The sequence below is a fragment of the Somniosus microcephalus genome, chromosome 5 (genome assembly GCF_052327205.1).
Source record: "Somniosus microcephalus isolate GS21.2 chromosome 5, FLI_Smic_1.0, whole genome shotgun sequence".
NCBI classification, from domain to species: Eukaryota; Metazoa; Chordata; class Chondrichthyes; order Squaliformes; family Somniosidae; genus Somniosus; species Somniosus microcephalus.
The window spans coordinates 119,307,123-119,451,301 of NC_140991.1; the positions used below are offsets into that span (position 1 = coordinate 119,307,123).

Below are 144,179 nucleotides of genomic sequence, written 5' to 3' on the forward strand. Positions count from 1 at the left end.
CTGCGGAAGGTGTACAAAGAGAAGAAGGGCGCGCTGAAGGACCTGCAGCTCGTCCCGAGGCGCGTACGTGAGGTCGCGGATCCAGCTCCTGCGGGACCTGGACCGCGGCTCCCCCTTCTTCTACTCGCTGGAAAAAAGACGAGGGGTCCGTAAGCAGCTCTTGGGGCTGCTGGCCGACGACGGATCTCTGGTCTCGGATCCGGAGGGAATCAGCGCGGAGACCCGCGCCTACTACGGGGCTCTGTTCTCTCCGGATCCGTCCAGCGAGGATGCGCGCAGAGTTTTGTGGGAGGACCTGCCGAAGGTCAGTCCGGAGGGCGCCGAAAAATTGGACGCTCCGCTAAGCCTGGCGGAGCTGACCGGCGCCCTCCGCCAGCTCTCTAGGGGAAAGTCCCCGGGGCTGGACGGGCTGACCGTGGAGTTCCACAGGGCGTTCTGGGACGTCTTGGGGGGCGACTACGCGCGGGTCCTGGAGGAAAGTTTGGCGACCGGGGAGTTGCCCCTCTCTTGGCGCAGGGCGGTCATTGTCCTGCTGCCTAAGAGGGGCGATCTCCGCCTCCTCAAGAACTGGCGCCCGGTCTCCCTCCTTAGCACGGACTATAAAATCTTTGCCAGGGCTATGTCTGCTCGCCTTGGCACCGTGCTGGCCCACATGATCCATCCCGGGCCGGACCATCCATGACAACATCCATCTGGTCCAGGACCTGGTCCACCACTCCCAGAGGGCTGGTCTGTCGGTCGCCTTCCTCTCCCTGGATCAGGAGAAGGCGTTCGACAGGGTGGATCACGAGTATCTTTTCGGGACTCTGCGCGCATTCGGGTTCGGGACGCATTTCGTCGTCCGGATCCGACTTCTGTACGCCGCCGCAGAGTGTCTGATTAAAGTTAACGGGTCCTTGGCGGCGCCCCTTCGCTTCGGGAGGGGGGTGCGTCAGGGATGCCCCATGTCCGGTCAGTTATACGCCATTTGCGTGGAGCCTTTCCTGCGCCTCTTGCGGAAGAGGTTGACGGGACTGGCTCTGCAAGGGCCGGGCGTGGAGGTGGTCCTCTCGGCTTACGCCGATGATGTGCTCCTTACGGTCACGGATCCCGCTGACTTGCGGAGGATGCGGGAATGCCAGCAAATTTACTCGGACGCATCCTCCGCCAAGATCAACTGGGAGAAATGTTCCGGACTCCTGGTGGGTCAGTGGCGGGTGGACTCCCTGCCGGAGGAGTTCAGGCCTTTCGCCTGGAGCACCACGCACCTCCTCTATTTGGAAGTCTACCTTAGCCCTGCCGAGGACGCCTGGCCGGCGAACTGGCAAGAGCTGGAGGCCAAAGTCACCGCTCGCCTAGGACGCTGGACAGGACTGCTCCGAGTGTTGTCCTACAGGGGTCGAGCGCTGGTCATAAACCAGCTGGTGGCTGCCATGTTGTGGTACCGGTTGGTCACTTTGATCCCTCCCCCTGCGTTTGTCGCCAAGATACAGAAGAAGCTCATCGACTTCTTCTGGGACAAAAGGAAGCACTGGGTCTCTGCTGCGGTTCTGTGTCTCCCGCTTAGGGAGGGCGGTCAGGCGCTGGTGTGCCTTCGCACCCAGGCTGCGACTTTCCGTCTTCAGACGCTGCAGAGATACCTGTACGTAGAGAATCCTCCGAGATGGTGTGCGCTGGCGACGTTTTTCTTCCGTCAGCTGCACGGCCTCAATTACGACACGCAGCTCCTGTTTGTGAAAGTGGGCTGCAGGCGTGCCGGCCTGCAGGAGCTGCCTGTCTTCTACCAGGAACTACTATGGGTTTGGAACTATGTCGCTTCCAGGCGGAGCTCTCCCCCGTCAGGAGCGGCGGCTCTCCTTCGGGAGCCGCTGCTCAGGAATCCGCACCTCCGTGAATGTGGGTTCGGGCGGCTGGCGGAGGGTGGGGCTGTGGCTGGCGGTGTGACCAGAGTCGGGGACCTGCTCGATGTCGGAGGAGCGGGCTGGATGGCGCCGGAGGAGCTGGCGTGGCACCTGTCCTGGGCCAACGTCCGGCTCGCGGCCGAAGCCATCGAGTCGGTGAAAGTGGCACTGGGCCCCGATTCCACTAGGTGTATCGAGGCGGCTCAAGCACGTGGGGCGATCCCGTCCGAGCTTACCCCCGTCCGGACGGAATTCCTTATTGGCGCCCGGCCTCGAAACTCCCCTCGGGAGCCGGCGCCTCACAACTTGAGCCGTCTCGAGGAAATACCCTCCGTGCCTTTTCATTCCGCGCGGAGGGGTTTCCTGTACGGGCTGCTCCTGCACACTCTCCACTTTGCCATCTTCGTCTGCCGTCCAGACACGCCTTGGCGTGGCGTCTTGCCGACTGGCGGTGGTCCCCAATGGAGGGCTCTCTACGCAGGAGTCCTCCCTTGTTCCATCGGGGACTTGGCCTGGAGGGTGTTGCACGGAGCGGTCCCGTGCAATAAGGTTTTAAGTAGGTTCACGGACTCCCAGGCCGCCTGTGTTTTTTGCGGCCTGGAGGAGTCCGTTTTCCACGTTTATATGGAGTGTGAGAGGTTGCAGCCCCTCTTTCACTACTTAAAGGGGCTGCTCCTCAATTTTTGGTTGCACTTCCGTCCCACGCTCTTGATCTACGGTCACCCGGTGCGGAGGGGAGCGGATAGGCTGGAGGACCTCCTTGTGGGCCTGCTCCTGGGCCTGGCTAAAAGAGCAATCAATTGGTCCAGGCAGCGGGCGATCGAGGGGGTCATCCAGCCGGATTGCCTGCCTCTCTTCCGCGGCCATGTTCGCGCCCGGGTGGCCCTGGAGATGGAGCACGCGGTGTCCGCTGGTACGCTTGAGTATTTCCGCGACCGTTGGGCGCCGCGGGGGCTGGAGTGCATCGTCAATTTGGAACACCAAATTTTAATTTGATTTATTAAGGTTTAGTTGAACTTTTGTTTATTTACAGTTGATCTGGTTTAAATTTTGGTTCAAATAAAAAGAGGACCTCCAACCAGTAAAGACCTGTTGAACTTTAATCTTGTAGTCTGTGTTAGTAATTACAACTAGAACACACAGACTTAACAGGCAGAACAGTGGCAAATGGAATTCAATCTGGAGAAGTGTGAGGTAATGCATTTGGGGAGGGCTAATAAGGCCAGGGAATACACTATAAATGGTAGTACACTGAGAAGTGCAGAAGATCAGAGGGACCTTGGAGTGCATGTCCACAGATCCCTGAAGGTAGCAGGACACGTAGATAAGGTGGTTAAGAAGGCATATGGGATACTTGCCTTTATTAGCCGAGGCATAGAATATAAGAGCAGGGAGGTTATACTTGAACTGTATAAAATACTAGTTAGGCCACAGCTAGAATATTGCGTGCAGTTCTGGTCACCACATTACAGGAAGGATGTGATTGCACTAGAGAGGGTGCAGAGGAGATTTACGAGGATGTTGCCTGGGCTGGGGAATTTCAGTTATGAGGAAAGATTGGATTGGCTGGGGTTGTTTTCTTTGGAAGAGGAGGCTGAGGGGAGACCTAATTGAGGTGTATAAAATTATGAGGGGCCTAGATAGAGTGGATAGGAAGGGACTATTTCCCTTAGCAGAAGGGTCAATAACTAGTGGGCATTGATTTAAAGTAATTGGTTGGGGGCTTAGAGGGGATTTGATGAGAACTTTTTTCACCCAGAGGGTGGTGGGGGTCTGGAACTCGCTGCCTGAAAGGGTGGCAGAGGCAGAGACCCTCACCACATTTACAAAGTACTTGGATATGCACTTGAAGTGCCATAACCTACAAGGTCAAATGTAAGAAGTCACACAGGTTATAGTCCAACAGCTTTATTTGAAATCACAAGCTTTCGGAGCGCTGCTCCTTCTTCAGGTGAAGTGGAGAAATGCATAAAGACACAGCTTATATCGTCAAAGAATCATGTCAGATGTTTACAGGTAACCTTTCCAACTGCCATTTATCACACCTCGGCAGAGAGATAATCACAGCAGTCAAAGGTGTGAATGGTGTCCAAACAGGTCAGTCAGGGAAACATTACATCAAAGAACAATGAGGTGGGGTCACAAGGGGTCAAATATTGCAGATGCTGGGGTCTGTATGAAAAACAGAAAAACAGCCAAAAAAAATGTTTTTTGTCTGTTTTTTTGTTTTTCATACAGACCCCAGCATCTGCAATATTTGACCCCTTGTGACCCCACCTCATTGTTCTTTGATGTAATGTTTCCCTGACTGACCTGTTTGGACACCATTCACACCTTTGACTGCTGTGATTATCTCTCTGCCGAGGTGTGATAAATGGCAGTTGGAAAGGTTACCTGTAAACATCTGACATGATTCTCTGACTATATAAGCTGTGTCTTTATGCATTTCTCCACTTCACCTGAAGAAGGAGCAGCACTCCAAAAGCTTATGATTTCAAATAAAGCTGTTGGACTATAACCTGGTGTTGTGTGACTTCTTACATTTGTCCACCCCAGTCCAACTCCGGCATCTCCACACCATGGCTACAAGGTCACAGACCAAGTGCTGAAAAGTGGGATTGGGCTGGATAGCTCTTATTCGGCCGGCACGGGTAAGATGGGCCGAATGGCCTCCTTCTGTGCTGAAAATGTCTAAGACTCTATGATTCCCCACCCTGGCCATTCAGTTCTTGAGCTTAGTTTTACTCACTGGTTTGTGCTCGGAGATTGTTCATAACACTGTTGCCTCATTAGTGGATAAACCCTAAATCAGAATGCCAATATCGGTCGGTATCTACAGCTGGAGTCGTATGCAGATTAATGGGAACATTAATTTAAATATTTCATATGCAAAACATCAAAGCAGCCCATTCTCCTGCGCTAGGTCATGACTATCACGCCGCCATTTAACCATCTCCTGCTCACCACCAAGCATTCCACAGCTCATTCTATTTGTTTTCCTCTGCGATTGTTTTATTTTCCTTGTTGTGGTTTCCCTTTAAATGCTGTTATATCTCCTAATCCTGAGGAAGGCTTGAAACGTCGACTGATTCCAATTTTTGCACAGACACTGCCTTCCCGACCTGCCGAGTATCGCAACCTGCAGGGAGAAGCGCTGGAGCCGCCATGTGGCGCTATCTCCAGAGCTAGACGGCGACTCCCATCTTACCTCACTCGGTGATCGTTGGCAAGCGCGCGGGCTTCGAACGACTCACGGCTGCGAATTCGGGTGATTTTGAGCCTGAGCTCGAGAATCGGGAGCCAGTGACCGTGTGTGTGCTGCTTCTCGCGCCGGGCCAGAGGCCAGTGACCGTGTGTGTGCTGCTTCTCGCGCCGGGCCAGAGGCCAGTGACCGTGTGTGTGCTGCTTCTCGCGCCGGGCCAGTGACCGTGTGTGTGCTGCTTCTCGCGCCGGGCCAGGGGTCAGTGACCGTTGGGAGTTGGTTCAGGCGCCAGGTCAGGGCTCAGTGACCGTTGGTTCTCGCGCCGGGGGCAGACCCGCCCGCCGGGGGGCGGTGTACCGGCAAGCGGCCATTTACTTCAGCCCGTTTCGTGGTCTCCGTCTGCAGTTACACCGGCCCTCTGCCGGTCGGTGCGGGCCGATGTAAACGCAGTGATTCGTTGGTAGCACTGCTGTCCCGGCCACCGATTCCGACCCCGGGGCTTAAACCCACAGCCTGTGACTCAAAGGGGGCAGTGCTGCCAACTGAGCCGAGCCAAGCGATCCTTAGAACAAATGTGAAGGATAGGTGCTATTGTTTGCTGCTTTGGACCAAGTCATCCCCGCCCCCGTTGGCGCAGGGTAAATATTTTCAACCGCAGTTAATGGATTTGTTTTAATTCCAGAAATTTTAGTTTAAAAAAATTGCAGTAAAACTAATTAGTGGCAAACTAAAACCATTAAAAAAAAACTCTGCTTTCTTCTGCATAGGTTTGGTAAAATGCAGCCTTTTGATGCACCACACCTCAGTGAATGGCAGAAGCATTATTTCAATATAATCTCCAGTAATTGCACACCTGGACAGAGGGCAGAGGCTTATCGTGGACAGATTCTGCAGTTGCAGTACGCATGGGCAAACTCTGATATCTCTCGGGACTGCACTGCCAGCTCGTTTAGGAGATGCACTGAAAAGTATTCGGCCATTATTGACTCTGACAGTGCAGAGACTGGGTTGAATAATTATGCTGACAGTGTTCTTAGTTTGTCAAGATGTCAACAAAATGAAAGCAATCGGTGGCAGTCGTCGTTGACTGCAGACAGTATTTTCAAATTAAAAAGTGTGCAGGAGATGTTTAAATCTGGCAAAAAAGCTAGGGACTTGCTGGTTTCGGCAGCTGATGTTTTAACAGTAGTCGGGAAAGCCAATCACACGGCAAATTCAGACTATCATAAAATAGAAACTGCACCTACAGGAGGCTCAGTTCCTAAAACTAAAAATTTGATTTTGTCCACTGATATACCTTCAAGAAATATTAGTGAAAACTATTCTTCAGACAAGTCATCCACAGTTACCGCCTTTACATGTATGAAAATGGTGCAAAATCCGTTGGTTGCAAAGCCGGGGACTGATGAGAGGAATGCCTTGTGTTCTTCAGGTAAATTCTCATTGGCACCTTCTAAAAGCATCCATGGTGGCCCTTTGTTTGGATTGAACGAAGTGACAAGTTGTACTGTACCTCAGACAAGTCAAATAGGAGCTGTATCTGGGCAATGTGTGCCTCTTAATAGCAATTTGGCCCTTGAGGCACCTTCCAGCAGCACATCAAAGAGGAAGTCTTCCTATTCATCTGAAGATGGAGGCAGTGATTCATATAATAACATAAGTTATGGTCACTTTCAAAGCCGAAACTGGACTAATTCTAATCAAAAGAGTTTTGATAATGTGACCAGAAATATGAAATGTGATGGTCGTGCTGCTGATGAAAGTTGTGTAACTACTTTTAAAACGGCTAAGGAGCAACTGCATGTTGATCAACAGAAGAAGCTTGGCAATCAGTCTCAACGCCTACCTGCAACAACATCATATTGCTCAAAGAAGTCGTTGGGCACAGTCAGGTCTCGTCGTTTGTTTGGCAAATTTGTTTCTCCGGTATCAAAGCAGGATAATGGTGATGAAAATGGTGGACTGTCTTCGGTGCCTCATGAGAACAGTTCTTCTGAACCCTCTCTACCAGTGGATGAGTGTTTGAAGAACCTTGAGCCAAAGATGATTCAACTCATTATGAGTGAGATCATGGACCATGGTCCCTCAGTGAACTGGGATGATATAGCTGGGCTGGAGTTTGCTAAAGCAACAATTAAGGAGATAGTGGTTTGGCCAATGCTTAGACCAGATATCTTTACTGGACTCCGTGGTCCGCCCAAAGGAATTCTTTTATTTGGCCCTCCTGGAACAGGTAAAACTCTAATTGGTAAGTGCATTGCGTGCCAATCAGGAGCTACATTCTTCAGCATCAGTGCTTCATCACTAACTTCCAAGTGGGTTGGAGAGGGTGAAAAAATGGTACGTGCAATGTTTGCTGTAGCACGCTGTCACCAGCCTGCAGTCATCTTCATTGATGAGATTGACTCTCTCTTGTCTCAACGTGTTGATGGGGAACATGATTCTTCTCGAAGAATAAAAACTGAGTTTTTAGTGCAGTTAGATGGTGCTGCTACTTCAGCAGATGATCGTATTCTTGTGGTGGGAGCCACAAACCGACCCCAAGAAATAGATGAAGCAGCTCGTAGACGTCTGGTCAAAAGACTGTATGTACCTTTACCTGAAGGATCAGCAAGGAGGCATATAGTGGTGAAGTTAATGTCTCGTGAAAACTCTTCCCTGAGTCAAGAGGAATTGGAGCTAATCGTTGAACAATCTGAAGGATTTTCAGGGGCTGATATGACTCAACTTTGTCGTGAGGCAGCCTTGGGGCCAATCCGTAGCATTCAGATAGCGGACATCTCCACTATCACACCTGACCAAGTACGGCCTATTGCATTCATAGACTTTAAAAATGCTTTTGTAAATGTGAGGCCAAGTGTATCTCCGAAAGACCTCGAACTGTATGAGGAATGGAATAAAACATTTGGTTGTGGCCGATGACCATGGCAAAACTGCATAGGAATGTAGGAACATACAAGATTGACATCTTTCAAAATCATTTTATAGAAATACTTTTGAGTTCTTTGCTGTTTGTTCCCTCAAACATATGCACTAAAGTTGACTTTTGCAAAAAGCATGTTATCAGTAAAATAATTATATTCTAATCAGTTTAAATTGCTTTCATCCATAGTGAAAGCACGTTGTGATAATTCAGGCTGAAGAAGCCCTTATTACCCGTCAGTGTCTTGCATAAAAAGCAGCTACCTTTTTATATTTCATTGTTTTTTAAAGTTCAAAGTCACCAATTAGGAAATATGGCCAAAATATTGATGCATTGGTACAGATGTAACTGCCCAACTGCAGTACCAGCTTTCTGCTACCAAATGTTTGGCCTTGTGTTTGACCTAACATTCCACAGAAATTTCATAAATGAACCATATATTTAAATTCAACCTGGTCACCCAAACAAGTTACTGTCAATTTAATGCTAGTTCTGGATTTCAAGAGGGCTGAATTTATAAGAATGGTGGAGGATTTGAGATGAGTTCATTGGGCAGCCCTGCTCAGCAGAGAAATCACTAATACTGATAAACAATGGGAAGCTTTTAAAACCATTCTAAGGCAAAAAGAGGTCATATTTGTCCTTAGGCTCAAAAGGTAAAACAACCTAAAAGGCTAACGTGATGTGCAAGGACTAATCAGATTTAAACCAAAATACTTTTATAAATTAAATGAAAAGAAATCCTAGGAGAACAGTGATAGATACTGGGCTCCATTAAAGCCATCAAAAGCTGCCATTAGAGCAGCTGAAAGATTAGTTGAAAGTAGATTCTGGATAACTGGTAGCAATAGAAGTTTTTTTTATAAGCTATATTGGGTATCAGAAGGCAATAAAAGACTACATAGGGCTATTAAAGGACACTACACAGTAAACTGGTGGACTCCTAAGACATGACCGATTTTAAATAGTTACTTTGCATCAGTCTATATTCCAGTCGATGCTCAATTACCATTAATACAATGTACAGTTAGCGCTAAAGTCAACAATGTCAAAGTGGATGCAGATAAAAACTAGGATAGAATAAGGGGTCTCATCTGATAGGGCCACTGGATCTTTCAGCATTCACCCCAGGGTGCTAACAGAAATTAAAGATGGGTTAAGTGAGATATATATTTAATGTCTCACTAGAGACTGGGATTATTCCCATGAAATGGAGGGAGGTTAATGTACCAATATTTTAAAAAGGTAACAAGTCAGAATTGGGAAATTTTAGGCCCATTCCTTTCAGCTACCTTCAGTTCTTGGAAAGTTGTTGGGGATCATTAGCGATACCTTGTATGACCACCTGGGCAGAGTAGGCATTATTAGAGACTTGCAACATGGCTTCTTGAAAATAAAGTCACATCTTGCCAACCTGGTTGAATTTTTTGAGGAGGTAACTAGATGGATGAAGATCTGTCGACATTGTATTTGGACTTTCAGAAAGCTTTTCACAAGGTGCTGCACGGTAGGTCACTTCATATCCCTGTGGGATAGGAAAGCAGATCCTGGATTGGTTGAGTTCTTGAGAAACCGGGTTGTTAATTTATGTGGTGATCAATTACTAGTGGAATCCTGCAGGGATCCATGTTAGGACTGCTACTTTCCACAATCTATATTAATGATCTAGATGAAGGTGTAGTGGGTATTATTTGCATTGTCTCAAACAGCACAAATGTTAGTGCTAGCATTCAGACGCTTGATGAGGAAAAGACACTACAATCTGATCAAGATGAAGTGGGAATGAGCCTGCATGTGGCAGATGTCATTTATATAATGTCAATAAATGGAGTGGCGTGCACATGGGTATGGATAACGGCAAGCATATATTCACCATGCTTGGTACAGAATTAAAGACGAGCGGGAAAGGGACCTAGGATGTTGGGTATGTATCTTATGGTCACTGTAATCACCTGACCTTGTTTTGATTGCCTTCAGGGTCGAAAGGAATTTCTTAGATTACATGACTGCTGGTGGGAGTCTCTGAAGGTGCACGACCAATGCCAATAGGCTAGTTTGAAGGCAAGTAACAGTACTAGGATGTACAGCAAGGATGAAACTAAAAGAATTATAGTGTCCTTGTACAAGACCCTGGTTAGGCTTTATTTGGAATACTATGTCCCATTTGGTCCCCTGATACGGTTGGTAATATAGAGGCCCTAGAAAAGGTTCAAAAGGGCCACTAGAATGATCACTAGTTTAAAGGTGATTCATAATCACAATAGACATAGACAATTGGGGTTTTTTTAACACCAGAAAAGCCTAGACTTTGAGTTGATTTAATTGAAGTATTTAAAATGGTAAAGGGACTAGACTGTGTGTGGACAAACTATTTCAATTAGATAAGTTAGGGAAAACAATGGGTCATGCACTTAAATAAACACTGAACTAGGTTAGATGTTAGGTTTTTCTTTGCGGAGAGGATTATCAATAGTTGTAATAGGTTACTTGTTTATACGAGTGGATCTGCTGCAACCGTTTAAAAAGGAGCTGAACGAGTACCTTTCTGTGGCAAATCTCACTGCATACAAAATGTAGGTGAAATGTTGGGTATGTATCTTATGGTCACTGTAATCACCTGACCTTGTTTTGATCGCCTTCGGGGTCGAAAGGAATTTCTTGGATTACATGACTGCTGGTGGGAGGGAGTGGGGGTGTCGTGCTTAGTTGTGTCATGACTTTGGGACAGGCTTGAAGGATCAGCCAGTCTTTTCGTATGCAAGTTTTAAATTAGGCTATTTTCAATTTTTTCCTATTACTTTGTACCCCCAAAATAGCAGATTTGCTAATCTACAGTACTTCATTGGCTGTGAAGCACTTTGGGCTGTCCTGAGGTTGTGAAAAGTGCTATAGAAAAGCACATTTATTCATTTACATAACTTCCTGAAACCTTATGATTTTTGCAAATCTCGTAATTTGGTTAGGTGCATCTTCATCTGTACATGGAGATAGCATCTTCTCACAAAGGTAACTACAGATGAAGGATGCCATCCACCCAATGTACCTTATCCTTCCATAGAAACCTGCAGTCTCTGCCCCACCTCCCCCCTTTCCCATCACAGCAGATAACTGGTCTATAGGGCTTTTTATCAATCATTTCTTTAGTAGAAAAAGTCAATCAAAAAACCACTGAGCCAAGGCTGACACCTTTAATAGAAGTTGGCATGCCGCAGGAATCTTTACCTTCCCAAGGGAGTGTGTAGGGCCAGGGAAAATGTGTGCATTTCTCTTGGGAACAATGCATAAGGAGGCTGTCTTTAGAGTTTTGCTACCTCCTGTAACAAGACCTGCAACCAATTGCCACAGCATTGCCTGTTGCAGTCAAGGTCACTGCAGCCCTCAACTTCTTTGCGTCCAGCTCCTTCCAGTCTGTCACAGGATATCAACAACATCTCTCTGTCTGCAGTTCATGCTTGCATTAAGCAGGTGATTGATGCCATGTTTGATAGAAACATAGAAGATAGGAGCAGGAGTAGGCCATTCGGCCCCTTGAGCCTGCTCCGCCATTCAATGAGATCATGGTTGATCATCCAACTTGATGCTAGAGCAAATACTTTTAATGTTCCCCATGGACATCCAGAAGTAGTAGGATAAGGCTCTAGGGTTTGCCCAGATTCCAGGATTCCCTCAAGTGCAGGGCATCTTTGACTTGCAACTGTGTTGTGATGTAAGCTCCTTCAGACAGAGTCCAGTGCCTTCATGAATTACAGGTGCTTCCACTCCAACTGCTTTGTGATGACCACCAGTAGGTCTGTGCCTGCTATTCTGGCAGTTGCCATGACACTCTTGTACCAATCCCCCATCTCTACCCCTCTGCCCTCCCGCCTCACTCTTGGATACTGCACAGCAAGTGAGCAGCTGGCTGTTTGGGGGAAAAGGGCTATCCCCTGCACACTTGGCTCATAACATTTCTCAGCAACTCATGTGTGGCGGCCGGGCTGTGCTTTGCTCAAAGTGTTGGTCAACTAGAGGCCTCATTGAGCAGACTATTGTAGTGCTTTAGCAGTGAATCTGCCTGTACAGATTTGGTGAAATTCTGCAATACTGCAGGAATGTCCATATTCTAGCAGCTTTCTGTGTGCTGCATACCTTTGCTCTGCAATGGGAACAACATAAGAAGCCATCATTGGCTGAAGACCTTTTAGCGTGATGAGGGAGAAGACACTGATGACAGGATGGCGAAGAAGCGAGATGGTTACAACATATGCCTGCAGCCAGAGCTATTCTGCAGCAACTCATTTAAGATCACTTCAGTTTAATGTTTGCATTAATAGTGATGTCTAATATCTCTCCCAGTACTTCCAGACAATTAAACTGCATCTGCCCAATGACCTTGTTATTCATGTCATCTGACATAGCAGGGTCATCAGCTACTGCAGAACACTGCACACAAAGATATCCATAGTAATTTTCAGTAGCTCATAATACTTCCCAATCATTAACATCGTGGAAGCGCTCTAAAAAAACAAAAAAGGGATACAAAGAAAGTAATGAGGTGCAAAAATGGAATATGGAAAAAAAAACTTGCAAGGAATATCAAAGCTAATAGCAAATGTTTTTATAAATATATGAAAAGAAACAAAGAACTTGCATTTAGCGTGTTTCACAACCTCCGGTCGTCCCAAAACGCTTTACAGCCAATGAAGTACTTTTGAAGCGTAGTCACTGTTGTAATGTAGGAAGTGCAGCAGCCAATTTTGCTGACAGCAAGGTCCCACAAATGGCAATGTGATAATGACCAGGTAATCGTTCTTAGTGATGTTGGTTAACGGATAAATATTGGCCATGACACCAGGGAGATCTCCCCTGCTCCTCTTCAAAATAGTGCCATAGATCTTTTACGTCTACCTGAGAGCAGACAGGGCCTCGGTTTAATGTCTTATCTGAAAGATAGTACATCTCCGATCGTGCAGCACTCCCTCAGTATGGTACTGAAATTTCAGCCTAGATATTGTGCTCAAGTTTCTGGGGTGGGACTTGAACCCACAGCCTCCTAGCTCAGAGGTGAGAGTGCTACCAGCAAGCCACAGCTAAGACCACGGTAAACATAGAAACATAGAAGATAGGAGCAGGAGTAGGCCATTCGGCCCCTCGAGCCTGCTCCGCCATTCAATGCGATCATGGCTGATCATCCAAATTCAGTACCCTGTTCCTGCTTTCTCCCCATATCCCTTTAGCCTTAAGAAATATATCCAACTCCTTCTTGAATATATTTAATGAATTGGCCTCAACTGCCTTCTGTGGTAGAGAATTCCACAGGTTCACCACTCTCTGGGTGAAGAAATTCCTCCTCGTTTCTGTCCTAAATGGCTTGCCCCTTATCCTTCGACTGTGACCCCTGGTTCTGGACTCCCGACCATCGGGAACATCCTTCCTGCATCTAGTCTGTCCAGTCCTGTCAGAATTTTATAAGTTTCAATGAGATCCCCTCTCATTCTTCTAAACTCCAGTGAGTATAAGCCAAATCGACCCAATCTCTCCTCATACGTCATTCCTGCCATCCCAGGTATCAGCCTGGTGAATCTTCGCTGAACTCCTTCCATGGCAAGAACATCCTTCCTCAGATAAGGCGACCAAAACTGCACACAATACTCAAAAGATGTGGTCTCACCAAGGCCCTGTACAACTGCAGCAAGACATCCTTGTTCTTGTACTCAAACCCTCTCGCTATGAAGGCCAACATACCATTTGCTTTTGTAACTGCCTGCTGCACCTGCATGCTTACCTTCAGCGACTGGTGCACAAGGACACCCAGGTCTTGTTGCACTTCCCCTTCTCCCAATCTATTGCCATTCAGATAATAATCTGCCTTCCTGTTTTTGACACCAAAGTGGATAACCTTGCATTTATCCATGTTATATTGCATCTGCCATGCTTCGGCCCAATCACCCAACCTGTCCAAATCATCCTGGAGTTTCTCAGCATCCTCCTCACAGCACACACGCCCACCCAGCTTTGTGTCGTCTGCAAACTTGGAGATATTACATCTAGTTCCCTTGTCTAGATCATTAATATATATTGTGAATAGCTGGGGTCCAAGGACCGATCCCTGCGGTACCCCACTAGTTACTGCCTGCCACTCGGAAAAAGACCCGTTTATTCCAACTCTGCTTTCTGTCTGTTGACGAGTTCTCTATCCCAGTCAATACCTTGCCCCCAATCCCGTGTGCCTTAACTTTACACGCTAATCTCTTATGCGGGACCTTATCGAAAGCCTTTTGAAAGTACAAGTACACCACATCCACTGGTTCTCCCTTATCTATTTTACCAGTTACATCCTCAAAAAATTCCAGTAGATTAGTCAAGCACGATTTACCTTTTGTAAATCCATGTTGACTTTGTCCGATCCTGTCACTGTGTTCCAAGTGCTCTGCTATTACATCTTTTATAATGGACTCTAGCATTTTCCCCACTACCGATGTCAGGCTTACCGGTCTGTAATTCCCTGTTTTCTCTCTACCACCTTTTTTGAATAGTGGGGTAACATTAGCTGCCCTCCAATCCATGGGTACTGTTCCAGATTCCATCGAATGTTGGAAGATGATCAGCAATGCATCTACTATTTCTAGGGCCACTTCCTTAAGTACCCTAGGATGTAGATTATCAGGCCCTGGGGATTTATCGGCCTTCAATCCCATCAATTTCCCTAACACCACTTCCCTACAAATACTGATTTCTTTCAGTTCCTCCCTTTCATTAGACCCTATGTTTCCCGACATCTGTGGGAGGTTATTTGTGTCCTCCTTTGTGAAGACAGAATCAAAATATGTATTTAATTGGTCTTCCATTTCTTTGTTCCCCATTATAAATTCCCCTGATTCTGACTGCAAGGGACCTACGCTTGACTTCATGAATCTTTTTCTCTTCACATATCTATAAAAGCTTTTACAGTCAGTTTTTATGTTCCCTGCAAGCTTACTCTCATATTCTATTTTCCCCTTGTTAATTAATCCCTTTGTCCTCCTTGGTTGAATCCTAAACTGCTCCCAATCCTCAGGTTTACTGCTTTTTCTGGCCAATTTATGTGTTCTCTCCTTGGATCTTATGCTATCCCTAATTTCCCTTGTTAGCCACAGTTGAGTCACCTTTTTTGTTTTATTTTTATGCCAAACTGGGATGAACAAATTCTGTAGTTCATCCATGCGGTCTTTGAATGTTTGCCATTGCCTATCTACCGTCAACCCTTTGGGCAATGTAGGCTCATTGAAGACATGCAGGTGAGCCTATAATGGAGAGTAAGGAAATGATGGACTTGTTAAATGAATACTTTGTATCCATGTTCATAATAGTGGAAGAGGACAAAATACCAGTGGTACAAGGGAACTTAAAATTAACTCAAGGGAGGAACTTAGTGGATTTGATACAAGTTTTTTAAAAGTGGTAATGGAGAAAATAATTGCATTTAAGATAGGCAAATCTGCAGGACCTGATGGTTTCCACCCCAGAGTATTAAAAGAAATGGGTGAGGAATTTGCCTTGGTTTGCGACTCTCAATTTCAAATCTAATATCAAATTCAATCATATTGTGGTGTGGTCACTATTTGCAAACTGTTCCTTTAACGTCAGATTATTAAATAACTCTGGTTCATTGCTCATCACTAAATCTAGTATGGCTTGTTCCCTTGCTGGTTCTAAAATGTACTGAGGTCAAAATTAGTCTTTCAACGGAGAAGAAAATCATGCGGGATGTAAATCGGGCTACAGATTTGTTATCGCCCATTTTGCACTCACACTGAAGAACAATTTCACCGTTCTAGAAAACTCCCGAATATATTCTAAAAATTAATTATCTTTACTACTTGAGCTATTCTGCTTCTCCCAGTCTATGTGAAAATTAACATCTCCCATTTATAACCCCATTGTTTCTTTGCTACATGCTTCTCTGATCTCTATATTTATACACTCTTCCCACTACATGAGGAGGTTCCTTAACTGTACCAATAGTGTTTTTACTGCCCGAGCACCCTTACTGAAATCTTTTTTACTGCATATTGTCCATTATCAATATTGCTACTCCTCCTCCTTTCCCAATTTTCCTGACCTTTATGAAGATCCTATAGCCTAGAATATTTAACTCAATCATGCCCGGCTTGTAGCCAGGTTTCTATAATGGTTAGTACATCATGCCCTTTAAGCTGAATTTCCCTTCTAATTTTCTTGTTTCATTATTTTTTATACTACGTGCATTCAGCTGTTGGTTCCTCTGAGGAATGCTCTTGCTGTTCCTCCTGGACAGGGGAGCGGGTCTCTCGGTGGTGCTGTAGGGGAGTAAAGGCATGAGTTAGACAAGTGAAATGTATGTTGCAGACACATCCTATTGTGCAGATGCTTAGCACTCAATCCCTATGAACATCATATCCCATATTAGTCATTCATGAGGGTTGGAAATCAATTCTGTCACCAGCTTGCTCTTCTACGCCCGTCTCTCCGTCCCCCACTTCCAGCTTCTCTGCACCTCCGACGATCTCCAGGGCCGCCGCCTCAGCGCGCGCCAGGGATGGTGGGCCTCCTCCTGTCCTCCCCTCTCCCTTTTATTGTGGGCTCTCTTCTGTAATGAGGGACACAAGTGGAGTTTGAGAGAGATTGATGGAGTGAGTGTAAAGTATGGATGACATAGATGTTTAGAGGGAGACTGAAGGAGTGAGGTGCACAAACCAAGTTCCCCCTCTGTGTGCTGTTAGTTGTTGGCATTGCATAAGAGTGAGTGGTGCATAGTAAGATGGCGACGTGATTCTGTACAGCGAAAGAGAGGGGTGGGTGAGGGTGCAAGGGATGTTAGTGAGTTGGAATGTGAATGGGAAGGTTGCCAATGCAGAGTGATGTGGATGAGAAGAGATGGGCGGCAGATGGAAGGTAAGTGTGATGTTATACTCACTTTTGCTGATCACAACAGATCATTAAACCTCTTGCGACACTGCACCCAGGTGCATATGCAGACCGACATCAAACTGACCTCCTCAGCAATTTGCAGCCAAGCTGCCTTGGTATGCTGAGGAGGCCTCTTCCTTCCATTTCCAGGGAAGAGGACCTCCTTACATCCTCTTACTCCCTCCACAAGAGCATGGAAGGAGTTCTCATCGAAGTGGGGAACAGCCTCAGGTTTTTCCGCTGCCATATCTGCAGCAGACAGCAATTCAGGGAACAAAATGGAAATGAATCTGCAGAGGGGACATGGCCCCTTTAAATAATCAAAGACCAAATGGATGAGCTACAGAATTTGTTCATCCCAGTTTGGCGTAAAAATAAAACAAAGGTGGTGACTCAACCGTGGCTAACAAGGGAAATTAGGGATAGCATAAGATCCAAGGAGAGAACATATAAATTGGCTAGAAAAAGCAATAACCCTGAGGATTGGGAGCAGTTTAGGAGTCAACAAAGGAGGACAAAGGGATTAATTAAGAAAGGGAAAATAGAATATGAGAGTAAGCTAGCAGGGAACATAAAAACTGACTGTAAAAGCTTTTATAAATATGTGAAGAGAAAAAGATTAGTGAAGTCAAGCGTAGGTCCCTTACAGTCAGAATCAGGGGAATTTATAATGGGAAGCAAGGAAATGGCAGACCAACTAAATGCATACTTTGGTTCTGTCTTCACAAAGGAGGACACAAATAACCTCCCAGAGATGCCGGGGAACATAGGGTCGGATGAAAGCGAGGAACTGAAAGAAATCAGTATTTGTAGGAAAATGGTGTTAGGAAAATTGATGGGACTGAAGGCCGATAAATCCCCAGGGCCTGATGGTCTACATCCCAGGGTACTTAAGGAAGTGGCCCTAGAGATAGTAGATGCATTACTGATCATCTTCCAGAACTCGATAGACTCTGGAACGGTACCCATGGATTGGAGGGTAGCTAATGTTACCCCACTATTCAAAAAAGGTGGTAGAGAAAAAGCAGGGAATTATAGACCGGTAAGCCTGACATCGGTAGTGGGGAAAATGCTAGAGTCTATTATAAAAGATGTAATAGCAGAGCACTTGGAAAGCAGTGACAAGATCGGACAAAGTCAACATGGATTTACAAAAGGTAAATCATGCTTGACTAATCTACTGGAATTTTTTGAGGATGTAACTGGTAAAATAGATAAGGGAGAACCAGTGGATGTGGTGTATTTGGACTTTCAGAAGGCTTTCGATAAGGTCCCACACAAGAGATTAGCATGCAAAATTAAGGCACATGGGATTGGGGGCAAGGTATTGACTTGGATAGAGAACTGGTTGGCGGACAGAAAGCAAAGAGTTGGAATAAACGGGTCGTTTTCCGAGTGGCAGGCAGTGACTAGTGGGGTACCGCAAGGATCGGTCCGAGGACCCCAGCTGTTCACAATATATATTAATGATCTGGACGAGGGAATTGGATGTAATATCTCCAAATTTGCAGACGACACAAAGCTGGGCGGGAGGGTAAGCTGCGAGGAGGATGTCGGGAAACTCCAGTACGATTTGGACAGGTTGGGTGATTGGGCAGAAACATGGCAAATGCACTATAATGTGGATAAATGTGAGGTTATCCACTTTGGTGGCAAAAACAGGAAGGCAGATTATTATTTGAATGGCAATAGATTGGGAGAAGGGAAGTGCAAAGAGACCTGGGGGTCCTTGTGCACCAGTCGCTGAAGGTAAGCATGCAGGTGCAGCAGACGGTTAAGAAGGCAAATGGTATGTTGGCCTTCGTAGCAAGAGGGTTCGAGTACAGGAACAAGGATGTCTTGCTACAGTTGTACAGGGCCTTGGTGAGACCGCACCTTGAGTATTGTGTGCAGTTTTGGTCACCTTACCTGAGGAAGAACGTTCTTGCCATGGAGGGAGTGCAGCGAAGATTCACCAGGCTGATACCTGGGATGGCAGGAATGACGTATGAGGAGAGATTGTGTCGATTGGGCTTATACTCACTGGAGTTTAGAAGATTGAGAGGGGATCTCATCGAAACCTATAAAATTCTGTCAGGTCTGGACAGACTAGATGCAGGAAGGATGTTTCTGATGGCCGGGGAGTCCAGAACCAGGGGTCATAGCCTAAGGATAAGGGGTAAGCCATTTAGGACTGAAATGAGGAGGAATTTCTTCACCCAGAGAGTGGTGAACCTGTGGAATTCTCTGCCACAGAGGGTGGTGGAGGCCAGTTCATTAAATATATTCAAGAAAGAGTTGGATATATTTCTTAAGGCTAAAGGGATCAAGGGATATGGGGAAAAGGCAGGGACAGGGTACTGAATTGGATGATCAGCCATGATCACATTGAATGGCGGAGCAGGCTCGAAGGGCCGAATGGCCTACTCCTGCTCCTATCTTCTATGGATCTATGAATCAGTCCAACATCGCTTCATCAGACGCGAGCAGCTGACCCACACCTAGCAATTGCCTTGGAGAGCCCGCACGTCGGCCTTAACGAGGCCCATCAACGCAAAATTTCAACTGCAGGGCGGCGAGAACCAGGAGTGGGTCCGGAACCCGCCGCCATCCCACCTCCAGGCGCAAAATCGCGGCCAATTATGTCCATATGTCCTGCTGGTCTTTCTGTCACATTTTTTGACTTGCTGTGTGGCTTTTCTCCTCCCATCCCTCTAACTAGTTTAAATCTGTCCCCACTGCCCTACTTACCCTTTTCACAAGGACACAGGTACCTCTGGTTTAGGTGAAGAACATCCCGCCTGTACAGCCACCTGAAAGTGGTCCCAGTGTCCCAAGAATGTGAAACCCTCCCCTCTGCACCATCCTTCCAGTCACTTGTTCAAAATTTTAATCTTTCTCTCCCTGACTGGTTCATTGTATGGCACAGGGAATAATCCAGAGATTACCACCTTGGAAGTTCTGCTCCTTAATCTGGAATTTAACTCCTTGAACTCCCTTTGCCGAACCAACTCCTATTTATGCCATTGGTTCCTGTATGAACCAAGACCGCTGGATGCTTGCCCTCCCATTACAAAAACTTTTATATTCGCTTTGTGATGTCCTGGACCCTGGACCTGGGAATCAACATGCCATTTGGGACTCTGGATCATGTCTACAAAGGAAACTATCTACCCACCCGACCTCGCCGCCCCCCCCCCTCCCCAACTAGAATCCTCCACAATCGTCACTCACCTATTTTTATTACCTGTACTGTTTTCTCCCATGGGTAACCACTTTCTCCTCATTGCCTTGTTGTTGCTAATGGTTACCCTTGTCTTTGTCACTCTTTTTGTCCACATCACTGGTACCTAAACAGGTTTACATGTTTGACAAGTCCAGCTCCACAGATGATCCCTTTTCTACTCTCACTTGTTCCTTCCTTTCAGTCCTTACTGATTGATTCCTGGGATGAGAGGGTTGTCCTATGAGGAGAGATTGAGTAGATTGGGCCTATGCTCTCTGGAGTTTAGAAGAATGAGAGGTGATCTCATTGAAACATAAGATTCTGAGAGGGGTTGACAAGGTAGATGTTGAGAGGTTGTTTCCCCTGGCTTGGAGAGTCTAGAACTGGGGTCAGAGTCACAGGATAAGGGTTTGACCATTTAAGACTGAGATGAAAAGGAATTTCTTCACTCAGGGTTTTGAATCTTTGGAATTCTCTACCCCAAAGGGTAGTGGATGCTGAATCATTGAGTATATTCAAGGCTGAGATAGACAGGTTTTTGGACTCTAGGAGAATCAAGGGATATGGAGATTGGGCAGGAAAGTGGAGTTGAGGTCAAACATCAGCCATGATCTTATTGAATGGCGGAGCAGACTTGAGGGGCCATATGGCCTACTCCTGCTCCTGATTCTTATTCTTATGTTTATGCCCTGTCTGCATCATAGTCCTTTCCTCATCTGATATTCACGTGCCCACTTTACAGAAGAGAGCACTAGATAGCGATAACAAACAAAAACCTTTTTCTAATTTCTGATTCCCTTTCCTGCCTCAGGAGTACCTGAAGCTAATTATAGCACCCCTGGTGTTGACTAACTAAGATTGACCACCTCAGTAAGGTACAAGGTTTGAGCTTGGGATCATCCTGGTTTGTATATATAAATACCACATGATGAAATGTATTTACATACCGAGCCATAAGGAGCTGTTGTTAGTCAAGGTGATATTCAAATAAAGTTTGATTAACTATCTAGAAAATATGGAGGGCATGTTTATTTTAAGCATTAATTAATACAAGTGGTAATACAACAACAACAATAACTTGTATTTATATAGCACCTTTTAATGTAGTAAAATGTCCCAAGGTGCTGTACAGGAGTATTTTAAGACAAAAATTGACACCGATAGTATTTGATTCAATACTATCTGATGGAAATAACCACATCTAGCTCAATCCAGACATTTTTTACTTAAATACTATTTCATTACCCATGACATTATTCAGAATAAATTAATTAATAATTTATTAAGTAATTAAAATAAAATTATTAAAAATGTTTTGATAAGTTGCTCCTCAGTTGACAAGGAATGTTTTGCCTGCCCCAGTTATGAATGCAATTAATAGTGTGGGGCAGAGTGGAGAGTCCAACTATAGGAATATAGGAAGTGCTAGATGGAAAAAAGGCCAAAGGCCATCTAGTTCACCACCTACCATCCTGGTAGTCACATGATATGATGATAATGGAGTTGTTGACTAATCATAGCAATCAATCTCTATCAATTAGTCTACAACAGACCCGAACATGGGATGAGGAAAACTCCAGTGATGGAAAGCTTTGAGAACCATAGGTCCAAAGTAATCTGTTCCTCTCAAGCATGCTGCACTTACCGTATGTTAAGTCTCAAATTACTTACACTGTATCCCAAAATATTTTCTGAAATAAATCTTTATAATTTGCATTTGAATGAAACATCAGTATCTGCTTCCACCGTCTCCATAAGGAGCCTGTTCCATAGATTGAACACTTGGTGACTGAAATATTTCTCTAGATTAGTTTTGAATTTACCCCCCCTCCCCATCCCCTTTCAAGCACAGGCCTTGTCTTCTGGTTCTATTGTACTGGACAAGGTGAATTAGCCTATCATGGTCTACATTATCTAGCCCCTTGAGAATCCGAAGAACAGCAATCATATCACTTCTCAAACTTCTCTGTTCCAGTGAGGGCATGCATAATTTACATAATCGCTTGAGAGTCTTGGGCTGAGTTTGCAGGTAGTGGGATAACCTGGGGCTAGAGTCAGGGCTGGGACCAGTACTAGGAGTGCAAAATTGGTCTAGGTCTTAGTCTTGTGGAATAAATAGTGGAAACTCTTCTCCCCTTTGCATCTTGCAAATGTAAGGGTTTAACTTCACTCCCAAATTCCAGGTTGTGAATGATTATCTTCTGGTTGAAATCTACGTAAAGAATTACACCTCTATCCTCTTTCTGGGGTTTGACCTGGAGCCTATAAAGTATAACAGATCTATGTGTTGTGTTTAGTGCTACTATAAACAATGTTTAGGATGCTACCACACATAGCATGCAAAGAAAAGCTTCTTGCAAAAAAGCAGGTAGACACAGATGCAACTATTTTTATTATAGATTGATTCTTGTTCTATCAAGAATTTTTAAAGTTAAGATATAATGTGAATTGTAATTAATGGAAAAATATAAAAGCAGGCCCAACTCATTGGGGATTTATTGGTCAAATTACAGAATGCCATTCATCATCATCATGACTGCTTACTTCCACCCCTGCCTTATGCCCCCTCTCACTGAAATAGTTGTCCCCTCTAGACTTGATTATTCCAATGCTCGCCTTGCTGCCCTCCCATCTTCCACCCTCCATAAACTCCAACTTCTCCAAAATTCAGCTGCCCCACATTCTATCCCATAGTAACTGTCAGCCGTCACCTGTTTTCACTAACCTACTTTGGCTCCCTGTCTCTCAATGTATAGTATATTATTTTTTTTCTTCTCATCTTGAAATCCCTTTATGCCTTATCCTGTCTCTCCAACCTGATCAAGCGTTATATCCCCTCCTGCACCCTTCAGTCTCCAAACACAAGCCTTTTATGCATCCTCTCCTTCCTTTGCTCTGCTATTCATGTCAGTACCTCAGCTGCCTGGGTCCGACTGTCTGGATCTCCTTCCCTAAATCCCTCTTTTTAACCTTCAGTCACCCCTCTTAATCTAGCCCTCCATGACTCAGTGACCGTTTCCCTATCTGTTTCCATAATGAAGCAACTTGGGCTGCTTTGATGTTAAAAGCACGACATAAATGCATGTTGTTGTATACTTCTTCTTACGTTAACAATTAGTGGGTTCACTGCTGGGCAGCGAGCTGGTTGGTGCGCACATTATAGGGTGAGATGGAAGACATGTGGAAATGCTTTTATTTTTTCCAGTGAAGAAAGAACTTGCATTTATATAACGCCTTTAAAGTTATACAAAGAGGGATTAGAAGAGGGGGGGGGCCGGCACCAAATGAATATGAATGATGGGGAGAATTTTCATCGGGAGATAATTATTGTAACGGATGGAGAAAATATAATTAACCAGAGGAGTAAGTTACATTGATGAGGTGCTACTAAAATATATGCTGGCAATTGCTGTCAGGGAGGGAAGTTTAAGATTGCAATAGAGGATACTGTAAAATTCTGTTATCATTGGGTATGTAAATAAGTGCACTACATGATTTTAGAATCAAAGTGTCAAGTTTAGAAATAATGCATTGCAAATAAACCATTGACATTCAATTCAGTTATTTAATAAAAATATAAAATACAAAAGTCTGAAAACCTTACTGAACAAGGGATGACCATGGCTACAACAACAACTTGCATTCATATAGCACCTTTTAAAGTAGTGAAACGTCCCAAGGTGTTAACAAGAGCATCATCAATAAATAATTTTGACACCAAGCCACAGAAGGAGATATCAGGACAGATGACCAAAAGCTTGATCAAAGAGGTAGGCTTTAAGGAGCAGCATAAAGGAGGAAAGCGAGGTGGAGAGGCTTAGAAAAAGACACATTTATATAGCACCTTTCACGACCACCAGATGTCTCAAAGTGCTTTACAGCCAATTAAGTACTTTTTGGAGTGTAGTCACTGTTGTAGGGAGGGCAACGTTACAGCCAATTTTTTTATACAGTTATTCATTAAATATCATTATTTTAGAGTGGGAAGGTTACAAACGTATTGTTTAGGCACATTTAACGTCTTCATACAGGGATTAAAAGCAGGCACGTTTCATGTACGATAAAACTTACTTTGAAGTTTCCTTGGGCAACTTGTGTTGCATTATGTCTATTTACCACAAGGTGGGGCTGTTCGCAACGGAATGAATGCCACTGCTCCCATTAACTCGGATAAATCAAGGGGACTGTTTTAAATAGCCAGGCTTTGAGGCACTTCAGACAGTCATGGCGCAGTAACTGAACACAGCTACCGCCCAGCCGTGAACAACTCTAGTGATAAATTAAGACACCCAAACGGATGTTAGTTAAAGCCATTCAAATTTACTATTGGGATTGAGGTAGTTAAACCTGTGCTAATGAATGTGATGGACATTGGTACCAATAAGACAGAAAATAAATACCAAAATGTCCTTCTGAAGTTGAATTTTTTATTTTTGTCAAAGAAGTTATCAAATATAAAGATGCTTTCCTCAGCATAAAAGCTGCATTATTCATAACATAATTTAAAAAAAACAATGATAATATATAAAGTTGTAAAAATTTCACAAAGTGCACAGGATTACCACAAATGCATCAATTGTCTCCAAAGATTGTCAGAAATGGAAACTAAATATAATGATCAATGGCTAACATTATACCAAACAATCAGAAATCTCCAAATCTGGGGTAGAGAATTCCAAAGATTCACCACTCTGAGTGAAGAAATTTCTCCTCATCTCAGTCCTAAATGGCCGACCCCATATTCTGAGACTGTGACCCCGGTTCTAGACACCCCAGCCAGGGGAGACAACCTCCCTGCATCTACCCTGTCAAGTCCTGTAAGAATTTTGTATGTTTCAATGAGATCATCTCTCATTCTTCTAAACTCTAGAGAATAGAGACCTAGGGGGAAAAATTTGGTTGGTTGTGCCACCCATTAGCGCCTAAAGAGGTCGAGAAGTGGGGCGCTAACCAACTAGCGCCCGGGCGCAGCGAACCCTGCCCCTCTTCCCAAATTGAGCGGACATTTAGCGCTGGCGCTAAGCCGTAGCGTCCGCTCACCGGCGCACGCAGATCATGATGTCATTTCAGTGTGCAACGCCCTTGGGGCGCCCCGGACCGGAAATTCAGTGGCGCCCCTCTCCGTTCCGCCTGTCACTACCAATGACAGGTTACCTTGAACGTTTCCCAGTCGCTGTCGGGCTGGGGGGGCGCTATTTAAAGGGGACTCTTCCTGGATTATTAGTGGTAGCCATTTTTGGACCACACCTTCTGTGAGAGAGAGAGAGTTGCTCAGAGACAAACGGAGAGCCATTTCTGCAGTGAGCCAGTGCTGGCTGAGGAACTTTAGCCTTCTGAACATTACTTTGCAGTTGGTAAGCTTCTCAACCGGCATAACATTCAGTGCGCACTTACTATGGGGGCTGCATTGGATGGGAACGTCGTCCTTCTCAATCATATTGACAGGGCACAGAGATGCAGGGATAGAGTGGCAGGCATGGCCAGACGGAGGAGGGCCAACAGACGTCGGCACACGAGACCTTACGCTGCCAGGGTTTTCCGCCAACAGTTTTCGTATATCAACATGTTGGAGGAGCAGTGTTTCCGAAGGCTGCGCTTCAGTAAGGAGGTGGTCACTGAGCTCTGCCACCTGCTTCAGCCAGATCTGTAGCCTCAACTAAGGTGGCTGTGAAGATCACTGTGGCTCTAAACTTCTATGCCAGCGGCTCCTTTCAGGCCGCTGCTGGGGACATTGCCAACATCTCACAGTTCGCGGTGCATTTCTGCATCCGTCAAGTGACTAATGCCCTCTTTAAAAGGAGATGGCAGTACATCTCCTTCCCAATGATCCCGGACAAGCAGCGAGAGCGCGCAGAGGGCTTCGCAAAGATAGCGGGCTTCCCCATGGTGCAGGGCGCCATTGACTGCATGCATGTGGCTTTGCGGGCGCCTCTAGAGAATGCGGAGGATTTCCGCAACCGAAAGGGGTTCCATTCTTTGAATGTGCAGCTGGCCTGTGACCACCGACAGCTGATACTCGCTGTCAATGCCCACTTTCCAGGCAGCAGCCACGATGCCTTCACCCTGCGCCAGACTTCTGTGGCAGACCTTTTTGAAGCCCCGGCTCACCCAGGAGGCTGGCTTCTCGGGGACAAGGGCTATCCTCTGTGCCCCTGACTGCTGACCCCGCTCCGTTTGCCCAGCACCCCTGCTGAAGAACGATACAATGAGAGCCATCAAGCAACCAGGAACATCATGGAGCACACAATCGGCATGCTGAAGCAACGGTTCCGCTGTCTGTACCATTCCGGAGGAGCCCTTCAGTACTCACCTGAGCGAGTCTCCCACTTTGTGGTTGTGTGTTGCATGCTGCATAACCTGGCAATCCTCAGGACCCAGCCAATGCCACCAGACATTGAAGCACCAGCAGAGGAGGAGGAGGAGGAGCAGCACCAAGACTGGAGGGAGGCACAAACTGCAAGGGTCGTCCGTCAGAGGCTTATAGCAAGTCGCTTCTAGGCCCCTCTGAGGGAATGCTTTCTGCCATTCCAAGAACATGAATGGAACCGTTCTGCTACCCCTAAGCCGGTCAAGGCAACAATTTGTGCAAAGAACAGACATGGACATTGTGAATAAATAAACTTCTTTATTTAACAAACTGTGTATCCTTCCCGCATGACAAAGCAATGGAAACAAACACCAAAACAAACAGACTGCCACATAACTGGCTCTCACACCCTGGAGACAATGTCCAAAACATAACTGGCTCTCAGACCCTGGAGACAATGTCCAAAACATAACTGGCTCTCAGACCCTGGAGACAATGTCCAAAACATAACTGGCTCTCACACCCTGGAGACAATGTCCAAAACATAACCAATATTCAGACCAGCATCCTCGGACTTGAATGAAAGAAATAACATCATTTAGCAACACCTCCTACTTTTTGCCCCTCGATGGTGATCTGCTTCCCTTGTGGAATTGCCCCCTGCCTGCCCTGCAGCTCTTCCATAATGGGACCCCAGTGGCTGCAGCAAGGCTGGGGGAGGCCTGCTGACTGTCCGAAACTGAGACAGCAGATGCCCTTGAGGTACGGCCTGGACCAGCTCTGGGCCTGGAGGGCCCGGCTGCTGATTGCTCTAACTCTGCATGGGTGGCAGCAGTCTGTCCTACAGGTGGTGGCAGCTGCAGTGGAGAGGTGCCAGTGGTGGCATCAGGAATGCTGTCATCCTGAGAGCAGACAGCAGCTCCCTGGTCGGCCGAGACACTGGCACTCTGACAAGGCAGCACCGCAGCATGCACAGCAATCGGCTGGTGCACAGATTGCTGGCCTGCTGTGGCGCGGCGAGGGCCCCGGGGAATCCTGCCCGATCCAGCGATGGTGGCAGCAGTCAGTGCTCACGTGGCCTCAATCTGTGTCTGCATGAGACCAGCCACTGACTGCGTGGCAGCACTCAGCACTTGCGTGGCAGGTGCCAGTGCTTCGCCGAAGTCCTGGACAATCCTTGCCAGTGCTGCGCCGAAGTCCTGCACAGAGTCCTTGCCTGTGCTGCGCCGAAGTCCTGGACACTCCTTGCCAGTGTCTCAATGGAATCGGGCATCCTTGCCACTGCAGCCATGAGCTCGGTGTGCCTCTGCCCAGCCTGGGCGTTCATTTCTGCGAGGGCACGCACCTCTTCTGCGCTCTATGCAGCAGCACTCGCGGCCCGACTCGCCCTCCGGGGAGACGGCCCCCGAGCTTCCCTACCCCCCTCGCGTTGCTGCAGGCCGCTGGGTCCTGGAGCTGCATCCACCTCAGACCATTACCCCCCGCTCCCCTCCAGGGAAGGCGTCTCCCCAGCCTGGACATGGGCTGGCTCGCCTGAGGGTGGCACGGATGGTCCGGCTTCCTCCTCCTCATCGCCTCCAGAGTCACTCGCACTGGCAGCTTGAGGGCCCGCCTCCCGAGCTGGTGATGCAGCATCTGAAAGCAGGGAGGTTCAAGAGTGGCTTTAGCAAAAGGACAGGGTGGCAGCAAGGGATGCATGAGTGCTGCAATGCTCTGAGTTGGCTCAAGAGTGAAAAAGCCTGCTGGTGTGGGGAACAAGTGGAAGGAGAGAGGTCAAAAAGGTGATGACCTTACCATTGCTGTCCACAATGGGGTCGGCATCTCCAGAAGCGATGGGGCCAATCATCCGGATTGCCACAATCCGATGGACTCGTTCCTCCAGGTCTGTGAGGGTCTGCAGGTGAGGCCAGCCTCCTCCGGTCCGATGCTGTTGCCTTCTATTATGGGCCAGCTTGACCTGCAAGAGAAAGGACAGGGTGTGAGGAAACCTGCAGCCCTGATCTGGGATGACATGCCTCCCATGGTCGATTAGCCCTTACATTATGCTGCCCTGATCTGGGATGACATGCCTCTCATGGTCCAGGAGCCCTTACATTATGCACAGAGCTGAATGTGCGTGTGTGTTTCCAGAAAGGGCCATGGGTGCTGGATGACAGCTGGCCATTGGGGCTTTGCACACCCTCTGGCCATAAAGTGAGGTCCAGATGGAGGGATGAAGATGATTCTGAAAAAGGCACTCACCCTGACGACCCGAGTGAGGTCGTTGAACTTCTTCCTGCATTGCACAGGAGTCCTGGGAACCATGCTGCTGGAGGTGATTCTGTTGGAAACCTCCCACCAAGCTCTGCGATACTCGCTGTGTTGAGGCCTCCTGCCATTCTCTGGGTAGAGTACAGATCGCCTGCGCTCCACCGCGCCAACCAGAGCATCCAATGCCCCCTCGCTGAAGCGCTGCGCTCTCTCCCTGGCCCTCTCCATGTTGAGGCAGTTGTCGACGCCACAGGTAGGTTACTGCCGAGTTTGAGGCCTACGATGTGCAGGGTGCGGCTGGAGATGATGATTGATCCACCCCTTTAAGAGCTGTCCGGCGCCAGCGTGTCTGGCTGCACTCGATAATTGACAGCACCTGCGCTGCGCCCGCCCGCGGAGATATTGCGTTGTGCCGCCGGGTTAGCGCCTTAAGACTGTCGTGCAGCGCCTGATTTAGCGCCGCAATCACCTTCAGGGGCGCAGCTACCCAATATCGCTGGAGATGGCGATAATTTGCGCCTGGCGCTAAACTTTGCGCACCGCCAATACTAGCGCCCCAAACGGGGCGATACCGAATTTCTCCCCCTAGTCTACTCAATCTCTCCTCATAGGACAATCCCCCCATCCCAGGAACCAGTCTGGTGAACCTTCATTGCACTCCCTCTATGGCAAGTATATCCTTCCTTAGGTAAGGAGACCAAAACTGTACACAATACTCCAGGTGTGCTCTCACCAGGGCCCTATATAATTGCAGTAAGACGTCTTTACTCTTATACTCAAATCCTCTTGTAAAAAGGCCAACATACTATTTGCTTTTCTAATTGCTTGCTGTACCTGCATGTTAATTTTCAGTGATTCATGTACAAGGACACCCAGGTCCCTCTGAACACCAACATTTCCCAATCTCTCACCATTTAAAAAATACTCTGCTTTTCTATTTTTCCTACCAACGTGGATAACTTCACATTTCTCCATGTTATAATCCATTTGCCATGTTCTTGCCCACTCCCTTAGCCTGTCTATATCCCCTTGAAGCCACCTTGCAGTTCTTTGAATGTTCAGTAACATGTGGTGCTCTTTATCCTGCAGGTCCTGCTATGATTAAGAGGCTTGCTTTATGCCAGTTGCAACAGAGAGCTTATTTCTTCTGTGTAAATATTCCCCTTGCATCCATTTCAATGCATTCATTCAGTATAATGCAATTGTGGCCCAGAAATTCGTGTCTCCATGGGCGAGTACGCACGGGGTACTCACCCGTAGGCCCAATGGAAGTGCCGGTTTCGTGCATGCACTGCGCATGCGCGGGAAACCGGAACTTCCGTTCCCTTAAAGGAAAGGGTTCAGAGGGCGAACGCGTGCACCGGAGAGGCAGCGCATGCGCATGGAACTTACGTTTTTTTTGCACGTTTCTCTGGAAGGGTAAGTCTCCAGCAGTTACACATATAAAAAGCAGGCGCAAGGCCTGCTTTTAACAAGGTAAGTGGTGAATTAATTAAAATTAAAACATTTTTTCCACAGGTTTATATTTTTTAATACTTTAAAGAAAGGTAAGTTTATTTTTAGCCCCATTAGAAAATGTAATTAATTTTTTCAAAAATTTAAATTATTGTTTATAATAGTTATTTTATGTAATTTATAGTTATTTTAAAAATGTGATTTAAAAAAAATTTATTTGAAGTTTTAGTGATGTTTTGGGGCTTATAGTATTTATAGTTTTGACAGCTCTTCCTGTCAATTTTATGAATGGGCATTTCCCTGCTACCATTGGCTCTCCATGGCCCACGTGATCCCAGGGGACGCATCGAACTAACTGCGTCCCTGGGATACGCAAGCACTGTGCGCCGGCAGTTGGAGGAGGCCCAGGATCGGAATCCCACGCGGGCGCACAGCTCAACGGCCGGCACACTAGGTAAGTACAGGTCGGAGGCTTGCACCCGCGGGAAGCCTCCGACCCGAATTTCTGGGCCAATATCTATTGCAAAGAGATTCATTGCAGTTGGTAGGAATAAAGGTCTGAATGTGACTCAAACCGCTGGTGACATTTTGAATTCAAGATATGAAGTGTCACGTAAATTAATTGGATCCACCCCCACCCCCACAACCAGAAGTACCTAATTGATATTTATTTGGTCCACTGCCATGTTAATCTACATTGGAATAATTGAACTGCCGTTAATGCTGCCTTAAGTAGCTTAAACACATCGGCCTAGAAATTCGGTATCACCCGAAAGCGGGCATGGGGATTGTGATGCAACAACAACCCGCGTCTATTCTGAGGACTGTAGGCAGCACGTAAAATTCAAGCTGCCTGCTACTTTACATGATTGTAATATTCAGCCAAGCACCGAATGTGCTGCTGAGTGGCTGAACGCTCAGCAGGGAGCTGAAGTTCACGCGAAGCTAGCTCCACTTAAAGCTAGCCTGCACTAATTAAAGGCAGTCTGCACCTCTTAAAGGGGAGGTGCCTTCTGCCTGCAACAGGTGATGGACCTGCTTGTGGAGGCAAGTGTCATAAACAAGAAACCGAGTAATGGCTCAACAGGCCAGAGAAAGGGCTCCAAGGTTTTCGGATGCAGCACTGGAGGTTTTGGTCCAGGAGGCCAACTCCAGGAGAAAGGTCCTCTTCCCTCTTCCCCCTCCAGGCAACAGACAAGACTGCAGTGGGAGCAGATAGCCAATGTGGTCAATGCCAGCAGTGTAGTCGTGAGGACCTGGACTCAGTGCAGGAAGAAGTTTAATGATCTCACACGAGTAGTCAAGATCAATGAATTCATCTTCAAATGCCATATCCCACCATCTGCACCACTAGCCTCACACACGTCAAGATGCCGGTATCCTCATATGTTATCCTCCTTCTCACATCCCACTTTCCCCTCATTCAACAATCTCTTCTGATTTACAATCTGCACATGGTGTAAGCATGCACCTATTGGTTTCCCCCCGCCCCTCACCACAATGCTGTCTTTCTCATTTCAGACACCCGAGAAATCCAGTCTGCTCAGCCAGTGGTTGAACAAGAAGAGGGAGAGGAGAGTGAAGAAGAAGAAGAAACACCGTCACTCGATTTCACACTCCCAGCCAACAGCTGACACTCATAGGATAGGTTAGACGTAGGATCTGCATGTGGTGAGACACCAGGAACGAGTGGCCTGCAGCCAGGGCAGGGGGAAAGGGTAACTCAGGTGCTGGCTCCTGGGAGGGTGAGGTCACACATGCGTTTTACTTCACAGGACTCAGATGAAGACCTCGATGGGGCAGTTCACAGAAGAATGCTGATGGGTTTGCACAATGAAATGCTTGGTGCATTGGCAGGCCTACCAGAAAGCCTGAATGCACTGTCAAGGAGCATGGAGGAGTCCAGCTCCAGCCTTGTACAGGGTTTTGGGCAGAACTTGGAGCTCATCCTTTCCAGCATGGAAGGGCTGGGCAGATCCATTAATGCACTGGCAGACCCAACCATCATGCCGTGTCTGATGGCCGAAGTCTCAGCTTCCATTGCAGCAAAAGCAGAAGCCACCCAACGTCTGAGTGCTGCAATCACTCGTACCGCAGGCGAATGATTCCATCCCGGATATCCCGGGCAGAAAGGGGCTGTCTGAGTTGCTTCCTTCCTTCCGCTTCTGCCTCCTCCTCTTCCACCTCATAAGATAGTCTCCTTTATTCAAGCTTAGCACGCTTGTTTGAGATCCAACCTTCTCACCCTCTAATTGAATATGGAATTCAACCATGTTATGGTCACTCATTCCAAGGGGATCCTTTACTAGGACATTTTTAATTAATCCCATCTCATTATACAGGACCAGATCTAAGGTTGCTTGCCCCCTGGTCAGTTCAGTTACATACTGCTCAAGAAACCCATCCCTAATACACTCAATGAACTCATCCTCAAGGCAGCCCTGCCCAATTTGATTTGTCCAATTAATATGATAGTTAAAGTCCCCCATAATTATAGATGTTCCCTTATTACAAGCCTCAACTATTTCCTGATTGCTACTCCTTCCAACAGAGTTGCCACTGTTCAGAGGCCTATAGACTATGCCCACTAGTGTTTCTTTCCCCTTATTATTCCTTACCTCCACCCAAACTGTTTCATTATCCTGATCTTTTGACCCAATATCATTTCTCTGTATTACAGTGATTCCTTCCTTTATTAACATAGCCACCCCACCTCCCCTTCCTTCCTGCCTGTCCTTCCTGATCATTAAATAACCTGGTATGTTTAATTCCCAGGCATTGTCACCCTGCAGCCATGTTTCTGTAATGGCCACAAGATCATACCCATATGTAGTTATTTGTGCCATTAACTCGTCTATTTTGTTACGAATGCTATGTGCATTCAGATAGAGAACTTTCAAAGATGTTTTGTGACACTTAGTTCCTGCTTTTGCCCTTTTTATTACTTTACCTTTCACTCCATACCTTCTGCCCCTTCCTGACACGCTCTGGTTTTTAATTTCCCCACTGCTACCTAAGTCTATGACCTTCTCTTTTGTCATTTTTATTATTTGCTCTCTAGGAATCTCCCCCCCACTAGTTAGTTTAAAGCCCTCTCTACAGCCCCAGTTATATGATCCGCCAGGACTCTAGTCCCAGCACTGGCCAAGTGAAGCCCGTCCCAACGGAACAGCTCCCTCCTGCCCCAGTACTGGTGCCAGTGTCCCAGGAAGCAAAACCCATTTCTCCCACACTAGTCTTTGAGCCACGCATTTAACTCTCTAATTTTATTTGTCCTAGCCAAATTCGCTCGTGGCTCAGGTAATAATCCAGAGATTATTACCCTTGTGGTTCTGCTTTTTAATTTGGCCCCTAGCTGCTCAAACTCCCTCAGCAGAACCTCCTTCCTTGTCCTATCTATGTCGTTGGTACCAACATGGACCATGACAACTGGATCCTCCCCCTCCCACTCCAAGTTTCTCTCCAGTCCAGAGGAGATGTCCTTAACCCTGGCACCGGGCAGGCAACACAGCCTTCGGGACTCTCGCTCTTGGCTGCAAAGAACTCTATCTATCCCCCTAACGATACTATCCCCTACCACTACAACATTTCTTTTAACTCCCCCCACTTGAATGGCCCCCTGCTCCATGGTGCTGTGGCCAGGTTGCTCATCCTCCCTGCAGTCCCTGCTCCTGTCCCCACAGGGAGTAAGAGCCTCGAACCTGTTGGACAAGTGCAAGGGCTGCGGCTCCTCCAACACTACCTCCTGGATCCCCGTACCTGCCTCACTTCTAGTCACACCATCCTGACCCTGGCCACGGACTACATCTGAATTAATTAATCTAATTGGTGTGACTACCTCGTGATACACAGAGTCCAGGTAACTCTCCCCCTCCCTGATGTGTCTCAGTGTTTGAAGCTCGGACTCCAGCTCTTCAACACGTAGCCGGAGTTCCTCGAGCAGCCAACACTTACTGCAAATGTGATCACCGTGAGCATCAATGGTGTTCACCAGCTCCCACATATTGCAGCAGCAACACATCGCCTGATCTCCCATTCTATGTAATTAATTAAATTTATTAATATTATTCTTAAATATCCTCTGCCCCGATTCTAGATGGTGAATATCACACCTTAGAAACTATAAACCAAAGAGATTTAAGCTTAAAAAGGGAGAAATACTTACCAACCAATCACTTACCTGCTTTCTGGTGACGTCACACTTGCATTACTTTTTACCTCTCTCCTTCCAGACTGGAGACTGGTACGCCTTACCTGGTCTCTGGGACTTTTATAGCCCCGCTCTGCCGCTCAGGATTCCCGCCGACGCACTGAGGCCTTACCTGGTCTCTGGGACTTTTATAGCCCCGCTCTGCCGCTCAGGATTCCCGCCGACGCACTGAGGCCCTACCTCCTCCTCTACTGCCTCTTCCTTTTCCTCCTCCTCCTCCTGAGACACATCAGGGAGGGGGAGAGTTACCTGGACTCTGTGTATCACGAGGTAGTCACACCAATTAGATTAATTAATTCAGATGTAGTCCGTGGCCAGGGTCAGGATGGTGTGACTAGAAGTGAGGCAGGTACGGGGATCCAGGAGGTAGTGTTGGAGGAGCTGCAGCCCTTGCTTTTGTCCAACAGGTTTGAGGCTCTTACTCCCTGTGAGGATGGGAACAGGGACTGCGGGGAGGATGAGCAACCTGGCCACAGCTCCGTGGAGCGGGGGGCCATTCAAGTGGGGGGAGTTAAAAGAAATGTTGTAGTGGTAGGGGATAGTATCGTTAGGGGGAATAGATAGAGTTCTTTGCAGCCGAGAGCAAGAGTCCCAAAGGCTGTGTTGCCTGCCCGGTGCCAGGGTTAAGGACATCTCCTCTGGGCTGGAGAGAAACTTGGAGTGGGAGGGGGAGGATCCAGTTGTCGTGGTCCATGTTGGTACCAACGACATAGATAGGACAAGGAAGGAGGTTCTGCTGAGGGAGTTTGAGCAGCTAGGGGCCAAATTAAAAAGCAGAACCACAAGGGTAATAATCTCTGGATTACTACCTGAGCCACGTGCAAATTTGGCTAGGGTAAATAAAATTAGAGAGCTAAATGCATGGCTCAAAGACTGGTGTGGGAGAAATGGGTTTTGCTTCCTGGGACACTGGCATCAGTACTGGGACAGGAGAGAGCTGTTCCGTTGGGACGGACTTCACTTGGCCAGTGCTGGGACTAGAATCCTGGTGAATCGAATAACTAGGGCTGTAGAGAGGGCTTTAAACTAATTAGTGGGGGGGAGGTTTTAAGAGCGAAAAATAAAAATGACAGCGGAGAAGGCAATAGAGCAAGGTAGCAGTGGGGGAATTAAAAACCAGAACGTGTCAGGAAGGGACAGAATGTATAATGATAAAGGTAAAGTAGTAAAAGGGGTAAAAGCAGGAATAAATTGTCAGAAAACATATTTGAAAATTCTTTATCTGAATGCACGCAGCATTCGTAACAAAATTGACGAGTTGACGGTGCAAATAACTACACATGGGTATGATCTGGTGGCCATTACGGAAACATGGCTGCAAGATAATCATGACTGGGAACTAAACATACAAGGGTATTTGACAATTAGGAAGGACAGACAGGAAGGAAAGGGAGGTGGGGTTGCTATGTTAATCAAGGATGGAATCACTGCAATAGTCAGAAATGACATTGGGTCAAAGGATCAGGATAGTGAAACAGTTTGGGTGGAGATAAGGAATAATAAGGGGAAAAAGTCATTAGTGCGCGTAGTCTATAGGCCTCCTAACAGTTGCAACTCTGTTGGTCAGAGTATAAATCAGGAAATAGTTGGGGCTTGTAATAAGGGAACAGCTATAATCATGGGGGATTTTAACTTTCATATTGACTGGGCTAATCAAATTGGGCATGGCAGCATTGAGGAAGAGTTCATAGAGTGTATTAGGGACGGGTTCCTTGAGCAGTATGTAACTGAACCAACCAGGGGGCAGGCAATCTTAGATCTGGTCCTGTGTAATGAGACAGGATTAATAAAAAATGTCCTAGTAAAGGATCCCCTTGGAATGAGTGACCATAATATGGTTGAATTCCAAATTCAGTTTGAGGGTGAAAGAGTTGGATCTCAAACCAGCGTACTAAGCTTAAATAAAGGAGACTATGAAGGCATGAGCGTAGAGTTGACTAAAGTGGACTGGGAAAACAGATTAAAGTGTAAGACGGTACAAAAGCAGTGGTCTACATTCAAGGAGATATTTCACATCTTTCAAGATAAATATATTCCACTGAGGAAAAAGGGGAGTAAAAGAAAAGACAGCCATCCGTGGCTTAGTAAAGTAATAAAGGATAGTATTCGACTGAAAACAAGGGCATATAAAGTAGCCAAATCTAGTGGGAGGATAGAAGATTGGGAAGCATTTAAAAGCCAGCAAACAATAACTAAAAGATTAATTAAGAAAGGGAAGGTAGATTATGAAAGTAAACTAGCAAAAAATATAAAAACAGATAGCAAGAGATTCTACAGCTATATAAAAAGAAAAAGGGTGGCTAAAGTGAACGTTGGTCCCTTGGAGGATGGGACCGGGAAACTAGTGGTGGGGAACATGGAGATGGCAAAGACGCTGAACAAATATTTTGTATCAGTCTGTACAGTAGAGGACACTAAAAATACCTAACACTGGACAAACAGGGGGCAATGGGGGGGGGGAGGAGCTAAACACGATTAAAATCACTAAGGAGATGGTACTCAGTAAAATAATGGGACTTAAGGCGGATAAATCCCCCGGACCTGATGGCCTACATCCTAGGGTCTTGAGAGAAGTGGCGGTAGGGATTGTGGATGCATTGATGATCATTTTCCAGAACTCCCTGGACTCAGGAAAGGTCCCGGCAGATTGGAAAACTGCTAATGTAACACCCTTATTTAAGAAGGGAAGTAGACAAAAAGCTGGAAACTATAGACCAGTTAGCCTAACATCTGTGGTTGGCAAAATGTTGGAGTCCATTATTAAGGAAACAGTAACAGAGCATTTGGATAAACAATTTAATAGGACAGAGTCAGCATGGTTTTACGAAGGGGAAGTCATGTTTGACAAATTTGCTCGAATTCTTTGAGGATGTAACATACAGGGTGGATAAAGGGGAACCAGTGGATGTAGTGTATTTGGACTTCCAAAAGGCATTGGACAAGGTTCCACACAAAAGATTACTGATCAAGATAAAAAATCACGGGATTGGGGGTAATATACTGGCATGGGTGGAAGATTGGCTATCTAACAGAAAACAAAGAGTTGGGATAAATGGTTCGTTCTCGGGCTGGCAATCAGTAACTAGTGGTATTCCGCAGGGGTCAGTGCTGGGACCCCAACTCTTTACAATCTATATTAACGATTTGGAGGAAGGGACCGAGTGCAACATATCCAAGTTTGCCGACACTACAAAGATGGGAGGGAAAGCAGTGAGTGAGGAGGACATAAAAAGCCTGCAAAAGGACATAGACAGGTTAAGTGAGTGGGTAGAGATTTGGCAGATGCAATATAATGTTGGAAAGTGTGAGGTTATGCACTTTGGCAGAAAAAATCAAAAAGCAAGTTATTATCTAAATGGAGAGAAACTGCAAAGTGCTGCAGTACAAAGGGATCTGGGGGTCCTGGTGCATGAAACACAAAAAGTTAGTATGCAGGTGCAGCAGGTGATCAGGAAGGCCAATGGAATCTTGGCTTTTATTGCAAGGGGGATGGAGTATAAAAACAGGGAAGTCTTGCTGCAGTTATACAGGGTATTGGTGAGGCCACACCTGGAATACTGCGTGCAGTTTTGGTTTCCATATTTAAGAAAAGATATACTTGCTCTCGAGGCGGTTCAGAGAAGGTTCACTCGGTTGATTCCAGAGATGAGGGGGTTGACATATGAGGAAAGGTTGAGTAGGTTGGGACTCTACTCATTGGAGTTCAGAAGAATGAGAGGCGATCTTATCGAAACATATAGGCCCAGAACTTGGTGTTGGGGGCTTGCCACACGTGCAAGCCCCCGATGCGCACTTACCCGGCGCGCCGACATCTGAAACCTGGCCCGCAGTGGATTTCCTGTCAGTGGCCCGGTTCTGATGTCGGCGCGCTGTGCTAACCTGACCCAGCGGCGTAGTTAGTGCGATGTGCCGGCTGGGATCAGGTGAGCACTGTTCAGCCAATCAGGGGAGGGGAAAATTCATTCATAAGTTTGAGAGTAAGAACTGTCAAACTCATGAAAAGTACTGCACCCCAAAACACTACTTAAACTTTAAATAAAATTTTAAAAACCATCCCAATCATTAAATTAAGTATAAATAAGTTAAAACAAATAATTTAAACAATAATTTTTTTTAGTTGAAAAAAATAAATTTTTAATAAAAAGGGTCTAAAACTAAACTTACCTTATTGTAGATTTTTTAAAATAATAAACCTGTGGAAATTTTTTTTCTAAATTGCACTTAAACACCACTTACCTGTAAAAATAAATACTTACGTGTGCTTTTTACAAGCGTAAAGACCGGAGGCCTTTACACATGCGCAAATCCCCCAAAACAGAGGAAATCCAAGACGCACGTGCTGCCCCCTACAGCGCACGTGCTAGCCTCTTCACCTCTTGGGTTAGAGGAGAGGAAATGCCAGTTTTCAGCGCATGCACTGTGCATGCTGAAAACCGGCATTTCCTCCGGCCAGACGCGTGAGTACCCCTTCCGTACTCACGCGTTTGGGGAGGAATTACTGCCCCATAAGATTGTGAGGGGGCTTGATCGGGTGGATGCGGTGAGGATGTTTCCACTGATGGGTGAGACTAGAACTAGGGGGCATAATCTTAGAATAAGGGGCTGCCCTTTCAAAACTGAGATGAGGAGAAACTTCTTCACTCAGAGGGTAGTAAATCTATGGAATTTGCTACCCCAGAGAGCTGTGGAAGCTGCAACATTAAATAAATTTAAAATGGAGATAGACATTTTCCTAGCAGATAAGGGAATAAGGGGTTACGGGGAGAGGGCAGGGAAGTGGACGTGAGTCTAGATTCAGATCAGCCATGACCCTATTGAATGGCGGAGCAGGCCCGAGGGGCCGTATGGCCTACTCCTGCTCCTATTTCTTATGTTCTTATGTTCTCCTCTTCCTCCTCCTCTTTCTCCTCTGTGGTAAACCACTGTTATCCCTGTACATGTCTGCGTGGTAAACCACTGTTAACTCTGTACAAGTCCAGGCATGTCTCCGCCCCTGGCTCCACCCCTAAGCCCGGGTATAAAGGTGACTCACCACCCTTCCCCCGGGAGCTCTTAGGATGGATCCACTAGCAGAGGCATGCTCCAGTTCTTAGTCAATAAAAGCCTACTTCGCATAAGTTCAACTCGTAGTCTTTGGTGTTGTTGATAGTGCATCAATTTTATTGACTAATTTTCGACATGGAGCAAATCTTGAAGCCGGAACGTTTAGACCTGGATCCTCAAGCAGCAGATGCAGCCAATAACTTTGAACACTGGCTGAGCTGTTTCGAAGCCTTCCTGGAGGCCTCCAGCACTACCGTCACTACAGATGACGCGAAACGGCTTGTCTTGAACTCACGGGTGAGCCACCGAGTCTACTCGATCATCCGAGACGCCACAACTTACGCGGCCGCCATCGCGACGCTAAAGGAACAATACGTGAGGCCTGTTAACGAGGTCTACGCCAGACACCTCCTGGCTACCCGAAAACAGCGCCCCGGGGAATCGGGCGCCGAATATTTACTGGCACTGAGAGTCCTCGGCCGGGACTGTAATTGCAAAGCGGTGACGGCCAAGGAATGCACGGAAGACCTGATCCGAGACGCCTACGTAGCCGGCATCAGGTCCAACTATACTCGGCAGAGGCTGCTGGAACAGAGGGGGCTCGACCTGCAGAAGACGGTGGCCCTCGCTAACTCGTTAGATGTGGCCCTCCAGAACATGGACGCCTACCCCCCTGACCGGATGGCCACGTGGATGTCACGGGAGCAGCCATCTTGGGACCCGGTAAGGCCACAAGCCGCCAGCAGCCCAACTACAGCTGCAATGACCAGAGGCCAGAAATGCTACTTGTGCGGCCAGGCCAAGCACCCCAGACAGCAATGCCCAGCAAAGGACGCGACCTGCTCCAAATGCGGCAAGAAAGGCCACTACGCGAGAGTGTGCAGGGCGAAATCGACCCCCAATTCCAGCAGCGCCGCGTATGAACCGTACAGGCCGCCATTTTGGACTCCACCAACCACGTGTGAGCCGTGCGGGCCGCCATTTTGGGCACCACCAGCCGCGGGGGAGCCGCCATCTTGGACACCATTTCGGGACCAGGCCCCCGGCGCGGGCGAATACTACAGCGACCCACCGACCTCGATGATGGCCTCCATCACCCTGGACCAATCTAGGCCCCATCAACTAGCCAGGTCCATGATGAACGTAAAGGTAAATGGCCATGCCACAAATTGCCTTTTCGACTGCGGAAGCACGGAGAGCTTCATCCACCCCGACACGGTGCGACGCTACTCCCTATCGGTTATGCACACACGCCACCAGGTCTTTATGGCCTCAAAGTCCCATACGGCGGACGTCGGCAGCTACTGTGTAGCAACTCTGACAGTGAACGGCGTGGAGTACAGAGATTTTAAATTCCTCGTCCTGCCACAGCTCTGTGCTCCCGTACTGCTAGGATTAGACTTCCAGTGCCATCTGGAGAGCGTCACGATGGCATATGGCGGGCCCCTGCCCCCACTTACAGTCTGCAGCCGGCAGAATTTAAACACGGCGCCGCGCAAAGTATGCAGCCTGTCCACCCTGAAGGTCAAACCCCCCCCGTTGTTCGCTAACCTCGCCAAAGACTGCAAGCCAATTGCTACTAAAAGCAGACGGTACAGTGCCGGGGATAGGAGCTTTATTAAATCAGAAGTAGAAAGACTCCTGAGGGAAGGGATTATCGAGGGCAGCACCAGCCCATGGCGAGCCCAAGTGGTGGTAGTAAAGACCGGCGAAAAACAGCGCCTGGTTATTGATTACAGCCAGACGATCAATCGATACACACAATTAGACGCATACCCACTTCCCCGCATATCTGACATGGTCAACCAGACAGCACAATACCGGGTATTCTCGACGATTGATCTGAAGTCGGCATACCACCAGCTCCCCATCAGGCCTGAGGACCGCCAGTACACGGCCTTCGAGGCTGACGGTCGCCTCTACCACTTCCTCTGAGTCCCCTTCGGCGTCACCAACGGGGTCTCGGTCTTCCAAAGGGAGATGGACTGGATGGTTGACCAGAACGCGCTGCAGGCCACCTTCCCCTATCTAGACAATGTCACCATCTGCGGCCATGGCCGGCAGGACCACGACGCCAACCTAGAAAAATTCCTCCGTACGGCCCAACGGCTGAATCTGATATACATCAGAGAAAAATGTATGTTCCGCACCGCGCGCCTCGCTATTCTTGGCTGCGTGGTGGAAAACGGAGTCATCGGCCCCGACCCCGACCTAACCCGTCCAAAGATGTGCGGGTTAGGTTGATTGGCTATGATAAATTGACCCTTAGTGTTAGGGGGATTAAATACGTGGGGTTACGGGGATAGGGTGGGATATGTGTTGGTGTAGGGGTTACGGGGATCGGGTGGGATATGTGTCGGTGCAGGCTCGATGGGCCGAAATGGCCTCTATCTGCACTGTGAGGTTTCTGTGATTCTGTGATTCCTGGAACTACCCCTCCCCCACTGCCTAAAAGCCCTGAAGAGATGCCTTGGGTTCTTCTCTTACTACGCCCAGTGGGTGCCCAACTATGTGGACAAAGCCCGGCCCCTCATCAAGTCAACCTCCTTCCCCCTGATGGCAGAGGCCCGTGCGGCCTTCACCCTCATAAAAGAGGACATTGCGAAGGCCACAATGCACGCAGTGGATGAGTCCATCCCTTTCCAAGTGGAGAGCGATGCATCCGACTTCGCCCTAGCCGCAACCCTTAACCAGGCGGGGAGACCCGTGGCCTTCTTTTCACGGACCCTCCAGGGCCCCGAAATTCGACACTCCTCAGTCGAGATGGAGGCCCAGGCGATAGTGGAGGCTGTACGGCACTGGAGGCATTACCTGGCCGGTAAATGTTTCACCCTGCTCACTGACCAACGGTCAGTAGCATTTATGTTTAACAACAGACAAAGGGGGAAAATCAAAAATGATAAGATATTGCGGTGGAGGATCGAGTTATCCACCTACAACTACGGTATCTTATACCGGCCCGGGAAACTTAATGAGCCTCCAGACGCCCTATCCCGTGGGACATGTGCCAACGCACAAGTCGATAGGCTACGGACCCTCCACAATGATCTCTGCCACCCGGGGGTCACCAGGTTCTTCCACTTTATTAAAGCTCGCAACCTGCCTTACTCCATCGAGGAGGTCAGGACCATGACCAGGAACTGCCAGGCCTGCGCCGAATGCAAACCGCATTTTTATAGGCCAGACAGGGCACACCTGATTAAAGCCACCCGCCCCTTCGAACGTCTCAGCGTCGATTTCAAGGGGCCCCTTCCCTCCTCTGACCGCAACACGTACTTCCTCAATATTATTGACGAGTACTCCCGTTTCCCCTTCGCCATCCCCTGCCCGGACATGACCAGCGCCACAGTCATCAGGTGCCTCAACAACCTGTTCGCCATATTTGGCTTCCCCAATTACATCCACAGCGACAGGGGCTCGTCGTTCATGAGCGACGAGCTGCACCAGTACCTGCTTGAGAAGGGCATAGCCACGAGCAGGACTACCAGCTACAACCCCCGGGATAACGGACAGGTAGAGAGGGAGAATGCAACGGTGTGGAAGACCGCCATGCTCGCCCTAAAATCCAAGGGCCTCCCAATCTCCCGCTGGCAAGATGTCCTCCCCGATGCGCTCCACTCCATACGATCACTGCTCTGTACTGCCACAAACGCCACCCCTCACGAGAAGATGTTTGTCTTCCCCAGGAAATCCACCTCGGAGACATCACTACCGCCATGGCTGACGTCTCCGGGAACCGTCCTGCTCAGGAAACACGTGAGGAGCCATAAGACGGACCCCCTGGTCGAAAAGGTTCACCTCCTCCACGCCAACCCACAGTACGCCTACGTGGCGTATCCTGACGGGCGGGAGGACACAGTCTCAATTCGAGACCTCGCACCCTCAGGTACCACCCAAAACACCATCGATCACCATCCACTACCTCCACCCACCACCACTACCCACGACGCACCAGCGGGGTGTCTACCACGAACTGACGACATGCCGGTGCCATCCCTACCCCGAGAGGACGACACGCCAGTGCTCCGTCCCACACGAGAAGCGGCCGCGGGCAAAGAACCGCCGCAACCGGCACCACGAAGATCATTACGGCAGACAAGACCCCCGGAGAGACTTTCGTATACGAACTTTTGAAACACTTCACCCCGCCGGACTCTTTTAAACGAGGGGTGAATGTGGTAAACCACTGTTAACCCTGTATATGTCTGTGTGGTAAACCACTGTTAACTCTGTACAAGTCCAGGCATGTCTCCGCCCCTGGCTCCACCCCTAAGCCCGGGTATAAAGGTGACTCACCACCCTTCCCCCGGGAGCTCTTAGGATGGATCCACTAGCAGAGGCATGCTCCAGTTCTTAGTCAATAAAAGCCTACTTCGTATAAGTTCAACTCGCAGTCTTTGGTGTTGTTGATAGTGCATCATCCTCCTTCTCCTCTTCCACCTCCTCCTCCTCCTGAGGTGGTGGCTGTATCCTTGGTGGCATGGGCTGTGCCCTCATGATAGCCAGGTTGTGGAGGATACAGCAGACCACGACAAGTTGGGACACATGCTCTGTACTGTAGGGCTCCTCCAGAGCAGTCCAAGCAGCAAAAGCATTGTTTAAGGACGTCAATGGTCTGCTCTACGATGTTTCATGTGGCAGTATGGCTCTCGTTGAACGCATGCTGCCCACGTGTGGTTGAGTTGCGGAGCGGAGTCATGAGCCAGGTGATCAATGGATAGCTCTTGCTGCCCAGTAGCCACCCTTTGGTTTGTCTTGGTGGCTCAAAGACTGCGGGAGCAGCGGACTGGTGCAGATTAAAAGCATCATGACTGCTGCCAGGATACCGAGCATTCACCATCATGATATGCTGAACATGGTCACACACCAACTGCACTTTCAGCGAGTGGTAATCTTTGTGGTTGCGGTACATCTCAGTATTTATATATGGTGCCCGCAAAGCCACGTACATGCAGTCGATGGTGCCCTGCACCATGGGGAAATCCACTATCCTGGCAAAGCCACGTGCACGCTCTGCCTGCTTCTCTCTGGTCAGAGCGAAGACAATGAAGTCCCCTCTCCTGGCATAAAGAGCATCTGTCACCTCTCTTATGCAGCAGCGGACGGCAAACTGTGAGATGTTACAGATGTCGCCTGCTCCAGCCTGGAAGGATCCCGATGGAAAGAAATTCAGGGCCACGGTCACCTTCACAGCCACTGGCAGCACTGTCCATGCCCTGAAGAGAAGCTGCAGGTCTGGTTGCAAGAGGTGGCAGAGTTCTGCGAGCATCTCCTTTGTAAAGCGCAGATGCCTCAGATACTGCTCCTGGCTCAGGGTGAGGTAAGAGAATTTCTCTTGGAAGACCCATGGTAGGTAAGGCCTCCTGATGAGAACCCTTCTCCCCCTCCTCCTCCTCCCTCTGCGAGCAGCTTGTCCTCTTCTTTGCTGCCTCTGCTCCATCTACTTGTCATGCTACTGGCCAAGGGGAATGACAACTACAGCACCTATGACTGGGAGAAAGTGGTCTGACCAGAACCCTTGAAGTTCTCAACTTGCAGCACCTGTCACCTCACCAACTTTAAATAACTCGAGAAAGCTCTAAATAGTTCCACAAACTTACACAGAGACAGTAGAAATCAAAAAGAAAGTTACCTGAAAGTTGGTGATGATCCCTTTAAATGGTACTGGTGGGGGGTTCCCTCCTGCTGCTGAATGCATGTTCAGCTGTGCGAGGTTAAGAGAGGGTGTTAGCTCCAGTGATGGCAGCGCAAGCGTCAAATCAGTGTTGCACGCTGGTTGACGTCATGATCTGCCTACTCACCATACTTCTAGCAATTGCTCCTCACGGCTGCTCTACCGTCTTCACCAAGATGGCGTCCAGCGCGGCTCGCACCAGAAGTGTGCGCGTGCTGCTTGGACACCATTTTGGTCCTAATTTGGCACCCGTAGTGCCTGTAACCGAATTTCTAGTCCACAGACTACCATCTACTGCAGAAAGTAGAAATATCACAGTTGACAAATAGCCCCCAATAATCTTGATATCATGAATGTTAATATGTTGGAATATGTTAGAAAACTTTGGATTTCCACATCAGTTATTTTGGATTTTAATGTTGGCCATTGGTTTGTCCTCTTTCATAACATGGAGGTGATCATTTATTAGAAACATTATTACTGTTTCTTTGATAAAGCAATCAGTTCACTTTTTCCTTGTATTTCACTCAGCCCTCCCCTTGTCAGTACTGCTGAAATCAAGTCAGCAAGGACAGGGATGATAGGTGAGTGATATTTGGTATGGGATAGGTTATGGGCAGTAGAGTTGTGGATGACCTGCAGTTTACAGAGTGTGGAGGATGGGAGACTGGCCAGGAGTGCATTAGAATGGTCGAGTTTGAAGGTGACAAAGGCATGGATGATGGTTCAGCAGCAGATAGTCTAAGGCAGGGATGGAGCTGGGCGATGTTACAGAGGTGAAAATGGGCGATCTCTGTGATGGAGAGGATATGAGTTTAGAAGCTAGGCTTAGGGTCGAATACGACACTGAAGTTTCAAACAGTCTGGTTCAACCTCAGACATTGGCTGGGGAGAGGGATAGAATTGGTGGCAAGGGTACAGAGTTTGTAGCGGGGGCTGAATACAATGGCTTCGATCTTCCCACTGTTTAAATGGAGGAAATTATGGCTCATCCAGGACTGGATGTTGGCAACACAGGTAGTGGAGGGGTCAAGAGAGGTGATGGAAAGGTAGAGCAGGGTGTCATCAGCATACATGTGGAAGCTTGACCCCCATGTCTACAAATGATGTCGCCAAGGGGCACCATGTAGATGAGGAACAGGAGGGGGTCAAGGATAGATATTTGGGGGACTCCTGGTGTAACAGTGCAGGTGCATGAAGAGAAGCCATTGGCTGAGATGCTTGGCTATGATTGGATAGGTAAGAATGGAACCAAGCGAGGGCAGTCCCACTGAACTGAGGGTGAACAACAGCCTTTCCTGGACAGGCTTTCTTCTCTTGAAAGTGGAGTAAAATAAGTGAGAAGCTTCAATTGTTAAGATGAGTTGTAGCCATACCCAAGTGTCACATAGTGGGTGTAATGACATCTTCATACAGTACAACATTAAGCTACATTAGATGAGAGGATTCTTTTGGGCTGAATGCATGTAAGGTATGAGTGAAAGAACACTTCCAGGTAAAGATTGGGGGAAGTAAAGGGCACCCATCAGCATCATGGGTATTTGTGGTTTGAAAATACTTTAAGGCAGTGTGAAGGGGAGCTATTTCTAATTGTCGTTCATACTTAGTACTCTTCACTGATGGAAGGTCATTGTGGGTTTTCCTACCTTGGTGACTTGATAAGATCATTGAACTTTTTTTAAATATTGTTTCCAGGTGTGTGGTGTGGTATTCACACTGGTAGTCACCTCATCGCATTCTACCTGGGCTGCTTTTCTTGGTGGCCTATGGTGTCTACTATCGAAGAAGGATCCCTTTCCTCTGCCTCACTTTCTCCAGAGGAATCTCTATAGCTCCATTGGAGAAAAGGGTGCTCTGTCCTATTCGACACCTTCCAGAAATTACTTCTCATAAGCCTTCCCTCTAAGCTGCTGCTGTGCAGCAGGTGATTTCCTGCCTGCCAATACATAAGTTGTCAATCACAGATACTGTGGATTGAGTGACCATAATTTGTGCATCATCCTACTTCCAGTCATGTTGGATCAGAAAATCTATGTTGGCAGGTCGCTACTGAAGTAAGAACATGGTGCTTTTTAAAAGAAGTATCAAGCTATGTTTCATTGTGTATTTCCTGACTAGATCTTCCCCTTTATTTTAAATAGAAAACACATTGATGCGTTTGAAGATTGACAGTTCAGAAAGAATAAAATCCTAAACCTGACACAGGAAATACGTATGTTACAAATATCAGGTTGAATCTGACTGAACCACTGGTGCCTGGCTGGGAGAAGCCAGTCGTGCTGGAAAGTGTTTCCTTCAAACAATACCAATGGCAGCAGCTGTGACTCCTTTAAGGCAACGATTATCACCCAGTGAGCCCAACTCCATTCATACTGTTGGGTGTTGGCACTGTACGTTGTTGGGGCTTTTCCCGTTGCAATTTTCTTTATGGCAAAAGTTTGTGATGAGTGCTGTAATATAGAATGGCAGTAATACAAACTTTAAGGTCCACCATCCTGTAAGATTTTAATGATCTCTCAGAGTTCTTGAACAAAACACAAATAGACAGCAGCCAGTATGTTTGAGCAATAGATCAAGATTTATTAAGCTTACAGCATAATATACTTAACAACAGGCGATAGTTTAACGAGTAGCTCGCAACCCTTGGCCTCTGGAACCTCTTGGACACAGATGACGTCATCTTCAGTCTGTTCCTTTGTTCTCGCAGTAGGTCTGTGTGAAGTTGTTCTTTGAGTATCGATGTTTTAGCCCTTTTCTTATCAAAAGTTCATTTGGCCAGTGATGGTCTTCAACAAAATCACCTTTTTTAATTGGTTCTAATGGTCAAAATACCATTGTCACTCGGACTAAGGTCAGCATCTTGGCCACGCCTGGCTCAGTAATTTTCTGACAACTCTACCATGTTCATGTTTATACATTCATCACCTCATTGGAATTTACCTTATCTCTCTTATTTCTAGTTTCCCTGGTACAAGCAGTACAACACCTGATACCAAGGGGGCCCATGTCAGCGCTGTCTCCCTAGTCTTGAGGTATCCAGACTATCTCACTTCAGTCTACCAGATGGATACCTTAACTCCCATGATCTCTCTCATTTTATGTTCCTTATACTAATTAACTTTTAATTATCTTTGCAATTAGTTTTGTTAAGCAAACTCCAATTCCTACCTAGCATTATAATATGTTATTTAACAATTTAATCTTCACTCGCAGCCTGTGGCTGTTTGTTATCAGAGCTTAGTCAAAATTGCTTCTGACTGTCCTTGCAGCTGCACTTGAACAAGTCTTAATATTTCCATACCCACAGGGAATTATGGATAAGATTAATTGGTCAATGGCTGCACAAATTTATACATATATGATTCTCATCTACTAATGACCTCCTCACCAGCCTCTTCATCCTTGAGGAACTCTGGCCTTTCTTAAACGATCACAAGCCCACCCATATTCATGCATGGCACATCTGTCACATTCTGACAAAACCTTTCAATAATGGCGGGTAAGGCCATAAAAGACTGCACCAAACACGCTGAATCTTGCATCTTTGTTTTGGGAGGCAAGGTGGCTGACAGCATAGCTTGGTTCATGAAACAGCCAGCAAATTACCTATCTCTTTATGGTTGTAGGAAAAGGAAGTCCCCAACTGAAAGCCAAGGTTAGCAATTGGTGGTGTGACACCCAACCTCAAACCCCTAACCTGCTTGGAGGAATTAACTTTGGAAATAATGGGGTGGCATACCATGGAGCCCATTGGTGAAGTTCATGCACTTGGCCCACCTACATCTCCAAACTAGTACCCAGAAGTTGCCGCTTTTTCTTCCTCCAATGAAATTGTCACACACTCAAAGCATTGTGTCAATAGGGACCAGAACTGCCTACCAGCCTTCACCACAACAAATTTAATTTATATAGTGCCTTTAATGTAGTAAAATGTCCCAAGGTGCTTCACAGGAGCGTTATCAAACACCGAGCCACATTAAGAGATATTAGGACAGGTGACCAAAAGCTTGGTCAAAGGGGTAAGTTTTAAGGAGTGTCTTAAAGGAGGAGAGAGAGGCAGAGGCAGAGAGGCGGAAAATCACTTTTTGGATCACCTGGGGTAGCATCACTACCACTTAGTTACTGCTAAGAGTGTTCTGGTGGTTGCTATGCATTTGTTTTACTGCCTTTCCCTTTCTCTCTGCCTCATTTTTATAATCACTTTTTACATTTCTTCCATCTCCCCCACTTCAGTTCCTTAACTCTTCATTTCTTCCTCAGTCTTTCCTTCTTTCTACAATTTTCAAGATTTTAAAGTGCAAGTTTGCCATCACTTGATCACTATTTCCTGATTTACCTCAGCATCTTTTCCGTTCTAGTCCACCTTGATGGTGACCGGCAATGACCCTTCAGCTTGATTTCTCCATTTAGAAAAATAATAGTAAATTAGTAAACATGTTGGGGTAGATTTTCAACTTACCAGGCATAAAACCGGTGTTGAAATCCACTGAAATGAAAATCAGGTGGCTTCTATAACGGGCAACTAATTTGTAACGCCTCTTTTATGGCCGGGCATCTACCCTGTTGCATCAAGTCCATATACAAGTCACCATACATCTGAAAACTGCTTACTTCCACCTCTGTAATGTCGCCTGCTTGCATCCTCACTTCAGCCCTTTCACTGCTGAAACCCTTACACATGCCTTCGTTACCTCCGGAACCGACTATTCTAATGTTTTCCATGCTGAACTCCAGCTGGTCCAAAACCATCTGCTGCAGTATCCTTTCCCACATTAAGTACCACTTCCCCAAAACCTTCATCCCCATCCCTCAGTGTATTAAATTTGAAGTCTTTGTTCTTGTCTATAAATCTCTCCATGGTCTTGTCCCATCCTTACCTTTGCAATCTCCTCCAGTCCTACATCCCTCCTGCACACCCATTCCTCCGATTCTGACTTTCTGTGCATTCTCTCTGGCTTTGCCCCACTATTGGTGACAGTAGCCTGGAATATCCTTGGGATTCTCTGATGGGAGATCAGCGGAACCCCCGGAAAAACAACACAAATGGCTAAAAGTGACTTACATTATTTCTCTAGGGTTTCTGCCAATCTTATGGGCGAACTCATTGAAATTTTCCCCCAGACCCTTCAGCCACCTGGGTCTGGCTCTCTGCAACTCCATCCTTAAACCTCTCTACTTTTAAAATCTTCCTCAAAACCCATCTCCTCGTCCAAGCTTTCAGTCCGAATCTCTCCCTTCCTAGGCATCTGCTTTCCTTATGGCTGTTTGTGAAGCACCTTTGGATGTTTCTTTACGTTAAAGTTGCTATGTAAATGCAGGTTCTTGTCTAATAACAAAACCTCAAACTAACAAAACCTCAAACTAACAAGGGAAAATACTGACCAAAAACTCTGAGGTGGACAGCATACCTGAAGTTACATTCCGAACCTGAGAACCTCTTCAACTTTTCTGCATGTTAGTAATAACGTATATGGGTTGTTTGTGAGCCCCCACGCAATGTGGGTGGTCTCACATGGTTCCAGTGCAAATCGAAAAATCACTTTACTCTCCATTACGGATGGAAAATCATGGGCACACAAGCCTCCTCTTAGTTAACCACTCGAACACCAGCAGCTACCTTTGCACTGTTTCCACATGTAAGCTGCCATACAATTTCTTTGTTTTGTGGTTAGTTTACTCACTTATACCATGCGTACCCCAGAATGTACTTAAGAAAGCAAATAGGTGGATAGAATTTGTCATTAATTGTACTGTTTAGCATTGAAATTTGTGTCATTTTCCAACCAGTTCTTTGGAGTTATTGAAACTTTATTATCCAGTTATATTTTAGGTGCCAGTACTGCATACAATGTGCAGAACAATGATTAGAGATTTTGTGAAATTGAAAATGGAAACAAGTGAGCTGGAATTTAAATTTATTTTACAAAAGTGTAATACTGTAAACACAGAGGAAATTAGGCAAGCATTTTTGGGAACAAAAAGAAGAAGCAAAAGGAAAACATTCTTCTCCTTTCTTCCTTTTTTTCCCCCAGAGAAAAAAAAAGCGATCCAGCAAAAAGACAAGACTAGGGTGTAACATGTCCTTCCCCATTTCTGGAAATTACACCCAGCCTTGTTGGTTCATTATTTCAGTCTTACAGTAGGCCTGCAGTTCAAGCTGCCCGCCTAACATGAGAAAAGGATTCAAACTGAAACCAGCACAAGAAACTGTGAGTGATTGATTAAAATATTGACTCCAGTGGTCAGGTATTCTGCTTCATATGCGCACACACGCATAAAATAAAGTCTAAAAATTGAAGCATGGGCAGAAATGTTTCACAAAACAAGAAGTGAAAGCAGCTAATTTTGTTTAGATCCATGCTGAACATGAAAGGGACAATTTGTGTACTAGATTATCCCCTTATGCAAATGTTCTCACTGACTGGGTTGTTTCCAGTTATGCACTGAGAGAAGCAGCGGTGCAGCTGCTTCCCATTTTCTCAAGTGAAAAGTCTGACCATCTGCTTGGCCTCATCCCGACTGGCCTATTTAGTACAGATCAACTTCCTCACGCTGCCACCTTAGGTTCCACTGCCTGTTGTAACCAATATTTTTCTTAAACTTTTTTTTGCTCACAAACCAGAACCTTCTATTCCGCCCCAAGGGACAGGAAGGTGCTGCTATGTGTGACTTCCAGTTAGTGACAGCAGTACTGTAGAACTGAATCATACTTGTCATGTGTGGTGTTGGGAGATAAAGCTGGGAAATGTTCCATTTTTTCACATTGCCGTAAAATGCACTTTCAAACACTGTACTACTTTTCTGCCTCTGGATTTGTATTATGTAAAGTGCATTAAAAGAACAGTGAAGTTTCTTAGGACTAACCAACACAGGAGCTAATTTTATACCTACTTCTTTCTATGTAGGAGTCAGATGAACTGTTGTACTATATCTGTAAGTCCTTCACACGTGGTTTAGCTGTGAAGTCAGACAAATGCATATTTTGAAAAGCTTGTCCTATACTTTTCATTGAGAGCAGTAATACATATTTTAAACTCTCACTGCACTAGAATTCTAACCTAAGTCATACTTGCTTGGCAAGTGTTGATTCAGAATCTAAAATCTACAACTTTTTCAGTTCAAATGGGCCATTTCAAGTTGTGAAAATTAACTTCTATAGGTCTGAGAAAAACTGTAGTGAGGTTTACCATCCATCTGTTTTTTGGCCAGACAGTCCATTTTTTGACGAAAGGTCATCGACCTGAAACGTTAACTCTGTTTTTCTCTGTCCACAGGTGCTGCCTGACCTGCCGAGTGTTACCAGCATTTTCTGTTTTTAGTCCATTTCATGTAAACTGAGCAGCAGAAGTCCAGCTATTTTGGGGTCTTATCTTGCATTTGTATGTTTTTGCCAGATTTTTCTAGCTGGTATTGCAGAATTTACAAACTGAAATACAGGTTGAGCGTCCAAAATCCGGAGTTCCGGAATCCGTAACATGTTCCAGAATCCGGACACCCTGTCAAACCGTTTCTGCCGCCAGCCGGGCCCAGTGAAAAGTCAAAAAATGAAATCTAACTACTGTACAGTGATAAAAATTGCAAGAATAAAAACGCCAATCCTACCTGAAGTACTGTACATTCCTTTTCAAATTTGAAGATGGTAACAAAAGATACAGGCCAGGCAGCTCACATTAAGTACAGTTACAGAGTACTGCGTTGCAAAAACAAGAGAGGGAGGCTTACCATGTGTTTCGAAAGAAGCGAGGACTACAAGGCCTGCAAGGAGAAGAACTACAAGGTGACATCCAAAAACTGGAAATATCGCAACCTGGGCCCAGGCATTTCCGGACTCGGAACGTGTTTCTGATGTCCGAAGTCCGGAAACGCTCGAGCCCAGGTTGCGATATTTCCGGACTTTGGACATCAGAAATATGTTCCGAAGTCCGGAACAACACGAAAACTGGCTCGACCTCGGTCCTGAGGTTGCTGGATTCAGGACGCTCAACCTGTATCAGAATATCAAAAATCAATAAATTCCAACAAGTTCTTCTAAACCAACGGGGCCTCAAAATGAAGTTCCTTGACATTAGCAAGGAGAGAAGCAGATGGTCCTGGCTGTAAAAATATAAAAATTGCAGAGAGAAAAAGAGTGCACTGTCACTGGTGTTAGGTCTGTGTGTTATAATGAGAATTACTACACAGACCACAAGAGTAAAATTTAACAGGTCTTTACTAGTCGAAGGTCAGGGCGGAACTGCCCAATAAATCATTACACAGCACTTATATACCGGTGTGGTCACCACCGGTATTACAGTATACAGCAGCCAAGATAAAGTAGTGCAACTCTTAAAATAGTTCTCTTAAAGGTGGAACGGTTACATACACCACAATCCTCCCTTTTTAGCTTAACAGTATATATTCCCCATTAACATAACATAATAACATATATACACAACTTCATGTAAAAACAGTTCACAGATTCAGTCTCTCTGGAGGCTTCCTGACTCGGTCCGGATAACGCCTCGGTGGTGTAGTAGTTTTCGGTGGTGTAGTAGGTTCTTTTGGCAAGGTCGATTCGGCTTGAATGCCAGTGTCGGGTTCATCTGATTCCAGTATCACCGGATCAGAGGTAGATCCTATGGGTATCTCTGCTTCATCATTAGGCGTATAGAGTTGTGGAGTAGGTTGTCCCTTTTCAGATGACTCTATGATCTGGTCAACATGGCGCCTTATTATGCTTTCACCAATGTCCACGGTATACATCAGCGGTCCTAGTCGTGTGCAAATAGTTCCAGGCTGCCATTTCTCGGTACGGTAGTCCCGGGCCAAAACTTGTTGACCTATCTGGAAGGTTCTAGTTGGCCTTTCATTCATGCCTTGAAATTGCCGGTTCTCTACGTCCCTTCTGATGTTTGGCTTGATCAAATCCAGCCGGCATCTTAGTCTTCTATTGAAAAACATCATGGCGGGAGTTTGGTTTGTAACCGCATGTGTTGCATTCCTGTACGCCAACAAGAAGTTATCTACCTTATGTTGTAGATTTATGTCTTCCTTACCCATGGCCTTTATGGCCTTCTTGAAGGTCTGGACAAACCTTTCAGCTAATCCATTGGTGGCGGGATGGTATGGGGCGGACGTGTAGTGCTTAACCCCATTGTTTTTTAAGAACTTCCTGAATTCTTCGGACACAAATTGCGGTCCATTATCAGAACAGATCTGTTCCGGCAGCCCATTCCTGGCAAATATGGTCCTTAATACTGTGATGGTTTTTTCCGTGGTGGTGGAGGACATCTTTATTACCTCCGGCCACTTGGAGTGTGCATCCACCGCGATTAAGAACATTGAGTCCATAAATGGACCAGCAAAGTCGATATGTACCCTTTGCCATGGAGATGAGGGCCATTCCCATGGATGTAGAGGAGCTTGTGGTGGGGCGTTTTGGACCTTCTGGCATCCTAGACAGCTCTTGGTCATTTCTTCGATGTCTCCATCGATACCTGGCCACCACACAAACGCTCTGGCTAGGTTCTTCATTTTCACTCCACCCAGATGCCCCTCGTGAAGCTCCTTTAGCACTTTATGCTGGAGTTTGGGTGGAATCACCACTCTGGATCCACACATCAAAGTTCCTCAGCACACTGACAGCTGTTCTCTTCTTTGCGAAAATGCTGGCAACAGTGGTTCGCCATGTGCTGGCCATCCCTTCACCGTTAAATCGTAGACTCGTGAGAGAGTCGGGTCATTTCTTGTTTCCTTTTCGATCGTAGAATTTGTTACTGGTAGACATTCCACTATGGTTGAGTGGAACATCTCCACTGGGTCCACTGTAGGCGCCTCTTCTACCGTTGGCAACGGTAGGCGCGATAAACTGTTAGCATTCCCATGCTGTTTTGATCCTTTGTATTCTATGTCATATTGGTGTGCCCCTAGGAAAAGGGACCACCTCTGTAGCCTTTGCGCTGTCATAATGGAAACGCCCTTTTTAGGGTTGAATATGGATACCAACGGCTGGTGGTCTGTCAGCAGTGTAAACTTCTGGCCCTGCAGGTAATGATTAAACTTCTTTACTCCCCACACCAGGCTGAGAGCCTCCCTATCTATCTGAGCATAGTTGCGCTCAGCGGAGGTCAATGATCTGGATGCAAATGCGACTGGCCTTTCCGAGCCATTTGGCAACTTGTGTGAGAGTACTGCTCCAATACCATAAGGAGAAGCATCACAAGCTAAACGAATAGGTAGCGTTGGGTTGAAGTGAGCCAACACTTCCTCTGAGGTGATCAATGCCTTGCTTTTGCGAAAGGCCTTCTTACAGTCCTCGCTCCACTTCCATGGTACTTCTTTCTGCAAAAGAGCATTCAGCGGGTGCAGCACCGTGGATAGATTTGGCAGAAACTTATGGTAATAGTTAATCAACCCTAGGAACGACCTCAACTGGGATACATTTTCCGGAGCGGGAGCCTTCACAACAGCTTCGCTCTTGTCAGGTGACTTGTGCAGCCCCTCCTGGTCAATGACATGACCACAGTACGAGATCCGTTTCTGAAAGAACTCACATTTCTGGCGATTAACTCGAAGGCCATATTCCTTCAACCTGGTGAGCACCAGTTTCAAATTTGCAAGGTGTTCCTCATCGTCATCTCCTGTAATCAGGATATCGTCCAAGTAACATTGAGTGCTTGGAATTCCCTGTAATACCTGCTCCATGGCCCTCTGCCAAATTGCTGGAGCCGAAGCCACTCCAAAAACCAGTCTATTATATCGATACAAGCCTCTGTGCGTGTTGATTGTGAGATACTGGCGCGACTCTTCCTCAACTTCCATCTGTAAGTACGCTTGCGCCAGGTCTATCTTGGTGAAGCGTTTCCCACCAGACAATGAAGCAAAGATATCCTCAATCCGCGGAAGCGGATATTGCACCGTGTGAAGCATCGGATTAACTGTGATCTTGAAGTCTCCACAGATGCGGACCTTCCCCGGTTCCCCTGGCTTGTTACCCGATGAACGCTTCATGACGGGAACAATGGGCGTGGCCCACTCACTCCAGTCCACCTTAGACAGTACTCCTGAACGTTCTAGCCCTTCCAGCTCAGCTTCCACAGCAGGTCGTATCGCATAAGGTACCGGTCTGGCTTTGAAAAATTTTGGGTTTGCATGTTCTGCAATCTTGATTTTTGCCTTAATTCCTCTCAGTGTTCCCAGTCCCTGTTGGAACACCTCTTTAGCCTCTTCCAATATTCTGGATAATCGTTCAGGTTTGACATCTTTTTTTCCGGAATCTACCGTTATTGCGTTTAGGGAGTGCCAGTCCATATTTATTTTCCTGATCCACTCCCGTCCCAGAAGTGGTGGACCTCCCTCAGGTAGTACATATAAGTCCATTCCTTGGTGTTCTTTGCCCTTGTGTACCACCTTGACTTTTATCTTTCCGATGGGGTATACTCTTTGCCCCGTGTATGTCTGCAATACTATCTCCGTATCCCGTAGGGGAATATGTTTGAATAACTTTTTGTAATCTTGCTTATTCATGACTGTCAACGCCGATCCGGTGTCCAATTCCATCTTCACTTGGACTCCTGCTATCTGCAGTGTGACCCAGATAGTTTGTAGGTCAGCTTCCTTACTCACATTGTGAATTCTCAGACTACCCAGTTCCTTGCTGTTGGAGTCTGAATCCGAATTCTGTTCATCCGAACTCTTCTCAGCCACCCTATGTACCTTTCTGCACTTTTCCTGCGGTGACTTTTTGTTGCTGGTCTTCTTTCCTGACCGGCATACTTTAGCTATGTGACCAAGCTTGCCACATTTTCTACATTCCTGGTTTTTAAACCAGCATTGGTTCTGATCGTGTGTTGTCTTTCCACAACGATAACATTTCGTTGTACCCAAAGCCATTTGATCTACGCTGAGTACCGCTGCCTTCAGCTGCATTTCCGCAGTGCCTCTCGCTGCAGCTTCGTGCGATGCTGCAATAGTGACAGCCTTATCAAATGTAAGATCATTCTCTTCAAGCAGCCGCTTTTGTGTTCCTTCTTTCGACAATCCACACACGAATTTGTCTCTCAGTGCCTCTGTCAGACTTTCCCCAAACTGACAGTATTTCGCTAGCTTACACAGTTCAATTAAATACTCCGCGTTGCTTTCCTCTTTCAGTTGCGTTCTCGCATAAAATTTAAATCGTTCCGCTAACATCAGCGGTGTGGGGTTCAAATGATTTTTCAGGACAGCAACAATTTTAGCGAAAGTCTGATCTGCCGGTTTAGCTGGTGATAGAAGATGCTTCAATAGCCCATATGTCTTCGCACCCATTGAGTTTAGTAAGGTTAGTGCTTTATCTTCATCTGATATTTTATTTGCCTTACAATATATCTCTAAGCGTTCTACATACGTGGCCCAATCTTCAACATCGGGATTGAAATCATTGATGTTACCACGCTTAGGCATCCTCGCAATCTTCTTGAGAAACAAAAAGAAATTTTTCTTTTATTTTTTTTTTCCAAAATGGCGGTTTCCCGCGCTTGTCTTCTTCCCCCGCCTACGAAAATGGCGGCTTCCCGCGTTTGCCTTTCTCCCCCGCTGGCTGTAATGGCGATTGCCGTATTGCTGCGTTCGCCCTCCCCAGCGGTTTTCAAATCGTGCCTCCCAGCCCCTCTTGCAGTCCGGTCCTTTCCCCCCCTGGCTGCGGCTGAGTTCTCCGTGGTTTTTTTAAAATTTTCTCCCGCGCCTTACGCTGACCTGGTCGCTGCGCCTCGCGGCCTCGGTAGCTGCCCGGCCTTTTTCACCAGTCGCGGTCGAGCTCTTTCTCGACGCTGTTGCGTCTCCCAGCCCGCTTGCAGCCCGGTCTTTTACACCAGCTGCGTTTGCATTCACCGCGGCTCCCGTGCCTTACGCTGCCCCAGTCTCAGCGCCTCTGGCCCCGACTTCTGTCCGGCTCTTTTCCCTGGCCGTGGTCGAGTTCTCCGCCCTTATATCCTCCGTTTTTCCCTCCCCTACTTCACGCCAACGTGGCCGACTTGCTGCTCGTCGCTGATCGGCTTACCCACCACCGTGATAGAAGGGATGATCACTGCCTGTTGCTGATGGAAGGCTTCGTGTCAGAATTCTTCCTTTGCTCTGCAGACCCGAGTCTTTTCTCAGCAGAATGATGAGGGCGGATGCCTCCTCTCGACGCCCGTTAAACTGCCTTGGATGTATCACTGCCGCAGGGTAAGATCGTACTCGTCGCCACTGTTAAGTCTGTGTGTTATAATGAGAATTACTACACAGACCACAAGAGTAAAATTTAACAGGTCTTTACTAGTCGAAGGTCAGGGCGGAACTGCCCAATAAATCATTACACAGCACTTATATACCGGTGTGGTCACCACCGGTATTACAGTACACAGCAGCCAAGATAAAGTAGTGCAACTCTTAAAATAGTTCTCTTAAAGGTGGAACGGTTACATACACCACAACTGGGAACCAGGAAATGTCTCCAGATATGCACAGAAAACAATACAAAACTAGGTACAAAAATTAATACAAAAAGTGGGATTAGTTTTGGATTTCATGAGCCAAAGAGCCAGCACAAACATGATGGGATGAATAGCCTCCTTCTATGCTATAAACTTCGATGGTTCTATGTAATACAAATACTAAATACTAAAGCGCTAGAAGGAATCCATTTAAATTTGCATCATCGAAAAAAAGAGCTGGCAAATAGGAAAGAGTCAAGAAATCGTGCAACAACAGAAAGAAAGAGTGAGAGACTTCACTGAAATAGTGGTACTTTCTATAATCAGATGAATGTTGAGGCTTTAATACAATTTTTGAAAAGTTTATTTTTCCTAATCCCTCGCCCATCGTCTGTCTGGTGTTGCGCTTGGCAGCCCTATCCCTAGTCATGATTGAAGATAAAATCAGCCTTGTGCAGTGCCACTAACCCTTTCGGGACGCTTATTGGAAAAAAAACAAAAGCTTTAGGTCTCTGAGCTCTAACTGAACAAAATCGCCACTAGAATGAGTTCCTAGCACAGGCACGATCATGGGCGTAGGCCCACACCACAAAATCAACCACCACTGAACACAAACAGGCAATCTAATTTACAGGGCCTGTAGTGTAAGACTTGCCAATGGATGCTTGTTTAGGGTTAAGGCAAAGGCAAAGGCACATTGTTGGGAGAGAGTACAGATAAGAAAGCTGAACAGTATAGAGTGAGCAGTACTGTGCTCATTCAAGAAAAGCAGTAACTGGATTCAGTTTGGATCATCAATGCAAATGGGGTAATTGCTTTTCCATAATGCTTTAGAACTGATCTAATGAAATGAAATATAAAATTCAGGTAAAATAATTAAAATTCAATCAATAAACTTTGTATTTTTAGAGTTATATTTTTTCCTAATTGTTCAACACTTCACGCCATCCTCCTCCTTCACATGTTACAAGGATCAGCCAAACACTTGGAAAGACACAGAGGCTGAAATTCTGCAGGGTTTCCACTGATCTCCGGAGTTATGGCAAGAGATTGGTGGATCTCCCCGTAGAGCAGGCCCACAGACTCTGCTGGTTATGGGGCTCTACATAAGAACATAAGAAATATGAGCTGGCTACCTTCAGTATGTAAAAAGGAAAGACTTGCATTTCTATTGTACCTTTCATGGCCTTAGGACATCCCAAAGCGCGTTACAGCCAATGAAGTACTTGTTAAAGTGTAGTCACTGCTACAATGTAGGAAATGCGGCAGTCAATTTGCACACAGCAAGATCCCACAAACAGCAATGTGATAATGACCAGATCATCTGTTTTTTAGTGATGTTGGTTGAGGGATAAATATTGGCCAGGACACCGGGGAGAACTCCCCTGCTATTCTTTGAATAGTGCCGTGGGATCTTTTACATCCACCTGAATGGGGCCTCAGTTTAATGTCTCATTCAAAGGACGGCACCTCTGACAGTGCAGCACTTCCTCAGTACTGCACTGGAGAGTCTGACTAGATTTTGTGCTCAAGTCCCTGGAGCAGGATTTAAACCCACAACCTTCTGACTCAAGAGGTGAGTGTGCTACCAACTGAGCCACAGCTGGCACCATTAATAGTGCAATGATGAATGGAAAATGATGAGCACTAGAAGATTCTTGGCTTATCAAGCAATTTCTTAGAAGAGATCAGGAAACCAAATGTCAACTGTCTTAACACTGCAAAACGGCCAGCTTATTTTAACGTCTGACAGTAATCAAAAATATCATTTGCATCTGGCCCCATCATATCCTGAGGGAAGCAAGTAACAGATCCTGTAGATAGGAGAGTTGAGTGAAGTGTCTGTTAGCAGCAATTTCAGTTTTCAATAAAGGACTAAGGTCCTAGAATTCCTGGGGATCTGCTCTGTTAGTGCAAGTGTGGCAGAGCAGAAGATCCATCTGCCCTAGCCTGAAGATGGAGACCCCATCCGACATACTAGGTGTTAGATCCGTGTATCTTAATGTTGTGTCCTTCAATAATCAGACAAAAGACTGCAGGGAACGATCAACAGGTGTTTACTGAATGAGGGTTACTCTAGAACTAACTGTACAGATCACTACTTAGGGTTTATATACAGGTGTGGTCACTGCCGGTACTACAGTATACAGGAGCTGTAAAAAGTAGTTCTCCCCTTAAAGGTACATACATTACAATTCCTCCCCTTTTAGATTAACAGTACCATAACACTCATTTAACAATTAAATATCAAACTAATTACAATTAACACTTTTAACATGTAACATTAGCTGAAAATAGTCTATTTATAAATTCAGTCTTTGGGGAGGCTTCCTGATCCTTTCTGGATAGCGCCTTTCCCGAGTGTCTTGCTCTTGGTGCGGAGGCGATTCTGGCCCCCTGTCGTCGGTTGGTTCATCAGCTTCCGATGCTACTGTTTCTGGGGTAGATGCAACCTGTACGTCGGGTTCCTCACCAGGTACGTATGGCCGAGACATGGGGTTGACTCGTTCCTGTGATTCTAGGATCTGGTCAGCATGGCGTCTCACAATGTTCTCCCCAACATCCACTGTGTACATTAGTGGCCCCTGCCGTGTGCATATCGTTCCTGGTTGCCATTTCTCTGTTCGATAGTCCCGGGCCAAGACTGGTTGCCCTACATTGAAGCTCCATGTCGGCTTCTCATTGATGTGCTGGAATTGCTTACTCTCAACATCTCTTCGTACATTTGGTCTGAGCAAATCCAGACGAGATCTCAACCTTCGGTTAAAGAACATCATGGCCGGGGCTTGGTTGGTGACTGCATGTGTCGCATTTCTGTAGGCTAACAGGAAATTGTCCACCTTATGCTGCAGTGGAATGTCGTCATCGCACATGGCCTTTACTGCTTTTTTAAATGTTTGTACGAACCTCTCAGCCAATCCATTTGTGGCTGGATGATACGGGGCGGATGTGTAATGCCTTACCCCATTCCTTTTCATAAATCTTTGAAACTCTTCGGACACAAACTGTGGTCCGTTATCAGAGCAAATCTGCTCTGGCAAGCCGTTCCTGGCAAAAATGGTCCGTAGGACTGCAATAGTTTTCTCCGTGATGGTGGAGGACATTTTGATCACCTCAGGCCATTTCGAGTGCGCATCCATGGCTATTAAAAACACTGAGTCCATGAATGGACCAGCAAAATCAATATGCACCCGTTGCCATGGAGATGAGGGCCACTCCCATGGGTGTAGAGGGGCATGTGGTGGTGCATTTTGGACCTTCTGGCATCCTGAGCAGCTCTTTGTCAGGTCCTCGATTTGCTGATCGATCCCCGGCCACCACACATAAGCCCTAGCAAGGGTTTTCATTTTCACCCCTCCCAGATGACCTTCGTGAAGCTGATTGAGCACTCTTTCCCTTAACTTGGGTGGAATTACCACTCGGGATCCACACATCAATGTCCCCTGGCATACTGACAGCTGTTCTCTTCTGGATGAGAATGCTGGCAACAGTGAGTTGCCATGTGCTGGCCATCCCTTCACTGTCAAATCATATACCCGAGACAGCGTCGGGTCATTTCGGGTCTCCTTCTCTATACCAGCGTTAGTTACTGGCAAGCATTCAATTAGAGTCGAATGAAATATTTCAGCAGTATCCACTGCTGGTGCTTCCTCCGCAGTAGGCAGTGGCAGGCGTGATAGCCCATCAGCGTTTCCATGCTGTTTCGTGCCCTTATACTCGATTTCATATTGGTGCGCCCCTAGAAAAAGGGACCATCTTTGTAGCCGTTGCGCAGTCATCACCGGAACGCCCTTCTTTGGATTAAAGATGGAGACAAGTGGTTGGTGGTCAGTCAGCAAGGTGAACTTCTGCCCGTGCAGATAGTGATTGAACTTTTTCACTCCCCACACTAGGCTGAGGGCCTCCCTGTCAATCTGGGCATAGTTACGCTCGGCTGAGGTTAGTGACCGAGACGCAAAGGCTACTGGCCTCTCCAACCCGTCTGGGAATTTGTGCGACAGCACCGCTCCAATGCCATAGGGTGATGCATCACACGCCAACCGAATTGGTAGTGCTGGGTTGAAATGAGCCAACACCTCTTTTGATGTGATCAATGCTTTGCTCTTCTGGAAAGCTCATTTACATTCATCACTCCACTTCCATGGTACCCCCGTTTGCAGTAGGGTGCTCAGTGGGTGTAGTACGGTAGACAAATTCGGCAAGAACTTATGGTAGTAGTTCACCAGCCCGAGGAACGACCTCAGTTGTGACACATTTTCCGGTGCTGGAGCCTTGACTACTGCCTCAATCTTTTCAGGGGACTTATATAACCCCTCTTTATCAATAACGTGGCCACAATACGAGATCTGCTTCTGGAAAAACTCGCATTTGTGGCGATTAGCTCGGAGCCCATATTCCTTCAATCTAGTGAGCACCTGCTCCAGGTTGGCGAGGTGATCACTGTCATTTTCGCCCGTGACCAGGATGTCCCTGGAATCCCTTGCAGGACTTGTTCCATTGCCCTTTGCCAAATAGCCGGAACTGATGCTACCCCGAACACCAGCCGGTTGTATTGGTAGAGACCTTTATGAGTGTTGATCGTGAGGTACTGTTTCGAGGCTTCTTCTACCTCCATTTGCAGGTACGCCTGGGCCAGATCAATCTTAGTGAAGCGTTTCCCTCCAGATAGCGAGGCAAAAATATCTTCAATCCGCGGAAGCGGATATTGTACAGTGTGAAGGACTGGGTTCACTGTCACCTTAAAGTCCCCACAGATGCGAACCTTCTTTGGTTCCCCAGGCGTATTACTCAACGACCTCTTCATTACAGGAATGATGGGTGTAGCCCACTCGCTCCAGTCCACTTTGGACAGTACTCCTGAATGTTCCAAACCTTCCAGCTCTGCTTCGACGGCTGGGCAGATCGCATAAGGTACCGGTGTGGCCTTAAAAACTTTGGGCTTGCATTTTCCTCTATTTTGATCATCGCTGTTATGCCTTTTAGTGTTCCGAGTCCCTGCTGGAGCACTTCTTGTGCATCAGTTAGCATTTTTGGCAGTCGTCCAGGTGTGACGTCATCATTCTTTTTGGCATCTACAGTCAGTGCTTGTATGGAATGCCAATCTAGCTGTATCTTCCAGATCCATTCACGTCCTAGTAGTGGTGGTCCTCCATCTGGCAATACATATAGGTCCATTTTTGGTGTTTCCTTGCCGTTATATATAACGTTCACCCTTATTTTTCCTTTGGGGTAGACTTTTTGCCCCGTGTACGTCTTCAAGACAATCTTTGTATCTCCATCTTATGATGGAGCTGTACAAAACGCTGGTGAGGCCACAGCTGGAGTACTGTGTGCAGTTCTGGTCGCCTCACTATAGGAAGGATGTGATTGCTTTGGAGAGGGTGCAGAGAAGATTCACCAGGATGTTACCTGGGATGGAGCGCCTCAGCTATGAAGAGAGGCTGGACAGGCTGGAGTTGTTTTCCTTGGAGCAGAGAAGGCTGAGGGGGGACCTGATTGAGGTGTACAAAATAATGAGGGGCATAGATAGGGTAGATAAAGAGGAACTTTTCCCCTTAGTGGGGGGGTCAATAACAAGGGGGCATAGATTCAGGGTAAGGGGCAGGAGATTTAGAGGGGATTTGAGGAGGAACTTTTTCACCCAGAGGGTGGTTGGAATGTGGAACTCAATGCCTGAAAGGGTGGTGGAGGCAGGAACCCTCACAACATTCAAGAAGCATTTGGATGAGCACTTGAAATGCCATTGCATACAAGGCTATGGACCAAATGCTGGAAAATGGGATTAGACTGGACAGGGATGGATGGGCGGCGCAGACACGATGGGCCGAAGGGCCTCTTTCTGTGCTGTAAAACTCTATGACTCTATGACTCAAGGGTATATGTGAGAATAGCCGCTTGTAGTCCCTTCGGTTTATGACTGTTAGGGCTGATCCTGTGTCCAATTCCATTTTCACTTGGACTCCTGCTATCTTGAGCGTGACCCAGATAGTTTGGTGATCCTCCGTTTTGATCACATTATGTAGTTTCAGACAACCCAGCTCCTTGCTTCCGGAGTCTGTATCACTTTTCTGTTCGTCTGAACTACTCTCCGTCACCTTACGTACCTTCTTGTACTTCTCCTGTGGAGATTTCTTGCTGCTGGTTTTCTTTCCTGACCTGCAGACTCTTGCTATGTGTCCTACTTTTCCACACTGTCTGCACACTTTGTCCTTGAACCAGCAATCATTATGGTCATGTGTTGTTCTGCCGCAGCGATAGCACTTCACTGTTCCGTATGACATTTCATTTGTGCCATATTCTTGCGGTCTCTGTTGTATCTCTGCAGCGCCCCGTGCGGCTGCTTCGTGTGATACTGCAATGCTGAAAGCCTTGTCCAGCGTAAGATCCTTTTCTGATAGAAGCCGTTTCTGGGTTCCTTCACTTTGAAGCCCACACACAAACTTGTCCCTTAAAGTATCTGCTAGTCCCGTTCCAAACTGGCAGTGTTTCGATAGCTTGCGCAGTTCCGCTAAATACTCAGCATTACTTTCATCTTTATGCTGGTTCCTTTTGTGAAACTTAAATCTTTCTGCTATCAGCAGCGGTGTGGGGTTTAAGTGGTCCTGTAGGATTGACACTATGTTTTCAAAATCCTTTTCTACTGGCTTCTCTGGGGTTACTAGGTTTCGTAGTAAGCCATACATTTTTGCACCCATTGAATTCAACAATACCAGCGCTTTCTTGTCATCTGGCACTTCATTCGCCTTGCTGTATACTTCCATGCGTTCGACATATGTCGTCCAATCTTCGACTTCAGTGTCGAGCGCTGTGATACTGCCACTCTTCGGCATTTTTGGGTGTGGTTGGACTGGCTTAAAATGGCGTCTCCCGCGCTTTCCTTTCTTCCCCGCTGCGGCTTAAAATGGTGTCTCTCGCGCTTTCCTTTCTCCGCTGCGGCTTAAAATGGCGTCTCCCGCGCTGCTGCCAACGCCGCTCTCAGCGGTCCTCGTGGCAAATGGCGACACCCTGTGGGTTTCGTGCGCTGCTGCCAATGCCGCTCTCTGCGGTCCTCATGGCAATGGCAGCGCCTTGCGTTTTCCTGCGCGCCTCTCTCCCCCGTTGATGCTGCTCGGCCCTTGAACACCGGCTGCGCTCTGCTCTCTCTCGCCTCTCTCCCCCGTTGATGCTGCTCGGCCCTTGAACACCGGCTGCACTCTGCTCTCTCTCGTCTCTCTCCCCGTTGACGCCTCTTGGTCCTGAACACCGGCTGCGCCCTGTGCACTCTGCCCTCTCTCTCTCCCCCGTCAACGCTGCTCGGCCTTTTTCTGTGCCGCTCGGTCGGGCTCTAGCCACCGCTGTCCAGGAAGGGTCTGCGCAGTACCTGTTGCCAGCCCGTTTCGCTGGACCACCATGACTGGAAAGCCAAGCCTGGCTCTCGACAGCCTCCCCTGCGATGCTCAAATCTCCGCTGGATGACTGGGCAGTTGCCCGTGGTCGACGCCCGTGCTTCTGGACTCGACCTCCTTCCACTGTTCTCCAGGAGCGAATCCCTGGGAGGTGATGCAGAGTTGCAGGTAGGTTCAAATCTGCGTCGTCGCCAATGTTAGATCCGTGTATCTTAATGTTGTGTCCTTCAATAATCAGACAAAAGACTGCAGGGAACGATCAACAGGTGTTTACTGAATGAGGGTTACTCTAGAACTAACTGTACAGATCACTACTCAGGGTTTATATACAGGTGTGGTCACTGCCGGTACTACAGTATACAGGAGCTGTAAAAAGTAGTTCTCCCCTTAAAGGTACATACATTACACTAGGGATAGGGTCATTTCCATTGCTGGAGTGGCTGCATTCTGGCTGCAAGGGCAGCAGTATCCACCCGACATGTTTGACTGAAGGTAGAGCGCTGCACAGCTCTGCCTGAGGTGTCCCCAGACCCTTCTGGGCTGAAAAAGAAAACAAATCAGCAAAAAAGTCTTTGCTGTATTGTGCCTCAATTACTTTATTTGTAGTAAAAGTTTTGGGCCTTCACTAGATCCACAACAGGACATACGGCCTAAGTTCCATTGGGAGAATTTCCTGGGGAAGCCTGGGAAGTTCCCAAATATGCTCCTTTGACACAGGGGCAGAAATCAGGCTTTCTGTCCTTTCCAGTCCTAGGACTTTCTGGACCTTAGAGTTAATTTTCGAACTGAATTGTTGCCACTTTTAAATTACATAGGATTAAGATATGTATGCCTACCAGGACAATAATTCTCTATGAAGGCTACGTATAAAGACTCCCAATAACACCAGAAGTCATCTAACATTTACTTTAGATTAATTCTTGACTAACTCCTTCCAATATTTGCAACAAACTTATGGCATCCCTGAAACTAAATTTGGCAATTCTCACGGTTGAGAGCATTCTTGTTGCAATCTGCCCTTCACGCAAAATACAGTAAGCTATGCTAGTTTATGGAAAAAAAATCAACTTTTGTGGCATATATATGGGTTCCTCCTTTAGCACACTCCAGCTAAGACTGATACTTGCTCACAAACTTTTTTTAAATTCATTCACAGGATGTGGGTGTCGCTGGCAAGGTCAGCATTTATTGCTCAGCCCTAGTTGCCCTTGAGGTGGTGGTGAGCCGCCTTCTTGAACCACTGCAGTCTGTGTGGTGAAGGTACTCCCACAGTGCTGTTAGGGAGTGTATTCCAGGACTTTGACCCAGCGACAATGAAGGAACGGCAATATATTTCCAAGTTAGGATGGTGTGTGACTTGAAGGGGAACCTGCAGGTGATGGTGTTCCCATGTGCCTGCTGCCCTTGGCTTTCTGGGTGGTAAAGGTCACAGGTTTGGGAGGTGCTGTTAAAGAAGCCTTGGCGAGCTGCTGCAGTGCATCTTGTAGATGGTACAAACTGCAACCACAGTGTGCCAGTGGTGGAGGGAGTGAATGTTTAAGGTGGTGGATGTGGTGCCAATCAAGCAGGCTGCTTTGTGCTGCATGGTGTCGAGTTTCTTGAGTGTTGTTGGAGCTGCAGTCATCCAGGCAAGTGGAGAGTATTCCATCATACTCCTGACTTGTGCCTTGTAGACAGCATCGGCGGGAGTCTTGAGTGGCAGAGCGGGGCTATAAAAGGCCCCAGAGACCAGGTAAGGCCTCACAGCGTCGGCGGTAATCTCGAGCGGCAGAGCGGGGCGATAAAAGGCCCCAGAGACCAGGTAAGGCCTCACAGCATTGGCGGGAATCTCGAGCGGCAGAGCGGGGCTATAAAAGGCCCCAGAGACCAGGTAAGGCCTCACAGTGTTGGCGGGAATCTCGAGCGGCAGAGCAGGGCTATAAAAGGCCCCAGAGACCAGGTAAGGCCTCACAGCGTCGGCGGGAATCTCGAGCGGCAGAGCGGGGCTATAAAAGTCCCAGAGACCAGGTAAGGTGTACCAGTCTCTGAACTTGGAACTCGGAGGGAAGGAGAGAGGTAAAAAGTAATCCAAGTGTGACGTCACCAGAAAGCGGGTAAGTGATTGGTTGGTAAGTATTTCTCTCTTTTTTAAGCTTAAACTCTGTGGTTTATAGTTTCTAAGGTGCGATATTCATCATCTAGAATCGGAGCAGAGGGTATTTAAAAATAATATTAATAAATTTAATTAATTACATAGAATGGGAGATCAGGTGATGTGTTGCTGCTGCAATATGTGGGAGCTGGTGAACACCATTGATGCTCACGGTGGTCACATTTGCAGTAAGTGTTGGCTGCTCGAGGAATTCCGGCTCCGTGTTGATGAGCTGGAGTCCGAGCTTCAAACACTGAGGCACATCAGGGAGGGGGAGAGTTACCTGGACTCTGTGTATCAGGAGGTAGTCACACCAATTAGATTAATTAATTCAGATGTAGTCCGTGGCCAGGGTCAGGATGGTGTGACTAGAAGTGAGGCAGGTACGGGGATCCAGGAGGTAGTGTTGGAGGAGCCACAGCCCTTGCTCTTGTCCAACAGGTTTGAGGCTCTTACTCCCTGTGAGGATGGGAACAGGGACTGCGGGGAGGATGAGCAACCTGGCCACAGCACCGTGGAGCGGGGGGCCATTCAAGTGGGAGGAGTTAAAAGAAATGTTGTAGTGGTAGGGGATACTTTCGTTAGGGGGATAGATAGAGCTCTTTGCAGCCGAGAGTGAGAGTCCCAAAGGCTGTGTTGCCTGCCCGGTGCCAGGGTTAAGGACATCTCCTCTGGGCTGGAGAGAAACTTGGAGTGGGAGGGGGAGGATCCAGTTGTCGTGGTCCATGTTGGTACCAACGACATAGATAGGACAAGGAAGGAGGTTCTGCTGAGGGAGTTTGAGCAGCTAGGGGCCAAATTAAAAAGCAGAACCACAAGGGTAATAATCTCTGGATTACTACCTGAGCCACGTGCAAATTTGGCTAGGGTAAATAAAATTAGAGAGTTAAATGCATGGCTCAAAGACTGGTGTGGGAGAAATGGGTTTTGCTTCCTGGGACACTGGCATCAGTACTGGGGCAGGAGAGAGCTGTTCCATTGGGACGGACTTCACTTGGCCAGTGCTGGGACTAGAACCCTGGCGAATCAAATAACTAGGGCTGTAGAGAGGACTTTAAACTAATTAGTGGGGGGGAGGTTTTAAGAGAGTGAAAAATAAAAATGACAGCGGAGAAGACAATAGAGCAAGGTAGCAGTGGGGGAATTAAAAACCAGAGTGTGTCAGGAAGGGACAGAATGTATATAATGATAAAGGTAAAGTAGTAAAAGGGGTAAAAGCAGAAATAAATTGTCAGAAAACATATTTGAAAGTTCTTTATCTGAATGCATGCAGCATTCGTAACAAAATTGACGAGTTGACGGTGCAAATAACTACACATGGGTATGATCTGGTGGCCATTACGGAAACATGGCTGCAAGATAATCATGACTGGGAACTAAACATACAAGGGTATTTGACAATTAGGAAGGACAGACAGGAAGGAAAGGGAGGTGGGGTTGCTATGTTAATCAAGGATGGAATCACTGCAATAGTCAGAAATGATATTGGGTCAAAGGATCAGGATAGTGAAACAGTTTGGGTAGAGATAAGGAATAATAAGAGGAAAAAGTCACTAGTGGGCGTAGTCTATAGGCCTCCTAACAGTTGCAACTCTGTTGGTCGGAGTATAAATAAGGAAATAGTTGGGGCTTGTAATAAGGGAACAGCTATAATCATGGGGGATTTTAACTTTCATATTGACTGGACTAATCAAATTGGGCATGGCAGCATTGAGGAAGAGTTCATAGAGTGTATTAGGGACGGGTTCCTTGAGCAGTATGTAACTGAACCAACCAGGGGGCAGGCAATCTTAGATTAAAGTGGGGAACATGGAGATGGCAAAGATGCTGAACAAATATTTTGTATCAGTCTTTACAGTAGAGGACACTAAAAATATCCCAACACTGGACCAACAGTGGGCAATGTGTGTGGGGGGGGGAGGTGGGAGGAGCTAAACACGATTAAAATCACTAAGGAGATGGTACTCAGTAAAATAATGGGACTTAAGGCAGATAAATTCCCCGGACCTGATGGCCTACATCCTCGGGTCTTGAGAGAAGTGGCGGTAGGGATTGTGGATGCATTGGTGATCATTTTCCAGAACTCCCTGGACTCAGGAAAGGTCCCAGCAGATTGGAAAACTGCTAATGTAACACCCTTATTTAAGAAGGGAAGTAGACAAAAAGCTGGAAACTATAGACCAGTTAGCCTAACATCTGTGGTTGGCAAAATGTTGGAGTCCATTATTAAGGAAACAGTAACAGAGCATTTGGATAAACATAATTTAATAGGACAGAGTCAGCATGGTTTTACGAAGGGGAAATCATGTTTGACAAATTTGCTCGAATTCTTTGAGGATGTAACATACAGGGTGGATAAAGGGGAACCAGTGGATGTAGTGTATTTGGACTTCCAAAAGGCATTTGACAAGGTTCCACACAAAAGATTACTGATCAAGATAAAAAATCACGGGATTAAGGGTAATATACTGGCATGGGTGGAAGATTGGCTATCTAACAGAAAACAAAGAGTTGGGATAAATGGTTCGTTCTCGGGCTGGCAATTAGTAACTAGTGGTGTTCCGCAGGGGTCAGTGCTGGGACCCCAACTCTTTACAATCTATATTAACGATTTGGAGGAAGGGACCGCGTGCAACATATCCAAGTTTGCCGACGATACAAAGATGGGAGGGAAAGCAGTGAGTGAGGAGGACATAAAAAACCTGCAAAAGGACATAGACAGGCTAAGTGAGTGGGCAGAGATTTGGCAGACGCAATATAATGTTGGAAAGTGTGAGGTTATGCACTTTGGCAGAAAAAATCAAAGAGCAAGTTATTATCTAAATGGAGAGAAACGGCAAAGTGCTACAGTACAAAGGGATCTGGGGGACCTGGTGCATGAAACACAAAAAGTTAGTATGCAGGTGCAGCAGGTGATCAGGAAGGCCAATGGAATCTTGGCTTTTATTGCAAGGGGGATGGAGTATAAAAACAGGGAAGTCTTGCTGCAGTTATACAGGGTATTGTTGAGGCCACACCTGGAATACTGCGTGCAGTTTTGGTTTCCATATTTAAGAAAAGATATACTTGCTCTCGAGGCGGTTCAGAGAAGGTTCACTCGGTTGATTCCAGAGATGAGGGGTTGACGTATGAGGAAAGGTTGAGTAGGTTGCGGCTCTATGTGATGAAATATGCCTTCATCAGACCTGCTTGTATTTTACCTGCTTGTATTGTGTGAACCGCACCCTTTTGTTCCTATTGTGTGTATTGGCTACGCCCCTGTCTTTTGCCATATAAAGGTCTCAGGAGCTGTATGAGTCATTTACTAGCAGACGAACCCGATGTGGGAAGACCTGCTATGCTGCTATGTTCTTAGTGATTAAAAGCCTTCAGTTGAATCCTTGTCTTTGAGTCATTGATGGCATATCAATTTTAATCACTAAAACACCAAGATGGATCGACTCCTGAAACCAGAGCGCTTGGACCTGGACCCCCATGCCTCAGACGCAGCCACACAGTTCGGACACTGGTTCCAATGCTTCGAATTTTTCATTGCAAACTCATCCACTGCCATAGCCGCAGCCGAAACCACTACCGGAGACATGAAACTGGGAATCCTGCGAAACTGGGTCAGCCATCGGGTCTCCCCTCTCATCCAAGATGCCACCAGCTACGAGGATGCCTGCACCATCCTGAAGGCCCACTACGCGCGGCCAATAAACGTGGTGTACGCCAGGCATCTTCTGACTACTCGCACGCAGCGGCATGGTGAGTCACTAGAGGACTTTGTACTAAACCTAAAAGTACTGGGCAGAGACTGTAACTGTAAGGCCGTGTCTGCCATCGTGTACACGGAGGAGCTGATTCGAGACTCCCTTATTGTGGGCCTCAGTTCAAACTATATTCGGCAGAAACTGTTTGAAAAGGAGGGACTGGACTTAAAACAGGCTATAGATATAGCGCGATTGCTGGATATGGCCCAGAGGAACTCTGAATCCTGTTCCCCAGGCCACGCGGCCCACTCCGCCTCATGCGTGCCGTGGGGGCCGCCATCTTGGAAGCCATCTTCACCTCCCAGGTCTCAGGCCAGCCCAGCACCATCGGAGCCCCAGGCCCCACCCAGGAGCCCCACTACTGCCGCGATGCATCGGGGCCCGAAATGCTACTTCTGCAGCCAGGACAAACACTCCAGGCATCTGTGCCCAGCGAAGGGCACCACCTATTTTAAATGCGGGAAGAAAGGACATTTCAGCAAAGTCTGCAGAGGGAACCCCGCCTCCAACTCCACCACCACCGCGTGCGCGTCGTGGGAGCGGCCATCTTGGAAGCCATCTTGTCCACCCTCATGGAGTCCACCATCTTGCCCCGACTACACGGACCTCCAGGACCCACTGGTGGCCTCGATCACAGTGGATCAATCCAGGCCACATCCGTTGTCTAAATCAATGATGGACATAGAGGTAAACGGGAACAAGGTTAAATGCTTTATTGACTGCGGGAGCACCGAAAGCTTTATTCATCCTAGCCTGGTAAAACGACTTTCTCTAACGATAGTCCCCACACAGGGCAAAATCGCCATGGCCGATAAGACTCATACCTCAAAAATTACAGGTTTCTGCGCGGTTATGTTGTCGGTAAAAGGCAATGATTACAGAGATTTTAAACTATTGATAATGCCAGATCTCTGTGTGAGCGTGATCTTGGGTCTGGACTTCCAGTGCCACCACCAAAGTATCACGCTTACCTATGGTGGGTCCCAGCCACCCCTCACAGTGTGCGGTCTGGCTACCCCGAAGGTCAAGCCGCCCTCTCTGTTCGCCAACCTCGCACCCAACTGTCGACCCATAGCGACCAAGAGTAGGCGGTACAGCTGGGAGGATAGACGGTTCATTGCGTCGGAAGTAGAAAGACTCAAGCGGGAGGGTATCATCGAATGCAGTACCAGCCCGTGGCGTGCCCAGGTAGTAGTAGTTAAGGGTAGCGAAAAGAAGCGGATGGTGGTAGATTATAGCCAGACGGTTAATCTATACACCCAGCTAGACGCCTACCCTCTGCCCCGCATAGCGGATATGGTTAACCAAATCGTGCAATACCGGGTGTTTTCCACCATCTACCTAAAATCGGCATACCACCAGCTCCCCATTAGGCCGGAGGACCGTCCATACACTGCCTTCGAGGCGAACGGACGTCTCTACCACTTCCTCAGAGTCCCCTTTGGGGTAACGAACTGGGTCTCGGTCTTCCAGCGGGAGATGGACCGCATGGTCGATGAGAACCAGTTAACAGCCACCTACCCATACCTAGACAACGTCACCATCTGCGGCCACGACCAGCAAGACCACGACTCGAACCTCGCGAGATTTCTGAAAACCGCCCTCAGACTCAATCTCACCTACAACGAGGATAAGTGTGTGTTTAGCACCACGCGCCTCTGTATCCTGGGCTGCGTGGTGGAAAACGGGGAAATCGGTCCGGACCCCGACCGATTGCGCCCCCTACGGGAGCTACCCCTACCAAACACTCCCAAGGCCCTGAAAAGGTGCCTGGGGTTCTTCTCTTATTACGCCCAATGGGTCCCCAATTATTCCGACAAGGCCCGTCCCCTCCTGAAATCAACGTCCTTCCCGCTCACAGCCGAGGCCCATGCCGCCTTCAACAGCATTAAACACGACATTGAGAAGGCCGCGCTGCGGGCAGTGGACGAAAACATCCCTTTCCAGGTCGAAAGCGATGCGTCCGACTTCGCTTTAGCAGCCACCCTCAACCAGGATGGGCGGCCTGTAGCCTTTTTCTCAAGAACCCTCCAAGGGCCCGAGATCAGGCACTCCTCGGTAGAGAAGGAGGCCCAGGCCATAGTGGAGGCAGTGCGGCACTGGAGGCACTACCTAGCCGGCAAACGCTTCACCCTGCTTACTGACCAGCGGTCGGTAGCCTTCATGTTTAACAACAAACAGAGGGGGAAGATCAAGAACGACAAAATTCTCAGGTGGCGGATCGAACTCTCCACGTTTGAGTACGACATAATATATAGGCCGGGGGCCCTCAACGAGTCCCCTGACGCCCTATCACGAGGGATGTGTGCCAGCATCCAGGGGGACAGGCTACAGGGCCTCCACAATGGCCTCTGCCACCCAGGGGTCACCCGGCTATTCCACTTTATAAAATCCCGTAACCTGCCCTATTCCATCGAGGAGGTCTGGTCTATGACCAGGGACTGCCGCACCTGTGCGGAATGCAAGCCCCGTTTTTTCAGGCCCGACCGAGCCCACCTGATCAAAGCTACACGGCCATTCGAGCGCCTGAGCTTAGATTTCAAGGGACCACTCCCCTCCACCGACCGCAATGTGTACTTTCTCAACATTGTGGACGAGTACTCCCGCTTCCCATTCGCCTACCCCTGCCCAGATATGACCAGTGCCACGGTCATCAAGTGCCTCGGCAACCTGTTTTGCACGTTCGGCATGCCTAACTACATCCACACTGACAGGGGGGCGTCGTTCATGAGCGATGAACTGCGCCAATACCTGCTGTCGAAGGGGATAGCCACGAGTCGGACCACTAGTTATAACCCCCGGGGTAATGGGCAAGTGGAGAGGGAGAACGCGACAGTGTGGAAGGTGGTCACCTTAGCACTAAGGTCTAAAGGCCTCCCCACCTCCCGCTGGCAGGAGGTCCTCCCAGACGTACTCCACTCGATAAGGTCGCTACTGTGTACTGCTACTAACGCCACTCCTCACGAGAAGATGTTTGTTTTTCCCCGCAAATCAACCTCAGGAGTATCCCTACCCTTGTGGCTCTCCACCCCAGGGACAGTCCTGTTATGGAAGCATGTGAGGGGCCACAAAACAGATCCCCTCGTGGAGGCAGTACACCTACTCCACGCAAACCCACAGTACGCGTACGTCAAGCACGCCGACGGGCGTGAAGACACCGTGTCCATAAAGGACCTCGCCTCGGCAGGAAGCGACGACGACGACCCATCACCACCACCCCCAGAAGAACCTCCACCATCCCCAGAGGTATCCTCACCACCCCCAGAAGTACCTGCAACACCCCCAGCACATGGGTATGCCCAGGAGGGCACCACGGACTCCCGGTCGGAACCCGAGGTACTGTTGCGATGTTCAGGAAGGACTATCACACCCACGGACAGACTAAATCTGTAGAAGGGGTGAATGTGATGAAATATGCCTTCATCAGACCTGCTTGTATTTTACCTGCTTGTATTGTGTGAACCGTACCCTTTTGTTCCTATTGTGTGTACTGGCTACGCCCCTGTCTTTTGCCATATAAAGGTCTCAGGAGCTGTATGAGTCATTCACTACCAGACGAACCCGATGTGGGAAGACCTGCTATGCTGCTATGTTCTTAGTGATTAAAAGCCTTCAGTTGAATCCTTGGCCTAGAAATTCAGTGGGTTGCGCCAGCCGCTAACGCCATAAAAGGGCTATATTTCCGGCGCTAGACACTTAGCGCCTGAACGCAGTCCGACCTGCGCCGACGCCCAAATTCAGTTGACATTTAGCGCCGGCGCAAAGTGTTTGCGCCCGCTCAGGTGCGTGCGCCGCTTATGACGTCATATCGTCGCGCAACGCTGTTTGTGCGCCCCAAACCGGAAATTCAGTGGCGCCCGCCCAATGTGGGCGTGGCGCTGCTAAGAACTGTGAGGTGGAACGCAAAAGAGGCCCTGTGGGCCTCGGGGAGCGCAAATTAAAGGGCACTTACACTGACCTATAAAGCCCAGCCATTTTGCTGCAATGACTTCACTGCTTTGGATTTCTGGACAGAGACCAAGGGACAGAGGTTACTGATTTGGGACAACATAGGAGAGGTATTTTTGGCTTCTGGCCAGTGCTTTGACATTTGATTCATTGTGATTTATCTGTTCTCAACTTTATTATGGGGGCTGTATGGGGGGCCAACCCTCAGTTGCAGCATTATGTGCGAAGGGCTCGCAGATGCTGTGAGAGAGGGCCAGCCAAGCCTAGATGCAGAGGGGCCATCAGGCGTCGGCAACGTAGGCCTTACCCACTCAGGCAATACTGGCAGCAGGTGTCCTATCTCACCATGACTGCGGCGCATTGTGTGAAGAGGCTGCGCTTCAGAAGGGAGGTGGTTGCAGAGATCTGCCAGCTGCTTCACACAGATCTGCGTCCACAGCTGATGTGCAGGACGTCTCTCTTGGTGGAAGTGAAGGTCACGGTGGCTCTGAACTTTTATGCAAGCGGCTCCTTCCAAGCCGCTGCTGCGGACATAGCGAACATCTCCCAGTTCGCCGCGCATCGCTGCATCCGGCAGGTCACCGATGCACTTTACGCGAGGAGACACCAATTCATCTCCTTCCCCATGACCCGACAGAGGCAGGAGCAGCGTGCAGTCGGATTTGGCAGGATCGCGGGCTTCCCCATGGTGCAGGGCGCCATTGACTGCACGCATGTGGCTATGCGGGCACCTATCCACAATGCCGAGGATTACCGCAACCGGAAGGGCTACCATTCCCTAAATGTACAGCTGGTGTGTGACCACAGGCAGCGCATCCTAGCTGTCAATGCCCGCTTCCCAGGAAGCAGCCACGATGCATTTATCCTGCGCCAGACTACTGTGGCTGACATGTTCGAGGCACAGCCTCCACCAAGGGGATGGCTTATCGGGGACAAGGGCTACCCTTTGTGTACATGGCTCATGACCCCGCTCCGCGCGCCCAGGACCCCAGCGGAGGAGGCATACAACGAAAGCCATCAAGCCACAAGGAACATCATCGAGCAAACGATAGGCGTCCTCAAGCAACGGTTCTGCTGCCTGGATCGTTCCGGAGGATCTCTTCAGTATTCGCCGGATAGAGTCTCCCAGTTCGTCGTCGTGTGCTGCATGCTGCACAACCTGGCTATCCGCAGGACTCAGGCACTGCCACCTGGCATTGCACAGGATGAGGAGGAGGAGGATGATGATGATGATGATGATGATGATGATGATGATGATGATGATGATGATGAGGAGGAGGAGGAGGAGTGGGAGGAGGAGTCGTCGTCGTCCGCCGGGGGCTTATTGATCGACACTTCTAGGCCCCCTGTCAGGGAATGGCCTGTGGCAATGAACGCACCTGAGGCAGCCGCTCCGCAAGCCCTCAGCCGGTTAACGCAACAACCACTTCAAACATGACACCTGGACATGCTGAATAAATCAAAAGCTTTATTTCACAAACTCAGGGCCCTTCCCACATGAAACAGAAAAACAGACAAGACCCCCAAAAAACAGTCAAAAACATCTGTCACTCCCAAAACCTGGGGAGGACTAACAAAACTTGCCCATCCAAAAGGCCTTCAACAGCGGCCTTACAAAAATAAGCCCCCCCCCCACAACAGAGACACCCCCATGAAAACAAAAAATGCCTTGATCCTCGGCCTTAACAAAATAATGCCCCCCACAACACAAGCCCCCCAATATAAAAGAAACCGCTCTCACCACACTCTAATGGGTGTGCCGAGAGGGTGAGTCCTTAGACAGGCTTCTCCGGCCCCTGGCCGACCTGCTGCTCCGCCTCAACCTGGGCCCTGGGGTGTGGCGAGGCTGGGGGAAGGCTCATGAGGGCCACAAAGCGTGTCGGCAGATGCCCTTGGGGGTCGGCCTAGACGAGGCCTGGCCCGGGAGGGGCCGCCTGCTGACTGCTGCAGCTGGGCAGCATCAGTCTTAGCAGCAGCTCGTCGCACCTTGGCTGGGGGAGTGGCAGTGTCGGCAGCACCATTGGGGGCAAGCTGGCTGATGGCAGGTGCGCGCTGCTCGCCAGAGACACTGGCACTCGGCCGGGCTGGCAGTGTAGCAAGCGCAGCAATCTGGGGGAGGCCAGACCGCTGTGCTGCAGCAGGGTGGCGGCTGCCATGGCGATGCCTCCGTGCCACAGCGAGTGTGGCAGAAGTGAGTGCCTGAACTGCCCTGGTATGTGCCCGCATCAGCTCTGCCAGTGTCTGGACGGCACCACTCATCTCGCGTCCTGCGCTGCGGCCAGTTGCTGGACACCCGCGTCCTGCGCTGCCGCGAGTTGCTGCACACCCGTCCTGCGCTGCCGCGAGTTGCTGCACACCCCTGTCCTGCGCTGCCGCGAGTTGCTGCACACCCCTGTCGTGCGCTGCGGCCAGTTGCTGGACACCCCTGTCGTGCGCTGCCGTGAGTTGTTCGAACCCCCTGGCCTGTGATTCCCCGAAAGCCACCACACTCTGAGCCAGGGACTCAATGGCGTGAGGCATCTGTTCGACCACCCCCATGAACTCTTGGTGGCGCCGCTCAGACGCCGCCGACATCTCATCGAGGACGCGCACCTCCTGGGCGAGGACCGTGTCCGGACTGGAGGGCGGACTCTCCCTCCGGGGACCCTTCCCACGTGCGTCGACCCCACTTGGGCCAGGTTCTGCCCTCCCCTCCAACACCTCCCCCCTCTGGGCAGAAGGCCGGCGTGCTGCCGGAGCCTTCCCGCGTGCGTCCACCCTACTGGGACCAGCTTCGGCCCTCCCCTCCAACACCTCCCCCTGGCTCTCCTGCAGGCCAGACGTCTCCCCTCCATTGCCATCCCCTGGCGCGGAGGAGGGTTCCCCCGATGTGCCGCCTTCCTCCTGGTCCTCGACGTCCTCCTCCTCCAAGGGCCTGGCTCTCTGCGCTTCAGGGACCACCTCCTCCTCACCAGCTGAAAGCAGGAAGGCACAAGAGTAGCTTTAGAGTGAGGACAGGCCGTCAGCGAGGGAGGCCTGAGTGGTGCATTATGCGCATTTGTCGGTCAGTGGGAAAGGATGTAGATCTGAAGCGCGAGGGCAACGAGAGAGGTGCAACCGGTCATGTCCTTACCAGTGGGTACCAGTACAGGGTCCGCCTCGCCGATCGCGACAGGGCCAGTCACCCGGCCACGCATGAGTCGTGCCATGCTGTCCTCCAGATCAGTGACAGCCTGGCTCCTTACATTGCTCGCCAGCTTGGCCTGCAAGAGAAAGGACGGCCTCTAAGTACAGTGTGGTGCCCTGTCGCTGGGTGCACTGCCTCCCATGGTGGAATAGCTTGGCCAGTGTGGTGCCCTGTTGCTGGGTGCACTGCCTCCCATGGTGGAATAGCTTGGCCAATGTGGTGCCCTGTTGCAGGGTGCACTGCCTCCCATGGTGGAATAGCTTGGCCAGTGTGGTGCCCTGTTGCTGGGTGCACTGCCTCCCATGGTCGAATAGCTTGGCCACTGTGTTAAGTGCAGAAAGTGCTATTGATGAACATGCAAGTGCCATTGCTGCGGGAGGAGGGCTGCCCATTAGGCCTTTGAGGTCCCTTTGCCCATAATGTGAGGTGCACATGCAAGGATGAGGGGGACACTGGAAAGGGTACTCACCTTCACCATCCGAGTGAGGTCGTTGAACTTCTTGCGGCATTGGTCCGCACTCCTGGGGACATCACAGGTGGATGACACCCTGCGGGCGATTTTGCCCCAGGCTCTCCTGTACTGGCTCCTGGGAGCCTTCCTGCCACTGTCCGGGCACAGGATCTCTCTTCTCTTCTCCACACCATGAATGAGCACACTCAGAGCATGCTCTGAGAAGCGCTGCGCTCGCTCACGGGCCCTCTCCATTGCTCCAGGCGCTATTTTGGCACACCAGTAGTGCTGAGGCCTAGCTGCAGGGCTCCAGTATGCAGGGCGTGGCAGCAGTCAAAGTTGACCCTTCCCCCTTTAAGAGCTGGCCAGCGTCAGGGTGTCTGCTGTCAATCAAAACATGACCGCACCTGCGCTGCGCCCGGCTTCGGCGTTATTAGGCCGCATCGCCGGCTTAGCGCCGGAACACAGCATTTCAACGCCAGTTTCAGCGCTCGGCCAAACTTAGGGCCAACTCTACTGAATTTCGGCGATGTGGCCTACACGTTCCGGCGGGCGCTAACTTTAGCGAGCGCCCGACTTTAGCGCCCCAAAAGTGTCCAGACTGAATTTCTAGGCCGCTGTCTTTGAGTCATTGATGGCATATCACTCTACTCATTGGAGTTCAGAAGAATGAGAGGCGATCTTATCGAAACATATAAGATTGTGAGGGGGCTTGATCGTGTGGATGCGGTGAGGATGTTTCCACTGATGGGTGAGACTAGAACTAGGGGGCATACTCTTAGAATAAGGGGCTGCCCTTTCAAAACTGAGATGAGGAGAAACTTCTTCACTCAGAGGGTAGTAAATCTATGGAATTTGCTACCCCAGAGAGCTGTGGAAGCTGCAACATTAAATAAATTTAAAATGGAGATAGACATTTTCCTAGCAGATAAGGGAATTAGGGGTTACGGGGAGAGGGCAGGGAAGTGGACATGAGTCTGGATTCAGATCAGCCATGATCCTATTGAATGGCGGAGCAGGCCCGAGGATCCGTATGGCCTACTCCTGCTCCTATTTCTTATGTTCTTATGAAAGGCTTTGGGGAGTCAGGAGGTGAGACACTTACCACGGAATACCCATCCTCTGACCTGCTCTTGTAGCCACAGTATTTATGTGGCTGGTCCAGTTAAGTTTCTGGTCAATGGTGACCCCCAGGATGTTGATGATGGGGGATTCAGTGATGGTAATGCTGTTGAATGTCAAGGGGCGGTGCTTAGACTCTCGCTTGTTGGAGATGGTCATTGCCTGGCACTTGTTACTTGCGAATGTTACTTGCCACTTATCAGCACAAACTTGAATGTTGTCCAGGTCTTGCTGCATACGGGCATGGACTGCTTCATTATCTGAGGAGTTGCAAATGGAACTGAACACTACACAATTATCAGCGAACATCCCCATTTCTGACCTTATGATGGAGGGAAGGTCATTGATAGCAATGAGCAGCTTGAGTGAATAATATGCATTTCTTAAAACTGTTCAACAACTTAGATCTGAGATGAACTGTGTTGTGTGACTTCATGGTTCTGACCTATGACTAGCCAGAGTCCTTTGATGGTATTTGTCCTTTCCACTCACACTCTCTTCAATTTTTTGCTTGCCTCTTTTGTTTGGAGGCAGCAAATGATGTCCAGGCTATTTATTAGACCATTTGATAGATCTGTATTAGCTAGCTTGTGCTTTGTGCACCTATGAATAACCATTGGTTCTGATTCATCAAACTAGGCTTCAAATGCTAACGTCGGTCTGGTGGACATTATTCATTATTGTGGCCACCTTGGCTACAGTGCAATGACAGCACAGGGAAAAGTGAGTCAAATTAATTAAAAAATAGGAATATCAAATTCTGCTCATGGCATTTCCAGGTATAAATTTAGGAAACGAGAGGACTAGACTGGCCTGTACCCAGTTTAACTCCAATGCCTGTCAATTAGCCAGAGCTTGGAAAATATCATGTGGTGGGTGGGTAGAAGGATAAACCTTTCCAATTGCCTCCCTTGAGATCCTTTCTTGAGCGCCAGTATAGTCATTAGAGAGAGAAAGCCAAGTGAAAACCAAATTTTACGGCAACCAACACAGGTTGGAAATTAATTCACAGCTAGTTGTATCACTGTCCCATTACCTCCAACAGTAAATGTAACCCACTGTTCTGTCAATTACTCTATTTGTCTATCTCCGGTAAAACAGTGCCCATGTACGATGAAGGATAAAAGTTCACGGTTGACTAGGATTTATCTTGCCTTTAACAATCTTTTCATACTTCAGACGAATTCGCAGAATTTTAATGAATATCTATGACAGCAATTTCAAAAAAGGCCAGCCTCTATTTTAAAGATACACCAAGAATAAATCCCAAACTTGTTAAGCATGTTACAAATTTGGGGATTTATTTTATGTAGTCAAACAAAACCAAATATGTTTTTAATAATAAAAGTACATTTTAAAGCACTTTTATAAGCAGTTTTTTAAAATATAGATTTGTAATATTATAATAACAGTGTTTCTGCTTCTTTCAATCTTTTCCCTTTCTGGAAATATAAAATGATATTCTTTTAATAATAATTCCTTTTTCTATAATTAGATCTGTGAACCTAGGCTGCTGTAATTCTCTGTATAAATGGATAGCAGATTCAGCTTTTTAATTAGGAGGAGCACTGGCTACTCATGCAAGGAACTGGAAAAATTAACGGAGTAAGTCCTAGCATGAATAGAACTCTGGTTCTACCCTGGACTTAGGGATATACTTATGGATCCCTCTGTCCTTAAAGAACAGGTTGTATGTAGCTTGTCTATTGCTAAAGATCAGTCATTGATCTAAACAGATGCAGCAGCCACCAGAATGGATGTTTTTGCTAATAAAAAGTACCAAAAATAGAAAAAGGTCACTTTCCATTTCAGGTACACAAGGTTAAGTTCAAAGATAAAATGAGCTTAAAGCTGAATGACAGAGATGGAGAAAATAAGGACAATAAAGGCCGGCCCATCCGAAACTACTGTGAATCCTTTATCTAAAACACATCAGATTTTCTCATGAAAGATGGATAGCTCTCTGCATTGATCCAGATTAAGTGATACTAACCCTATCCCCACACCCCCACCCAGTCCAAGGAATCTATCAACCAAGTAAATAAACAGGTCTAGACTGTGAAGGAAGTGAGTAAATGAGGTTGCATTGAGTGTCAGAATGAAAATGTTTTATTGGAGTAATATTGGCTAGGATATTTGTAGATATCAGTTACATTGGCCTCGATTTTAACCACCCCGACGGGCGGGTTAGGGTCGGGGGGAGCAGGTGGTTAAAATATCGGAATTTGTGTCTTAATGCGAGAAACATTTGTAATAAGGTGGATGAATTAGCTGTGCAAATAGAGGTAAACGAATATGATATGATTGGGATTATGGAAACATGGCTCCAGGGTGGCCAAGGCTGGGAACTCAACATCCAGGGGTATTCAATATTCAGGAAAGATAGGCAAAAAGGAAAAGGAGGTGGGGTAGCATTGCTGGTTAAAGAGGGGATTAACACAATTCAAAGGAAGGATATTAGCTCTGGTGATGTGGAATCTGTATGGGTAGAACTGAGAAATACCAAGGGGCAGAAAATGTTAGTGGGAGTGGTATATAGACCTCCAAACAGTAATGCGGAGGTCGGGGATGGCATTAAATGGGAAATTAGAGAAGCGTGCAATAAGGGCACAGCAGTTATCATGGGTGACTTTAATCTACATATAGATTGGGCTAACCAAATTAGTAACAATACTGTGGAGGAGGAATTCCTGGAGTGTATACGGGATGGTTTCCTGGACCAATATGTCGAGGAACCAACTAGAGATCAGGCCATCTTAGACTGGGTATTATGTAATGAGAAAGAATTAATTAGCCATCTTGTTGTGCGAGGCCGCTTGGGTCAGTGCGATCATAATATGATAGAATTCTTCATTAAGATGGAGAGTGAAATAGTTGACTCAGAGACTAGGGTCCTGAATTTAAATAAAGGAGACTACGATGGTATGAGGTGCGAGTTGGGTGGGATTGATTGGGGAATGTCACTCAAAGGGTTGACGGTGGATGGGCAATGGCAAACATTCAAAGATCGCATGGATGAACTACAGAATTTGTTCTTCCCAGTTTGGCATAAAAATAAAACAAAAAAGGTGACTCAACCGTGGTTAACAAGGGAAATTAGGGATAGCATAAGATCCAAGGAGAGGACATATAAATTGGCCAGAAAAAGCAGTAAACCTGAGGATTGGGAACAGTTTAGGATTCAACAAAGGAGGACAAAGGGATTAATTAAGAGGGGGAAAATAGAGTATGAGAGTAAGCTTTCAGGGAACATAAAAACTGACTAAAAGCTTTTATAGATATGTGAAGAGAAAAAGATTGGTGAAATCAAGCATCGGTCCCTTGCAGTCAGAATCAGGGGAATTTATAATGGGGAACAAAGAAATGGCAGACCAATACATACTTTGGTTCTGTCTTCACAAAGGAGGACACAAATAACCTCCCAAAGATGTCAGGGAACATAGGGTCTAATGAAAGGGAGGAATTGAAAGAAATCAGTATTTGTAGGGAAATGGTGTTAGGGAAATTGATGGGATTGAGGGACGATAAATCCCCAGGGCCTGATAATCTACATCCTAGGGTACTTAAGGAAGTGGCCCTAGAAATAGTAGATGCATTGCTGGTCATCTTCCAAAATTCGATAGATTCAGGAACAGTACCCATGGATTGGAGGGTAGCTAATATTACCCCACTGTTCAAAAAGGGTGGTAGAGAGAAAACGGGGAATTACAGACCGGTAAGCCTGACATCGGTAGTGGGGAAAATGCTAGAGTCCATTATAAAGGATGTAATAGCAGAGCACTTGGAAAAAAGTGACCAGATTGGACAGTCAACATGGATTTACAAAAGGTAAACCGTGCTTGACTAATCTACTGGAATTTTTTGAGGATGCAACTGGTAAAATAGATAAGGGAGAAATAGTGGATGTGGTGTATTTGGATTTTCAAAAGGCTTTCGATAAGGCCCCACATAGGAGATTAGCGCGTAAAGTTAAGGCACATGGGATTGGGGGCAAGGTATTGACTTGGATAGAGAACTGGTTGGCAGACAGTAAGCAAAGAGTAGGAATAAACAGCTCTTTTTCCGAGTGGCATGCAGTGACTAGTGGGGTACCGCAGGGATCGGTCCTTGGACCCCAGCTATTCACAATATATATTAATGATCTGGACGAGGGAACTAGGTGTAATATCTCCAAGTTTGCAGATGACACAAAGCTGGGTGGGCGTGTGTGCTGTGAGGAGGATGCCGAGAAACTCCAGTATGATTTGGACAGGTTGGGTGATTGGGCAGAAGCATGGCAGATGCAATATAATGTGGATAAATGCGAGGTTATCCACTTTGGTGTCAAAAACAGGAAGGCAGATTATTATCTGAATGACAATAGATTGGGAGAAGGGGAAGTGCAACGAGACCTGGGCGTCCTTGTGCACCAGTCGCTGAAATAAGCATGCAGGTGCAGCAGGCGGTTAAGAAGGCAAATGGTATGTTGGCCTTCGTAGTGAAAGGGTTTGAGTACAGGAACAAGGATGTCTTGCTGCAGTTGTACAGGGCCTTGGAGAGACCACATCTTGAGTATTGTGTGCAGTTTTGGTCACCTTATCTGAGGAAGGATGTTCTTGCCATGGAAGGAGTGCAGTGAAGATTCACCAGGCTGATACCTGGGATGGCAGGAATGACGTATGAGGAGAGATTGGGTCGATTGGGCTTGTACTCACTGGAGTTTAGAAGATTCAGAGGGGATCTCATCGAAATTTATAAAATTCTAACAGGACTAGACAGACTAGAGTCTGGAAGGATATTCCCGATGGTCGGGGAGTCCAGAACCAGGGGTCACAGTCTAAGGATAAGGGGTAAGCCATTTAGGACAGCGATGAGGAGGAATTTCTTCACCCAGAGAGTGGTGAACCTGTGGAATTCTCTACCAAAGAAGGCAGTAGAGGCCAATTCATTAAATATATTCAAGAAGGAGTTGGATATATTTCTTAAGGCTAAAGGGATCAAGGGATATGGAGAGAAGGCAGGAACAGGGTACTGAATTTGGATGATCAGCCATGATCTCATTGAATGGCGGAGCAGGCTCGAGGGGCCGAATGGCCTACTCCTGCTCCTATCTTCTATGTTTAACCTGACCCTATTCCTGACCTCTGTAATATTTAGGGAGGCGATTCAGGCCCTGAATGAGGTTCCTTCCAAAGGCAGGCAGGGGATTACTTAACATGCAAAAGTCGCCGTCCAATGCTGTCACCAGTGCGCGATTTATTTTTAACCTCAACACAAGGTGAGCCCTGCTCTGTCTGCTGCCGCGCAACAACAGCACGGTGGGAAGAACTGACTGTCCAGAAGAGGCCCAGGTAAGTTTTAGAACTTTGCCTCGTTTAAAGCTCTTTGTGGGCCAAGAGGAGCAGGAGTGTTCCCCTTAGGATTCACAAGGAAGCCTTCGGCCTCCCCAGTCCCGACCACCCCCTTTACAAATTGATTCCATCGACAGACTCCCCCTCCCGATCGATTCCATCGACAGACTCCCCCTCCCAATCGATTCCATCGACAGACTCTCCCTCCCGATCGATTCCATCGACAGACTCCCCCTCCCGATCAATTCCATCGACAGACTCCCCCTCCCGATCGATTCCATCGACAGACTCCCCCTCCCGATCGATTCCATCGACAGACTCCCCCTCCCGATCGATTCCATCGACAGACTCCCCCTCCCCATCGATTCCATCGACAGACTCTCCCTCCCAATCGATTCCATCAACAGACTCCCCCTCCCGATCGATTCCATCGACAGACTCCCCCTCCCGATCGATTCCATCGACAGACTCTCCCTCCCGATCGATTCCATCGACAGACTCTCCCTCCCGATCGATTCCATCGACAGACTCCCCCTCCCGATCGATTCCATCGACAGACTTCCCCTCCCGATCGATTCCATTGACAGACTCTCCCTCCCAATCGATTCCATCGACAGACTCTCCCTCCCAATCGATTCCATCGACAGACTCCCCCTCCCAATCGATTCCATCAACAGACTCTCCCCCCCGATCGATTCCATCGACAGACTCCCCCTCCCAATCGATTCCATCGACAGACTCTCCCTCCCAATCGATTCCATCGACAAGACTCCCCTTCCCGATCGATTCCATCGACAGACTCCCCCTCCCGATCGATTCCATCGACAGACTCTCCCTCCCAATCGATTCCATCGACAGACTCCCCTTCCCGATCGATTCCATCGACAGACTCCCCCTCCCGATCGATTCCATTGACAGACTCTCCCTCCCAATCGATTCCATCGACAGACTCTCCCTCCCAATCGATTCCATCGACAGACTCCCCCTCCCAATCGATTCCATCAACAGACTCCCCCTCCCGATCGATTCCATCGACACTCTCCCTCCCAATCGATTCCATCGACAGACTCTCCCTCCCAATCGATTCCATCGACAGACTCCCCCTCCCAATCGATTCCATCGACAGACTCTCCCTCCCAATCGATTCCATCGACAGACTCTCCCTCCCAATCGATTCAATCGACAGACTCCCCCTCCCAATCGATTCCATCGACAGACTGCCCCTCCCGATCGATTCCATTGACAGACTCCCCCTCCCAATCGATTCAATTGACAGACTCTCCCTCCCAATCAATTCCATCGACAGACTCCCCTTCCCGATCGATTCAATCGACAGACTCTCCCTCCCGATCGATTCCATTGACAGACTCCTCCTCCTGATTGATTCAATCAACAGACTCCCCCACCCAATCGATTCCATCGACAGACTCCCCCTCCCGATCGATTCCATCAACAGACTCCCCCTCCCAATCAATTCCATCGACAGACTCCCCCTCCTGATCGATTCCATCAACAGACTCCCCCTCCCAATTGTTTCCATCGACAGACTCCCCCTCGCAATTGATTCCATCGACAGACTCTCCCTACCAATTGATTCCATCGACAGACTCCTCCTCCCGATCGATTCCATCGACAGACTCCCCCTCCCAATCGATTCCATCGACAGACTCTCCCTCCCAATCGATTCCATCGACAGACTCCCCCTCCCGATCGATTCAATCGACAGACTCCCCCTCCCAATCGATTCCATCGACAGACTCCCCCTTGCAATTGATTCCATCGACAGACTCTCCCTCCCGATCGATTCTATCGACAGACTCCCCCTCCTGATCAATTCCATCAACAGACTCTCCCTCCCAATCGATTCCATTGACAGACTCCTCCTCCTGATCGATTCCATCGACAGACTCCCCCTCCCGATCGATTCCATCGACAGACTCCCCCTCCCAATCGATTCAATCGACAGACTCTCCCTCCCGATCGATTCAATCGACAGACTCCCCCTCCCGATCGAATCCATCGACAGACTCCCCTTCCCGATCGATTCCATCGACAGACTCCCCCTCCCAATCGATTCCATCGACAGACTCCCCCTTCTGATCGATTCCATCGACAGACTCCCCCTGCCGATCCATTCCATCGACAGACTCCCCCTCCCAATCGATTCCATCGACAGACTCCCCCTCCCGATCAATTCCATCTGCAGGCTCTGTCCTTTCGATCACAGCTGGATCTTTCCACCCGAACCTGATTGCAGCCCAACCTTCCATCCCAACCCCTGACCCACCCCAATCATGGCCTGAGGCTTCCCTCCCACCGCCACTGACTGCTGTGGACAGGTCCCCAGCTGCGGCCTCCTGCTGCTAAATTACTGCTCCCACCTGCCAGCCAGGTACTCATTCTGGTTGGCTATTTGCACAGAATTATTTAGATGAGACCCTGCCTTTAAGATTGGCAGGATCTCCATGTCCTTGCACGCTACTGGGCTCCCCTGCATCCTCCCCATCTCCCTGTTAATATCGGAGCCATTATCTGTTTCTCTGAACGATCATTTATCAGCCACTGTAAAACAGTAGCAGAACTGCTAATTAGGATTGGGAGGCCCGGAAGAGGAAGTACATCACATCTCTTCAGGACAGGCCATGTAACATTTTCTCTAAGAGACAATGGGCTGAATTTTAATGTGGAACAGCACGTGGGTTTGGGTGCGGGTGGGGGGTTAAAACCAGCGAAATTGACAGCGCGTCAGGAAGCTGATCCAACCCGCTGACTTCCGCATTTGACTCCACCGTGTTAGGCTGCCTGTGCGCAACCCCTTCTGGAGAGGCGGGTTGTCAATTTCCATATGCTGATTGCTCAATTAGAGCGATATTGACACACTGGCCGAAATTTTCTCCAGAGAGGCGGGTTGGGGGGGGGGGGGTGGGGCGTTGGGGGGTGGAGGGCTGGGTTTCCCGCAGGCCCTGCCGACTTTAACGGCAGGGTCTGATTTGCATGTGAGGCCTTGGATTCCTGCCCGCAGCCAGCCAGATTGAGAGGCTGGCTGGCAGCGGGTGGGTAGGCCTGAGATGCGAGGGGTTGGTCCGGGGGAGGGATGAAGTCGGGGATCATGGGGGGATAGTCAGGGGGTCGGCAGTCGGGGATGGGGTGTCGGCAGTGGAGGATCGGGGATTGCGGAAGTGGGGTCGACAGGGGCGGGGGGTTGGCAGTGGAGAATTGGTGAAGTGGGGGCGCCGGCCATGGATCGGCGTGGAGGAGGAGTGTTGGAGGATCAGCAGCGGTGGGGATGGTTCAGCTGAGGATCGGGGGTGTTCGGGGATCGGCAGGGCGGGGAGAGAGGATCGGGGCCGGGCACCGAAGGATGGTGGCCGGCCTCCTGCATCATTGGTGGGGGAGGCCTGACAGTGGGGATCGAATGCCTGGGGTGGGTGGTGAATGGAGGCCTCGTGAGGGGGTCTCCAACCGTGGAGGGTAGGTTAGTTAGCGACTCTGGATCCAGGAGGTAGGTATAAAGCCACTTACCTCCTGGATGCAGCAGTTCATGCCTCGGATTAACTAACGAATTGTGTGAAACCCGTCCACAGGCAGTTAAAAACAAAATGGAGTTGAAAAAAAGGGGCTTCCCCCCTCTTTACAATATTTAAATTGCATTCCGCCCCCTGGTAGCGGGTTGGTCATCCGTCCCCCGTCCCGCCCCGTTAAAACTGGTAGTGGGCAGGTTGGAGGCGGGATCAAGTTGGGAATCCCATTTTTAACAATTTGACTGCTCCCACGCTTCAAATCCACCCGTTTTTTGGGGGGAAATTCCGGCCACTGTTTTCAGTTTAACGTCAGGTCCACGTGCTTCCCGGGCTTCCTGAAACTTACCAGTGAAGAAAAGGCGAGTACACAGCAGCAATTGAGGGGGCTGAAGCAATCTCAGGGAAAAATGCCAATAACTACTCAAAACTCGCAGCTGCTTTCTTACCTGCTAGTGGGAAAAGGTTTGTTCACAGTACTTTTGTGAGAGGTCACTTTGTAAAATTTAGAGATTACTTTCTACACTTTGGAGGTTTGCTCTATCACTTCAGGATGAGTGCCGGTTATGCTTCCTTAGATTGGATCTCAGTTGAGGACCAAGATGAGCAGCAATAGCACCAGCAACAACACCCACAGCAGCCTGCTACTCGCAGACCGGCACAGCAGAGAGAGGAACAGCAGAGAGGTGCAGCTCACAGGAGGCACTACCCATGAACAGGGTCTACAGGCAGAGGATCAGTTTCCTTGACATGTCTAAACATGCGTGTCTCAGAATGTCATGTCCCCTGCAACCTCCAAGAAGACCTGCTGGACCTGGTGGCCGCACATTACCAATGGCTGTTAAAGTCACCACCACCCTCAACATTTTTGCCTCTGGATCCTTCCAGGACTCAGGATCTCCGTCGGCCGTGCACAAATGCATGAGACAGATGACTGATGGGATGTTTGCAAGGTTCAATTATGTTAACTTTGCCACCGCTGATGCCAGTCAGAATGAGTGGGTGCTCAGCTCTGGCTGGCTTCCCACCGGTGCAGGGAGCCATCGACTGCACACACATGGCAATCAGGGCAACACCAGAACAACCAGGATTATTTGTCAACTGCAAGGGCTTCCAATCAATCAATGTGCAGCTGGTGTGCAACCACAAAATGATCTTTATGCAGGTGTGCGGAAGATTTCCGGGCAGCTACCATGACGCTTTTGTCCTGCGGCGGTCCAAGCTCCCTGATCTCTTCACGCATGGAAGCAAACTTAAGAGCTGGCTGTTAGGCGACAAGGGATACCCACTGCAAACCTGGCTCATGACACTTGCCAGAAACCCCAACACTGAAGCCCAACAGCGCTATGCCGTATCACCACCAGATGTGTGATTGAACATGGCCATTGGCATGCTGAAGATGCTCTTTAGGTGCCTGGACAAATCTGGAGGCACCCTTCAGTGCGCACCAGTCAGGGTCTCCAGAATGGTCGTGGTTTGCTGTGCTCTGCACAACATTGTGCAACAGCAAGGCTTGAACCTGCAGGAGGAACAAGGCAAAGAGCTCAGATCCTCCTCGGACCATTCAGAGGGGAATGAAGAAGAGGAGGAAGGCGATGAGGGCAATGCAGCCCCCAGCTGCTCTCATTGCTGCCCAGGATGCCAGGGATGCCTTTATTAATGCAAGGTTCACTTAGGTTGCACCAGTGCATCCATCTCACCAGAAAATGCAATGGCCACTCTTCCCCCTCCCCCATACCAATGCCACTGATACAAAGCAGTCCTGCAACCAACCAATTACCCCTTCAGCATCCTCCCATTGCTCCCCACCAAGTCATGTTCTCACATTCATCATCAAACAAGTTAGGCCATTTACCACCCAGCACCCAAAAATGGACAAGACATGAAAGTGGTGAAAAAGAATAACATATTTAGCACGGTGGCATAGTGGTTAGCACTGTTGCCTCACAGCGCCAGAGACCCGGGTTCGAATCCGGCCTCGGGCGACTGTCTGTGTGGAGTTTGCACATTCTCCCCGTGTTTGCGTGGGTTTCCTCCGGGTGCTCCGGTTTCCTCCCACAGTCCAAAGATGTGCGGGTTAGGTTGATTGGCTATCATAAATTGACCCTTAGTGTTAGGGGGATTAAATACGTGGGGTTACGGGGATAGGGTGGGATATGTGTTGGTGTAGGGGTTACGGGGATCGGGTGGGATATGTGTCGGTGCAGGCTCGATGGGCCGAAATGGCCTCTATCTGCACTGTGGCGTTTCTGTGATTTATGTGAGCTAAATGAAGAACAACAACTTATCAAAACAACATTTTCTCAGACACCCACGTGCATTCCTGTGTGCAACTACAAAGCCTTACTCTTCCTTTTTCTGCTACTCCTACATGGTGGAACCTGTGTGTCTTCGGCAGTGGTAGAGGCAGGCTGCTCAGATCCCTGCTCTGACCGCTGTGATGCTGTTGGCCGACGTCCTCTGGGTTTTGGAGCCCCTGAGGGCCCTGCCATAGACTGCTCCACCTGCACCTGTGCAGAGGCAAACTCGGCCTTTGGGAGACGAAGCAGCATGTGGGCTACGGGTGAGAAGTGGAAGCGCTTTGAGTGGAGTCACCATTTCCATGACCCCATTCGCCATCATCCCTCTCATGGCCCAGCCGCACTTCACTGTTACCACTGTGCTGGAGAACACTTTGGTGCAGATCAGTGCAGCCCTGTAAGGCCAAGGCTAAGGTATCTGTCAACCTATTTAAGGTGGCAGACATATTGGCATCCAGAGTCTGCACTGTGGTGTTGATGGCGTGCATGGACTCATTTGATTGGAGCGTCTGACAGTCCATGGTGCTGGCCACTCTATGAATGGAAGACATCATCTCAGTGGCCTGTGACATCAACCCCTCATGCTTAAGGTGGACTCCTCCAATCTGTCTGCCATTGTGGTGATTCCACTTTGAAAGCCTGTCAGTGCATCACACATTGCTGATGCTGCTCAATAATTATTTTCTTAATCGATGGCCTCCGAGATACAGCATCTGTGTCCAGCTGAGCAGAGCTTGGAGAGGGCTGTGCCCTCCAGCGTGGACTCTCCACTGCTGTCCCTGTCTCCACCACCTGCTCTTGCTCACTTGTGAATTGAGTCACCAGGTGAAAACCCAACTATCTGCCTTACTGGTCCCACTGAAGTGTATCTGAGCTGGTGAATGGTCTAAATGAGTTCTCTGATGGTGCACCCTCAGAACTCAATTTTTCTGAGGAATAGTTGTCAGCTACCTCCAACGACTGCTGCTGCACACGTGAAGGCCCTGTGGAAGATAAAAGACATGAATTAGTCCTGGCAAGGTAAGAATGTTGCAAGTTATTATGATGATAATGATCATATTTCACTCGTTGAAACCAAGTCAACATGACTGAGTGCCGCATGACATGCGGGTGGCTTTTATTTAATTGTGTCACCAGGTAACTGGGAGCTCCCCGTCTCCAATGGCCAGGGATACCGAAAGTCCACTGATCTCCAGTGCCTCCTCCTCCTTGCTTGTCAGCTGTGAGATATTTGAAGGGTCCCCTCCGGTTCTTTCCCTCTCCCTGGTGTTCTGTGCTCTGTTCTGCTGCAAGGAGGGAAAGAGATGTATGTGAGTGTAATGGCATGTGTTCATCCGATGGATGGAGTTTGGTGAGGGTGACTATGAGGGAAAGGCATGACATTGCATGTGGATGAGGGTGAGTGAGCATGGTGGCTGGATAGATGGGTATGTGAGGAAGTGTGTAGAAAGAGGAAGGGTGCACCTGCAAGGTAAATGGGTATCAGAAGTGATGTGCTGGAGTAGGCTTGACAAGGCAGAGTGAGGGGGTGAGGTGATGCGCACAGCAGAATGTAAGTGAATGTGTCACTGTACTCACCTTTCCTGACCTGCTTTGGTCATTAAAGAGCTTTCTGCACTCAATCCAGGAGCGTGGCACCACGCTCCGGCTACTGACCTTCTCCGTTACTTCCAACCACGCCTTCTTGGTCTCCGCTGCCTGCAGGCTTCTTTCTCCCATTGGTAGGGAAGAGTATCTTTCTCCTACTGCTCACAGCACCCAGCAGCACATCCAGGGAGGCGTCACTGAAACGAGGCGCAGCCTTTGCTCTTCTGGACTCTATTCTGGCACTTGCTTCTCTTTTGTTCCCAACTCCAACAGCTTCAATTGCATGTTTGGAGTGTCCCTTTAAATACTGGAGTTGAGATTGCGTCATGTGGGTCCTCATCACGCTCGCTGCCACTGATTGGACAGGAAACCCGGAAGTAAAATTCTAATGAGGTGAGTTAAAAAGCCACTGACAGAAGGCTGCACTTACTTCTGGGTTTTCCGTGCGCTATCAGGGCCCACCCGCTCCAAGCACGTCACGGAATTAAAATCGGGGCCAGTGGCTCTAAGAGCCATGGCTGCCCCATGGAGCAGTTAGCTTTAACCTAGTTTTATTCTGATCCAATTTTTCTCTTGACTATGGGAATGAAAGGCCGTGATGGAAACAAGTACATCAAACAACTGTCAAGACTGTCCATTCTCCAGTAATTTGTAACTCCAAACTAAAACAGCAACAATTTTTCTATTGATGCAATATTTTCACAGCCAGAGGTGGTTCCAGATACCTAAGTTTTCTGGAGAATTACATAGTTGCATTTATTGTGTAACTGTTGCACAATCTTATTTCAGTAAGTTTCAGAGGCCTAAACCAATACTTTTCAACATTTCTAAAATCATCTCAATATACACTTCCTGGCCAGACTGAGGTGACTCCTTAGTAGAGTCTAACATTGTTTTATAAAGCTGATGACCCTGTTAATATGGTGAATGTCACATCAGGTTAGGATTACTGATATTAAATCATGGGCCAGAATTTGCAGTCGGTATGATGGTTTACTCTCAGAGCACGCCGTCATGCTGCCTTTGAAATTGACCGCAAGTTTAGGATATGCACATGCGCTAAACCCCAAACTTGCGGTCTGTCAAGTTCCGACAGTGCACTGGCTGCGCTGCACGTTTCAGCTGCCCGTTGGAATCAATGTGCTGATGCAGAGTTGGGCTAATTGTCCACCCGCTGCGCACTAATTAGGGACGGCCTCCCAGTCAGAGGAGGGAAGCCTTATCTTGTGGGGCCCAGAGAAGGACTGCTGTTCCTCCTGGCCCTACAAGGAAAGGAAAACAATGTTTAACTCTTCTTCTTGCTAGGTTGACCTGGTGGGACAGCCACAATGGCTTCCTTGCTCAGGCCACTGGTTAAAATATCAGTGGGGCCTCGATTACGTCATCGGAGCCCAATCTACATATTTAATGAAGGACCCCACTGGTTTCCGACAGGTATACTTCCCACCTGCTCAGAAGAGCAGGTTAAAATGGAAGACTGCGAGAAGGGAGTGGAACATCAGTGGGTAAGTCTCCCGGGCAATTTTAGCTAGGTTATAATCAGCCCTTAAATTTATATTCAAGATTACATTAGTTATTCCTCAATATTTACAAACATTGTGCATCTACTTGCACAAATCAAAATTTAGTGTTTACATAAAAAGGCAACTGCAAGTTTTCTCAGGGTGTCCTAGTACTTTCAACACACAATAAGACATTTTGAAGAGTTTATACTTTTTAATTGTTTTCCTTTTTGCAAGCATAGTCTAATTTTTCAAGAGAAAAAGGTAACCACTATAATACAACTTCTAACCAAAAAAGATTGAAAAAACATAGCATCACTTTTTTGTCAATCTTATCTGATAAAAGTGACTAACACATTGTATAAGCATGAAGCTATTACATTTTAAAATGTGAATATAATAGATATGTTCTTTGCACCAAATTACAAAGACATTTTGCACATTAGGAATGTTGTGCCCTCTCTCAAAGAGCACCTGTAGACTACTTATCAGATGAAGTGTCTTCATGTTTCTTCCTCTCCAATCAGTGCGTAGTTTCATGGTAGTATAGTTGGTGTTTATTTTTAAATGCAATGTAAAGTATTGTAAAATCCTACAAAATTTAAGACACTCATAACCAGTGTTCCCGGCGCTCCAGGGGTCCCGTGCAGCCAGTGAGCCGGCTTTTAATTGAAAAAAAACATGCATGTGCGGACTTTTGAATGGGCCGCGCAGCCCATTAAAGGGGCAGTGCGGCCCACAAAAAAATTACGGGGAACAGTGCTCATAACAAAACGTAAAACTTCAGATGTTAAAAGTCGATTGTATTACATTTAAAAGACCAATTTAGGAACAGGAGTTGGCCATTCAGCCCCTCAAGCCTGTTCTGCCATTCAATTAGATCATGGCTGATCTGTACTTCTTTATTATAAACACCTTAGGATTGATTTTTTTAAACTGATCTTTACATTTTTGATAATAGTTTAAACTGAATATAATGCAAGAATTTTACATTTTAATGACATACTGTAACAGTTTTCTGGTCAATAGCTTTAATACAAGATATACACAGACTTTAGTACAACTATTAGGGGTGGAATATAATTTAGAAATTCATAAAAGCTAGGGATTAGAATCAATTTTCTTTATCTTTAGAGTATGTGTCAAAGAATGGATAATATTGCAATATTGTGGGTGAGTTAAATGGAAAAGCCTTAATGCATTTGAAGGCTAGTTTTTATGTAGTAGTGGACTGAAATTCCAGAGATAAAAAGTAAAATAAAAAGTGAAGAGGACTATAAGTAACTTCAGGAATACACAGTTGGCTTAGTAGATTGGGCAGATAGATGCCAGGTATAAATTAATTCAGAGAAGTGTGAGATGGTACATTTTGGGAGGAAGAATAGGAGGACATGTACACTAAATGGTAAAACTTCAAAAGGAGTAGAGAAGTAGAGATTTAGGGGTTCAGATACACAAATCTTTTAAAGTGGGAGGACAAGTTGATGAAGCTGTAAAAAAGCATATGGGATCCAAAGTTTTAGAGTACAAAAGAAAATGGGAAATGTCAAACTGAAGTAAATCATTGGTTACATTGCAGTTAGAACATTATGTTTGGTTTTTGGTGCCTTAATTGAGGAAGGATATCAAGGCCATGAAGAGGGTGCAGAAGAGATTCAATATGATGATAGCAGTGACGAGAGGCTTTAGAGAGGAGAGACCAGATAAATTGGGGTTCTTTTCAATAGAATAAAGGAGATTAAGAGAATATCTCATAAAGGTGTTCAAAATTATGAGAGGTTTTGTGATGATAAATAGGGAAAAACTATTTCCGGTAGTCAGTGAGTTGGTAACTAGAGGGTATAAATGCATGATCATCACCAAAAGAACAATAGGGAGGTTAGGAGAAATTTATTCATGCAGGCAGTTGTTAGGGCATGAAATTATAGTGGTAGGACCATAATAGCTCTTAAAAGAGAACTGGATAAATATTCAAAAGGGAAAAAGATAAAAGGGCTAAAGCAAAATACTGTGGATGTTGAAAATCTGAAATAAAAACAGAAAATGCCAGAAATACTCAGCAGGTCAGGCAGCATCTGTGGAGAGAGAAACAGAGTTGATGACCCTTCGTCAGAACTGGAAAAAATTAGAGATGTAACAGATTTTTAAGCAAGTGCAGAGGCAGGGAAAGGGGGGAGGGGAGGAAAGAACAAAAGGGAAGGTCTGTGATAGGGTGGAAGGCAGGAGAGATTAAAAGACAAAGGGATGATGGTGCAAGGCAAAAGGAGGTGGTAATAGGACAAGTTAAAAAACAAAAGATGAGTGTAGATGAAGTGTTGATGATTCTGCCATTCCCATTTACACCTCATCTTTTGTTTTTTAACTTGTCTCATTACCATCTCCTTTTGCCTTGCACCATCATCCCTTTTGTCATTTAATCACTCCTGCCTTCCACCCTATCACAGACCTTCCCTTTTGTTTTTTCCTCCCCTCCCCCCTTTCCCTGTGCCTACACTTGCTTAAAAACCTGTTACATCTCTAACTTTTTCCAGTTCTGACGAAGGGTCATTGACCTGAAACGTTAACTCTGTTTCTCTCTCCACAGATGCTGCCTGACCTGCTGAGTATTTCCAGCATCTTCTGTTTTTATTATAAAAGATAAAAGGGTATGGATTCAGGGCATGGAAATAGGACTAAGTGGATAATTCTTTTCAATAGGCCAAATGATGCGCCAAATGTCCTCTTATGCAGTGCCAAATTCTGATTATAATTGAATATTAGCCACAGTATAGATGCATTTTTGGTTATCTAAAGTTTTTAGATATTCAATATACTGTGCCACCCCTACTAGATGAGTCTGAAGGTTGAGACATTTTAACTTGATTTTTAACTTAATATATATAAGTTTGCATGTCAAAGAAATAACAACTACCCATCAATGCTTCATTTGGAAATATGAGGTGATTAATCCAGTTTAAAACTTAATACTTACTGTAATAAATAAACCATACCTTATTGGGTTTGAAATATAGATTTACATTAGTAAACACTTATACATTTATACCACCAATGAAAAGTCACAATTTTTTGTCAAGAAAACTGTTTCCATAATGTAGCCAACATGATTAGGCACAATTTCTGTGTAAACTATGAACCTCAAGATACTATTCAGATACTGTTGAGTTTTAACAGTTCAAACTGCAGATAGTATCTTATTGAAGCTCCTTAGTATTAACTAGTAATTGTGTACAAAAAGGTGCACAGCCAAAGAAATAAGACTATACGGTTGCCTAATTCTACAACTTACAACACTAAATCACTCACATCTAACAATGTTATTTATAAAAGGTGCTAGACTAAAAAGCTCTAAATTGTTTAAAAATTCTAGTACCGCATGTTGCAAACTCCAGTAATAAAAATGCAAGCTCTTAACTACCGACCAATGAGGTTTGTGCTGAACTGTTCACATTTACATTTTCAGTTGATCAAAGACATTAAGCAAATAATTTAAGTGCCATACATGATTAAATACAATCTCAAAGAACTCTCCTTCAGATGTATTACTTCTGAGAGGTATGATGATACTGTCCGGTGTATAAAACTTTGCCTGCACTTTACAGTAAACAGTTTGGATCAGAGGGATAAATGAAATTTTAAAAAAATTAACCAAGAGTTTCTGTTCTCTTTGTCCTCTTACTTTGTGTGCAAATTGAGATCAATCGCACAAAATGGAAAAAAAATGTCAAAATGGTAGATTGAAATGGTTCACTAGTTCATGTGAAAACGATGTTCTCCTCTTGTTATGTGTGAAGAGAATTCATATCTATCCTGGCTTTGGTACCCACACATGTTGCATTCAAAAGGGTCACGGAATCCATGGCACCCCATGTGTATTGTAAACATCACATGATCCAGGAAAAGTACCCTGCAGTGCTCACATTTGTAAACCTTCACATGTTCTCCATCACTACTAATCACTTTGAAGATTTCTTGATTAGATTCCATTCCTGCTCTCATAATGTCATAAGATCTATGGTCTTCTTTTACTAAAGGCAAGCCATTTCTTGCCTGTGGAGCTACATGATTTGTTAGGTAAATAAGGTTGTTCCGTTCTTCATTATTGCTCTCTGTATCTGTGGAGTCTGGGCAGCTGTTGCTTGGAGATGGTTCTCTTTCTGACGATTGTGATTTTGTTTTTGAAATAAGCACTACGTTTTCGACTGCACCATCTTGGCTTGCGGCACTGTTAGCATGACTGTGAGTGTCTGAATGGGTTTTGTGCATGGGGTACATGTTGCTTATTACTGGTATCACTTCAGAGCTTCCAGCAGGAGTTTGGACAAGTGGACGCAAGGATTCAGCCCCTAGATAATTGATAGCATTGTTAATTGCTTGATCCAAAACATGAGTCTGCATCATCTCACTCTCCTTTTCATAATTTGAATTAGCGTCATACTGAAGCTCTGAAATACCAAGCTGCAGCGTCTTTTCACCTGTGTAATTAGCATATGAACAACCAATACAGTATTACTTTACACAGATTGGATAAATAACAGATTTCCTGTTATAAAAATAAAGGATCCTGCAGCTGTAACACTTGCATAAGCCATAAAGAAATTTACTTAGTCTGAAAAAAAAGTCAGCATAAAGATAAAACTGTTCCTTTAGTACTAATACTAGGTATGTGCAATAGAGAAATAATGAGGTGTAGGTGTATACACTTAATAAGATTGATTTGTATTTTTATGGTTGGTAGCAAAAGTATAACGGTTAATAATGCATTTACCAGAAGAAGTGTCTATTGGCCTACTTTTATACTAGTAAATATGAATACAAATAAACCAAATTTATACCAATGTTCTCACAGAGAGAGTAAATTGAGCAATGGAGGAGGATTTAAACAAATATAGCAGAAGGAGGGATAGATCTTAGAGCATGTGGGTGAGTGGTTAAGAATAGGTACAGTGATGGGGCAAAGTGATCTAAAATAGTATACTGGGGATGGATATGGAGAAAACTGCCTTTGGCAGATAGGAGAGGTTAAGGAAAATGAGAGTGAAAGATAGAATATGAAAAAAGGGGAAGGGAATTAAGCAGAAAGTGTTTGGGTTGCAGTGTTTATATGTCAACATAAAAAGCATTAGAAATAATTTGAGTGATTAGAGCCAATCGGTGATTGTCAGTGGGGATTTTCAAAGGGAAGGTTGTGCTTGACGAATTTAGATTAATTCTTTGTGGAAATCCCAGAGTGTCTAAATAAAGACGATATAGTGGATGTTGCATATCATATTTTCAGAAGACATTTGATAAGATGCCCCATAAGAGAATTGTCATGAAAATTAAGACAAATGGTATCAAGAAACCGGAAGTGGTATGGATATAGTGAATGCTAGGAACTAGAAAGCAAAGTGTAGCAGTAAAATGATTTTTTTTTCAGATTAGTGGGACCTGCCCTGGTACCTATTTTGTTTTCCACTTTTAAAAATGATTTGGAGATAGGCAGAAATGATATTCTGATGACACCAAATTAGGAGGCATGGTAAGCGTTGAGGAAGAACGTAGGAGGACAAAGACAGGTTGGTGAAGTGGGAAAATAGGTGGTATTCGGTTCAATTCAGAGAAATGTGAATTAAATTTTGGGAAAAAGAACATTGAAAGGATGTATACCCTAAATGGTAAGATTCTTAACAGAGTGAAGGAATAGAGAGATCTAGGGGTGCAGATACTTAGATCTTTGAAGGTGGGAGTGTAGGTAGAAAAGGCCACAAAAAGGCAAAGGGATTTCTGGGGTTTACAGATAGGAGCATAGAATATAAAAGCAAAGAAGTGATTTTTGAATTTTTACAAGACATTGGTTAGGCAACAGTTGGTGTATTGTGTTCAGCTTTAACCCCATTATAGGGACGATATTAGAGGCATAAAAAGAGCAAAGTCAAGATTCACTACAATGAGAGGTTTTAGTTATTAAGAAAGGCTCAAAAAAGTGGGTCTTCTTGGCACTGGAACAGAGAAAGCTAAGGGGAAAATCTACTGGATGTTTATAAAATGATAAAAGGTTTTGAGAGGATAAATAGTGAAAGACTGCTTCCAATGGTTAACACATCAGTAACAACAGGGCACAGATTCATGATTAGTACTAGCTGAACAAAGGGGGAAGTTAGAAGAAATTCTTTACAGACAGGGGGTTATTAGAACCTGGAATACTTTACCACAACTGGCTATTAGAAAATGAAATATATAAAAGGAAATGGGGAAATGACAGGGAAATGGGATTAGAGTACAAAGCTCTAGTTGAAGTGCTGGACCAGGCACAGGTACAATAGGTTGAATGGCTTTCTGTGTGTGATTTCTATGATTTATGAATCCTTAGAGGAAGATCAAAATCAGTAATTCAAAGGTCTTGAGTGTCTTCATCTACTATTATTCCCATTTTAGGTGGAGCTTATGCTCAGTAAGGTAGGGGTTTCCCAAGATTCTGCATCTAATATCAGCATCAAACTGCTACTTTAGCAATACATATACAAAATAAAAGTAAACTTTACAATTTAGCACTTTTGGCACAGGACTTTCAATAAACAGAGAGTTGTGTGGCTGTAAATTGGGTGTGTGAACCTCCACACCCAAATTCCCAATATGTGTTTGCATCATGATGCTTTGCACCAAGGAGCACTAAATTGTAAAGTTTAATCCATAGTTCCTTCTGTACTGAAAATATAATTGGGTTCAAATTGATATTGGTATGATATTGGTAATGAATGTTACTGTATCAGTATAAATTCTTCTGTCCATTTTAATAAAGGGGGTAATCCATTTATTTTAAACAGCTTAATGCCTTTGTTAAAATAGCTGAAACAGAAATTCCGTATTGGTGTATTAATGTGTTCAGTGCTCCTATTGGATAGCATGATTTCAATGCATATGTATATTTAACCTTAAATTAAGAAAGCATCCCTATGTGATATATGTTGTGTATGTACCTTTAAGGGAATAACTGGTCTTAGACTGCAGTACCGGCAGTGACCACCCCTGTATAAAAGGCCCTAGCAGGCTTCTGTAGTTTCAGTTTTCAAGCTGCCTCTTGTTCAGTAAAGTACCTGTTAAACTGTTCTCCCGAAGTCCGTGTATTATTGAGGCGCGGACTTTACAGTGGCGACGAGTAAGTTCGAACTCACCTGCAGTGTGGCATCATCTCACGGGGATCTCGCCTGAAAGGAAGGTCCTGGAAGGTCGTAGTCTGAGCAACGGGCGTCGACCGAGGGCAACCGCCCAAAGAATCCATCGGTGTTTGGAGAATTGCGGGAGAGACTGTGGTTCCAGCAAATCGTGCTGGTAGCAGGTAGTGCGCTGACCCTTCTGGACTGCGGCGGGCTCAAGCTCGATCGAGCGGCTCTACAAATCGAGCCGCGCAGCGTCGCCGGGAAAAGAAAACAAGAGAGGGTGGAGCGCATAGGGCGCGGTCGGTGCTCGAGAGCAGGACAGCGGAGAGAAACTAAACGGGGGGGGAAGGAAAGCGAGACGCGCCGAAGCTGCGGGTCACCGCCATTACCCCGTAGAACGCTAGGAGCAGCGTGGCAGTAAGGGGAAGAAGCAAAAAGCACGGGAGGCGCCATTTTATCCCGTTGGGGAAGAAGCAAAAGCACGGGAGGCGCCATTTTAAATCGCCCAAGATGCCGAAAAGTGGCAGTATCACTGCTTTCGACAACGAGGTAGAAGACTGGACCACGTATGTGGAAAGAATTGAAGTGTACTGCAAGGCAAATGAGGTGGCTGATGGAAAGAGGGCATCGGTATTATTAAATCTGATAGGTGCGAGTACGTACGGCCTATTGCGGAATTTAATTACCCCAGCTAAACCAATGGAGAAAAGTTTTGAGGAGATTGTTCATATCTTACAGGAACATCTAAGCCCTACACCACTGCTGATAGCAGAATGATTCAGGTTCCATAAAAGAAACCAGCACAAAGATGAGAGCAATGCTGACTATCTTACGGAACTACGCAAGTTATCGAAGCACTGCCAGTTCGGAGCAGGACTGGCAGACACCTTACGGGATAAGTTTGTCTGCGGGCTCCAGAGTGAAGGAACCCAGAAACGGCTACTTTCAAAAAAGGACCGGACGCTAGAACAGGCTTTCAGCGTGGCAGTATCCTACGAAGCAGCAGCACGGGGAGCTGCGGAAATACAACAGAAACCACAAGAATACAGCGCTAACGAAATGGCGTATGGAGCTGAAAAGTGCTATTGCTGCGGCAGAACAACCCATGAGCAGAAGGACTGCTGGTTTAAAGACAAAATATGCAGGCAATGTGGGAAAATGGGACATATAGCAAGAGCCTGCAGGTCGGGAAAGAAGAACAACACGACAAGAACTACTAAGGAACAGTACAGGAAAGTAAAGAAACTGACAGATAGTAGTTCAGAAGATCAGGAGAGTGATAAGGACTCCGGGAGCAGGCGACTAAGTTGTTTAAAGTTACACAACGTGATCGCAAAAGAAGATCACCGAACCATTTGGGTCACCCTCATGATGGCAGGGTCCCCAGTGAAGATGGGATTGGACACAGGATCAGCCCTAACTGTCATGAATCGACGAGACTATGAGCGGCTATTCTCACACATACCCTTAAAGGACACGTCCATTGTATTGACGACATACATGGGGCAAAAGGTCTACCCCAGAGGAAAAATAAGGGTGCCAGTTGAATATAACGGAAAGGAAACACAGAAACTATACATGTACATACTACGAGATGGAGGACCACCATTATTGGGACGTGAATGGATCCGAAGACTACAATTGGATTGGCATTCCATTCTGGCACTAACTGTGACTGACAAAAAAGATGATGACGTCGCACCTGGACGTCGGTCACAAATTCTATCTGACGCGGAAGAGGTGTTCCAACAAGGACTTGGGACTCTAAAAGGAGTAAAGGCAACCATAAAGATTGAGGATAACGCAACCCCAAAATTTTTCAAGGCCAGACCGGTGCCATACGCGATACGCCCAGCTGTGGAAGCTGAACTGGAGAGTCTGGAGCGTTCGGGGGTGCTGTCTAAGGTGGACTGGAGCGAGTGGGCCACACCCATCGTTCCTGTAATGAAGAAAGCATTGAGCAGCACGCCTGGGGAGCCAAGGAAGGTTCGCATCTGTGGGGACTTCAAGGTGACTGTGAACCCAGTCCTGCACACAGTACAGTATCCGCTTCCGCGGATAGAAGATATTTTCGCCTCACTATCTGGAGGGAAACGTTTTACAAAGATTGACCTGGCTCAAGCTTATCTACAAATGGAGGTGGAAGAAGCGTCTAGGAAATACCTCACGATAAACACTCACAAAGGCCTTTACCAGTACAATCGACTGGTATTTGGGGTAGCATCGGCCCCGGCTATGTGGCAGAGGGCAATGGAACAAGTCCTGCAAGGGATCCCGGGGACCCAGTGTTATTTGGACGACATCCTGGTTACGGGCAAAAATGACAATGAACACCTTGCCAACCTGGAACAGGTGCTCACGAGATTGCAGGAATATGGGCTACGAGCCAACCGTCCCAAATGCGAGTTCTTCAGGAGACAAATCTCGTATTGTGGCCACATGATTGATGAGGAAGGGTTGCATAAGTTGCCGGACAAGATTGAGGCTGTAGTCAAGGCTCCAGCACCAGAAAATGTGTCGCAACTGAGGTCGTTCCTCGGGTTGGTGAACTACTACCATAAGTTCTTGCCGAATTTATCTACAATTCAACACCCACTGAACGCCCTCCTTCAAACTGGTGTAACATGGAAATGGAGTGATGCGTGTAAGCGTGCCTTTCAGGAATGTAAATGCCAAATCACTTCAAAAGAAGTATTGGCCCACTACAACCCAACACTACCGATTCGGTTGGCATGTGATGCGTCACCTTACGGCATTGGAGCGGTGCTGTCACACAAATTCCGTGACAGTTCAGAGAGGCCAATAGCCTTTGCATCGCGCTCGCTAACCTCAGCCGAGCGTAACTACGCCCAGATTGACAGGGAGGCCCTCAGCCTGGTGTGGGGGGTGAAGAAGTTCAATCACTATCTGCACGGGCAGAAATTCACCCTACTGACTGATCATCAACCCTGGTCTCAAGTTTTAACCCAATGAAGGGCATTCCGGTGATGACGGCGCAACGGCTGCAAAGATGGTCACTTTTTCTAGGGGCACATCAGTATGACATAGAGTACAAAGGTACGAAACAACATGGAAACGCTGATGGGCTGTCGCGCCTACCGTTGCCTACGGCGGAAGAAGCACCTGCAGTGGACCCGGTGGAGATATTCCATGCGACCACAGTCGAATGTTTGCCTGTTACAAATGCAAGTATTGAGAAGGAAACCCGAAATGACCCGACACTCTCTCGGGTCTATGATTTGACGGTGAAGGGATGGCCAGCATATGGCGACTCACTGTTGCCAGCATTCTCGCCAAGGAGGGAACAGCTGTCAGTGTGCCGGGGAACCTTGATGTGTGGATCCCGAGTGGTAATTCCACCCAAGTTGAGAGATAGAGTACTCAATGAGCTTCACGAGGGTCATCTGGGAGGGGTAAAAATGAAGAGCCTAGCCAGGGCGTTTGTGTGGTGGCCGGGAATCGATAAAGAAATCGAGGATATGACCAAGAGATGCACAGGATGCCAGAAGGTCCAAAACGCTCCACCACAGGCCCTGCTACATCCATGGGAGTGGCCCTCATCTCCATGGCAACGGGTACACATTGATTTCGCTGGTCCATTTATGGACTCAATGTTTCTAATCGTTGTGGACGCCCATTCGAAATGGCCAGAGGTCATTAAAATGTCCTCCACCACCACGGAGAAAACTATTGCAGTCCCTAAGGACCATCTTCGCCAGGAATGGGTTGCCAGAACAGATCTGTTCCGACAATGGCCCACAGTTTGTGTCTGAGGATTTCCGGAGGTTCCTGAAGAATAATGGGGTGAAACATTACACATCTGCCCCATATCATCCAGCCACAAATGGATTGGCTGAGAGATTTGTTCAGACCTTTAAAAAGGCCATAAAGGCAATGTATAATGACGACATACCACTGCAACACAAGGTGGATAACTTCCTGTTTGCTTACCGGAATGCGACACATGCAGTAACCAACCAAACTCCAGCCGTACTGTTTTTCAACCGGAGACTAAGATGTCGCTTGGATTTGCTCAAACCAAACATAAGAGATGTTGAGGATAAGCAGTTCCAGCACATAAATGAGAAGCCAACCAGGAGCTTCAAGATAGGGCAAACCAGTCTTGGCCCGCGACTACCGAACAGAAAAATGGCAGCCAGGCACGATATGCACACAGCAGGGACCACTAATGTACACAGTGGACATTGGAGAGAACACCGTGAGACGCCATGCTGACCAGATTCTAGAGTCACAGGAACAAGCCAAACCTGTACCACAAGCATGTGCACCTGGTAATGAGCCCGAAGTACAGATTGCGTCTACCTCAGAAGCAGGGGTATTGGAAGCTGACGAACCAGCCAATGACAATGAGCCAGAATTGGCTCCACCGCCAGAACAGGATACTCGAGAAAGGCGCTATCCAGTCCGGATCAGGAAGCCTCCTCAAAGACTGAACTTATAAATGACTATTTCAGTTGATGTATGTATTACTGAGAAAATTGTAATTGTAATTAGTTATTATTTAGTTGTTAAATGAATGTTATGTACTGTTTATCTAAAAGGGGAGGAATTGTTGTGTATGTACCTTTAAGGGAATAACTGGTCTTAGACTGCAGTACCGGCAGTGACCACCCCTGTATAAAAGGCCCTAGCAGGCTTCTGTAGTTTCAGTTTTCAAGCTGCCTCTTGTTCAGTAAAGTACCTGTTAAACTGTTCTCCCAAAGTCCGTGTATTATTGAGGCGCGGACTTTACAATATAGACAGGAGATTACATCTCATTAGCTTAGGGCAAAGGACAGTATTCTAGCCACACTGCACCACCCAGCCCCCAGCTTCTCTATATTTATAAACAAAGAAGGGAAGTGGTATCATTGAAATCGGGGCACCTTATCAGAACAAAGCAAAGCGTTTTTACCCATTTTCACGTCAATACAGATGTTGATCTTTGATCTTTAGAAGTGTCAGACGTTTGAGCCACATCCTTGAAAAGTCTTTAACCTAACATACACCAGTTTCACTTACCTCTATGTGCCACCTAATGACACAAACTATCATTTTACGAGTTTTTCATTTTTTACTGACAATTACATGCATTTCTGCAAATCCTTAATGACACAAAATGCTGCTCTAAATTGATCTGGAGTTCCAATGTTCAAAACTAGTCTTAAACTGTTAGGTCTTTTTTGATCGGTGGTCCCATTGAGTTTCACTCTACAGAGCAAAAGTGACTAACCCCAATATGTAATTCACTGTGTGAAATGCCTTGAACTGTTTTGACACAATAATAAAGCCCTAAATACTGTACATGCAAATATTATTTTTTCTTTGTAAATTCACCTACAAGACATATTGTAATGGCACTGTGTCATATTTATAAGTCCATTCTAATTGTAAAAAGTTTTGTGGTCCCCATTTCATTCAACTGGTAATGAAACACTGTAGCCCATTGCTTTACGAGTAGCAAATCATGAGTGTTGTTATGAAGACTTTCCTTAAAAGTGGAATGAACGATTCCGTTGATTACTTATTGTAAGAACAGAAGAATGCAGGCATGAGCTTTGGCCATTCAGTCCATCCATTTCTCAGACTTGAACTGTGTATTCTATGTATTCCATTTTTTAGAACTTTTTTTAATACAAGAAATTTAATATATTTTTGTGTTTTTGTTTTTTTTATTGCGAATTACTTCAAACACATGAATTTCTTTAAATCTTCCTATCGGGTGAGCTATTTCTCACCTTGCTCTGGAGCTATCTTCTTGAATATTCCTATAATGGATATTAAATATTAAATTCATGGGGCCTTCTTAGCCATGGCACGAAGTTTCCAAATTTAGCAACTATGACCATGCAGAAATAAAAAGCACACGTCCTTCCATACCTGTACCCCTAATGAGCTCATCAACACTTTGTTATTAAACAAAAAAATGTAAAAACTCATTAAAATGGACAGACAAAAAAAACAAAATGATGTAAAATGTTAATCATAATTCTTTATTAATGTCTGATTTTTTTAAACGGTCCTGATGGTGAGGCTCTCTCTTTAAAAGTATTCCACTTTATATAGTTATGTCTTCTCCTCTCTAATTATTACCTATCATATCCCCCTCCCCCATCATCATTTATACTCTACTCTCTTTGTTAACGGTTTTCACTGCCCCTTTTCCAGCAGGGCTCCCTAATTCACAGAATATTCAGTAAACTCAGTGTGATCATATCTTACTTTTAAAGTCAAGTAAATAAAGGGCTCAAAATACTTGAAGCGTTTTTGTGTCGCTTGTTTGGTGCATTGAATGATAGTCACTTTGAGGTCTTGAATGAAGTGGGTAAATTAAAGTAAATTCAAATTCAATGAGGACATATCAAAAAATAGTATTGTATTTACATGTTCTGACAATAACAAACAGTAAACCAGTGTTCATTGGTGTACAGCTTGTATGACACAACGAGTAAATGAAAGAGTACTGTAATCAAATGTTTTATGCTTACCAACAAACTTCTGTGGCATTGAACTTTTGCGCTTTGCAACATTACTTGCAAGTCTGTCCAGTACCATAGCTCTTTCTGATCCCATCTTGCACACTCCTTCAGTTAGTTCATGTGATTTGCTTTCTTCTTTCACTACAAAATAAAGAAAAAGAAAAATGCAAATCCATTTATAAATGAATAAGAAAAGCTTGCAGTGTCAGCAGGCTTTAGGAATGTGTCACCTTTAATAATACTTGCCTTCATTAATTAGTTAATTGGCTCTTTCAGCCTTTTAAACCTCATCACCCTGGAGCCTCTCTTCAACTAGTGTTAAATACTAGTATAATGATCAGTACATACTACAACCACTTCGCTAGTTTAGTTAATTGTGTTTTACTAAAGTATTGTTTCAGAACATTTTGTGGAAATCAGTAGATACCTTATACTGTCAAATGTATGGGATATGGAAACAATGAAAGAAAGCACAGCACAAGATAGGCACAGTGCCACCAAATAAATGTACAGGAAACTTTGTGCTATCCGGCACCGACGGGACCGAGCTGTTGCCGTTCCCTCAAAACTGCCGGACACTCCAGCTCTAATGTTGAAGCATACGGAGGTTTTCATCTCCGTATCTGACAACAAACACCGTTGCTTAGCAACAGCTTCTAAACAGTCGGCTGCAGCTGCAAGCGTCTCTAGCTGAAGCTGTTGCTATGGCTACAGGCCTTGCAGTGCCTGACTGGGAAAAAAAAAGCAACGAAAAGAAAAAAAACGGCTCCTGATTTTTGCCGGTGGCTCGAGCTTGCCGGACATTTAGCCTCTGGATAACACAAAGTTTCCTGTATGAGGTCATTTGCGTATGTTTGTGGTACATTTTTACACTGGTATTTTGACAAGATACAGGGAAGAAATGGCCTCATTTTGCATTACTACAAAGACAATTGTTCCTGAATTTGGAAAAGTAGGGAAGAAAAAAAACTCCTTTGTGGAATATTTTGCAGCTTAGTAAAGAACAGCAAGATTCTTGTGGCAGCACCTCAGGTATTGCACGAATCCAGCTTCATCACTATAGTACAACAAATAGAGTCTACTGTAGCAAAAGGATGACGAGCAAAATAGCACACAGCACTTGTACTGCAGGAATACACAACCGCAAATACACTGTTATGCAAACACACATTAAATGGGATTTAGAGCAGGGATTATACAAGGATAAACCAATACAAAGGTAGAAGTTTTGATGCTGATATTAGATGCAGAACTTTGGGAAAGCATTTGTTCTACAACACGATCACACCTCCTCCCCCCCCCCACAATCTTAATGAGCATGAAGTCCATCTAAAAATGGGGAAAATAGGGAGGTGAAAGCATCGAGAAATTTCTTCTCTTTTGCAGTACTGTTGGGGATCAGGTGAGAACAAGTCTGTGAATCACAAAAAGGAAAGTAATAACAAACCTGGACTTGTTTTCTGGTGGAATATACAGAAGCTATGCTCTAACCCACTTCTACCTCCCCTCTCCTGCCCAACCCACTCTAGCTTTCCTTTCTGCCTCCTTCATCAAAATCCTCCTTCAGCTCTGTTGCAATGATCCGTTGCTGCCCTCTAACCCCACTTCACTTGAAAACTACACTTGGTCTTGATTTAATATGCACCAGATTGACCAGTACTACATTAAAATCTTATATCTGTGCTCGCTTCCACGGACCCTCTGACACAGATGACCTTGTTTGGGTTATGTCAAGGTTCTGCCACAAACAAACATGGCCCCATGGAATTGGTGGGGAGGGTCGCGACCTGGCACGTCCAAATCCCGTCCTATTTTCTGACCGTTTCACTCCTGCCAGATAAGTGCCGAAGATTTCTGGCCCCACTGTTTCAATACGAGCTGTTAGACAAGTTGATACTGAATCCTGCTGCCAACATGTCCTAATCTCCAGTTATCCAATCCTCTGCTGTGGTGAACATACAACTCATCCAAATTACAACATGCATGCTCAAGAGTCATACTTAAGCTATATCACAGGGATTGCTGTAGCCTCCAACTGGCTGTAAACCAATCCTACTTGGGTAATGGGGAATTCTATGGATCAAAACACATGTGACAGCTAGGTTCAGATATACTCCAGACAGATATGATAGCTGAAGGTATAAGCCATGAATTCCAAGGGGTTCTTCTGCGTTATTCCAGTTAAACCAGATCCCTGCCATTTTTACAAGAGCAAAATACTGCAGATGTTAGAAATCTGAAATAACAACAGAAAATGCTGGAAATACTCAGCAGGTCAGGCAACATCCATGGAGAGAGAAAAACAGAGTTAATATTTCAGGTCTGTGGCTCTTCGTCAGAACTGGAAAAAGTTAGCGATGTAACAGCAGGGAGAGGGGGGAGGGGAGGAAAGAACAGAATGGAAGGTCTGAGATAGGCTGGAAGGCAGGAGAGATTAAAAGACAAAAGGGATGATGGTGTAAGGCAAAAGGAGATGGTAATGGGACAAGTTAAGAAACAAAAGATGACTTTAGATGAGGTGTAAATGGGAATGGCAGAATCATCAATAGCTGCCATGTGAGAGAAAAAAAAAATAGGGGCAGAGGTTATGGTCGGAAATTGTTGAACTCGATGTTGAGTCCAGAAGGCTGTAAAGTGCCTAATCGGAAGATGAGGTGCTGTTCCTCGACCTTACGTTGAGCTTCGTTGGAACAGTGCAAGAGGCCGAGGACGGAGAGATCACAGTGGGAGTGGAGCGGAGAATTAAAGTGACAGGCGACCGGAAGCTCAGGGTCACACTTACGGACTGAACGGAGGTGTTCCGCAAAGTGATTACCCAATCTGCGTTGGGTCTCCCCAATGTAGAGGAGACCGCATCGTGAGCAGCGAATACAGTATGCTAAATTGCAAGAAGTACAAGTAAATCGCTGTTTCACCTGGAAGGAGTGTTTGGAGCCCTGGACAGTGGGAAGGGAGGAGGTAAAAGGGCAGGTGTTGCATCTCCTGCGCTTGCACATAAAGGTGCTGGGCAAAGGGGAAGGGGTGTTGGGGGTGATTGAGGAGTGGACCAGGGTGTCGCGGAGGGAATGCTGAAAGGGGAGGGGTCTAAAACATGAAGGGTGGAATTTCAGTTGGAATCCACATCGAATAAGTCGGAACCGGAGACAGTTGCTGAGGAAAGAGATGTGGCTGTGAAAACGAGTCTTGGCAGATACCTGATCAAACACGAGAAGGGAAATGGAAAGCAATGAAGATGAACCAGGTTGAAGAGCCAAACGGAAATCCCGTCGGAGAGAAGAGCAGAGTTTCTTCAAGGTGGGCATTCCTAGACGCGAAGTGGCAGTGAACCAAACACTAATACAATAGCAAAATACTGTGGATGCTAGAAATCTGAAATAACAACAGAAAATGCTGGAAACATTCAGCAGGTCAGGCAGCATCCGTGGAGAGAGAAAAGCAGAGTTAATGCTTCAGGTCTGTGACCCTTCGTCAGAAATGGAAAAAGTTAGAGATGTAACAGATTTTTAAGCAAGTGTAGGGGCAGAAAGGGAGGAGGGGAGGAAAGAACAAAAGGGAAGGTCTGTGATAGGATGGAAGGCAGGAGAGATTAAAAGACAAAAGGGATGATGGTGCAAGGCAAAAGGAGATGGTAATGGGACAACTTAAGAAACAAAAGATGACTCTAGATGAGATGTAAATGACAATGGCAGAACCATCAACAGCTGCCATGTGAGAGAGAAAAAAAATAGGGGTCGAGGTTATGGTCTGAAATTGTTGAGCTCAATGTCGAGTCCAGAAGGCTATAAAGTGCCTAATCGGAAGATGAGGTGCTGTTTCTCGAGCTTACGTTGAGCTTCGTTGGAACAGTGTGAGAGATCAGAGAGGGAGTGGAGCGGAGAATTAAAGTGACAGGTGACCCTGCCATTTTTTGCGGATTCATCAGTCTCCCACCAGAGTTGTGGAAGGCGACTGGGAGAACCCCTACAGAATTTCAAGGCCGGAGTTCTCAACCTGCAATGTGTTGAAAAATATTGGATTTACTTTAAGTATACATGCTTTTATGGTGATGTTCAAACTGTAAAAAGAATGTAATAAAAGTTAGAAATTCTCCATGAGCACAAGTAACCTGATTTTAATACAGGCAGGCAATATCTTGTTCAATTAAGAATATATATATTTCCCTGGTTTGCCATTCACCTTTAAAGGACAATCATTGCGTGTGGTGCTAAAATGTTTGTTTTCAAGAAAAAGTACTTTTTTTTACCTGAATAAATACCACTGTGCAGTCCCATGGTTTGCAGGTAATTGTGGCAACGTTCTTTGTGTTCTTCAAGTGAGCTGCGTTGCTTGTAGCTTCTCCCACAATAGCTACATTTGTGAGGCTTTCCAACTACAGACAAACAGAAAGAGGTCTTAAAAGAATACATAAAATGGGATTCACATTTGTGATTTATCATCAATAAAATATTTGTGTTTTATGAGAATGTGCACTTCCTTGTGCAATTTATTTAAGCCATCAGGCATAAAGCTGAGCTCAAACTGTGTATCACACAGTATTACATATACATCTATTTACCCTTAAGGTCCGCCTGATCAAATAACTTGCATCATAAACACCTAGCTCCTGAGCTACCAACCAATTATCAGGTATGCAGGCAGTCATCAGATTGACCAGGCTGCTTCATTGATACAACTGGGTCAAGTATTGGGATTTCATTTGCTGAAACCCTAGCCTTTGCAGATAGTTTTCAGACAATTAGGGACAAATCTTATTGATGTGATTCCTTTCTCATGAATAGAGGTCAGGTTGAATGAGATACAGAGGAAGTTGGTATTTAAAAGTAAAAAAAAAGTTACAGCAAATAGTTAAATAAGAAATAATCTAAAATAATTGTTAATGTAGCAAAAACATATAAAAGTGAGGTTTGGAAGTAGTGAAAATAAGGGGAAAAAGAGACAAGAGGCAAACCAAAAGCAAGGTTTTTTAAAAACTTGAATTTTGATTTAAAGGCTTTAAAGCAGTCTTCTACATTCCTTAATTAATCTGTATTTTCACAAGAAAACAAAAGAAATGCTACCTGCAAACCACAACACAATACTGGGGGTGGGAGGAGGGGGGGGAAGGTGAGGAAGGTTGGGGCCGTCGAGGGACCGAGGTGGGGGAGGGGACTGAGGAAGATCAGGGCCATCGAAGGACCGGGGCGGGGGTGGTGGTGGTGAGGAAGATCGGGGCCAGCCACCGTAGGATCATGGCCGGCCTCAAGATCATCCCGGGTGGGGGTGAGAAAGATTGGGGCCGGCTACCGGAGGATCGGGGCCGGCCTTAAGATCATCATGGGGGCGGAGAAGATCAGATCGGGGCAGGCCTCAGGATGATCGTTGGGGGGGGGGGGGAAGGGTCCGGGAAGGCGATTGGAAGCCTCGTGAGGGGGGTCTCCGATCGTGGGGGGTGGGCTAGGCAGGGACCCTGGATCCAGGAGGTAGGTATAATGGCACTTACCTCCTGGATGTAGCAGTCCTCACCTTGCTCTAACTGCCGGGTTAAAGATGGTGGTTAAAGAAGAGGCTTCCAGCCACATTGTAATATTTAAATTGACGTCCCACTGCCTGGCAGTGGGTTGGCTGCCCGCCCCCGTTCCGCCTCCAATAAAACCCAAAGTGGGCGAGTGAAGGCGGGTTCAGGTCTAAGCCTATCCATAAGTTGTACACATCTTCAAAATCTTTATCCTATAGAGATGAATATTACTACACATAGCCCAATCCATATTCTAAAATGCTTCTAAGTTTCAGTTTCTATCAGGAAAGACTGAACAGGCTGGGGTTCTTTGCTCTAGAAAGGAGAAGGCTGAGGGGAGACCTAATGGAGGTCTTTAAAATTATGAAAGGGTTTGATAGGGTAGATGTAGAGAAGATGTTTCCACCTGTGGGGGAGACAAAACTAGGGGTCATAAATATAAGATAGTCATTAATAAATCCAATAAGGAATTCAGGAGAAACTTCTTTACCCAGATAATGGTTAGAATGTGGAACTTGCTACCACAAGGGGTAGTTGAAGGGAATAGCATAGCTGCATTTAAGAGGAAGCTAGATCAGTACATGAGAGAGAAAGGAATAGAAGGATATGCTGATAGGGTTAGATGAAGTAGAGTGGGAAGAGGCTTGCGTGGAGCATAAACACTGGCATGGACTGGTTGGACCGAATGGTCTTTTTCTGTGCTGTAAATTCTGTGTAATTCTACGTAATCAATGCCTTCATTTATATTATTACTGAGTTATCATGAACTGCTCTCCTGCTTCTCCATGAGCCTAGTTGAAAAGCAACATTAGGAGAGAGCTGAGAGCAGGTCACCTGCCCATTGTCTCAATTTGGGGAAGGTGCAGTTTGAGACCTAAAGAAGGGGATCAAAATTAATTTAGAGTTTGAAAAGGGTATAATTTATTTTTGCTATTTTATTTAGCAAGTAGAATCCTCAGATTGTGATCAGCATTTTTATTATAATTTAGACACTGGGGGTAATTTTAACCTAATCCACTAGGTAGGAAATTGATAGAATCGGATCAGCTGTCCACTGGGTGAGTTAGGTCAAAATTACCCCCACTGAGTTGCAATTGAGATGGAGATGGGTTTCTGTGCACGTTGTGGAGTTCCACAGCGTGCGTCCTTTGTACTTGACAGGTTCCCCGTCTGGAAGTCAGCCTGATTGACAGGCTTGGCTTTCAGTTGGGTGGGGAGGACTTCGGATCAGGCTGCCAGCCTTATTAGCATATTTAAATTGCCAACCTGCCTCCTGGGAGTGGGTTGGCTGCCGCGCTTTGTCCCTCTTCAGTTAAATCCGGGACTTTAACCCCCCGCACACCTCCAATCCCGACTCCACGGGTAAATGAAAATCGACCCCATAAAGTTAGCTGCAATTCTTTCTGTTAAAATTCATAATTGGCAGCAAAAAATTTAAATATTTAACTGCCAATAGTGGGGGGTTGGGGCTAGGTTTCAGATTTTAAAAATTTTAACATCTGACCCGACTCTAACTGACCCGTTTCTGGGTGTTAAAATTCAGCCCAAAGTCTGCAGTTGCTTATTGGGCCCATTTTTTTTCTTAGATAATACATAATTTAAGTAAAATTTGAAGTTGTAATTTAAGAATTTGATCCCACTATTGGCAGTTAAATATTTAAATTTTTTGCTGCCAATTATGAATTTTAACAGAAAGAATTGCAGCTAACTTTATGGGGTCGATTTTCATTTACCCGTGGAGTCGGGATTGGAGGTGTGCGGGGGGTTAAAGTCCCGAATTCGGGGGTCCCGACACCATCCCGCCCCCAACCCACCTCCTTGTAAGTTTCAAAGGAGGCGGGTACCCGCCCCACACTGGGACCCGCCTACCCAAGGCGGGAAGGGATTAGTAGCTAATGTTACCCCACTATTCAAAAACGGTGGTAGAGAGAAAGCGGGGAATTACAGACCGGTAAGCCTGACATCGGTAGTGGGGAAAATGCTAGAGTCCATTATAAAGGATGTAATAGCTGAGCACTTGGAAAACAGTGACAGGATCGGACAAAGTCAACATGGATTTACAAAAGGTAAATCGTGCTTGACTAATCTACTGGAATTTTTTGAGGATGTAACTGGGAAAATAGATAAGGGAGAACCAGTAGATGTGGTGTATTTGGACTTTCAAAAGGCTTTCGATAAGGTCCCGCATAAGAGATTAGTGTGTAAAGTTAAGGCACATGGGATTGGGGCAAGGTATTGACTTGGATAGAGAGCTGGTTGGCGGACAGAAAGCAGAGAGTAGGAATTAACGGGTCTTTTTCAGAGTGGCAGGCAGTGACTAGTGGGGTACCGCAGGGATCGGTCCTTGGACCCCAGCTATTCACAATATACATTAATGATCTAGATAAGGGAACTAGATGTAATATCTCCAAGTTTGCAGACGACACAAAGCTGGGTGGGCGTGTGTGCTGCGAGGAGGATACCGAGAAACTCCAGGATGATTTGGACAGGTTGGGTGATTGGGCAGAAGCGTGGCAGATGCAATATGACGTGGATAAATGCGAGGTTATCCACTTTGGTGTCAAAAACAGAAAGGCAGACTATTATCTGAATGGCAATAGATTGGGAGAAGGGGAAGTGCAACGAGACCTGGGTGTCCTTGTGCACCAGTCGCTGAAGGTAAGCATGCAGGTGCAGCAGGCGGTGAAGAAGGCAAATGGTATGTTGGCCTTCATAGCGAAAGGGTTTGAGTACAGGAGCAAGGATGTCCTGCTGCAGTTGTACAGGGCCTTGGTGAGACCACACCTTGAGTACTGTGTGCAGTTTTGGTCGCCTTATCTGAGGAAGGATGTTCTTGCCATGGAAGGAGTTCAGCGAAGATTTACAAGGCTGATCCCTGGGATGGCAGGAATGACGTATGAGGAGAGATTGGGTCGATTGGGCTTATACTCGCTGGAGTTTAGAAGAATGAGAGGGGATCTCATCGAAACTTATAAAATTCTGACAGGTCTGGACAAACTAGATGCAGGTAGAATGTTCCCGATGGTCGGAGAGTCCAGAACCAGGGGTCATAGTCTAAGGATAAGGGGTAAGCCATTTAGGACAGAGATGAGGAAGAATTTCTTCACCCAGAGAGTGGTGAACCTGTGGAATTCTCTAGCACAGAAGGCGGTTGAGGCCAAGTCTTTAAATATATTCAAGAAGGAGTTAGATATATTTCTTAGAGCTAAAGGTATCAAGGGATATGGGGAGAAGGCAGGTACAGGGTACTGAGTTTGGATGATCAGCCATGATCTCATCGAATGGCGGAGCAGGCTCGAGGGGCCGAATGGCCTACTCCTGCTCCTATCTTCTATGTTTCTAACTGCCTGTTAACAGGTAGTTAACAGGCAGTTTTTAGCCTAATCCCTATTTTAAAGCTTGAAGTGTGGGATTCCCGACAGCTCCAAACAACGCCAAGTTAGAGGTGTCGGGCCGTCGGGTTGAAGGACTTGGAGGGGTCGTGATGTCAGTGTTCAGGTGAGTGATGTGTGCATGAGTGCAAAGGTAAGTGTGTTTGGTGTGTCTAAAGTGTGTAAAGAAGTTTAAATTACCTGTACTTACCTTTACAGCCTTCCTTCCTTTAGGTTTTGGGAGTCCATCGTCTAACCGGCACAGAAAGCAGAATGGCTGTGATCTGTCAAAAGTGACAGCCTGCAGCTTTCTGTGCCGGTGAGATTTCTAACTGAGTCTGTGTAGAAGGACTCAGGTTAGAAGTAAGACTGTCAGTGTTTGACAGCTTCAAACAGCTGTGAAACACTGATATTTCATCTGTCAAAACATCTTGACAGATGAAATTTCAGTCTGTGACATCACCTGTTGCTGGGTGGCCCTTAATTGGCCAGCTGAGTCCGCTGGGCGGGCTCAACAAGGTCAATCAAGTTAAAATCGTGTGGATTGGCTGCATCTCGATGGAGGCGGGACTACAACCTCGAAAGTTGTAGTCCCGCCTCCTTCCAGACTTCTGAATGAAAATCACCCCTTATGCATCTGGAGCTAGGTATAGGGCACACTGGAAGGGCAAGCAAACTATTTGGGATAACAGCTTACTTTATTATAAAATTCACTACTGAGCAGAATAAAACAGTAGCTCTCGAAGGATAAATTCACTATTTCAACTGTAAAACAGGAAGAACCAGGCAGATAAAATGTTAAAAACAAACAAAACTGCCTTAACAGAAAAAAAAGCAGAACAGAAAAAACGAACTAAGGGTACTTTTACACTACATCTACCAGTTTGAGACCGATAGGTATAAAAATAACAACAGCAACTGTCGTTTAGTTCGCACTTTTTACGTCAAAAGTGGAAGCCTAGCCAAAGAAGGAGAGATTAGGAAATGTCACCAATCGATTGATCAAAGAGATGGGCTTGAAGGAGGATCTTAAAGGAGGGGAGGGAAGTGGAGAAGTAGAGGGGTTTAGAGAGGGAATTCCAGAGCATGGGGTTTAAGTGGCTAAAGGCATGGCTGACAATGGTGCCATGAAAGGAGGGGAGATGCTTAAGAGGTCAGAGTTGGATGAATGGAGAGTTTTTTTGGGGGGTGGGAGGGTTGTTGCACTAGAGGAGGTTACAGAAATAGCAAGGGTGGAGGCCACGGTGGTTTAAAATTTAAAATTTGAGGCAACTGGGGACCAGGATCCTATGTAGAAGGGTGAGCGGGACGTGGTGTGGGATAAGATAAGGCAAGAAAGGTTTGGATGAGCTATAGTTTATGGAGGATGGGAGGCATTAGAATAGTCAAGTCTGGAGGTGACAATGGCATGCATGAGGGTTTCAGTAGGGAAAAGTACTGAGGTGGAGCAGAGGTGGGCAATGTTACGGAAGTGGAAGTAGACAGTCTTTGTGATGGAAAAGATATGGATCAGAAGCTCAGCTCAGGGTCAAACAGGATACGAATAGGCGGAGACAGTGGCTGGGGAGGAGAATGGAGTTGGTGACAAATGTATGGAGTTTGTGGAAGGGAGCAAGGATGATGGCTTTGATTTTCCCCATGTTTAGCTGGAGTAAAGTTTGCTTATCCAAGACTGACATCAAAGAGGAAGTGAAGGGGTTGATAGATGTGCTTGAAAGTACAGTTGGAGATCATCAATATTATCCCATGTCTGCAGATGATGCCACCAAGGGGCACCATGTAGATGAGGAACAGAAGAGGGCCAAGGATGGATCTTTGGTCCAGAGATTAGAGGTGGATGCAGTGGTGGTGGAATGAGGATGAGTTATAGAAGGTGTGAGGAGCCAGAGCAGCTAACCAGTCAATGAGAGAAGAGGACTGGTTCAGTGATGGTAGGGAAAGAGGAGGATCCAGGAACCAAAGGAAGTGTCAGCTGATCAGCTGAGGTACTGGCCCAGATTGAAAACAGGAAGGCAATGAATTCAGGTGACCAGGGAAGACTGAAAAATCAATCAGGAACCAGTGGAAGTGAGGAGGCTGATCTGAGGAGCAGGAAAAGGGTGGTGAGGTGCACCCAGGAGCAGGCAAAGCGGGGAGGAAAATTGAGTGTTAGTCAGTGAAGGTGAAGGAGAAGATTCGAGTTAATGTGGAGTAGGGCACGGTCTAAGTCCCTTGATGCCAAATAGAAGCACTACATTAGAGTCCTGGTAAGAAGTAGGTCCACTGCCTTTTGGCCTCAGATGTCTCCTGTGGAGATCTGAATGTTGATCAGTGATTAATTCTGAGAATAGAGGTGGTGGAGACTGAGGAAATAGTTCTATTTTGGAGGCACAGCTAAGACATCCAACAAAGACTGTATCCATGTGAAGGAATTCTACCTTATAAACTTTTTAGAAAAATACACTATATAAACTTTTTAGAAAAATACACTATATAGCCTTTTTAGAAAAATACACTACCTTATGAAAGAATTCTGGCCTTGTTGAGATAAGACTGTGGTTGACTCTGAAGAGTACCTTATAAGGAACTCTACCTTATAAATTCTTTAAAACGTGAGAAACTGGGTTTGGAAATTTAGAAACCTAACTATGAAATAGCTATGAAAGAATTCTGGCTATTGAAACAAGACAACATGAGGTAAAGGACATCTGCTCTTTGCACATATATGGTAAACTCCCAATAACTATTGCTGATGTGGCAGTAAGAATTACAGAGGTCAACTAAAAGATGATTAGTGATAATTAACTTGGATCAACAGAAACCTTATGAAATACAACTGAAAAAGGGTATAAATATTGAAGTCTCAAATGAGATAATCAGACTCGCTTTAATCAGGCAAGGCGATTCTCAACTACAGAGGCGGCTCTGTAGTCTTCCACTCTTTGTACCTCGGGGATCGAAGGTAATTTGATAATTGATGGATATCCTGTTTAGAAAATTTTAAGAACTGTAATACTGTAGCAAAGTTAAGATTTAAAAGTAAGATTCTCTGTTAAAAATAAGATCGTATTTTTTCTCTTTTTAGAACTGTTAACATTGCGATTGACTGATTCACCGACTGTAAATTGCATGTCGGTTCTTTTAATAAATCTCTATTTTTTTTAAAATTGTCTCACATAAGTCTTCTGTATCAATAACTCGCGAACCCAATCTCTGTACACTCTGGTGAAGAGGTACATTTCTGAGGGGAGATCTCCAGACCCTTATAATATTCGGGACGTTACAGTCTGGCTAAAGTTATTAAAAGTGCTATCTGGAGGACGGTAACATTCTCGGGTTGCTCCTTTCCTTTAGGGAGGGATAGACTGGACCTTTAGACCCAGTTAAGCATCTTTAGGATTCGGCTACCTCAACCTTTAGTTGAAAGTGAGCATCTGAGAAATACACCTGATCTGGGATAGTCCCTAAGGGGCTAGGACAAGTAAAAGTCCTTTCATCCAAACCCAATTTGACATGCTGTTTAAGAAAATACATCTTGTGGAGGGAGGGGGAAGATGTTGCAACAGGCCCAAAGGCCTGGCCACAGAGGGAAGAAGACAGGCAAATTCAATTTCAGTCATCAACAACCCCAATCTGGAGTCAGTCCCTCAGGCCTTCAAAGCTCTCCCACTGATCTACATTTTTAAAAATCTTGTTCTCAGGATTTGAGGAATTCTGGCAAACTGCATTTATTGCCCATCCCTAGTTTCCCTCAGACCGTTGCAGTCCTTGTGCTGATGGTGCTCTCATGATGTTGTTAGGTAGGAAATTCCAGGATTTTGACCCAGCGATAGTGAAGGAATGGCAATATATGTTCAAATTAGGATGGTGTGTGACTTGGAGGGGAACTTGTAGATGATATGCCCATGGTATTCATGGTGGTAGAGATCGTGGGGCTGACCGGTGCTGTTGAAGTAAGTTGGGTGAGCTGCTGCAGTGCATCCTGTAGATAGTACATTGTGCAGTCTCAGTATGCTGGTGGTAGAGGGAGCGGATATTTGAGTTCAGTGGCAGGAGCGCCAATCAAGCTAATTTCTTTGCCCTGAATGAAGTCAGGTTTCTTGAATTTCTGCCTGTTAAAAGGCCTCACAGATACTGCCAGTACAAGCGGGACCTGGTGTACCTGGGTCCTTACTTGTTTCACAGTCCATCTGCCACACTCCCGCCGCAGCGACAGTGCCCTGGAAGGACCATGGAACAGGGAGGCAGAATCCACATGGTGTCAAACCGATGCCATGCGAGACTGACCACCTCCATGAAGTCTCACTGTGCTTTCCTCTAGAACCAAGTCAAGTTTTCACTCTGGATTTAAACTGCTTGTTCATCATTGGTGCAAAGAGGAAGTTGTTTTGTACTGATGCTAAACTTACGGGGGTAAAATTTCCGCTGGGGTTCTTCTGATCTCACGTGTAACTTCGCAGAAACCCCAGAAAAATGATGCAAATGGGGTTTCAGACAATTCTCTGCTGAGGTTAGAATGGGAGATCGGGAGAGCTCCCTTGGAAATTCTATCCCAGTGTAAGTGGTGCCTATACTAAATCTAAAACTGCTCCTCTATTAATGGCTGCACTGAACAGTCCTGTAGGTTTTCTGCTGAAAGAGGGGATCTTTAGGAAGTAATCGGTTCTTAGCCCATGGTCGATGTACCTCTTATTCCAACTGCAGCATAGAATCTACTAGATCACCTACTAGACTCTTACGATGCATTTTGTATATATGTTATTTCCTAGCGATCTGTTGAAAAACACAAGACTGAATTTTTAAAAATGTCATATTTATCAGCAGAGAAATACTGTAAACGGGGTATTCAGGATCAACATTAGTATTAAGTACAGTTCTGTATTGTTACATTTAATACTCATCTTGTCTGTTTTTCTCCTATAAACAAAATTAATAGGGATTTAAAATGATCATACACTGCTGCTTATGGAGAAAATAAGGCGCATTTATATGTTTCAAACACTGTGATGTTGTAAAAATTAAATGAGCTAAAATACTTCACACTACATTGCATTTTACAATTTTTAGAAAAAAGCAGATGTGAATATGAAAGTAATTTTTAAAGGGCAGGGAATCCAAACTAATCTCTCTACTTATTTGTATTGGTTGTGAATTACAGTTAGCCAAAATTGACCATTTTGTGTGGACGTGTAACAGTATATTGGGCCAGAAATTCGTGAACGGGGCTTGCCGCGCGTGCAAGGTCCCGATTTACACTTACCCGACACGCCTGCCGATCACCTCCAGGGACGCCTGGAATTCCATTTTGAATCTGAAGAATCCCGGGCAGCGTTTGACGTCACGCCGCCCAGGAGTGCAGCCAGCGCGAAGCCTGGAGCGCGCTGTGCAACTGAGACACGCCCCTTGAGGTCTCAGTTTAACAGGACACGCCCCCAATGTTTCTGCCAAGCTGCTAAGCATTTTTACATGCAAAGCAGCAGTTTAAATAGGTTTTTGGAAGTTTTTTGAAGCTTTTGGTAACTTTTATAAACTTTTAAAAACGTTTACATTATTTTGAAGAATCTGAAGTAGTTTTAAACAGAATTAAAGCAATTTAAAGACTTTTAAAAGCCCTAAAAGATTTTTTAAAATTCCATTTATTTATTTAGCAATGTCGTCGTCATACGTGTCTTCACACTGTTCCCTTTGGGGAACTGTATGAAGTGGTGGAAGGATTTATGGCCATGATTAACGCTCATTCCATGACCGTAACCATCTTTGAACCAGCCATTAGGGCGGTTAGTCCTATGGCGGGGGGGTTTTACGGGCTCCCACAAGCTATACAAGGAGGGGGGGGCCACCCACACCCACGGACGCAAATATCCCACTGGATGTCAACCCAGAATTTAGAGCCGGAGCTCCGACTCCACTTGCTGGGACTGTCTGGAGCGGGGTTTGAAACCCTACCCTGATCTGGCCCAGCGGCGGGGATCCTACCGCTATGCCAAAGGCCCAATCTGATTAGCAACGTGAAATGGCTGGAATGAGCACAATTCACGGCATTAAAAGAACTCACAATTGAACTGATGATGACCTCAGCAATCTCCTCAAGGAGGTGGAGGCGCAGCGCCTGCTCATCATTGGTAATGAGAAGTCAAAGGCGCCGCAAAAAGGGCAGATGATAGCTTGGTCTTTCAAGTGGCAGCATAGGGCTCCAGTCACGGGGAGGGAAAAGGCGCAGGAAACGTATGGGTGTCACCTTTTGTGCGGAGTGGGCCTTTTGCGTAGCAGTAAGCATCCCCGCCGCTGGGCCAGAAGGAGTAGGGTTTCGAACCCCACTCCAGACAGTCCCGGCAAGTGGAGTTGGAGCTCCAACTATAAATTCTGGGTGGACATCCAGCGGGATACTTGCGTCCGTGGGTGTGGGTGGCCCCCCCCCCTCAGATGGGTTGTGGGAGCCCGTAAAACCCTCACGCCATAGGACTAACCACCCTAATGGCTGGTTCAAAGATGGTTACGGTCACGGAATGAGCGTTAATCACGGCCATAAATCCTTCCACCACTTCATACAGTTCCCGAAAGGGAACAGTGTGAGGATACGTACGACGATGACCTTATGCGCAATGCACCTCCTTGGACCCTCAGTCGCAGATGCGAGGGGGCAAATCGTGCAATTGTTAAATTTTTCATTTTATTGACATGTAAAATGTTGGCCCAGTAATTCCCTTCCAAATGTGCGAGTACGGTCGGGGTACTTACGCGTCTGGCCGGAGGAAATGCCGGTTTTCAGCATGCACAGTGCATGTGGGGAAAACCGGCATTTCCTGTCCTCTGAACGAAGGGGTTCAGAGGCAGAACGCGTGCGACTGCACAGGCAGCGCGTGCGCAGTAAAATTCACCGCTTTCATTCATGCTTTCAGTGAGGTCAAGTCCTTACAACTTACACATGAAAAAAGCATGGGTACAGTTGCTCCAGAGGCTGCGGAGGAAGATATTTCTTATCGTGGAGCTTCTGAAAGTATGTATGTCTGTATATATTCCTTTGCGTGCTATGTATATATTCCTTTACTTATGTGTATGAATGTATTATTTAATTATGACTTTCAGAGAAAGTAACTTATTGGAAAATCATAATTAAAAACATACATTCATACACATAAGTAAAGGAATATAAAACATACATACATATACGTAAAGGAATATATGCGGACATACATACATAATTACTTATTACTGATGAAAAGTTTCTTTCTTAAAAGTGCTGGAAATGTTACATTACTCATTTTAGAACACTCATTTTCACATTCAATTCACACAGCCACAATTGCTCCTTCTACCTACCGTTCTGAAAACCCGTTAAAAAAAAAAAATTTAAACTTTAAAACTTACTTAAAATTTCTTAAAATAACTTCCCTCCATTTCCCAAACAAAAATATTGCCTTTCAGAAGCTCCACGATAAAATATATCTTCCTCCGCAGCCTTGGAACAACTTTACACATGCTTTTTTCAAGTGTAACTTGTAAGGACTTACCCTCACTGAATCCATGAATGAAATCGACGAAGTTCACTGCGCAAGCACTGCCTGTGCAGTCGCACGCGCTGTGCCTATGAACCCCTTCGTTCCGAGGACTGGAAATGCCGGCGTTCCCCGCATGCGCTGTGCATGCTGAACGCCGGCATTTCCAACGGCCAGATGCGTGAGTACCCAGACCGTACTCACGCATTTGGTCACGAATTTCTGGCCCATTATCTTCATTGAAACTCAGACTCAACAGTTTGTGATTCACTGCTGAATACTGAAGCAAATAATGGTTTGTGTATTTTACCATTTCTAACATTAATGACATTTAAAAAAAATTATTGGCCCAGAAATTTGGGTCTCCACGGGTGAGTACGCACGGCGTACTCACCCATAGACCCAACAGAAGTGCCGAATTCGTGCATGCACTGCGCATGCGCGGGAAAACGGAACTTCCATTCTCTTAAAGGAAAGGGTTCAGAGGTCAAACACGTACGCCGGAGAGGCAGCGCGTGCGCATGGAACTTACATTTTTTTTGAAGGGTTCTCCGGGAGGGTAAGTCTCCAGAAGTTACACATATAAAAAGCAGGTGCAAGGCCTGCTTTTAACAAGGTAAGTGGTGAATTAATTAAAATGAAAGCATTTTTTCCACAGGTTATTATTTTTAAATACTTTAAAGAAAGGTAAGTTTATTTTTAGCCCCGTTAGAAAATGCTATTAATTTTTTCAAAAATTTAAATTGTTTATAATAGTTATTTTATGTAATTTATGTTATTTTAAAAATGTGATGTTTTTTTAAAAATGTATTTGAAGTTTTAGTGATGTTTTGGGGCTTATAGTATTTATAGTTTTGACAGCTCTTCCTGTCAATTTTATGAATGGGCATTTCCCTGCTACCATTGGCTCTCCATGGCCCACGTGATCCCAGGGGACGCATCGAACTAACTGCGCCCCTGGGATACGCAAGCACTGCGCGCCGGCAGTTGGAGCAGGCCCAGGATCGGAAACCCACGCGGGCCCACAGCTCAACGGCCCGGCGCGCAAGGTAAGTGCAGGTCGGAGGCTTGCACCCGCGGGATGCCTCCGACCTGAATTTCTGGGCCATTAATGCAAATAGGCTACATTTTCAGAGAAAAACACTAGAAAAGCTAAAAAAAAATCCAGCTTTCATAACATTGATAAACGTATACAATTTTGCTCATAACATTTATGATTGTGATCTTGTGAGGTACTGCATAATATAGAAAATTATGAGGACAGGTTGCATAAATTTGGCCTGTAGTCCTTGAGTATAGAAGATTGAGGGATGATCTGATTGAGCTGTTTAAAATGTTAAAAGGATTCAATAGGGTTGATACTGAGAAACGATTTCCTCTGATGGGGGAATTACAAACAAGCAAACATAACCTTAAAATTAGTGCTAGGCCATTTAAGAGGGAAATCGGCAAGCACTTTCTCCACACAAAGGGTGGTAGAAATCTGGAATTCTCTTCCCCCAAAAATGTGTAAGCTGGGACAATTGGAGCTTTCAAGACTGAGATTGAAAGATTTTTGTTAGGTAAGGGTATCAAGGCGTATGGAGCTATGGCATGTAAATGGAATTGAGGTACAGAACAGCCATAATCTAATCTCTAATGCTTCTAGCATTCAGGTATATACATATTAATGTTGATAATCTTTCTTTCGTATCCCAGAGTGACTGCCTTTCCCTAGTCTCTGGTTCATCTATTTCTATTTAAGTTTCAGAGCCCATGCTAATAAAGGCAAGCATTCTGTATGCCTTCTTAACCACCTTATCTACTTGGCCTGCAACCTTCAGGGATCTGTGGACATGCAGTTCAAGGTCCCTTTGTTCCTCTACACTACTCAGTATCCTACCATTTAATGTGTATTCCCTTTCCTTGTTAGCCCTTCCCAAATGCATTACCTCACACTTCTCCGGATTGAATTCCATTTGCCACTGTTCTGCCCACCTGACCAATTTATTGATATCTTCCTGCAGTCTACAGCTTCCTTCTTCAGTATCAACCATACAGCTAATTTTAGTATCATCTGCAAACTTCTTAATCATACCCCCTATATACCACGGCTACTTATTAGCCATCCCAAATCCTACCCGTGTAACACTATACCCCAACAGCCTATACCCCCAAAATTCTAAATACTTTCCTCCCCTAACTGTACCACAGGGCTGGATTTTCCCTGCGGAGGCGGGATGGCAGCAGGAGAGCTGGTTGGCGGGTTCCGGTCCCGCTCCCGTCTGCAGCTGCTCTCTGAAAATGATTTTCCGTAGATTGGCCTTGTTAAGCTTGCCCTGTGGGGTTCCTGGCCAATTATGGGAACTAGATGTAATATCTCCAAGTTTGCAGATGACACAAAGCTGGATGGGCATGTGTGCTGTGAGGAGGATGCAGAGAAACTCCAGTATGATTTGGACAGGTTGGGTGATTGGGCAGATGCATGACAGATGCAGTATAATGTGGATAAATGCGAGGTTATCCACTTTGGTGGCAAAAACAGGAAGGCAGATTATTATCTGAACGGCAATAGATTTGGAAAAGGGGAAGTGCAACGAGACCTGGGTGTCCTTGTGCACCAGTCGCTGAAGGTAAGCATGCAGGTGCAGCAGGCGGTTAAGAAGGCAAATGGTATGTTGGCCTTCATAGCGAGAGGATTCGAGTACAGGAGCAAGGATGTCTTGCTGCAGTTGTACAAGGCCTTGGTGAGACCACACCTTGAGTATTGTGTGCAGTTTTGGTCGTCTTATCTGAGGAAGGATGTTCTTGCCATGGAGGGAGTGCAGCGAAGATTCACCAGACTGATACCTGGGATGGCAGGAATGACGTATGAAGAGAGATTGGGTCGATTGGAATTGTATTCGCTAGAGTTTAGAAGAATGAGAGAGGATCTCATTGAAACTTATAAAATTCTAACAGGACTAGACAGACTAGATGCAGGAAGGATGTTCCCGATGGTGGGGGAGTCCAGAACCAGCGGTCACAGTCTAAGGATAAGGGGTAAGCCATTTAGGACTGAGATGAGGAGGAATTTCATCACCCAGAGAGTGGTGAACCTGTGGAATTCTCTAGCACAGAAGGCAGTTGAGGCCAATTCATTAAATATATTCAAGAAGGAGTTAGATATATTTCTTAAGGCTAAAGGGATCAAGGGATATGGGGAGAAAGCAGGGACAGGGTACTGAATTTGGATGATCAGCTATGATCTCATTAAATGGCAGAACAGGCTTGAGGGGCCGAATGGCCTACTCCTGCTCCTATCTTCTATGTTTCTGTGTTAACAGGAAGCGGGTCTGATGATGTCATTTGATGATGCGTCATCAGCCAGTTTCCTTATAGGGACCATGGCCATATTGATTTTGACAGTTGTGCTGTCAGTGTTCTGCAGCATTGAGGTGCTGTAAACACTGACAAGCACTGCAGAAAGGTGCACGGCTGCACCGAGGCTCTCGCATGACTCCCTCCATATGCACGCAGGAAGATTCTCTTCCCTTCCCATGGGCGGAAGAGACCTCCCCAGGAGATCAACGCAGTCTGGCTGCACATTGCACAGGAGGACACATGCAGGGATGTCATCAGGAGTCCCTGGCTGCAGTGGCGCAAACCTTTAAATGATCTCAGTAGATCTCAAAATGTTACTGCAAAGCCACACTCAAACTCATCCTGCTGTGCCACTCTTCACATCCCCATCACTCTGGCTTCCATACCCTACTCCTGCACATCCTTACTCACACCAACTTACCTTGCAACTCCACCCATCTCTATCTACGTTATCACTTCCCCATCTCACTAGCCACCCCTCATCCTACTGCAAGCATACCAACTAAAACACACAAGGGTAGGCACCTGAGAGGTTTAGTCAATGTTCATGTGAAGTTTCTGGTAATGTGTTGTCATACGTTGAAATCTATACTTTCAACACTTTACCTTATTGGACAGATCTGTGTGCACCTTGAGAAGTGTCTTAGTGAGTTCCAGTGAATGTTGCGACATAACTCCCCCCCCCTCCCGCTATTGTGATGAGTGTTAAAAGAATGACTTGTACATTAAAGGGATGCTTCACGGTGTTGGTGTGGGATGGTGTCAACCTAGTGCATCATGTGGCAGCCAGGGTCTACAGCGTCAAGTGAAGTAAATCTGGCCATGGTGATGCCATCGCTGGCCTCCCGGGCAGCAATGTTGTCAGGGGCTGATGCCCTGTGTCCTGTGCAGCATCAGGTGATGGCGGAGAAGGTTGGTGATGTTGTTGGTGATGTTGGTGTGCCTGGTGATGTTGGTGTTGGGGCTGATTATGGACGGATTCGGAGGACCAAGGTGTGATTTTTTTCAAGGGCACCAATGTTGCTGGAATAGATGGCAGCTGAAGTTGAGATGACAGAAGCGATCTGTCAATGGTGAGAGAGGATGTTCCAATGAGGTGCCAATAGATATACAGTTGGCTCTAAACACTTGCAAGCTAAAGAAATCTCTATATGTCTTACAAATGCAGTAACCAACAGTTTCTGAGCTCTAAAACTGAACAGCTGCAACATGGTTTTCTTTATACCACTTCTGCAGCTGTCAGGTTATCAGATAAATCAAAGCAGACTCAACTCATGACAGGGTGAGCTGGCGTGTTCCCCGAGCAGCGGGTAACCCGTGGGGGAGCACGTCAAATTACAAGGTAGGCTCAAAATAGCATTAAATTGGCTGTTAACAAGCCATTTAATGATTTAAATTGTCTCCCCTGCCGCTTGGTGTTGGGTCAGTTCTGTGCAGACAGGCCCGACAGCTGGGAGACTCGCATCGAGGCGGGTTGACAGCAGGTTTCCTACCCACTGTTAATCTTTGCTATTTTGACAGCAGACCCGCCTCTGAGCGCCGGCAAAATTTAGCCCACACTGTCTCCCACATGGACACAAAACCAACGTATCCTCCCAAACACCCCCTGCTATCACTTACCATTGTCAATACCACAACACATCCACTTACTTAAAAAAGCCCATATTCTCCAACTTATCACCAACGTGATAGGAGATACTCTAGTGTGCGTCAATCACACTTCAGGCATCATAGTTAACCTGCAGCTTTGATCTGGCGGTGACGACTTCCAAATCCTGAATTTAGATCGTGCAGTTAATTATAGGGCTTTTATGTTTGTGATGATTCTATTGAACATGGAACACTGATATGCCTGCAGGATTGTAACTTTAAATATAAAGTAAAATTAAATTTACATTTCCAGAAGTCTATTTTTTTGATGCAGATTCCCAATGAAGAATTGCTAAAACAATCTAACCAAATACAGCTCTGCTAATGGCTCAGTTGGTGAGTGCAAAGCTGCCTGTGGAACTGAGCTATATAGACTAGGAATCTCTTGGGCTCAAGCTCCCAGTCTATGTTGAGCTATCTGATCTCAGCTGGGGCGTCCATAACAGAACTACAACTGATCTCAGTGAAGGGTGCCAGAAAATTGGAGGCAACCAAAAGAAAACTAACTATGTGGACAAGAGTCACAATCAATGAATACCTTATAAGCCTAGGAATTACTGTTGCTGATATTTGTGGATGAATGCTTAGCCCGCTTAGATGATACTCCTCTGCCTACCATTTTAATGGAAGGTAATACCTCTATTAAAATGATGGCTGCTGTGAACATGCTAAGCATTTCTCTGCTAATATTGGCAACATTAGTTTCTGGCTTTCATTTCATGAATCTGTCTCTTTCTGACTATTTGGTGATTAACTCAGTGTACACATTGTCAACATATATACCCACCAGAATGAGTCCGCAGATGACCGGAGAGTGCATCTCGACGGCGGCAAGCGTAGTTGCAAAGATGGCACTTGAATGGCTTCTCACCAGAGTGCAATTTAATGTGGCGAAGTAGATTGCCTTTCTGAGTAAAAGATGCACCGCACTGACTGCATTGGAAGGGGCGCTCCCCTGCAAGACAGATTATATTTGTTAGCAAAAAAAAGCTAAATATATTAAGTGTGGAATTTCAGAAAAAGATGTATCTTTGCTACTGTTCTGTAATTCCTGCCAGCTGCAGGTTTGATATAACATGAGGCATTCAGACTAAACCTGCCAGTTTCTCAACGCTTCAGTGGCTGGGTCAATTTGATCTGAAAAATCTAATTTTTTTTAAAATCAAAATGGCACATCACAATGAAGATTCAAACTCATTTAAATAGAGTGCCTGCATCATTGTGTGTTAAGAGCTACTCTTCCTGATCAGCAGTTTCAGAATAAACAGATTTGATTTCTGAATGTTGTGGCATTTTGTTTTTTAATGTGGCTTTCCCAGTGGTTCTTAAAAAAAATAAGAAATGGCAACGAACAAGAAAAAAAAAGAAAACTTATTAAAAATGCATTTCAGGCTCTCACTTTAATCTCTGCATCACATTCTCATTTTAAATGTGAAGCGTTTTACTATTCCAGTTATGATAATTTTTTTTGGAAATGGCATGCAAAAATGCGGCATAGTAAAATCCAAATGAAAGTGATGAAGGTAAAAAACAGAAAAAAGCGGTGCCTGTTTTTACCAGTGTGGCTACGTTTGTGCACCATGAGGACATTTGGGCCAATGCAAATTATTCCACAGATATCACACTTCAGCTTGCCATTTGGAAGTCGAATGCCACCAACTCCAGAAAATGCTTTGTTGCCTTGGCCATTGTGTGGTCCATTCAATTTAGTCCCAGAAGTATCAATCATACGCAAGTCTTCAGCGCACTCTTCACCATTTGTGTCACAGGTTCTCCCATTCTCTTCATCACTCGGAGTTTCTACTTTAATAGAATTTGCTGGAAGAAAATAGAACACAAAATATAACAGATGTAGACAACATGGTCACTAAAATATTGACATTATATATACACATGAGGGGAGGAGGAGGAGGAAACGTAACTTTTTTTATATATAGAAGTCAGAGAGCGAGGATATGTTTGTGCGTCAGACAACAGGACACTAAAACAGAACAGGGCTCACTTAGGAACATAGGAACAGGAGTAGGCCATTCAGCCCCTCGAGCCTGTTCCACCATTCAATAAGGTATTGGCTGATCTGTGACCTAACTCCATATACCCGCCGTTGCCACATTTTCTTAATTTGGTTAACAAAAATCTATCAATCTCAGATTTAAAATTAACAATTGATCTAGGATCAACCGCCGTTTGCAGAAGAAAGTTCCAACACAAGAAAACACAACATTCTGCCTGCAACTGTGAGAGTTTAGGATCAGTCGGTACAAATTTAAGATTCTTTGTTACATGTGGCATTTCCATTAACTAGTTCTGTCGGTGCACATTATCTGGACACTAATGTGGTTGGAATTTCAAAAAGTAAATATAATAGCATACATTTTTACGCCAACATTTGAATTTTGAAATTCTGCCACATTAATATCTCTTGGATAATACAAAGGGACAGGAATAATTAATGATAAAAATGTAACATATAACAGAGAAGACACATTTGTGTGCTCTAACTCCAGAATGTACTAAAACTGCACTTAAACACATTGTGAAATGTTATAACCAGATCTAATCAGCCTCTGATTCTGCTGCATGTTACGTGTAGTATCCCTCTGAAGTGTAAGCAGAATATTTGCTCAAAGGCTTTGGCCTAGAAATTGGGTATAGCCCCGCCAGCACGTTTGCGCCGAAAATTTTGCGCCCGCCGCGGAGCCAGTTGTGCCCGCCCCATATTCACTTTCAGCGCCCCAAAGCGGAACCGGGCGCTGGTACAGGGTGTGTCTGCCCCGCTTGGGGCGCTGAAAGTGAATTTCAGCGCTCCCGGTCCCGCTGCGCCACCCGATGCGGTGCGGCAGGCTGCTGTACTGCAGGCCTCCCCCTTCTCTTAAGGGGGAGGTGCCTGCAATGGCCGGAGCCCCGATTGCAAGTGCCGGCAAAAGAGCCCGGCACAACGGAGAAGTGCCGGGCTCCACGGAAACCAGCCGGCAATGCCGCGGGGGGGTGGGGGGGGGGGGTGGAGGAGGCCGGGGAAGGAGGTGCGGGCAGGTGGCCGCCGAAAAAGCGGCTGCCCCGCACCTCCACCTTAACTTGCGCCGCTAAGGCTGCAGTAAGGACCCGGTCTCCCGATGTTGTTAGCGCCCGCCACGGAAGAGGCGGCCGCCAGTGAAGATGGGGATCGGCGTGGTTTCGGGCGGTACCGGGACACTGCGCACACCGATGACGTCATCGGTGCCGGCGCAACGCTACCGGCTAACGCCGATGTTAGGGCCCACCTAATTTCGGGCGCGACGCAACTTCCGGCGCAACCCACTCTTTCGCCCCTAATTGGGCGCAAACGCAACTGAATTTCTAGGCCTTTATTCCTTGCATTATTTTTTATATACCAAACAGGAAACAATTCGGGAGGCAGGACTATCTTCAGAAAGCAATATCAGGTTAAGTACAAAATGGGTAGTGTCAAATAGCTCTGGATGTTTTTCTGAGTTAGGAATAACCACAATTTCATTTCTTCCATAAATTGCAACTATGGCACCTTTAAATCTGTAACGTTTCTAATTTTGTAATCTTCTGTTCTTAGCATGCTCTGCAGCTCCACTTATTCTACGTGAAAAGGGCTGAGTTCAGCTAGTTTTATCTGCAATTCTTCTTGGCATATCTTTCAAAAAGAGTGCCTATGACTCCAGCTTGTTTTAGGTTGATGCCATACTTAATAATAAAATGAATTAATAATGAAAACTTCATTATCAAAAATAATTGAAAATACAGCAGTAATGATTACACTTTGAAACTGGATTACATCAACTCGAGAGCTCTGATGGAAAAATAATGCTTTATAACAGGAAAAAAAGGGGTCTCTTCCGGGCAGCTGCATTTAGCATATTTAAAGATTTTTTTTCCACAATTCGTTCTATCTCCAACTTATGCCATGATATAGAGCACATTGTAAATTTTATAAATGGAAAATAGTTAATAATGCTTTCAAACCATGGTTTTTAGAACCACATTTATAGTATCAGTGAAAGCACATACAGTACTATAGAAGATAGAACGACAAAATTTTTAGTGCCTCAACTTATTAAATCCTGTCATTCTTATGGTTTTGCACAATAGCCTTTCAGCACACTGCTACCTGTTAAAATATTACCATCAGATTGACAGTCTTCAATTTGCATATCCAATCAAATAAATTAAAAACTCAGTTATTATATTATGTTCCACCCAAAATATATAACCTATCTTTCTCCTTTCCAGACTGACTGATCTATTGTGCATTTATAGCATTTTCTGTTTTATGTCACATTTCCGATGTTTAAGGATATCACAAAAATTAATGTGACTGATTGAATAATTTAAATCTAAAAACAGATTCTTCACTGCTAAATGAAGCAAATACAAGTTATAATTACGATTAAAACTGGATGTACAATGGAACCTAAATCAACTGTTTTTCACCACACATAGATAGCAACACGTAACATCCTTCCTGCAACCAAACCTAAAGTGAAACATCATTTTAACAAACTGCTAATACAAACTTCCATTTTTCCTGATTTTGGCTGACGCTTCGTAAATGCAGGCTCAGGAACTCGAACCTCAGGAAAAAAATCCTGATGATGATTTCCACACAACTGTAATAATGATGTTTGACTACAATTTAGTTTAACTTGCATGATAATTTTGATAACGTTTTTTTTTAAGCAATGCCATCATGTCTTACTAGGAACATTTTATTTAGCAGCTGAAAACATCATTCTATGCCACTGAAAGACATTAATCAACTAATGTTAAGTCTCTGCCACACTTTCACATCTGCACATTTGTGTACTAGGGAGGAAATGGCCTCACATGGTGCAGTAATATTAAAGAGGCCATTTCCTTCTTGGTTTTGCAAAGTGGTCACAATAATAGTTTGATTAAAAAGATACTAAGGCTTTTAAAAAATAATCGCACATGTGTATGACCTTAATAGGTCAGAGGTTTGTAAGTTACAAATAATGTGCTAGCTGCCATCTATCTCTACATTGCTCCTCAGTAATGTAATAGATAGTACAGTCATCCTAGCAAGGACTCCATCCCACTCATTTAATTTCCAAAGAGAAAGCTCTGTATCAATAACCCCCCTGATCCCAAAAGAAAAACTCCACAGTTTTCCTCTGTCAACACATCTAGACTAATCAACTCTGGTCAATTTTAGAGGTGTAGGCTAAGCAGCATGGGAATCGCAGTTTCATGGAGTGTTGATAATCTCTCTCCACACGTATTCTAATAATCTTCAATCCTGTTCCCAACCAGATATCTATATGGCTCTTTATTTTGAAGGATTTAATTGGAACAAATACTTATTTTACTCAAAGTCTATCTCCAAAGATAAAACCATTCATATTTTATTAAATCACTCCACAGTGTTGCTTACATGTTATAGGACTTAACGTGTTTCAGCAAGTATTCAGTTTTTTTTAAACAGAGCAAGTGTTCAAAATCTGTAACCTCTCAACTGTATTGAGTGATTTGTGACTATCACTTTATCTTTTGGTGCTTGTTGCTTGAGTTGGAACTATCAAGTACAAATAACAAAACCACTTCAGAATTCTTTGATCAGCCTGACAACTTTTTTTTAGTAAAAATTGCATGTTTAGATTTTTCTGCAATTTATTATCGGGGAATAATATTGTTCACCATAAAATGGATGATTTTTTTGGATGTTCATCAAACATAAAGGCCTGAATTTTGCCGGCGCTAAGAGAACGGGATCAGAGGCGGGTCAGCTATGAAATTTGAAATGATTGACAGCGGGTCGGGAACCTGCCTCCACGCTAGTCTCCCAGGTGTCGGGTCTGTCAGCGCTGAACAGAACCAACACCAAGTGGCGGGGAGGCAATTGACATAATTAAATGCATTGTTAACAGCCAATTAAGTATTATTTTAAGCTTACCTTCAGATATTTAGTGGTCGCCAATGGGTTCCCCACTGCTCAGGGATCAGGTAAGGAGGTTGGGTGTTGTGTCAGTATGGGATGATTTACTAAGTTGACAGTTGCAAATGGTCTATAAAAGCTCCCATTTCATAGGTCTTCACTTTCCAAGGTTAGAAGCTGCTGCTTACTGCATTTGGAAGACAGATTGAGCTTTATGCAGCTAGCAAGTGTTTGGAGCAAACTCTCTGTCCAGTGTCACCTCATTGGAACAACCTCTCTCACCATTGACAGATCGCTTCTGTCATCTCAACCGCACCTACCATCTATTCCATCAGCATCGGTGCCCTTGAAAAAATCTCACCTTGGTCCTCAGAATCCCACCACGATCAGCCCCAACACTAGCATCACCGGGCACACCAGCAGCACCAACATCAACACCAACCTTCTCTGCAACCAACTGATGCTGCACAGGACAGGGGACATCAACACCTGACCACATTGCTGTCCGGGAGACCAGGGATGGCCAGATTTACTTCACTTGACGCTGCACACACTGGCTGACACATGATGTGCCAGGTTGGCACCACCCCACACCAACACCATAAAGCATCCCTACAATGCCCAAGCCATTCCTTTCACACTCATCACCATTGCGGGGGTACCGTTATGTCTCACCATTCACTGCAACTCACTAAGCCACTTCCAAAGATGCACACAAATCTGTCCAAGAACGCAAAGTGTTGAAAGTAAGGGTTTCAATGTTTGACACCACATTAACAGAAACTTCACATGAACATTGGCTAAAACACACAAGTGCCTACCCTTGTGTGTTGTTAGTTGGTATGATTGGACTAGGATGAGGGTGAGTGTGAGGGGTGGCTTGTGAGATGGGGATGTGATAATGTAGATAGAGAGGAATGGGTGGAGGTGCAAGGTAAGTTGGTGTGAATAAGGATGTGCAGAAGTAGGGTAGGGAAGGCAGAGTGATGGGGATTTGATGAGTGGCACAGCAGGATGAGGTTGAGTGTGGCTTGTCAGTTACATTTCGTGATCTGCTGAGATCATTGAAAGGCTTGTGTCACTGCACCCAGGTCCTCCTGACGACACCCCTGCTTGTGTCCTCCTGTATAATGTGCAACCAGGCTACGTTGGTGTCCTGGGGAGGTTTCTTCCGCCACTGGAAGGGAAGAGGACCTCCCTGCATACTGTCACTCCCTCCATAAGCATATGGAGGGAGTCATGGGAGAGCCTGGGTGCAGCCGTGTACCTCTGTGCAGTGATTGTCAGTGTTTGCAGCACCTCAATGCTGTAGAACACTGACAGCACAACTGTCACAATTAATTTGGACATGGCCCCATTAAGGAAACTGGCTGTTGACGCGTCATCAAATGACGTCATCAGACCCGCTTCCTTTTAATTGGCCGGGAACCTCGCTGGATGGGCTTGACAAGCCCAATCATCGTAAAATCACTTCAACAGAGCAAGCTGGAGCAGGCAGCGGGCTGGGACCGCACTCCCGACCCCGGCTGCCCTGGACCCGCCTCGGAAGGCGAAATCGCAGCCAAAGTTTTTTTTAAGCTATGATTTATTTTCTTTCTCATCAAAAATAAACACATTGAAACACACAGAACTCTACTGTAATAAGTGGTCAACCAAACTGATGATCAGTTTTTGAGTGGTTAGCCAGTTACATATTACATGAGAATCTATATATAATTAGTAAATGTAAAAGTGGGCTCAGCAGAGGTCACCCGAGACTGTTAATAAACTGACAGCCGCTATTCCCTGTTTGCAGTATAGTGAGACTGGCTGGTTGGCTATGGAGTTACCACAGTGAAATGTCCTATGGCTCAGAGTTGGCACAGGGAGAATTAGTGCAACACAAAAAGAATAACTTACAAACTGATTGCCAAATATAACATGCATTGGTAGGCAACAATTATGCTTTGAAAGGATGTTATAGAAATCATGGGTTGTGCCAATCATCCAGGATAGAATTTGTGCATTCAGGTTCTTGTTGGGAACCTGAGCGCGAGCGACGGCAGCGGAAGTGGCTTAAAAAAAAAGGAGTGACGTCACAGGACAGCAGGAGGCGGAGTATAAATTGAGCAGGCGGCCCAGAGAGAGCGCAGACTGGAGCAGCAGTGGCAGCGAAGAGGCAGAGGACTGCCAGCGAAAACAACAACAACAAAAGCAACAACTGCAAAACAGCTAAAGTGACGTCACAAACAGGGAACGAGCTGATTGGCAGGGGGATGGGCACCAGTATGTAACATTAGAGAGGGGAAATAAAGTGCTCAAAGGATTGGGAGAGGCAGAGAGCACTAAAGTAAGAAATAGTAAGGTATTAGGTGGGGTCAAACTAAGAGAGAATACAGGATGTTCTAAGATGGGTTTACAGTGTATGTATGTGAACGCACAAAGTGTAGTAAACAAGGTCAGTGAGCTGCAGGCACAAATAGCCACATGGGAATATGATGCTGTGGCAATAACTGAGACTTGGCTCAAAAATGGGCAGGATTGGGTATTAAATATTCCTGGTTATAAGATGTTCAGGAAAGATAGGGAAGGAAAGATAGGAGGTGGGGTGGCAGTATTGGTCAAGGAGAGTGTCCTGGAGGAGTCAAGGACAGAATCTATATGGTTAGAATTAAGAAATAATAGAGATGCCATTACACTACTAGGTGTATTCTATAGGCCACCAAATAGTGGGAAAGATATGAAGGAGCAAACTTGCAGAGAAATTACAGAGAGGTGCAAGAACTATAGAGTAGTAGTAATGGGGGACTTCAATTATCCTAATATAGACTGGGATCGTAACAGTGTTAAGGGCAGAGAAGGGGAAGAATTTCTGAAGTGTGTTCAGGAGAACCTTCTTGATCAGTATGTTTCTGGCCCAACGAGGGAGGAGGCATTGCTGGATCTGGTTCTGGGGAATGAGTTAGGTCAAGTGGAGCAAGTGTCAGTAGGTGAACATTTAGGGAACAGTGATCACAGTATCATAAGGTTTAGATTAGCTATGGAAAAGGACAGGGAGTAATCTGGAGTAAAAATGTTTAACTGGGTGAAGGCCAATTTCAGTAGGATGAGAATGGAACTGGCCCGGGTAAATTGAAATCAAAGATTGGCAGGCAAAACTGTAATGGAACAATGGGCTGCCTTTAAAGAGGAAATAGATCAGGTACAGTTGAGGTACATTCCCACTAGGGGGAAAGCAGGGCAACTAACGTCAGGACTCCCTGGATGACGAAAGAGATAGAGAATATGATGAAGCAGAAAAAGAGCGCGTATGACAGATGTCAGGTTGCAAATACATCTGAGAATCAGGCTATATATGGAAAGGTCAGAGGATAAGTGAAAAAGAAAATAAGAGGGACAAAGACAGGGTATGAGAATAGAATGGCAGCCAACATAAAAGGTAATCCAAAAATCTTCTATAGGCATATAAATAATAAAAGGGCCATAAGAGGAGGGGTGGGGCCGAATAGGGACCAAAAAGGAGACCTACGCATAGAGGCAGAGGGTATGGCTGAGGTACCAAACGATTACTTTGCATCTGTATTCACCAAGGAAGAGGATGCTGCCATAGACATAGTAAAGGAGGAGGTAGTGGAGATATTTGATAGGATAAAAATTGATAAAATAGGTATTAGAAAGGTTGGCTGTACTAAAGTAGATAAATCACCAGGGGCGGATGGGATGCATCCTAGGATGCTGAGGGAATTGAGGGAGGAAATCGCGGAGGTACTGGCCAAAATATGCCAATCCTCCTTAGAAACAGGGGTGGTGCCAGAGGACTGGAGAATTGCAAACGTTACACCATTGTTCAAAAAAGGGTGTAAGGATAAACCCAGCAACTACAGGCCAGTCAGTTTGACCTCAGTAGTGGGAAAACTTTTAGAAACAATAATCAGGGATAAAATTAACAGACACTTGGACAAGTGTGGATTAATTAAGGAATGTCAGCACGGATTTGTTAAAGGCAAATCGTGTTTAACTAACTTGATCGAGTTCTTTGATGAGGAAACAGGGAAGTTTGATGAGGGTAATGCAGTTGACGTAGTGTACATCGATTTCCAAAAGGCATTCGACAAAGTGCCACATAATAGGCTTGGCAGCAAAGTTGAAGCCAGTGGCAGCATGGATACGGAATTGGCTAAGTGATAGGAAACAGAGAATAGTGGTGAACGGTTGTTTTTCGGACTGGAGAAAGGTATAGGCCTAGAAATTCAGTTTGGGGTGGCCAGCTCGCTCGCGCCCAGAAAGTACCGCTGCGCGTGGAGCCACTTGCGCCCGCCGGAAATTCAGTTTCAGCGCCCCAACTCGAAGACGGCCGCTATTCAAGGGTTTCGGCGCCCCCGCTTGGGGCGCTGAAACTGAATATCGGCGCGCTAGGTGCCGCAGCGCCACCCGCTGCGGTGCGGCAGGCTGCGGTACTGCAGGCCTTCCTCCCTCTCTTAAGGGGGAGGTGCCTGCAACAGCGAGATCGCCGCTCGCTAGTGCCGGCAAATGAGCCCGGCACCACGGAGAAGTGCCGGGCTCCCGGAAAACAGCCGGCAATGCCGCGGGTGGGGGGGGGGGGGGGGGTGGAGGAGGCCGGGGAAGGAGGTGCGGGCAGGCGGCCGCCGAAAAAGCGGCCGACCGCACCTCCGCCTTAACTCGCCCCACTAACGCTACAGGACGGCCCCGTTTTCTGATCGCTGTTTACGGCCGCTGCGGAAGAGGCGGCCGCAACTAAATATGGCGGTCGGGCCAGTAGCGGGGCGGTAGCGGGGCACTGCGCACACCGATGACGTCATCGGTGGCGGCGCAGCGCTACTGGCTAACGCCGCCATTACCGCAGCGCTGAATATCGGCGAAAGCTCAGCAAGTGGCGCAAAAGCCCTCTTTGGGCGAAAACTGGGCGCAAAGCCTACTGAATTTCTAGCCCATACACTGGTGTTCCCCAGGGGTCAGTTCGAGGACCACTGCTTTTCTTGATATATATTAATGACTTGTATGTGGGTGTACAGGGCACAATTTCAAAATCTGCAGATGACACAAAACTTGGAAGTATAGTGAACAGTGAGAGACTTCAAGAAGACATAGACAGGCTGGTGAAATGGGCGGGCAGACACGTGGCAGATGAAATTTAATGCAGAAAAGTGTGAAGTGATACATTTTGGTAGAAAGAATGAGAGGACATATAAACTAAATGGTACAATCCTGAAGGGGGTGCACGAACAGAGAGACCTGGGGGTATATGTACACAAATCGTTGAAGGTGGCAGGGCAGGTTGGGAAAGCAGTTAAAAAGGCTTACAAGATCCTGGGCTTCATAAATAGAGGTATAGAATACAAAAGTGTGGCAATTATGATGAACCTGTATAAAACATTGGTTCGGCCCCAACTGGAGTACTGTGTCCAATTCTGGACACCACACTTTAGGAAGGATGTGAAGGCCTTAAGAGAGTGTGCAGAAAAGATTTACGAGAATGATAGGTTTTATCCATGATAAGAGTAGGTTTACCAATATTTCCTAAATCAAGACGACATTGGAATTTCACCAAAATATAATTTTATCAAGTATTTGACAAAAACGTTCTGATATCATGGCTGCATAATCTGACAGTACTGTATCTGCAAAGGGCCAGTCTCAAGTGCTAAGTATCGGCAGTCATAAGAAAATTGTACTACATTACAGTTCAGGGTATATTACATACTGATATACCGGGGGACAAATGTGTATTGAATTATAATTTCTTAAGTAGATTGAAATTTGGGATTTGGGGAAATTAGTTGGAGACTTAACAGGTATGACAACAATTTATCTTCAAGCTAATTTACAAATTTTTTAAATTTAATCTAAAAATAAAGGCTAAATATTCCTGGGTCCCCGATGGTGGATGGTTGAAACTTCTGCCTGCTGAGATCGAAGGATGCTGACCCTAACAGAAACCCCAGGGTCAACGGCTTTGTCTGCGAGTCCTGCCAGCAGCAGTGCAGATACTTTGTGGTGGTGCTTGGGGTGGGGAGGGGGGGGGGGCGGTAGGCGGAGGAAACCTGGAAATTTGGAAAGGAGAAAGGGAGCAACTTATTTAAAGTACTCACTCAATGGTAATAGGGAATGCAGTGACAGCTACAAGAGGAGGGAAAAGATGAGCACTGTATTTATCGGAGTCGGATTTTTAAGATTGCTGTCAGAAATCAAAAGAGGGATGCTTTTGTTGGAATGGCTGGGGAAAATTCCAGAGTAACCCATGAACTTTGCTTTGATATGGGTGGGGGGTGGAGGGGGTGGGCAACAAGTGGAGGATCTCACCACACCCTCCCTCTGTAACTTCTTTTAACGGTACAAATGGGTGGAATCCTGGTGGAACTGGATTCTATCTTATTTTCTGGTCCTCCGACCAAAGATCTACCTCACTTATTCTTTGGCTGGGACTAGAAATTCAAGGTCTTTGTCGGTAACTTTACACAGCATAAAATATGCTCCATTTCCACGTACACACTGAATGCACAGCTCACGAGTTACAAAGTCACAAGTAGTAAACACAAAAACAAAATTAGATCCTGTCCCTCGATTTACTTTTTTGACTTATCCGACATAAATAAAACCTTCATAACTCAAAAAAGATTATTTTTATTTTTACAATTTTTTTGTGTTGCAGAATCCAAGACTGTTTTAAGCAGTAGATGGTAAATAAATGCTGGGAACATCACTGTAATGTATCATTTGCAAGGAAAGTTCAGAACAGGAGTGGAATGGAGTGCTTTTTTTCAGTAGGCGCAAGGAAATCTTGTGGTATGTGTGTCTGTGGGAACAAAGGGAACTGTGCCATATGTTTGTGTGTGATTCTGTGGGAATGAGGAAGCTGAGGAGATGTATATGTCTGTGGGAATGAGGGAGCTGTGTTAACTGTGTGTGCCATTTGCACATTAGTTACTGACTGATTTGATGATAGTATTAATTAGTTGAGTAGAATCACAAGGACGTCATGGTGCCTCACAGTGTTTATATTGAGGTACAGTTCAGAATTCTATAGTGTTTGTCAGTCTCCTGGACGGTGAGAAAAAAACAGCAACAGCTTTTCCGTGGTATTGTACAAATACAATTAGGAATCTCACAATTCCATTAGTATTCCCTCACATGTATGTAAATAAGTCTACCATGGCTACAGTTCATAAATCTCCACCATGATGATGGGCTCATAATGGCAGCTGTTGCATTATGTGACTGAATGAAGGAATACAATAGTTCAAATAATAAACCTTAGGATTAGCAAATTGTTGTAAGGACTAATTTTTGCTGCTGTGAGACTGCAAAAATGACACAGACACTATACAAGTCATAAATCAATCAATTACTACAAAATCAAACCCAATGAAGAGAAAAATGAATAGCTATTCTGCGATAGTTATCAATGGTGACAATTTTATGGAAGCCTGATGCTATTGCAACAAGAACTGGGAGCACAGATCCAAAAATATTGATTTACAATTTAGCACCCTCAGAGGGGCCCCAGAACTGAAAAGGATAGGGAACTGAAATTTCACTCTGCAGCAAAATGTTCTTGAAAGGTTGGGAATGTTGGTGCAATGTATTAATATGGCACACTCTGTTACTGATGTAGGAATAGTAGGCAGACCAACTTGGCAGGAAAAGTGTTTTAATAATCATTGAAATCTTTCATTGGAATTAACAAAAAAAACCAAGCAGTCAAAGAAAGGAAAGAGTCATAGAACAGTGGATCTTACAGATTAAAGATTCATAGACTGAAATGCTCCAGCTTGCCATTGTACAAGGAATAAAGTAGTTTTGGTATTAGTCACTGTACAGAGCTTCCCCAGCCATTGGGTAAATTATCAGAGCCAAAGTAAATCATTTTTTGGGAAAACAAATTGAAATAACTCAGCACACATAAACAGCAGTGACTTATACACACACGCCACAAAGCACACACACAACACAACACACACCTATCTGTCTGCGCAAGCACTGCAGGTGTATAGCTTTGGGGGAGGGAACGATAATGTTAAGTGTGTTAGCTGTTAGTTTCAGGCTTAAACAAACTGGCATTATGGCATAGGTCCTGGTGCTTCATACAATGCAGAAGTAGGAGACCAAGTACAGTACAGTACTACCTACTTGCAGTGTCATGACAACATATTTGTATGCATGCTCAGCACGAGAGCACATTTTGCAATTTGGCACTTCTGGTGTTGAGCTTCGAGTGACATGAACACATATCAGGAATTTAGCTGCCGAAGTCAGTGCATCTGATTTATGGCTGTGCAAATTTCTGATCATTAATTTTGATATGTTAAATCATAAAATGTATGCTATGATTTCCCCATGACCTATCAATAGAGGCTATACTCCTATAGCGGGGAGGATACAGATCGAAGAAGAATTATGTTTTCAATTGCTATTTCTGTGACTTGGAGATCAAAATACTGTACTTAGAAATTGAATTTCTGAAACTTCTGTGAATCAATTTTTTGGGGAATTTGCCAATAAACAATTTGACACTTCATCAAAGTGTCAGTAAAGTTTTAATTCTAAAACATCTATACTGTGCCAGTTACACCCCTAGTTTAATTTATTGCAGCACTGTTCCTGGATATTGGCCTGTGCTTTGCATTAGAGGAAACTGTAACTGGTCTATTCTAG

The 144,179-nt window shown here is 46.2% G+C and overlaps 3 protein-coding genes across 9 annotated transcripts in view; 1 reads left to right on the forward strand and 2 right to left on the reverse strand.

Annotated features, from left to right (window-relative positions):
* Window positions 1-4,953: 4,953 nt before the first annotated feature.
* Window positions 4,954-52,663, forward strand: fignl1 (fidgetin-like 1). 2 transcript variants are annotated; one of them, XM_085988125.1, is made up of 4 exons: window positions 4,954-5,720; window positions 5,850-7,884; window positions 9,983-10,066; window positions 52,331-52,663. In XM_085988125.1, exons 2-3 carry the CDS (start codon window positions 5,860-5,862, stop codon window positions 10,052-10,054), a joined length of 2,097 nt encoding a protein of 698 aa, XP_085844251.1. In that variant the 5' UTR covers window positions 4,954-5,720; window positions 5,850-5,859; the 3' UTR covers window positions 10,055-10,066; window positions 52,331-52,663. The 2 variants fall into 2 exon arrangements, with proteins under 2 accessions (XP_085844251.1, XP_085844249.1); XM_085988123.1 differs by lacking the exons at window positions 9,983-10,066; window positions 52,331-52,663 and having other exon boundaries at window positions 4,956-5,720; window positions 5,850-8,905.
* A 24,680-nt stretch (window positions 52,664-77,343) lies between these two features.
* Window positions 77,344-85,926, reverse strand: LOC147117278 (uncharacterized). Its single transcript, XM_085988126.1, has 3 exons — window positions 79,338-85,926; window positions 78,815-78,944; window positions 77,344-78,656 (listed from the first exon to the last, which is right to left on the reverse strand). Exons 1-3 carry the CDS (start codon window positions 79,572-79,574, stop codon window positions 77,521-77,523), a joined length of 1,503 nt encoding a protein of 500 aa, XP_085844252.1. The 5' UTR covers window positions 79,575-85,926; the 3' UTR covers window positions 77,344-77,520.
* Window positions 85,927-97,254: 11,328 nt separating this feature from the next.
* The window catches only part of ikzf1 (IKAROS family zinc finger 1 (Ikaros)), a 104,206-nt gene continuing 57,281 nt past the window's right edge, over window positions 97,255-144,179 (reverse strand). For 2 of the 6 annotated variants that reach the window (XM_085988128.1, XM_085988127.1), the window contains exons 4-8: window positions 131,183-131,443; window positions 130,413-130,580; window positions 112,537-112,662; window positions 108,303-108,434; window positions 97,255-99,150 (exon numbers count right to left, since the gene is read on the reverse strand). In XM_085988128.1, coding sequence (XP_085844254.1) covers window positions 98,426-99,150; window positions 108,303-108,434; window positions 112,537-112,662; window positions 130,413-130,580; window positions 131,183-131,443 — 1,412 coding nt within the window. In that variant the 3' untranslated portion in view covers window positions 97,255-98,425. The remainder of the gene's footprint in view (window positions 99,151-108,302; window positions 108,435-112,536; window positions 112,663-130,412; window positions 130,581-131,182; window positions 131,444-144,179) is intronic. The other 4 variants (XM_085988129.1, XM_085988130.1, XM_085988131.1 and 1 more) reach the window with 4 other exon arrangements.

What these genes read in the sequence shown, in the direction of transcription:
- fignl1 (XM_085988123.1), top strand. Translation starts at nt 5,860, where the DNA reads ATGCAGCCTTTTGATGCACCACACCTCAGTGAATGGCAGAAGCATTAT.
- LOC147117278 (XM_085988126.1), bottom strand. Translation starts at nt 79,574, where the DNA reads ATGGAGAGGGCCCGTGAGCGAGCGCAGCGCTTCTCAGAGCATGCTCTG. An exon ending in ACCTCACTCGGATGGTGAAG is followed by an intron (nt 78,945 to 79,337) that starts GTGAGTACCCTT and finishes TTTCTCTTGCAG; the next exon opens with GCCAAGCTGGCGAGCAATGT. An exon ending in CCCTGTACTGGTACCCACTG is followed by an intron (nt 78,657 to 78,814) that starts GTAAGGACATGA and finishes TCCTGCTTTCAG; the next exon opens with CTGGTGAGGAGGAGGTGGTC.